At 46.1% G+C, this 139440-nt stretch overlaps 1 protein-coding gene, 1 long non-coding RNA gene and 17 other non-coding genes across 21 annotated transcripts; all 19 read right to left on the bottom strand.

The window, feature by feature from the left end:
* Positions 1 to 10121: 10121 nt before the first annotated feature.
* On the bottom strand, positions 10122 to 22935 carry LOC140460559 (uncharacterized). Of its 2 annotated transcripts, XR_011954194.1 has the most exons (4): positions 22815 to 22935; positions 12272 to 17801; positions 10868 to 11824; positions 10122 to 10287 (listed from the first exon to the last, which is right to left on the bottom strand). It is a non-coding gene; the product is annotated as an uncharacterized lncRNA (long non-coding RNA). The 2 variants fall into 2 exon arrangements; XR_011954193.1 differs by having other exon boundaries at positions 10868 to 17801.
* A 15777-nt stretch (positions 22936 to 38712) lies between these two features.
* LOC140460558 (uncharacterized) lies at positions 38713 to 58331 on the bottom strand. Of its 2 annotated transcripts, XR_011954192.1 has the most exons (3): positions 58209 to 58331; positions 52681 to 52862; positions 38713 to 39457 (listed from the first exon to the last, which is right to left on the bottom strand). XR_011954192.1 is itself a non-coding variant. In XM_072555142.1 (2 exons), exon 1 carries the CDS (start codon positions 44697 to 44699, stop codon positions 43776 to 43778), a length of 924 nt encoding a protein of 307 aa, XP_072411243.1. In that variant the 5' UTR covers positions 44700 to 44702; the 3' UTR covers positions 38713 to 39457; positions 43692 to 43775. The 2 variants fall into 2 exon arrangements, 1 of the variants encoding a protein (XP_072411243.1); XM_072555142.1 differs by lacking the exons at positions 52681 to 52862; positions 58209 to 58331 and adding an exon at positions 43692 to 44702.
* Positions 58332 to 63126: 4795 nt separating this feature from the next.
* Positions 63127 to 63216, bottom strand: trnap-cgg (transfer RNA proline (anticodon CGG)). The gene is given in 2 exon segments: positions 63127 to 63162; positions 63181 to 63216. It is a non-coding gene; the product is annotated as a tRNA-Pro (tRNA).
* Positions 63217 to 70094: 6878 nt separating this feature from the next.
* trnan-guu (transfer RNA asparagine (anticodon GUU)) lies at positions 70095 to 70168 on the bottom strand. The gene has a single exon. It is a non-coding gene; the product is annotated as a tRNA-Asn (tRNA).
* Positions 70169 to 73454: 3286 nt separating this feature from the next.
* On the bottom strand, positions 73455 to 73528 carry trnan-guu (transfer RNA asparagine (anticodon GUU)). The gene has a single exon. It is a non-coding gene; the product is annotated as a tRNA-Asn (tRNA).
* Positions 73529 to 76814: 3286 nt separating this feature from the next.
* trnan-guu (transfer RNA asparagine (anticodon GUU)) lies at positions 76815 to 76888 on the bottom strand. Its single transcript has one exon. It is a non-coding gene; the product is annotated as a tRNA-Asn (tRNA).
* Positions 76889 to 80174: 3286 nt separating this feature from the next.
* Positions 80175 to 80248, bottom strand: trnan-guu (transfer RNA asparagine (anticodon GUU)). The gene has a single exon. It is a non-coding gene; the product is annotated as a tRNA-Asn (tRNA).
* A 3286-nt stretch (positions 80249 to 83534) lies between these two features.
* Positions 83535 to 83608, bottom strand: trnan-guu (transfer RNA asparagine (anticodon GUU)). The gene has a single exon. It is a non-coding gene; the product is annotated as a tRNA-Asn (tRNA).
* A 3286-nt stretch (positions 83609 to 86894) lies between these two features.
* Positions 86895 to 86968, bottom strand: trnan-guu (transfer RNA asparagine (anticodon GUU)). Its single transcript has one exon. It is a non-coding gene; the product is annotated as a tRNA-Asn (tRNA).
* Positions 86969 to 90254: 3286 nt separating this feature from the next.
* trnan-guu (transfer RNA asparagine (anticodon GUU)) lies at positions 90255 to 90328 on the bottom strand. Its single transcript has one exon. It is a non-coding gene; the product is annotated as a tRNA-Asn (tRNA).
* Positions 90329 to 93614: 3286 nt separating this feature from the next.
* trnan-guu (transfer RNA asparagine (anticodon GUU)) lies at positions 93615 to 93688 on the bottom strand. The gene has a single exon. It is a non-coding gene; the product is annotated as a tRNA-Asn (tRNA).
* A 3286-nt stretch (positions 93689 to 96974) lies between these two features.
* Positions 96975 to 97048, bottom strand: trnan-guu (transfer RNA asparagine (anticodon GUU)). The gene has a single exon. It is a non-coding gene; the product is annotated as a tRNA-Asn (tRNA).
* Positions 97049 to 100334: 3286 nt separating this feature from the next.
* Positions 100335 to 100408, bottom strand: trnan-guu (transfer RNA asparagine (anticodon GUU)). Its single transcript has one exon. It is a non-coding gene; the product is annotated as a tRNA-Asn (tRNA).
* A 3286-nt stretch (positions 100409 to 103694) lies between these two features.
* trnan-guu (transfer RNA asparagine (anticodon GUU)) lies at positions 103695 to 103768 on the bottom strand. Its single transcript has one exon. It is a non-coding gene; the product is annotated as a tRNA-Asn (tRNA).
* Positions 103769 to 107054: 3286 nt separating this feature from the next.
* trnan-guu (transfer RNA asparagine (anticodon GUU)) lies at positions 107055 to 107128 on the bottom strand. Its single transcript has one exon. It is a non-coding gene; the product is annotated as a tRNA-Asn (tRNA).
* A 3286-nt stretch (positions 107129 to 110414) lies between these two features.
* On the bottom strand, positions 110415 to 110488 carry trnan-guu (transfer RNA asparagine (anticodon GUU)). Its single transcript has one exon. It is a non-coding gene; the product is annotated as a tRNA-Asn (tRNA).
* Positions 110489 to 113774: 3286 nt separating this feature from the next.
* Positions 113775 to 113848, bottom strand: trnan-guu (transfer RNA asparagine (anticodon GUU)). Its single transcript has one exon. It is a non-coding gene; the product is annotated as a tRNA-Asn (tRNA).
* A 3286-nt stretch (positions 113849 to 117134) lies between these two features.
* trnan-guu (transfer RNA asparagine (anticodon GUU)) lies at positions 117135 to 117208 on the bottom strand. The gene has a single exon. It is a non-coding gene; the product is annotated as a tRNA-Asn (tRNA).
* Positions 117209 to 120494: 3286 nt separating this feature from the next.
* trnan-guu (transfer RNA asparagine (anticodon GUU)) lies at positions 120495 to 120568 on the bottom strand. The gene has a single exon. It is a non-coding gene; the product is annotated as a tRNA-Asn (tRNA).
* Between the last annotated feature and the right edge of the window lie 18872 nt (positions 120569 to 139440).

Below are 139440 nucleotides of genomic sequence, written 5' to 3'. Positions count from 1 at the left end.
GTCCATGCTGACCAAAATGTTTGTCAACACTAACCTCATTTTCTTGCACTTGCCCCATATCCTTCTAAAGCTTTCCTATCCATGTATTTGTTGAAACGCCTTTTCAATGTTGTTAATGTACCTGCTTCAACCACTTCCACTGGCAGCTGTTTCCCCAGGCAAACTACACTCTGTAAATATTTTGCCCCACATCTTTTCTTCCGTCTTTCTCCTCTCACCATAAAAACACATCCTTGCTCTTGAAATCCTCCCCCTAGGGAAGACACAGCTACCATGAAGCCAACTCTACCCCTCATGGTTTGAAAATATTGCCTCTCAACCTCCTCTGCTCCAGTGGAAAAACATCCCAGCCTAAATTCTGATTTGATAATAATGGCAGTGATGATTTTGGCTGTGTGTGTCAAGGATCTCTCATTTCTAAGCCAATGCTGTGCCTCTTAAGTTCACCTGATCTTAAAACGAATGGCACCCCATTCATTTAAAATGTCCATGTTTTCTGTGTAAAGTCGGTCCTGGTCAGGAAATAGGCATTGGTGTCTTATATTCCCGTAGACTTCTTGTGACCGAGTTCATATGCTCTGTTTTGAGATGTATGAGTAAATCTTCAGAACAAAAAATTAATGCAGCCTTTATTCATGTTTCATTATTAAAAACACTTTCTCCATTTACAGATGTGATTGAGAAGCTTCTCCCAATGAATCTTTGACTGATAACAACATTTGTCAGGCTTTTGAAAGTCACTGCAGCTCTGTCACAGCACAGGGGAGGGTTCTTTCAGACAGAACGCGTCATGCAGAAAATTCTCCCACATTAGTCGAGCAAAGTTGACATCTTTTTAAGACATTGTGAAACTTGAAAGGGTTCAGAAAAGGTTTGGAAGGATGTTGCCAGGGCTGCAAGGTTTGAGCTACAGGGAGAGGCTGAATACGCTGGTACTATTTTCCCTGAAGCTTCAGAGTCAGCCAGAAACATCTGTTGAATCAAGAAACATCTCTTCCTGCAGCAGCTTCAGACAGACTGCCTGCTAAAACCCAAACCAGGGGAAAAAAATGGGACAACTGCCCTTTCATTGTAGAAGTGTTTTAGAAAATAAAATGTCAAACCCTTTTCCCTGATTGTTGCCTTAGCCAGTATCTGTTAACCATTAGCGAAATCCTTAATCCTAGACGAATGAGAAGCTCTGCCTTTTACAACCCCTCCTGAAAATTAACCAAGAACAACATAATCTTCTTAAAGGAGCAGCATCATCACAACAGAAAGCACCTGAACTGAAACATTTGTAAAGGGCTGTACAGTTAGCAGGCCAAGACAACAGGTTTTCAATTTCACCAATCAATTTAAATCAGCCCCATTGGCTACCAAAAACTTATTAAATTTAAATCCTAAAGTTTTGACAACAGGACCAATCCTATCATAAAGAATTGGTGCTCTCAGTCATCTGTGTATTAGAGAAAGCATCATTTAGAAAAATAGAGAAGGGGATTCCTGACAGAGGAATCAGAGGAGGCATTCCCGACAGAAGATGGCACAGAATATTCCAGAAGACACATAACCTGGTTGTAATCTGAGAGATTAAATTCTATTTTGTGTTATCTGAGTGGGACATGTATTGATGGGAACAGCATACCAGAAGAATCTTGATTTATTCCAGAATACTCGTTAGTTAAGAAGGATTTATTCAGTTTGTTAGTAGTTTCGTTCATTTGTTCACCGTGAGAGTTGGTTAAATAAATTGTTGATTGATGATTTTAAAGTGTCAGGGATTTATTTTTAACACTACAGCAGGTTACACCACTTATCACACTGACTTTACAGATTAAAGGGCAATTTGCCACTCTTTGCACGTTTCGGTTTGAGACCTTGGAGAGTGAGTGGGGGGGTTGGGGGTGGGTTCAGCCTTCGCTTTATAACAGTATTGATGACATTCTCTTGAATGCAATGGAGTCAATATTAATCCCAGCCTCATGGTGTGGTTGTGGGTGAATCACCTTAATTTGGCTCCTGACTCAGAAACCGCACAGAGAATCAACTGCTGAAACAATGATTTGCACTTTATTGCACGTAGCAACCACAAATAAAAGTTCAAGTTCATTCAGCTTCACCCCCCCCCCCCCAATTTAACTGGGTTTCCACCGACAGTGCCCATCTCTGGAAGTGTCCAGGGGTTTGATGCAGTATTATTCTTCTAAGTACTGCTGCTGCTGTATCATTCCGGAGTTGAATTTTGGTGGCGGTTCCTCAATTTCAAATCTGTGGTGTGACTTTTTTTTAAGACTCGAACATCACCTCACATTGCTGGAGACCTCAGGTCTGTAGCTTACCTTCTTATCCTTGAAGGTTAGCTGTCTGTTTGAAACAGCCTGCCCTGCAATTAACCCCTCTATATCAGGGCTTTCCTTCTCCAGGCAGAATTAATTGTCCTTTTGTCACACAATTATTAAATAACATTATCTTACCTGTCCCAAGAAACAACTTATTGTGTTGCCTCCTTCTTCCCAGGGATGGTTAACAAGCCATTTATCGTATTGAATCTGCTCTCTCGGGGATCTGGGGTGGAGGGTGCTGCACGCAGCAGTCCCCTGTAACCGCAGATTGCGATGGTTCACGGACTCCCAGCCAAACTGCTTGTTCTGTGGTGCTGTGGAGTCCGTGGACCATGTATATATTGGGCGTGGGCGTTTGCACTCCCTTTTTGATTTTCTCAAAAACCTTCTCCTCAGTTTCTGGCTGCACTTCAGTCCTACGCTCCTGATCTTCGGGCACCTGGTACGGAGGAGGGAGGGCAGGTCCGAGGACCTCCTCGTGGGTCTGCTCCTGGGCCTGGCCAAACTGGCCATCAACAGGTCCAGGCAGCGGGCCGTGGAGGGGGTCGTTAGGGCCGACTGCCTGCCCCTCTTCCGGGGTTATGTTAGAGCCCGGGTGTCCTTGGAGAAGGAGCACGCGGTGTCCACCAACACCCTGGAGTCGTTCAGGGAGAGGTGGGCGCCGCAGGGAGTGGAGTGTATTATTTCCCCGTCCAACTCTATTTTGATTTAGTCCCTACCCTCCCCTCCACTGTTTTGCTCACACAGCATTGCCCTTTGGTTTGAAGGGCAGTACTTGTCACTGGCCACTCGGGTGTTTTTCATATCTTCCTGGTGGTGGAAATTGAATAAAGATTTGTGCACTTTGTGTCCTTCACTGTGTTTTACACCTGCACACATACACCATGGGTGCTGGGGAAAAAAATAAGCACTACCGCACTTAGGCTGTAGTGTGGGGATTAAGGAAAAAAAAATAAAATGCTATCGATTCACTGTGTCTCACACCTGCACACCAAAAAAAAATTGAATCTGCTCTGCCATTCAATCATGGCTGGAATGTTTCTTAACCCCATTCTCCCTGTAACCTTTGAACCCGTTGATACTCAAGAATGAGTGAATGGTGGAGCAGACTCAATGGGCTGAATGGCCTAATTTCACTTCCTGTGGTGTCAGTTTCTCGTCAGCCCTTTCGTTTTTTGCTCCAGAAAGTGTTATTGTTGACTCGTGAAGTTGGGGAAGTTCTGGAGTTTACAGGTGCACACCACGCTCCTCTCTGCCTCCTCCTCAGCCTTCAAGTAAAGGGAAGACCTTTTAGAACAGAGATAAGGAGAACTTCAGACAGAGAGTGGTGTATCTATGGAATTCACTACCTCAGAAGGCTGAGGAGGCCAGATCTTTGAATATATTTAAGACGGGGATAACTAGGTTCTTGAGTATCAAGAGGATCAAAGGTTACGGGGAGAATGGGGTTGAGAAACTTATCAGCCATGATTGAATGGTGGAGCAGACTCAATGGGCTGAATGGCATAATTTCTGCTGCTATAGTTTTATGATATGCTGATGTGTGGAGGGGTGAGGATGGGGGAAAAGAGATAAAGAGCGGAACACAATTAAGGTGAAGCTGCATATAGATACACAGGAAATACACGAATTGTACGATAAATGTCAGACCACATAGAAGCACTGGCATACAGAGGGATCTGACCAAATCGATCTCCAAAAGTGATAACACAGGCAGGTAACGTGATCAAGAAGGCACACAGCACGTTTGCCTTGAGTTAAAGAGTTGGCGAGTTATGTTACAGCTATCTATTCCAGTCATATTCAGAATATTGCACGCAGTTCTGGTCGCCACACTACCGGAAGGACATTGATGCTCTGGGGAGAGGGTATAGAGAAGGTTCACTCGAACATTGCCTGGTCTGGAGGTGTCAGTATGAGAAGAGATGGGATAAACCTGGATTATTTTCACTGTAAAGATGGAGGCGGAGGGATGACCTCAACAAAATGATGAGACACACAGATTGGCTGGATCGGGGGCGGCGTGGTGGATCAATCATTAGCACTGATGCCTCACAGCACCAGGGAAACTGGTTCGATTTCAGTCTCAGGTGACCGTCTGTGTGGAGTTTGCACATTCTCCCTGTGTCGATATGGCTTTCCTCTGGTTTCCTCTCACAATCCAAATGTGTAGGTTAGGGTGGAGTTGCTATGCTAAATTTCCCACTGCCCAGGGATTGGCAGGTTAAGTTGGATTGTCCGTGCTTAAGTTGCCCCACAGTGTTCAGGAATGTGAAAGTTAGGTACGTTAGTCAGGGGGTAAATGTCGAGTAATAGGGGTAGTTAAATGGGTCTGTGTAGATTATTCTTTGGATGTTTGGTGTTGGGCCAGATAGTCGGTAAGATACTCAGAGGCTTTCCCCCCAGGGTGGAAAAGTCAACTACAAGAGGGCACAGGTTCAAGGTGAGAGGGAGACAGTCTGGGGGAGAATTGAAAGGGAAGATTTTTCACACAGTTGGATGGTGGATGCCTGGAATGCACTGCCAGTGGATGGAGTGGAAAGAGGCACCTTAGCAACACTTAAGGTGTATCTGGATAGACACATGAATGAGAGGTGAATATAGGGACAGAAACCACGCATCAGCAATAAATAGAAGGTTAAGTTAGGATTAAGAATTGGCACAGGCTTGGGTGGGGAGGGGGTAGGGGGTAAAGTGAACTTTCAAAAAGCAGGGGATACCTGTTTGCTGATGAAGGGGTGGGTGGAGGCTCAGGTGGAGCATAAACACTGACAGAGGATCGACTGTGCTGGAGACTCAATGGGACAGAGACAAATAGATCTGAAATTGATACATCTGCACTTCAGCCGCTTCTGTGGACTGTTTCCGTCGGGAAGGTGCAATCCCAGGCTCAGATAGCGTCAGCCCCCACTGGAAGTAAAGTGGGTGAGAGTGCGGCCAGTCAGCATAAAGGAACCCCTTACCACTTCCACTTCACCCACTGAACAGGGTTCAAGATGTGACTCTCAGCAATGGTAACAGCAGAATCCAACCCGAATCCCTGCGCTATCTCACTTGTGAAGTTGCTGGTGTCTCCCCAAGTTGCACGACTGGGTGAAGCCCTTCCCACACACTGGACAGGTGAACAGCCGCTCCTTGGTGTGGGTGCGCTGGTGTTTGCGCAGGATGGAGGAATCACACAAGTCGTTGCTCCACACGGGACAGGTGAACGGCTTCTCCCCAGTGTGGACGCAGAAGCGGAGCAGCAGGTGATCCGACTGGGTGTAGCCCTTCCTGTACACAGAGCAGGAAAACGGTTTCTCCCCGGTGTGGATCCGCTGGTGCAGCAGCAGGTGGTGTGACTGAGTGAAGCCCTGCCCACACACGGGGCAGATGAACGGGTTCTTGCTGGTGTGGACAAACTGGTGGGCCAGGAGGTGGTGTAACTGAGTGAAGCCTTTCCTGCACTGAGAGCAGGTGAACAGCCGCCGCCCCGTGTGCAAACGTCGATGAAGCTCCAGCGCAGATGGCGAAGGGAAACCATTCCCACATTTCCACGATTTCTCCATGGAGCAGGTGCCCTCGTCTCTCTCAGACCTTAACAATTAGTTGAAAACTCGCTCAAGCTTACAGCATGTGTGTGGTGTTACTGGTGAACCCTCTGATAATTGGAACACTCTCATTCAGACTGTGAAGCTTGTTCCAGTCACTGCTCTGGTGTGTGGGTATGTGAGACTCTGGGTTTCCTGTCACACTGACGTCTAAAACCGAACTAAGCTGACAGACCTTCTCCCCTTTGTTTTCAAGGCCATCAATATCCACGTCCTCATGAATCAAGTGACTGTCAGACTTTGATGTGATGTTTGGTCTGAGATTTCTGCCGCCAAATTCTTGTAATATTCCTGTGAAGTGATTGCAAAGGTCATCACAGTCAGTCCATGATAGAAAATCTGAACGTAATTCTAGTTACTGTGGAACATTCTTTTCTCTCAATCCCAAAGATCTTTGTGTAGATCTATATGTAACTGTAAACCAACAGGGTTATGGGGCAGACTGCATACCTCCACGAAGAGTTCACATGGACTCAAGTTGCTGAATGGACCTCTGTAGTGCAGTATTTACACTCTTACTGAAGATCTACAATATGCTGCAGTACGATATTACAAGCCCAGAAACAACTGCAAATCAGACAAGGTCTTTTCAGAAGTTGGACCATGAACTTCTGAAGCTGCTGCTGCTCTTCCTCTCTCTCTGAATGAAGATTGATCTTCACCCAGACTGGAACTTCCTTCCTCTGTCCAAATATTTGTGAACACAGCCCTTTTTTTGAAGGATGGCATGTTTCCTGATCATCACAATTAAAGGGGTGTCTTCCCCCTGATATGCAAAGGGACAGTCAGTCAGGGGAGGACAGGGTCACGTCTTGATGTTGTTGTGTTGAATCTGTGACAGCTGCAACAATTCATCCCAACTCCTGTACTCAGTGCTCTGACTGATGAAAGCAAGCATGCTGAAAGTCTTCTTCACCGCCCTGTCTATCCATGTCTCTACTTTCTAGGAGCGATGAACCTGCACCCCTACATCTCTTGGTTTGAAAGACGGCATATGAAACAGATTTGGTGCTTGTTGGTATGTGTGCTTATCTGACTCTAATTTGGTATTTTATACTGAATGCCATGACTGATGAAGGCCAGTGTGCCAAAAAATTTCTACTTGTGACTCCATTTTCAGAGAACTGTGAACCTGTACTCCAAGATCCCTCTGTTCCACTACACTCCTTAAGGTCCTGCCATTCACCATGAAATTCCTACCTTGATTTGACTATACAAAATGTAAGATCTCACACTTATTTATATTAAACTCCATTTGCCATTAACCTTAAGCCTATGCCCTCCAATTTTGGACTCCCCCACCCCAAGGGAAAAGACCTTGCCTATTTTCCCTACCCATGCCCCTCATGATTTTATAAAATGTCTTTAAAGTCACCCCTCAGCCTCCAAAGCTCCAGGAAAAATAGCCCCAGTCTATTCAGCCTCTTCCTGTAGCTCAACCCTCCAACCCTGGCAGCATCCTTGTAAATATTTTCTGAACCCTTTCAAGTTTCACAACACCCTTCCTGGAGCAGAAAGCACAGAATTGCATGCAGTATTGCAACAATGATGGAACCAATGTCCTCTCTGAAGAGGATTTTAAAACAATATTTATAACTACAAGCAAATCAAGTTAGTTGGGCATGACTTTCCCATAGCAGTTTGTTTTGGCTATCCTTCATTAACCTATGCTTTATAATATATATGAAAATATTTTGAGGGATGGGATTGTTGCTCGCACGTCCAACATTTGCTCACCATCCCTCATGGCCTTTGGACCGAGCAATTGGCTACATGCTAGAAGGCAGTTGAGTGTCAAGCACATTGTCGTAGGTCTGCAGTCACATGATGTGAGCGTGCACACACATGTGTAGGGTTGTGAATGGTAGATTTCCCTCCCTTAAAGAACACTTTCACAACACTCTGTAATGATTGGACAAAAGCAACAGTTCTGGCAGCATCTATGAGGAGATGACACTGTTACTGTTTTGAGTCCGGTGACCCTTCAAAATTAGGCTGGATTCGAAACATTAACTGTTTTCTTTCCACAGATGCTGCCAGACCTGCTGCGATTCCCCAGCAATTGTGCCTTTTGTTGCTAATCTCCAACATCTGTAATTCATTGTCTTAGCCAATAATGGTTTCTGGTTGCCAGTACTGAGACAAACTCTCACTTCCAGATCTTTTTATTCATTGAAATTAAAGTCCACTAGCATCCATGATGGGATTTTAATTTTTGTTCTCAGAAGACAGATCTCTGGGCTACTTAACCAATATCACTGGATCACAATCTTCCCTTCACTGACAGTGACATTGACAATCTTGTCCTGAATATTTTTCTTTATTCATTCATGGAACGTGACACTTTGTCTCCCAAAAAAAAAACAAGTGCCAATTCAGAGGGCAGTTAAGAGTCAACTACATGACTTTGGATCAAGAGTGACACATTCACCAAACTGGGAAAGGACTGAAGATTTCCTTTCTTAAAAAAAGGTTATTCGTGAACAAGATAGGTACTTATGACAATTGATAAGATCACCAAAGCACCAAATGCCACCAACTCCCTACAATCTCGAGGCTTCCCAACACTGACTGGTCTCTAATTGCCAGTTGTATCCTTTTCCTCCTTACTATTTACTATTTAATTCAGCCCATTGAGTTGACTCTGCCATTTATTCAGATCATGATTATTCTGGTCAACATTTACTCCACTTTCCTGCCATTGTCTCATAATCCTCAATTCACTTACTGATTAAAAAAAAAACAACTCTCTCAGCCTTGAATGCAAATAACAACCCAGGCTCAACAGCCCTCTGTACTGTCAAGTTCCACAGATTTACTGCCCTCAGGAAAAATTCCTATCTGTCCTAAACATGCAATCTCTTATCTGGAGGTTACTTCCTCTGGTCCCAGACTCACCCACTTTTCCACATCTCGCCTGTCAAGTCTCCTCAGAATCTTGTACGTGACAATAAGGTTACTTCTAATTCTTCTAACTTCTAATAAGCACAGGCTCAACCTATTCAGTTCCCCTCATAAGACATTCTTGCCATCCCTGATATCATCATGGTCAACTTTCTCTGGAGTGCCTCCAATACCAATATATCCTTCCTCAGGTAAAGGGCCCTAAACTGTTCACAGTATTCAGTTGGGGCCTGACTAAGGCCTTAAATAGGTTCACTATAACCTTCCTACATTTATACTCTATTGAAAAGGCCAACCTCCCATTTGCCTCCCTATTACTCACTGAAATTGGTTGAAGAGATTCGTGAACGTGATTCCAAATCCCTCTGTTCTAAACTTTTCTCCATTTAATATTCAGTTCTTCACCTCCTGACAAACTGCATTACCTCATTTTCCCATCTGCCAAGCTTTCACTCATTTGCTTAACCTGTCTATATCCCTCTCCAGATATCTAATGTCATCCTCGCCACCTGCTTTCACATCAACTGTCTCTTCTGCAAACTTAGCAATAGTACATTCACTTTACTTATCCAAGTAATTCATATATATATTGTAAATAATGTTGGCCCCAGCGCTGATCCCGGTGGTACACCACTAGTAACAAGTTGCCATCCTGAACATGCCTCTTATCACAACTGTGGTAGTTAGCCAATCCTCTATCCATGCTAACATACAGCCTCCAACACCCTGGGCTCTTTGATTATTTCATGAGATGTGAATATCATTGACTGTGCCAACAACTCTTCCCAAATTGTCCTTGAAAATGTGGTGTTGAGCTGCCTCTTAAATTGCTTCACAAATATGACGTGGACTACTACAATGTTTAGGAGTGAGTTCTAGCATTTTGGTCAATAACAGAAGTAATGCGATATATTCTGCAGTCGGAATGCTGTGCTCACTTGTCTGTTCTTGGTGGTTGAGGTCATGGTTTGGAAGGTGGTTTTGAAGAACCACCACTCATGCAATCAAGCCAGACTGTTAGATTGTGGCCCCAGACTCTGCCACTTTGACTTTCCTCATCAATCACCCAGGGCTCTTTGCTTACTATTTCATGAGATGTGAATATCATAGGCTGTACCAACAACTCTTCCCAAATTGACCTTGAAAAGGTGGTGCTGAGCTGCCTCTTAAATTGCTTCACAAATATGATGTGGATTGCAACAATGTTCAGGAGTGAGTTCCAGCATTTTTGTCAATAACAAAGAAGCAATGCGATATATCTTGCAGTCGGAATCCTGCATTCACACTTGTCTGTTCTTGGTGGTTGAGCTCATGGCTTGCAAGGTGCTTTTGAAGAACCACCACTCATGCAATCAAGTCAGACTGATAGATTGTGGCCCCAGACTCTGCCATTTGATTTTCCTCATCAATCTACATTCTTTCCAGCCATGTTTCAGTCTCAAACTGCCACGCAATGCCTTCTGTTACAGCTTAAAGGTAAGAATACACAAGATAATCAATTGTAATTTGGGTTGTATAAATCTTAGTCTGCCAGAATTATTTTCTTAAACTTTAATTAAACTTTAATTGACTGCATGAAATGGTTTGTTGGTCAGACTTGAATTATCATGCTCAAAGGAGACAATGCCAATAATATCATTAAACTCCTCTTTTTGTTAAAAAAGCACAAGCTCTTGATTTATTTTAACAACTTACTGGTATTCACACCTGCACATTCAATGTCAAACTCAGATATCATAAATGAAATTACACCATTAATTTTGTTTCACAACAATCCAACAGATTAATTAATAATACACAGTGAATACCAAGGCGGATTAATGTAAAATTAAATTTGACTGAAAATGTAAAATCGAGATGTGAGATAACAAATGGGGGAAGGGCAGAAGGCAAGAAATGCAGCATCATAGAAGGTGCTCCTCCAGGGAGTGTATTTTACCAACTACAACTGCTAAATATAAACAAACACTCTGACATGATCCTCCGGTTTTAATGTAAACCATAGCCCCATACAGTAGGTACCATTTAAATAAGTTAATAGATACAAGCCTTGAGCAAATCCAGCCTCCAGCCGGACCCCCCGCTTCTTGGAGCTCGGACCTTCCTCCAGCTCCGGGGGGTTGTTGAGCTCCTGGGCTCCGGCCGCCGCCGAAGAAGCCGTGGGCGCCGGCTCTCTCTCCTCCACCGCCGACATTTTTAATTTGTTTTCTCGTTCACCCGGTAACCGTCACCTCCCCCTTCCCGGGCCCCGGAAATTATACAAAAATAAACAATAAACCCCCACCGGGGACTGTCTCCTTTTCTTCACAACTTTTGTTTGAAAAGTTCCGTCTTTAATTTGAAATGTATTTTAAAGGTATTTTCTGAGGTAAACGATGCCTGTCTGCCCCCCTCCCTCCGTCCGAAACCGCCCGCTGAGTCGATGAGAAAACCGCAGCCTCGCGCCGCCATCTTTGTTTTTCTTCTTCTTTCCGTCTCCTCCTTCTGTGACGCGCGTCATCCACGCCCCCTCCAATCAGAGCGCACCTTACTCCGTCTGACCATTGGCGGCCGGCCTTGCAGTCAAAAAGGAAGCCACAACCCGGAATGTCGCTCTCCGATTCGTCCGCACCGACCGCTGCCTTTGGGATTGGTGGAGAGGTTCACAGGCTCTTCACTGTCCCCGTCCCTTTACTACAATGGACTCGAGGGGTTCAGGAGGAAGGTGTTCTCACTCATTCATTCAACAGGAGATGGGCTCAATTTACTGTAATGGGCTGTGGGGGTACAGTGGTCATGTCTCATGTTGAGGGGGAAGGTGTTTCCATTCATTCAACAGAAGAGGACCTATTTACGACAGGGTTTTTTTTGTGATGCAGCTGTAGTGTTCCATAGAGCCCTGAGGCTCAGGTTTAAATCCCACTGCTCCAGTGTGTGTAATAACATACTCAATTTTTTTCAGCTTTAAGTCACACAACTATAGTCCAACACGTCTATTTGAAATCGCACGCGTTTGGAGCGTAGCCTCTTCATCAGGTGAAGACATGGAAAACAAAACGTGCAGGAAAGAGAATTCAGATAAATGATCAGCCATGGATGGTGATGAAAGACAGAGCATCTCAACAGTCAATTACCTATTCCCATTCCTATTTCTGATCTTCTTCATACATGACAAGTTGTATATTTTCCAAGCATTAATTTTATTTCCATGGTTTAAAAATGAATATTTAAGAATGGTCAGTTTATTCTTTCTCACTTGGGCACATTGTGACCCACAACTATTTAGTTACCACTGTTAATATCATAGCCCCTCTCATGAGATATCAGAGGAACAATTCATAAACAAAATTTGACACTGAGTCACTCGAGTAGACACTTGAACAGAGAAAGCGCCCGACAGATATTGGGAATCTAAAGGTTATTGAAGTGAAATGTTAAGAAGAGCAGGTGAACACCCCCAATAAGGGAACTCACCTGACTGACCTAATTATTATCACCACAGTATCCAGTGCTACTCTTCACCGAACACGGATTACTTTCCTTTTCAGTTTAATGATCCAACTATCTTTTGAATGCCATAATTGAATCTGACTCCAACACTCTCTCTCGCAGACCATTCCAAAGGTCGAAGATTTTCAATCATGAATGAAATATGTTCTGGATCTCTCCCAAAACACAATTCATATGGATCTTGCTTCAAATCATTTGCAGTAAGTTCTTCACATGGACAAATTTGCAGCTGAGGGCATTTGTTTAAATTTTATATCATACTGGGGTGGCACAGTGCTTGGCATTGCTACCTCACAGCACTAGGGACCCAGGTTCAATTCCAGCCTCAGGTGAGTGTCTGTGTGGAGTTTGCATGTTCTCCCTGTCTGCATGGGTTTCCTTCCACAGTCCAAAGATGTGCAGGTTAGGTGGACTGTCCATGCGAAATTGCTCTGTGATGTGTAGGTTACGTGTATTAGTCATACTAAATGCAGGAGAATGGGATGATCCTGGGTGGGATGGTCTTTGGTGTGTCAGTGCAGGCTCAATGGGACAAATGGCCTCTTTCTGCACTGTCGGGATTTTATGATCTCTGTCTGATTTCTTGCACATGCTGCTTTCTGAAAGGGACATTTTACTGTCATATTCAGTACTGCAGTCTCTATATTTTGATACATACCTCTAAATTAGTTTTGAATGAAATCCCCCCCCATTTCACTGTATTTTAGCTACCATTCCCCCCCCACCCCTTCCATTCCTTATTCATTTTTCCATTACCTGTGTTATGATCCCCTCCTCTTTATATATATTATTGTAGACAGGCTAAATCTAGTTACCATGTCTCTAAAATATGAGATGAAATATGATCGCATACTTTGAGTCCATTACTACAGTTTGTTAAGGTCTCTTGCCAAAGAGTACTCTTAATCCTGCATCCTTCGGTAGGATTATATGAGGATATCTGGTCAGCATGGATGAGTTGGATTAAATGGTTTGTTTCCGTCCTGTGCATCTCTATGACTATGACTATCGAATAAGGGCCAGGAGCAGGCAGGTGGGACTAGTTTAGTTGGGGATCATGTACTGAATGGTCTGTTTCCAGGCTGTATGACTACACAGTCTCAAATGAATGGGGATCAATCCCAAAGAGATATTAAAGGTCTTGAGCACCACCTTAGGCACATTTGTGGACACCTTCCAGATAACTGAGAGCAGTGGGGCACTGTGAAGTTCAGTACATCAGTTAGCCAGCAAGTTCTCTTCGGGAGACTTGTCTCGAGAAAGGAAGCGGTTTCCTGTCCCATCAACTGGACTGTGGATCAGTTTGGAGCAGGTCCTATATCTCTGACAACATCAGTGGACAGAGTCGAGAGTGTGGTGCTGGAAAAGCACAGCAGGTCAGGCAGCATCGAAGGAGCAGGAGAATTGACGTTTAGGGCATAAACCCTTGATCAGCAATGAGGCTTGTGGGCCGGGAGCGTTGAGAGATAAATGGAAGGGGGGGGGTGGTGGTGTTGGGGAGAAGGTAGCTGAGAATGTGATGAGCAGATGAAGATGATTGGTCAGAGAGGAGGGTGGGGCGGATAGATGGGAAAGGTGATGGACAGGTCAGGAGGGCGAGTGGAGGCTTGGGGCTGTGATAAGTTGGGGGGGGCGGGGGAAGAGGAGGAGGAGGATACATGAGGAAACGTTTGAATTCCACATTAATCCCATGTGGTTACAGGGTCCCGAGGTGGAATAAGAGGTGTTCTTCCTCCATGCGTCAGGTGGTAAGGGTTTGGCGATGGAGACAGCCCAGGACCTCAATGATCTTGATGGAATGGGAGGGGAAGTTGAAGTGTTCAGCCACAGGGCGGTGGGGTTTGTGGGTGTCCCAGAGTGGTTCTCTGAAACAATCCACAAGTTGGCGTCCTGTCTCCCTGACGTAGAGAAGACCACATTGGATGCAATGGATACAGTGGATGACACTGGTGGAGGTCGAGGGAAATTTCTGTCAGATGTGGAAGGATCCTTTGGGGCCTTGGATGGAGGTGAGAGGAGTGGTATGGACACATGTTTTACACTTCCTGTGGTGGCGGGGAAGGGGCCGGGAGTGGGGTGTGGGCTGGTTGTGGGCGCACGGACCTGATAAGGGAGTCGCAGAGGAAATGGCCTCTCTGGAATGCTGGTAGGGGTGGGGAGAGAAAAATATACCTGGTGGTGGGGTCCGTTTGTAGGGAGCAGAGGCTGATGTGATGTATCCGGAGGTTGGTGGGGTGGAAGGTGAGGACGGTTGGGGGTGGGTCCTGTCCTTGTTCCGTTGGGAGGGGTGGGGTTCAAGGGTGGTGTTGCAGGATGTGGAGGAGATGTGCTGGAGGACATTGTCGACCACGTGGGAAGAGAAATTGCGAACTTGGAAGGAGGATGCCCTCTGGGATTTTCTACGGTGGAATTGGTCATCCTGGGAAAAGATGTGGCGGAGGAATTGGGAATAAGGGATTGTGTTTTTACAGGAGGTGGGGTGAGGGGGGCGTAATCTAGCTAGCTGCGGGAGTCGGTGGGCTTGTAGTAGATGTCCACGGTTAGTCGTTAGCCAGAGACGGAGAGGTCCTGGAAAGGGAGATGGTCCAGGTGTATTTGAGGTCGGGGTGAAAGGTGTTGATAAAGATGACGAACTGTTCAAACTCCTTGTGAGAGCGTGAAGTGGCACCAATATGGTCATCGATGTACTGGAGGAACAGGTGTAGCTGAGGAAAATGGACTGTTCCACGTACCCGACAAAGAGGCAGGCATAGCTGGGTCCCATGCGGGTGCCCATGGCTACCCCTTTAGTTTGGGACATTGGTTTGGATGCCATCTGAGGTTTGTGCGGATCACTTCAGTGGGAATGTGCAGTCCCGGGCTCAGTGAGCAGTACTGCAAGCAAAGCTCACAGAATCCCGACAGGGAAACAGGCCCTTCAACCCAACAAGACCACACCGACCCTCTGAAGAGTAACCCACCCAGACCCATTCCCCTACCCCATTAGTCTACATTACCCCCTACATTACTGCACCTACATATCCCTGAACACTCTGGGACAATTTAGCTTGGCTAATTCACTTGCTCATGTTTGGATTGTGGGAGCACCCAGAGGAAACCCTTGCAGACATGGGGGGAGAATGTGCAAACTCCACAAAGACAGTCACCCTGAGGGTGGAATCGAACCCCGGTCCCTGGCGATGTGACACAGTGGCACTAATGACTGAGCTACTGTGCCACCAGTGAGTCAACCTGGGGTTGGGGGAAGATGGGAGGGGTGTGGGGGTGCTGTCTAGCAGAAAACAAAGAGAGCTCGCTGACGCTCCCACTGCACCCACTGTCAGAACGGGCAGGAGGTTCAGTCCTGGGGGTGACCCTCATCAGCGTCGCCGGCGGAATCTGCTGGTGCCCCCTCTGGTGTCTCTGCAAGTTACTGGACGACGTGAACCTCCGCCTGCACTTGGGGCAGGGGAACGGCCTCTCCCCGGTGTGGACCCGCTGGTGCCTCAGCAGGTTGGAGGCCTGGGTAAAGCCCTTCCCGCACTCAGGACAGCTGAACGGCCTCTCTCCAGTGTGGACCCGCTGGTGGTCCAGGAAGTCAGAGGAGCGTTTAAAGCCCTTCCCACACTCGGGCAGGGGAACGGCCTCTCCCCGGTGTGGACATGCTGGTGCCTCAGCAGGGCAGAGGAATTGCTGAAGGCCTTCCCACACTCGGAACAGCTGAAGGGCCTCTCCCCAGTGTGGACCCACTGGTGGGCCAGCAGGTTGGAGGATTTGCTGAAGGTCTTCCCGCACTCAAGGCAGGGGAAGGATCTCACCCCAGTGTGGACCTGCTGGGGGGCCATGAGGGTAGAGGCCTGGGCAAAGCTCTTCTCACACTCGGGGCAGGAGAATGGACTCTCCCCAGTATGGATCCACTGTTGGACCAGCAGGTTGGAGGAACTGGTAAAGCCCTTCCCGCACTCTGGGCAGGGGAATGGTTTCGGAATGGCAGCTGGTGACGAGCGGTGTCCCGCAGGGTTCAGTGTTGGGGCCACAGCTGTTCGTATTATATATTAATGATCTGGATGAAGGGACTGGGGGCATTCTAGCGAAGTTTGCAGATGATACGAAGTTCGGTCGACAGGCAGGGAGTACTGAGGAAGTGGGGAGGCTACAGAAGGATCTAGACAGTTTGGGAGAGTGGTCCAGGAAATGGCTGATGGAATTCAACGTGAACAAATGCGAGGTTTTGCACTTTGGCAAAAAGAATAAAAGCATAGACTACTTTCTAAACGGTGAGAAAATCCGTAAAGCCAAAGTACAAAGGGATCTGGGAATGCTAGTCGAGGATTCTCTAAAGGTCAACATGCAGGTTGAGTCTGTGATTAAGAAAGCGAATGCAATGTTGTCACTTATCTCAAGAGGGTTGGAATATAAAACCACCGTTGTGCTGCTGAGACTTTATAAAGCTCTGGTTAGGCCCTATTTGGAGTACTGTGTCCAGTTTTGGTCCCCACACCTCAGGAAGGACATACTGGCACTGGAACGTGTCCAGCGGAGATTCACACGGATGATCCCTGGAATGGTTGGTCTAACATATGAGGAACGGCTGAGGATCCTGGGATTGTATTCATTGGAGTTTAGAAGATTAAGGGGAGACTTAATAGAGACGTACAAAATAATACATGGCTTGGAAAGGGTGGACGCTAGGAAACTGTTTCCATTAGGTGAGGAGTCTAGGACCCGTGGACACAGCCTTAGAATTAGAGGGGGTAAATTCAGAACAGAAATGCGGAGACATTTCTTCAGCCAGAGAGTGGTGGGCCTGTGGAATTCATTGCCGCAGAGTGCAGTGGGGGCCGGGATGCTAAATGTCTTCAAGGCAGAGATTGATAGATTCTTGTTGTCTCGAGGAATTAAGGGCTACGGGGAAAATGCGGATAAATGGAGTTGAAATGCCCAGCCATGATTGAATGGCGGAGTGGACTCGATGGGCCGAATGGCCTCACTTCCACTCCTATGTCTTATGGACTCTCCCCGGTGTGACTGCGCCGATGAGTCTCCAGGGCAGACTGGAAACTGAAGCATTTCCCACAGTCGCCACACTTCCAAGGTTTCTCGATGGGGCAGGATTCCTTGGGTTTCTCCATGGCTGAAGCTTCAGCTGCACACAAACGTGTGTACAGCCCCTCCCCGGTGTGAATTCCTCTTTCCAGGCCGTATAACTGTTTCTGGCGCCACACTCAGTGCACTGCAACAGTAGGGTCTCTCATCCAGTCACACTGATGCTGAAAACGTTATGAAACAGGAACCAAAAAGCATTGCTCCATCTCACAGAATCATAGTTGAAAATCTTTGCTGTTCCAATGGATTGAGTGACTGTCAGACATTGATGTGAAAATGATGACTGTAGATGCTGGAGATCAGAGTCGAAAAGTGGAGTGTTGGAAAAACACAGCAGGTCAGGCAGCATCCAAGGAGCAGGAGAGTCAAGCATCAGCTGTTGATTTTGAAACTTCCGTCTTCAGATAGTCTGTAAAAAGAGATTACAAAAATCAGCATTGTCAATCCGGGGGGAGGTGGGGTCAGAATGAGACAACAAGGTATTGACACCGACACCAGAAAGAAACTGAACATCGAGACGTGGCAAACGTTAGTGGCAAGCCAGAGTCAGAGAGAGACACAGCACAGAAACATACCCTTTGGTCCAACTCATCCATGTCGACCAGATATCCAAAATTAATCTAGTTCCATTTGCCAGCATTTGGCCAATAACCCTCTAAACCCCTCCTATTCATATACCTATCCAGGTGCCTTTTAAATGTCATAATTGTACCAGCACCCACCACTTCCTCTGGCAAATTTGTACACACACCACCTTCTGCATGAAAACGTGCCCCTTAGCTCCGTTTCTAACAAATTGCTCTCCATCTAAACCCGTAGCACTATGGCAATCCCAGTCTATGTTTGAAAAGTTAAAATCCCTAACAATAACCATCTTATTACTCTGACAGGTAACTCAAATCTCCATACAAAGTTGTTTCTCAATTTCCCACTGACCATGAAGGTGTCTACAACACAATCCCAATAAGGTGATCATCCCTTCCTTATTTCTCAGTTCCAATCAAATAACCTTCCTGGATGTATTCCTAGGAATATCCTCCTTAAGTCCAACAGGAATACTATCCCTTATCAAAAACACCACTCCCCCTCATCTCTTGCCTCCTGTAGCATTTGTATCCTGAAACATTAAGCTGCCAGTCCTGCCCATCCCTGAGCCACGTTTCTGTAATTGCTATGATATCATATCCCATCTTCCTAATTATGCCCTGAGTTCAACTGCCTTCCCTGTTAGGCCTCTTGCAATGAAGTAAATGCAGTTTAATTTGTCAGTCCTACCTTGCTCTCTGCTTTGTCCCTTCCTGACCTGACTGTTTGACTCACTCTCTTTCCCAACTGTACCAGTCTCGTGTTGATCTCTTTCTTCACTATTTCCCTGGGTACCTCCCCACCCACCCCACCTTACTAGTTTAATTCCTCCCGAGCAGCTCTTGCAAATTTCCCAGCCAGTATATTATCTCTCTTCCAATATTCAGGTGCAATGTATCCTTCTTGTACAGGTCACATCTACCCCAGAAGAGATTCCAATGATCCAAAAATGTGAACCCTTCTCCCATGCACCAGCTCCTCAGCCATGCATTCATCTGCTCTATCCTCTCTATTCCAACCCTCACTAGATCATAGCACTGGCAGTAATCCAGATTTTACTAGATTTGAGGACCTCTTTTTTTTTAAATTTGTGCCTGAATTTCTACACTTTCTCTTCAGAATTGCATTCTTTTCCCTTCCTATGTCATTAGTTCCAATGTGTACAATGACCTCCAACCATTCCCTCTCCCTTTTGAGAACATTCTGCACCCTCTCGGAGACATCTTTGATCCTGGCACCAGGGAGGCGACACACCATTCTGATTTTTCGCTGCTAACCACAGAAGCGTCAGTTTGTACCTCTGACTAGAGAGCCCCTTATCACAATCGATCACTTGGAACCCGACGTTCCCCTCATTGCATGAGAGCATGTCTCGAGACCAGAAACTTGGCTGTTGGTGCTACATTCCCTGAGAGACCATCACCCCCTACATTTTCCAAAACAGCAGACTTGTTTGAAATGGGGACAGCCACAGAAGACTCCTGCACTACCTGCCTACCCCTCCTACTTTCCTGGAGTTAACCCATCTCCCTGACTGTAGCTGCGGCTTTTCTCCCTTCCTATCATTGCCAAACCATCATACCCCCAGGTCTTGTAAATTCCTCATTACCTCGAACTGTCACTGCAACTTATCCACGCGATCCAATAGGATCTGCAAGCAAACACACTTACTGCAGACATAATCATCAGTAACATGGATACTCTCCCTAATCTCCCACATCTGACAGGAAGAGCATATCACTCTCATAAAGGCCACCTTTGCTCCTTCACAATCTACAGACCCAGAAAATAGCACCGTCTTTTTGCTCTAAAAAAGTGCTCTGGGCTAACACAGTACTTGTGATTTATATTTTTAAAATTTAATCAAGAGACAGATGTCAGTAAAACATATAATCAAGAAAGAATCCACTCCATTCACGACTGCAGACTTACAGCTAAGTTACACATTAAAGACTATACACTTCTCTGTTCCTGTTCTGTGAGCTCCCCCACACAGGTTCCTCCATGGTCAGCTGTGAAGTTTGCTGTTCATTAACCTTTCCCAGATGCACTGCAATGTCCAGTAACTGTGCAGATTCCCTGCAATGTAAATTTCTTTTTCTCTCTCCCTCATTTTGGACTCCTATCCATGCCCCCTATAAACCTGTATAAGGTCATCTCTCAGCCTCCTCCGCTCCAGGGAAAACAGCCGCAGTCTTTTCAGCCTCTCCCTACAACCCCAACCCCCCAGCTCTGGCAACAGCCTTGTAAATCATTTCCAAACTCTTTTAAAGTTTCACAACATCTTTCTAACAAAGGAGACCAGAACTGAATGCAGTATTCCAAAAGTGGCCTAACTAATGTCAGGTCCAGCCATAACATGACTCCCAACTCCTGTATTCAATGCTCTGCTCAATAAAGGCAAGCGCCACCAAACGCTTTCTTCACTACCGTGTCTACCTGTGACTCCACTTTCACAGAACTACAAATCTGCACTCCATGGTCTCTTGATGCAGGAACACTCTCCACGGCCAGTGTGTAAATCCTGCCCTGATGTGCCTTTCCAAAATGCAACACCTCACATTTATCTAAATGAAACTTTATCTGGCACTCCTCGACCCATCAGCCCATCCATTCAATTCTAATTTAGATTGAACTTTCTTTCCTCTCTTATTTCCTTAACGATGACAATCTCCATCCCACACATTCTCCCTCCATTCTCACTTTGCTGAACCTCATCCATGCTGTCCCTCATCCTGAAGGGTCTGGTTTACACTGATTTCCAGCCCACGCTAGGGGGGGGTTCTAATTGAAACATACAGAATACTGACTGGCCTGGACAGGGTGGATGTTGGGGAGATGCTTCCATTGGTAGGAGAGACTAGGTCCCAAGGGCACAGCCTTAGAGTAAAGGGAAGACCTTTTAGAATGCAGATAAAGGGGAAACCTTTGTCGCCAGAGAGTACGAAACCTATGGAATTCATTACCACAGAGACTGTGTTGGGCAAGTCACTGAGTATGTTCAAGACAGAGATAAATAGGTTTTTGTGTATCAAGGATATTGATGTTGCGGGTAGAAAGCTAGAGAATGGGGTTGAGAAACTTGTCATCCATGATTGAATGGTGGAGCAGACCTGATTGGCTGAATGGCCTAATTTCTGCTCCTAGGTCTTATGGTCTCTTGCTGTCCTGGACGGAGTGAGAGAGAACTGGGAGCAGGAGTAGGCCATTTGGTCTTTCAAGTCTGCACCAACATTGAACAGATCTGCACCAACATTGAACTGGATATGAATATACCTACATCTTGGTGGACAGGCTGGGACCTTTTTCACTGGAGCATCGGAGGTTGAGAGGTGATCTTATCAAGCTTTATAAAGTCATGAGGGGTATAGATGAGGTGAATGACGGGGTTTCCTTTCCTTAAAGTGGGGGTTTCAAGGTTAGGGAGCAAATTTTGAAGGTGAGTGGAGAAAGATTTTAAAAAGACAGGAGGGACACCTTTGTTTCCCCATAGAGAATGGTTCGTATGTGGAATGAATGTCCAGAGGAAGCGGGGATGCAGGTACAGTTACAACATTTAAAAGACGTTTGGATAAGGACATGAATGGGAAAGGTTTGGAGGTGTTATGGACTAGGCCAGACCACTCAAAACATTCTGAAGCAGGCAGCACAGACCGTAACTTTGCTATTTGTTTCAGTAAGTGCACAGTGAAAATTACCCAAAGTTAGCTAGGTTGACTACCAGGATTTAAAATAGATAAATGTATTCACAAGAATAAAGAATGAAACACAAAGAACAGAATATAGAATACTCACAGAACTCAGTCTATCTAAACTAGACTTAATTATGCTGTTCTTTTCTCCACACAGTCCACTGCTGAACTCACTCAAACAAGGCCTCAGCTTTCACAACAGATCACTTGTCTTTCATTATGCAGGTCACTTCGAAAACATAAAAGCTTGGGCCTAAAGTGTCATCGGTTGACATGTAAACAAAAAAGCCAACCAATACTCTTTCCATTTCTGTAAAAAAAACATCCATTTTGGAGTCTGTGGTCGTTTTACCACCACTCTGAAAAAAAACCAAGGACACGGTATCCTTGAGAAGAAGGACCAGCTTTTAGAAAAAGGACCAGCTTTGTGACAGAGGGATATGGGCCAAACACTGGCAGATGGGATCAGTTTAGTATGCGAACATAGCATGGACTAGTTGGACTGAAGGGTCTATTTCTGCACTGTATGATTCTGTAATGGTCTCAAAACCATTTTCTTGCCTTCCCCTATAACCATCCACTTCTTTGTTGTTCAAAAGTCAGATGACCTCAGCCTTGAATATATTCAATGACCACCCCTCCCCCCCAATTGCAGGAAGTCAACCCCATTTTTGAATTCAATTCCTATTGCCTTGCTGACTGCTTGCTGTACCTCTCTGACAACTGGTGCAGAAGGACGCTGAGGTCCCTTTGTACATCCACACATCATTCCTGATGAAGGGCTCGTGCCCAAAACATCGACTCTCCTGTTCCTCGGATGCTGCCTGATCTGCTGTGTTTTTCAAGCACCACACTTGACTCTGATCTCCAGCATCTGCAGTCCTCACTTTCTCCACATACCAATCTATTATCATTTAAACTTTGCACATCCTTTCTGCCTTTTTTAAATCAATAGGCTTTAACTTTACATTGTGGTACTGCATTTGCTGTGCGTTTGCCAATTGAGACACAGACGTGGACCAACTTTTCCAAAGTCTGTCCCCTCCCTGGATTCACTCCCTTTCCCTTCAGTTCGTGCAAGTCAGCTACTGAATCCCAGAACGAAAAATAAATGAAAAATTGGGTGAGAAAAGAGAGTGTCGTACCCACAGATGTTGGACAGAGTTGCAGTCTGGGGTGAAGCTCAATCTTCACTCAAAGGGAGAGAGGAACAACAGCAGTTTCAGAAACTCACGGCCCAACTTCCGCGTTCAGACAGAGACGGCCCTGAATGGCAGGAGGACCAGGCTCCTTCCGGTCCTCCGGGTCTCACCATTGGTCCTTCAGAAGGAAGTCAAGCGCCGTTTCCGCGGACAGCGACGAGCACACTCAGTGCTTTTGCTGACACCGCAGTACATGCGCAGTTGTTGCTGACACCGCAGTACATGCGCAGTTGTCGCTGACACCGAGAAGCATGCGCAGTATGCTCTGTGGAGGTGCTGGCGTTCCTGACAGATTTTAAGTGTCCAAATGTCAATAGGAGAAAAAAAAAGCTGCAGCCACAATTTTATTTTTCCCTGTGGATCGATATTTTATTCCTTTTGAATTTCGTCCGGCTTTGTATGTCTTTTCCCCAGGGTAGAGGAGGTCCAAAACTAGACGACATAGGTTAAGGGTGAGAGGGGAAAGATTTAAAACGGTCCTAAGGGGTAACTTTCATGTAGAGTGTGGTGTGTGTATGGAATGAGCTGCCCAGAGGAAGTGGTGGAGGCTGGTACAATTACAACATTTGAAAGGCATCAGGGTCAGGATGGGTATCTGAAGAGGAAGGTGTGAGAGAGATATGGGCGAAATGCTGTCAAATGGGTCACTAGATCAATTTAGGAGATCTGGAGGGCATGGGCGAGTTGGACTGAAGGATCTGGTTCTGTGCTGTATGACTCTATGCGTGTATTTCAATACAAGTTTCAGAAACATGACTGCAGTCTTTTAAAAAATAAATTAATATGCTTTTAGATGTTAACAATGTTTCTGAATCTATCATTTTAGCTGTTCTTAATTTTGAAGATCAGCCATTTCTTGCGCACCCCTGTCTTCCAAGTAGTCATCACTATCGATTGTCTCTCTTTCCTGAGAAAGAGAATGGACAGGGGAGTGGGGGTAGAAAGAAAGAGAAAATGACAGGGGACAGAGGGTGGGGTGCAGAAAATGAGGAGAAGAGAGCGAAGAAGGCTGAGCACAGAGAATTGGTAAGTGCACAGTGTGAGGAGAGAGATTGGATGAGGACCAAAAGTTTGGGAGACTGACAGTACAAATCCCACCTTCATCAGGACTGATGTCAGTGTCTCATGAATTGGAACCCACTCCACCCACAGCAGACCTGAGGCAATTGTTTCTAAATAGATGCTTGGCTAATTCAGTAGAATCATATAATCCTGACAGGCCATTTGGCCCATAAAATTCAGACTGACGTTCCAAACAGTATCCCATCCAGACCCACCCGTTCTTCCTGCAGTTCCCCATGGTTAACCGACCCTCAGTTGCACATATGTGGACACTTTAGCACGGCCGATCCACCCTGAACTGCACCCAGAGTTAACTCATGCAGGCAGAAGGGTGAGAACGTGTTAAAGTCCACACAGACAGCTGCTCAAGAGTGGGACTGAACCCAGGTCCCTGACATTGTGAGTCAGTGGTACGAACCAATGAGCCACCATTCCGCCCAGAGCTTTGATGTTCTGCTTTGTCCTAGTAGTTTCTAACTTCTCATGTTCCCTCAGCAGAGGCTCTCTCCTCCTGACATTGTTGGACCACAGCCACTGCAACGTCCCTTTCCCACATCTCCAGCCCTGAGCACATCGGTTCCTGAATCCTGGCACCAAACAGACACCAATGCCATCTGTGCTCCTGCTGACAACTGCAGAGAACGGAGACCATCCCTGTCACTGTTCTGTCCCTTACCACCACCTCCCCCTCCCCAATGTTGTTTTTACTCCCACTGCCCAACCAGTTAGCTCCTACCACCTGCAGCCCTCGCTCAGATCTCCTTTACCTGCCAGACCTGCACTTACACCCTCCTGACCCTGTCCACTGATGCAAACAAAAGGCTCTCTCCAGAAGGGAATGACCGTCTCCCAGAATAAAGTGCTTGGTTAACTTTCCCACTTTACCCTCAACATGTCTGCAGCCTGGCTTCCAGCTCCATCTCTCTGAACGAATATCTTCCAGGATGTGTTTGCCCTAGATCACAGCATCCAGAGCCTCCCACCTTCTGCAAATTGAAAGACAAGCCCCACCCTGCCCTCTCCAATGTGTGTTGTATAACTGATAGCCAAGTACCGAACCCATGAGGATGGCCTCAACAGGGACCTTGGTTTCATGTCACACTACAAGTGACCCACTCACACAGACTTGTACCCCATTACTCACACATGTTACCAAGCATGGTCGAAAACAAACACATGCTCTTATGCACAAACACACACACTCTCATGCAAGCACACACACATCAGTTTATGGGGTGAAATTGCAATTGCAGTATTTTATTTGCAGATACATTATATTTTGCTCAAACCGTACACAATCTTCAGGCAGTCAATCCATGTGACATGTTATAAATCCCTACTTTGGAAACAGAACCAATCTGACTCAAGATTGGGTTACAGACAGACTCGAACATGAGTGAATCAGAGGGTTTTCTTTCCCCAGAAAATGATGTCATCATTAGATTCTGAACTCCAGATTTCTGACTGAATTCCAATTCCGCCATCTGCTGTAGCGGGATTCAAACCCAGGAGTCCCGAGGAGTCCCCAGAACTGGGTTGATAGTCCAGTCAATAATGGCACTCGGCCCTTGTTCCTTCAATCACCCTATGATGGCACATGAACTCACTGGTGCCTCCACAGGTGGGAGGAGGGGGGTGATGCCCTTCCCGCACTGAGAGCAGGTGAGCATGCTGTGCCTGGTGTGGACCCGCTAGTGTGTCTGCAGGCTGGAAGAATTGATGAATCCCTTCCTGTGCCTGGAGCAGGTGATTAGCCATTCCCTGTTGTGGACTCGCTGGTGAAATCTCAAAACATATAATCAAGAAAGAACCCACTCTTTTCACTACTGCAGACTTACGGCAAGGTTACACGTTAAAAACTCTGCAGTAATTTGTTCCTGTGCTGTGAGCTCTCCTCCACATGTTCCTCCAAGATCAGCTGTGAATTTTGCTGATTGGTAATTTTTCCAAGATGTCCAGAGATACATGATTTCAAACAGCAAAGGCAGTAACTGCAGATTCACTGCTGTATCCGTTAGTAGTATATGTTTCTTTCTCTCTCTCTCTCTTTTTTACAGACCATGTGCTTGCTGCCTTTGGCTGTCTTTCTCCATTTTGAAATTGCTGTTGTCTTGATTTTTTTACTCTAAAGTTCCAAAACAATGCATCAGAATATAAAACATTAATTGCTGCTCCTGGAATTCAAGGAAATCGCCTCCAACACTGAAAATACCTCAAAAAAGGAGCAGCTCTTACAGCCACAAATTTTCCAGTCCTCCATCTTGGATTAGTTCTTGGTGAACCTTCCCATCTCCCAGGTTACAGTTATTCAAATAATTTGCTTTTCTATTTTTGCTAGAAAAGTGGATAACCTCACGTTTATCCACACTGACTGCATCTGACATGCATTTGCCCACTCACTCAGACTGTCCAAATAACATTGTATCCTCCTCACAGCTCACCCTTCCACCCAGCTTCGTGTCATCTGCAATTTGTGATATATTCCAATTAGTTCCCTCATCTAAATCATTGACACATACTGTGAATACCTGGGGTCCTAGTCCCAATCCCTGCAGTTATAAAACATCGATCTGATTGACCATACAAAATAGCAGATGTTAGCTTGACATTCACAACTGAGGAAGACCTGATAAGCAATTATGAACCACTGAATTACGAAATCAGAGAAGCAGGCCATTCAGCCCATCGTGTCCATGCAGCTCTCTAAATGAGCTTTCTGATGTTGTGCCATTTTCCTGACGTTTCCTTGGAAACTGGTACATTGCTTGTCATCAAATAATTTTCCAATGCTCTGAACTGAATCTGCTTCAACCACTGCTCCATGCGATGTCTTCCAGATCTATTTACTCACTGTGTGAAATTTCTTTCTCACATCACATTTTCTTCCTTGTAATGGATTTGAAATCTGCATTCTTATTCTCAATGCTTTTACCATGGTGAACAGTTTTTCACTGTCTTTTCTGTGTATGATTTTTCTCATCATTATCAAAATTTATTTTGAATCTGACTTCAGAGAGCAGTCCATGAGGCCAAGCCTCATCAACAACACGGAAACAACTGAGCATCTCAAGGGACGGCCCCTCAGTCATCACTGTGAGCCCCATAGCAACCATTGTTACCTGGGCGGCCATGCATTCCAAACCTGGTCTCTCAACATCACTAGTATTGGCCCACAGTTTGGAAAACTATGATTCTCACTACGACTATAAAAATGGAATTTTTTTAAAAGCGGTTGTTGCTGAGAAGTTTAATCCTTTCTGTCCAGTAGGAAGTCAATGATGTGTTTGAGTTTGAATGACTCAGTGAATCCCTTCCCACATGTGGAGCAAGTGGATCACCACTCCCCCTGTGCCTGTGGGGATTACATTCCAGGTCAAACTGGGAATTGGATCTCTTCCTACAGCCTGAACATACCTCTGGTAACACTCCAGGGGGACTGTTCTTGTGTGGCACAGTTCAGATCATTGGCTGGCTTCGTCCTGCTCCTCGGATGCTGCTGGCCTGCTGTGCTTTTCCAGCACCACTCTAATCTAGATTCTGGTTTCCAGCATCTGCAGTCCTTGTTTTTACACAGTACATAAGGATGCCATTCACACTTTAATGTCTATAATAGTTCCTGAAACACCCACCTATTCTACACCCCTATCCCCATCATCTTGCAACTGTCCAGTATCCTCGGTAGTGTAGTGGTTAGTATCCCCATCTGTGACTCAGGAGACTGGGGGTGCAATTCCCCGATGGGGGGGATTTGATATTTTTCTGGATGTCTTGTCACACAGAGGTAGTGACCCTAACCCTGGATCGGGTTCAAGTCCTGCCTGCTCCAGAGTTCAAAAGTTCACAAATATAGGAGCAGAATTAGGCCATTCAGCCCATCAAGTCTGCTGTGCCATTCGATCCAGACTGCTCATCACCCCCATTTTCCTGCCTTGTCCCTTGAAAGGTTCAGAAAAGACTTACATTGTTGTTTCCAGAGTTGGAGTATTTGGGAGAGGCTTAATAGGCAGGAGTTGTTTTCCCTGGAGGTTCGGAGGGTGAGTGGTGACCTTAAGGAGGTTTATAAAACAATGACGGGCATAGATAGGATAAACAGACAAGGACTTTTCGATGGGGTGGGGGAGTCCAGAACTAGTCAGCATAGATTTAGGGTGAGAGGGGAAAGACGTAAAAGGGACCTAAGGGGCAACTTTTTCATACAGAGGGTGTGCTTGTATGGAATGAGCTGCCAGAGGAAGTGGTGGAGGCTGGTACAATTACAGCATTTAACGGGCATCTGGATGGGTAGATGAATAGGAAGGGTTTAGAGGAATATGAGACAACTGCTGGCAAATGGGACTAGATTAGGTTAGGATATCTTTTGACATGGTCAAGTTGGACTGAAGAGTCTGTTTCCGTGCTGCACCATCTCTCTGACTCTATAACAAATGTTCAACGAACTGGTCTGCAATTTCCCACATATGGCCCCCCTCCCATTCTGAATACAGGTGTTACATTAGCATTTTTCCAATCCAATGGAACCATAAGATCATACGACACAGGAGCAGAAATTAGGCCATTCAGTCCATCGAGCCTGCTCCACCATTCAATCATGGCTGAGACGTTTCTCAACTCCATTCTCCAGCTTTCTTCCCATAACCTTTGATCCCCTTGACAATCAGGAACATATATATATCTCAGTCTTAAATAAATGCAATGAATCTTTCCCATGTTAAGAGATTTTTGGAATATTGTAACTAATGAGTTCACTATCTACGTTTGCACTTCCTTCAGGACCCAGGGTGTAGGCCATCAGCATCAGTGGACTTGTCTGTCCTCAATCCAAATAGTTTCCTGTGTAGCTTTACCCTCTCAACGTTGATTGTTTAAGTTCTACCCTTTCTATAGCCTTTGACTTGCCAATTCTAATAGGAATAGTTCTGTTGTCTGCCAACATAAAAACTGAGATCATCTCTGCCACTTCAATGTTCCCCCATGAACTAACAGTTTTCATCTTCCAAGGTACCACACTTAGCGACTCTGTTCCCAATCGCATACCAACAGAAGCTTTTGCTGTCCTTTTTGATATTGAGTGCGAGGTCTCTTTTGTAAGTTAACTTACCTATTTTTATTTATATTTTTAATTTCCCTTTGTTTCTGTTTGAAACTTTCCTAATGTTTGACCCTTCCAGAGGTCCAGAATAACATTTCACAACAGGCTGAAAAGTTAAAAAAACACGACGTTGAAACTTTTTAAAATCGCCCCTTTCTGGAGGCTGGGGGCCGGCAAAACGATCGCCCCGCCCCCATTGTCACCGATTGTTTGGTGGCCTCCCCAACCACGCCCCCTCAACCCAGGAGACGTCACATACCTGGGCCCCGCCCCTTGTGAGCTGGCGCATGTGCAGTGCAGGTCCTGCAGCGGGACTGAGGCAGTGTTACTGAGTGTGGGAGCAGAATGGTGCCGGTGGCTGAAGTAATAAGAACCGCTGGAAAAGCTGAGCAGGTCCGGCAGCTCGTGCCGAGAGAAATCATTTCGGGTCCCGGTGATCCTCCTTCAGAACAGGACCAGGTTTCAGAAACATCCCGAGCGCCAAGACCTGGCTCCTGCCCCCGGGGAGAGGAGACAGTGAGACAGGGTAGGATTGGGAACCGCGGGAGGAGGGAGACTGGGGAGTTTATAAACTCCTAGGGGGAGGCCTGAGGCCTCCAATAGAAGCCCCACAGGCCCAGTGTTTACTTCACCGGCGAAGGAGCTCTCGGGTTGCCCGGGCAACCAGCCGCCATCTTTGTAAGGGTCAGGCGCATGTTGTCTTGGGGCGGGGAGCGCGGGCGGCCATCTTGGTGAGGGCACCATCAACTGTCATTTCTGGGAGAGAATTCCAACCTCGTGGTAACCTCGGCCTTTGCCGAGCTTAATTCCCCAGACTGTCCAGCGATGTGCAGGTTAGGGGGGGTTCAGCCATGCTCAATTACTGATAATGCCCAAGGATGTTCTAGTTAGTGTATGTTGACCATGCTAATTTACCCCCAGTGTCCAGAGGTGTGCAGGTTAGAGTGGATTGGCCGAGGTAAGTTTATCCATAGTGTTCGGGGTTCTGCAGGTTAGGGTGAAGGTCTGGACCCCCTCAATCGGCTCTCTCGATCCGAGATCGGTCAAAAGAATCACTAGGAGTACGGTCTATTTAAAGCAAGGTTATCAGCTTAATGACATAAGGCAGCCTAGCACAGATTTGTCCAGCAACACAGGTTAAAAGCTTCTGTGTTCCGTGGCAAAATTACACAATTACATTTGAAAATTACGCATTATTTATTTTTGCGACAGCACAGCCTGAATTACAAGAAAAGACCAATAAAATGTAATAAGGTGACATGATTAGTCAGCAGGTTAGTCCAATATTTCCTGGGAAACAGATTGTTTTACGCGCAAAACCATCCCATGCTTGTTAGTTCAAGGTTAGTTCGAATACCAAATTACTTATGATTCATATTATGCAAACTCCATTGTTCTCTTTTATTTCTAAATCTAACCAACTCAGCAAAGCAGCAATTCAAGTTCAATGTCAAATCATAACCTGAAGCCATTTTGTTATATTTATTTTAAAATATTATTTAAAATTGAAATGCCATTTTGTGGTTAATAAAAACCTACATACACCTGTTGCTCCTAACAACAGCCTAAATTCAAATTTTAAATCCTGATCTCAATCAAGCAGCAGTTGTCTCATTACCCAAAAGGTTGAGACCACAAACGATATAAGTACGGTTTTGAAAGCTAATAACTCCTGAAAATCCTCCTACAGAAAAAAGTCACTGAGAGCTGCATATCCCAAAGAGTGATATTACTGTTTTGTATTTGGATTCTTCCATTCTATACAAAACTCAGGGGAGACTATGTTCCTACTGTTACAGCACGAGGAGTACTTACTTTATTCAAAATAATAACCAGGTTTAGTGTAGGTAAGGGAGGGACCTTGCCAATAAGAGGCATGCCTGTCTTGTGAATTCCTTGAGGCTGTTCAATAGATGGATCTTTCGGTAAGAGATGCAGTTATTGTCCCAGAACAGTTCCACCCATCCCATAACTGGGAAGACATTGGTGCCAGTAGGGGGTCAAAGAGTCTTTTGCTGAAGTCAGCACATAACAGACCACTTCATCCCTGCCAAATATTCTGTTGTGACTTTGAAGAAACAAATTGTAATCGAAAGATAACATTTCCCTATGTTCTCTTTTGCGGTGTGACCTATGGGGCAAGGCTTACCAGGGTAGCTCATAACACAACTGGTATCAAACTGGCACACAACACCTTTCCAGGGTAAAGACCATTTAGACTTGTTCTGTAAATGAACTGTTCAATCTCTGACCACTGCAATAGTCATTCTTGGTAATGTTCAGTCCCTCAGCAGACGAGGACAATGCTGGCAATGGCAAGTCCACACACCAGGGGAAGTTCGATCTTTATCACCCCCCGCCTTGCAAGGGGCTCGTCTGATGAACTTGCAATGATGGAGATGAACCCAGGGGGAGATGAGGATTTAAAATTTGAATTTAGGCTGTTGTTAGGAGCAACAGGTGTATGTAGGTTTTTATTAACCACAAAATGGCTTTTCAATTTAAAATAACATATCAAAATGGCTTCAGGTTATGATTTGATCCTGTGAACTTGAATTGCTGCTTTGCTGAGTTGGTTAGCTTTGGGGAAAAGAAAACAATGGGGTTTAATAATATGAATCATATGAATTTGGTATTCGAACTAACCTTGAACTAGCAAGCACGGGATGATTTTGAGAGTAAAACAATCTGTTTCCTAGGAAATATTGGACTAACCTGCTGTCAATCATGTCACCTTATTACATTTGATTGGTCTTTTAAGGCTGTGCTGTCTCTTAAAAAACATGTAAATGATGTGTAATTTTCGAAAGTAATTCTGCAATTTCGCCACGGAGCTCAGAAGCTTTAACTTCTGTGTTGCTGGACAGAATTGCATCAGACTGCCTTGCTTTATTAAACTGATAACTTTGCTTTGTACAGTCCGCATTCCATTCGTTCTTTGACCGATCTCGAGACGGAGGGGTCCCGCCTGGGATCCAGATCTTCAAGGGTGGATTGGCCATGCTAAATTCCCTCCATAGTGTCCAGGGATGTGAAAGTTCGGTGTATTACTCTGGGATAAATGTAGGGCAATAAGGGGAGGGATATGGGTGAATTACCATTCAGAACGTTAGTTTGGACTTGTTGGGCCGAGTGGCCTGCTTCCACACTGTGAGGATTCTTTGAAGGGAAGGGATTTTTGCAAACTGCTCTCCTTCCATCTGCTGCAGAGTTCTCCTGTCGGCTTGTCCCCGCTCCCTGCCCCATTTTTGACATCACAACGCAGAAGTGGCCGTATCAGTTTCAATGTGAAACACCCTCCTCTGGGCAACTCCTCATCCTGGGAGGGAGAGAGGGAGGGGGTAATCTGTTCACTTGTAGCAACTGGAGTGAATTCAAGGAGGGAATCTACTCTGCCAACTCAGGTATGTGTCTTAATTACCCGGGTGAGGAGGGACGGATGATAGCAATTGGGGAGGGGGAGATACTTTATTTTTATTTTTAAAATGCATCTGATTCCCCCAAATAAATGCATCAGGTTCAAGTACAGCACGTGCAATGATCCACATTGCAGATTCAAGCTGGCTGCAACAGTTTTCCATCCTCTGTTCTTGCTCCGTGTTGGCTGCGGCACATTTGGTTTCGTTCCCTCATCTTTCTGCACCCCACCCCCCGAAGTGTTGATGCTTCCAAACTGACCCTCAAAAGTTCAGGTTATACTTCCATTCTTTCCCAGTTTTCAAAACCCACAAAATACAACTTTCCCAATCCTCTGAGTATTGGAGTTGGGAGGTTATGTTGTGGCTGTACAGGACATTGGTTAGGCCACTTTTGCTCTCGCTTCTATCAAAAGGACATTGTGAAACTTGAAAGGGTTCAGAAAAGATTTACAAGGATGCTGCCAGTGTTGGAGGGTTTGAGCTGAATTGTTTTGGGCTGTTTTCCCGAGTGTGGCAAAGGCCTTTGTATACATTTATAAAATCATGAAAGGCATGGATTGGGTAAATAGACAAGATATTGTCCCCTGGGTTTGGGGGTGTCCAGAACTAAAGTGTAATAGCTTTAGGGTGAGGAGGATGAGCAAAGATTTAAAAGAAACCTAAGGGCAACTTTTTAACTCAGAGGGTAGTGAGCGTAAAGAATGAGCTGCCAGAGGAAATGGTGGAGGCTGGTACAATTACAGTATGTGAATGGCATCTGGATGGTTTCTGAATAGGAAGGGTTTAGAGGGGTATGGGCCATGTGCTGGCATTTGGGACTAGATTAATTTAGAATATCTAGTCAACATCAATGAATTAAGACCATAAGACACAGAAGTGGAAGTAAGGCCATTCAGCCCATTGAGTCCATTCTGTCATTTAATCATGGCTGATGGACATTTCAGCTCCACTTACCCACACTCTCCCCGTAGCCCTTAATTCCTTAATTAAGAATTTATCAATCTCTGCCTTGAAGACATTTAACGTCCTGGCCTCCACTGCGCTCCCTGGCAATGAATTCCACAGGCACACATTCTCTGGCTGAAGAAATATCTCCTCATTTCTGTTCTAAATTGACCCCCTCTAATTATCAGGCTGTGTCCCTGGATCCTAGTCTCCTCCGCCTAATGGAAACAACTTCCCAGTATCCACCCTTTCTAAGCCAAGCATAATCTTGTAAGTTTCTATTAGATCTCTCCTCAACCTTCCGAACGCTAATGAATACAATCCCAGGATCATCAGCCATTCATCGTATGTTAGGCGTACCATTCCAGGGATCAATCGTGTGAATCTCTGCTGGACATAGTTTAGTGCCAGTATATTCTGCTGTTACTGCCGCTGAGTCGCACCTTGAACCCTGTTTATTGGGTGAAGTGGGAGGGGCAAGAGGATCCTTTCTGTCGGACTTGCTGCTCTCGCACCCACTTTACTTCCCTACGGAATTGATCTGCAGGAGCAGATGGAGGACATTTTATCCCTGGATGGAGCGTAATGTTTGTCCTACCCCTGCAGGTAGGTCTGAAATAGATACATGTGTCTCTGTCCCATTGAGTCTCCAGCACAGGGCTAGGCTGGTCGGCTTAATTGGCCTCTGTCAGTGTTTTCGCTCTGCCTGAGCCTCCACCCACCCCTCTTCTTTGCCCCTTCCCATCCCTCATCAGCAAACTGGTATCCCCCACTTATCGCACGTTTGCTTTATGCCACTTTGCTTTTACAAAAGACCCACATTAGTACCTGTTTTCGCTAATCAAAAGAAATCCAAAGAGGATTTTTGCTTTCATGAGAGGCAACGTCCCAGTGAACCTTCCCTGCACCCCCTCCCAGAGCATCCACGTCCTTCCGGTAGCATGCTGGCCAGAACTGCACACAATGTTATAAATGTGGCCGGAATAAATAGCTGTAACTTAACTCGCTAACTCTTACACTCTAGGCAAGCGTGCTGTATGCCTTCTTGACCATGTGCCTGCCTGCTTTGCCACTTTCAGGGATCTATATGCCCAGATCCCTCTGTATGCCAGATCTCCTATGCATTCTGTAATTTAATGTACACTACTTGTATTTCCTTCTCTTCCTTTCTCCCTCATCTGTATCCAGCTTCCCCTTAATTGTATTCCTCTCTTCATCTCTTTCCCCGCGTTCCTCACCCCTCCACACATCAGTGTATCATAAGACCATAGGAGCTGAAATTAGGCCATTCAGCCCATTGTGACTGCTCTGCGATTCACTCATGGCTGATAAGTTTCTTAACCCCATTCTTCCAGTAACCCTTGATCCCTTTCATACTCAAGAGACTATCATTCACAGCTTAAATGTACTCAATGACCTGGCCTCCACAGTCTTCGGTGGCAGTGAATTCCATATATTCACCACTCTAGCTGAAGAAGTTTCTCTTTACCTCCATTCTAAAGGGTCTTCCCTTTGGTCTAAGGCTGTGCCCTTGGCTCCTAGCCTTTCCTACCAAAGGAAACATCTTCCCAACATCCAGTCTGTTCAGAATTCTGTCGGTTTCAATTAGATCCCCCGTCATCGTTCGAAATTCCATTAACTCTAGACCCAGAGTCCTCAAACATTCCTTATTTGTTCTGATGTTCATTCCTGGGACCATTCTTGTGAACCTCCTCTGAACACACGCCTAGGCCAGTACATCCTTCCTGAAATTTGGGCCCAAAACTGCGCACAATAATCCAAATATGGCCTGACCAGAGTGTTACAAAGCCTCAACTACATCCCTACTTTTACATTCAAGTCTTGTCAAATTAAATGTCATAATTGCATTTGCCTTCCGAACTACTGTCTCAACCTGTAAGTTTACCTTGAGAGAATCCTGGACTAGAACACCCAAGTCTCTGCACCTTAGATTTCTGCATTTTCTTCAGTTCCAAGGGTGACTGTTGGTGTCGGGGCAGCACCAGAGATTTCCTGACATGCGGATTGTATTCCGTGTACCAAGTAATCTGAGGAACTGGCAGTATTTCGGGAGAAATAGTTATTCCTGGAGGAGGTAGAGAGGAATGTGGTGTGATTCTGTAAACTCGAGGTGTCCAGAAGTGTGCAGAGGTGGTATTAGAATTTAACACCATAAATTTGAAAGCGAGGAAATTCCACCAGAATTCAGTTATCAGACATGACAGGCCAATGGTGTCTGTCTGTGATGTTAGAATTCTATGATGCTTGGAACTGAAACATAACTTTCAACCCCATGTATTTCATCTCCTTTGTAATAGAGGCCTCTATTTGTATTTTTCAATTGATTTTTGTACCTGTCTGCTACTTTTGATGATTTGTGTACTTGGTCTCCAAAGTCTTTTTTTTCCCTTTTATAGTGCTTAGTTTCTAATAATTTAGCAGTTCTCCAATCAGTCTTTCTTGGGTGAAAAGTAAATGGTTCTGATTTTGTCGTATTGGGTGACATTAAACATTTTTTCCACTCATTCGTTTAACCCATGAATGCTGTTTAGCTTCTTCCTGCTCCTTTCTGCACAAGTTGATACCCCTCTGCCCCTGGATAGTTGATAGTTGACCAAGAACTGGATAGGTGTCCCCTTGATCCAACCTCTCGAGCAATAAACTATCAGTAACCAAGGACAAAGGTCTTGGACTCCAATTGTTGGGAGTAAACCTCCACTAGGGACAGATTCTTTGGACATGATCTTTGCTTTTGGCACAGAGGCAGGAAACATCTCACCTGTTTCAGATAAATCAAATTACTGACTGTCAGCTCCTTTGATACTGACACTGTCATGACACTGTCAACTCCTTTGATGCTGAGCAGCGTGAATTGAGTATTTATTGGCCCAACAAGAATGGATTTCCCAAACTGCCACAGTGTTGCTGACAGTCATACACCCAAACCAGCTGCTAGTAGGGATCAGCCTTCTCTCTGAATCAGGAGGTCACAGGTTTAAATCACAGGATGTTGCTGGTAAGAGGTTCAGTGATGGAAATGTCATTCAGCGGAAAATACTAATAGCTCCCAGAAATTATGGCAAATGTCAGGGCTAGTATAAATGAAGAACTGAAGGATATTAATATGTATGAAACAAAAATGCATCAGAGAATTGAATAGGATTTAAAGTATCTAAATTCCCTGGGCTTGGTGGTTAACGCTAGTTCACTGGAAAGTGGTAATTGGAAAGTGGCACATGTCATCCCACTGTTTTAGAAAGAAGGAAGAGAGCACAGGGAATCTATAATAAAAGGTACAACAAGAGGACAGTTAAAAATTAATGATAGAACAGACCCAACATGGGCTTATTGGAAATATATGCTAGTCAAACTCAGGTCATTATAGCTAGCAGAATATATGAATGTCCAAATTAGGAGCTGAAGTAAGCCATTCGGCTCATGAAGCTGCTCCACTCCAAGAAGATAATGGCTGATTACTTTGTGTTATACATTGCACATTCGCATCCATCCCGATATCCTTAGATTCTTCTTAGGCAAAGGAATTACTCTACTTCTGCCGTAGAAATATTCAATGGTCCTGGCTTCACTATCTTCTGTCGCAAAGTATTCCGAAGCTGCACAACCTTCCAAAATATTTCCCTCCTTCTTTGTCACAAATGATTGCGTTTTTTGAAGAAGTAACAGAGGATTGATGAGGGCAGAGCAGTAGATGTGATCTATATGGACTTCAGTAAGGCGTTCGACAAGGTTCCCCATGGGAGATTGATTAGCAAGGTTAGATCTCACGGAATACAGGGAGAACTAGCCACTTGGATACAGAACTGGCTCAAAGGTAGAAGACAGAGAGTGGTGGTGGAGGGTTGTGTTCCAGACTGGAGGCTGTGACCAGTGGAATGCCACAAGGTTTGGTGCTGGGCCCTCTACTTTTTGTCATCTACCAAAATGATTTTGATGTGAGCATAAGAGGTACAGTTAGTAAGTTTGCAGATGACACCAAGATTGGAGGGGTAGTGGACCTCAGAGAGTTAACCTCAGATTACAACAGGATCTTGACCAGATGGGCCAATGGGCTGAGAAGTGGCAAATGGAGTTTAATTCCGATAAATGCGAGGTGCTGCATTTTGGGAAAGCCAATCTTAGCAGGACTTATGCACTTATTGGTAAGGTCCTCGGGAGTGTTGCTGAACAAAGAGACCTTGGAGTGCAGGTTCATAACTCCTTGAAAATGGAGTTGCAGGTAGATGGGATAGTGGAGAAGGCATTTGGTATGCTTTCCTTTATTGGTCAGAGTATTGAGTACAGGAGTTGAGAGGACATGTTGCGGCGTATTGGACATTGGTTAGCCCACTGTTGGAATATTGCGTGCAATTCTGGTCTCCTTCCTGTTGGAAAGATGTTGTGAAACTTGAAAGGGTTCAGAAACTATTTACAAGTATGTTGCCAGGGGTTGGAGGATTTGAGCTGCTGGAGCATCGGAGGTTAAGGGTGACCTGATAGAGGTTTACAAAATTATGAGGGCATGGATAGGATAAATAGGCAAAGTCTTTTCCCTGGTGTCGGAGAGTCCTGAACTAGAGGACATAGGTTTAGGGTGAGAGGGGAAAGATATAAAAGAGACCTTAAAGGTAACTTTCACACACAGATTGGTATGTGTATGGAATGTGCTGCCAGAGGAGTGGTGGAGGCTGGCACAATTGCAGCATTTAAGAGGAATTTGGATGGGTATATGAATAGGAAGGGTGTGGAGGGATATGGGCCAGGTACTGGCAGGTGGGACTGGATTGGGTTGGGATATCTGGTCAGCATGGACGGGTTGGACCGAAGGGTCTGTTTCTGTGTTGTACATCTCTAAGACTCTATAAATGGGTGATCTAATTGTTCGTTCACAACAGGAAGTAAACATCCTTCAACATCCATCTTTTGAAGACCATTCAGGCTCAAAGAAACTTCAATCGAATCACCCCTTGCTATTCCAAACTCTGGTTGAAATTCAGACCTGTCTGTCTAATGATTTTCCATTAGACAGTCTGTTCATTGTGGGTGTCAATCTAGTTTACCTTCTGTGAATTGCCTTTAATGCATTTTCATTCTTCCTTCGGTAAGGATATCAAAACTGAGCACCGTGTTCAAGATGTAGTCCCACCATTGCTCTGTAACTGAGGCATAATCGCCTTACATTTCTGTCATTGGCCTTTCTAATCACTTGCTGTGCTTGCATTCTAACTTGTGACTTATTTGCAAGGCCCCCGGATCCCTCTGCATCTCAGAATTATGCAGTTGTTCTCCAAGTAGGTAACAAATTGCATTTTACCATATTGTACACCACTTGCAAGAGTTTTGCTTATTTATTTAACCAATCTATCAATCTGCACAATTGACATGTCATCCCCACAATGTACATCTCCATCTATCTTTGTGTTGCCTGCAAATGTAACCACATACCTTTGATCCCCTCCTGTAAGTCATCTATATAATTGTAGAAAGTTGAGGAGCCAGCAGAGATGCCTGTTGGCACCCCACCATACGTTGTCATATACAACCAATTTGACATAAGAACCATTTTTGCATATTCTGTTTTCTGCCAGTCAGTTGATGTTCTATAACTATACTTTACACCATGAGCTCCTCTGTGCAATATGCTTTTTGTGAAAACATGTCAAACACCTTTAGGATATTCAAGTTCAGTATATCCACAGGCTTCAATTTACATCCTCTTTCAAAGAATTCCTTGAGGACAGCATGGTGGCACAGTGGCTCCCTCTCATGGCCAGAGACACCTATTTGATTTCAGCCTTGAGTCGACGATCTGGAGTTTGCATGTTCTGTCTATGTCTTTGTGAGTTTCCACTGGGGACTCCACAGTCCAAAGATGTGTAGGTTGGGTGGATTAGCCATGCTGGATTGTGTAATGTCCTTGGATGTCCAAGCTAGGTGAGTTAGCCATGCTCAATGCAGGGTTACGGGAGTAGGGTGGCAGTCTGGATCTGGGTGGGATGCACTTGAGGGTTGGTGCAGGACTTGATCGGCCAAATGGTCTCTTTCCACATAGACCCAAGGGACCACATCTTTCCCTTCGAGAACAGAAATATTAAATATGTTACTCTCCAGTCTGAGGAAAACTTGCCTGAATCTAATAAATCTTGGAAAATTAACATTAATGCAAATATGAACTCATTAGCCACCTTTTAAAATTCTATGATGAAATCCACCTGAACCCAGAGATTTGCCAGCCCATAGCACCATCAGTTCGCTCAATAGCATTTATCTAATGATTCTCATTTCACCAAACTCCTCTGTTTGTTCAACCTATGGGGTTAAAGGCAGGATTCTTGACCATGTGGTGGAACAGAGGGATCTTGGAGTCCAAGTCCATAGATCGCTCAAAGTTGCCACCCAGGTTGATAAGCTTGTTACGAAGGTGTACAGTGTGTTGGCTTTCATTAGCAGGGAGTTTGAGCTTAAGAGCTGCAAGGTTATGCTGCAGCTGTATGGAGTACTGGTTAGATCACACTTGGAATATTGTGTTCACTTTTAGTCTCCTAATTTTAGGAAAGATGCGTTGGGAAAATGCCAGAGGAAACATCACAGAAGCGCTTCACAGGAGGCTGCCAATCACTGAGGATGTCACCTAGACAGGGGACGAAATGTCTGCAACACAAATTCCCAGCTCGGCGAACAGAACCACAACAGGAAGCTGTGTAAGCTGAGAGAGGGTACAGAGAAGATTTACCTCGATGCTGCCTGGAATGGAGGGCATGGCTTAGGTTGGGGGAGCTAGGGCCTTTCTCATTGGAGCGAAGAAGGATGAGAGGTGACTTTATAGAGGTGTACTATATGTTGAGAGGCATAGATAGAACGAATAGCTAGAGACTTTTTCCCCAGGTCAGAAATGATAGGACATAATTTTAAAGTAATTGGAAGAAGGTTTAGGGGAGATGTCAGAGGTAGGTTTTTTACTCTGAATGGTGAGTGCATGGAATGCACTTCCAGGGTTGGAATGAGAGTCAGATACATTTAAGGACATTTAAGCGACTGCTGAACAAGCACATGGATGGCAGTAAATTGAGGGGTGTGCAGGCTAGTCTCATCTTCAAGTTGGATAAAAGGCTGATACAACATTGAGGGCTGAAGGGTCTGAACTGTGCTCTATTGTTCTACGTTCTCGCTCCAGAACGATGCAGCAGCAGTATTGGAAGAACAATATTGCGTCAAACCCCTTGACCCTTCCAGAGATGGGCACTGTCGATGGAAACTCTGTTAAATTCTGCCAGCAATCAGGTGATAGCCGGGTGGGGGGAGGGTGGCAGCCGTGAGACTGAACTTGCTGACTTGAGGGTTTTTAGTTTTGGTTGCTACGTGCAATGAAGTGTGAATCATTGTTTCAGCAGTTGGTTCTGTGTGTTGTTTCTGAGTCAGTGGCCAAATTAAGGTGATTCACCCACAACCAGAGCAAGAGGCTGGGATTAATATTGACTCCACTGCATTCAGTATGACATCACGTCAATACTGTTAGAAAGGGAAAGCTGACACCAACTCCCACCCCACCAGAGATCTCAAACCAAAACACCCAAAGAGAAGCGCATCATCCTATAATCTGTAAAATTAATGTGAAAAGTGGTGTAACCTGCTCTAATGTTTAAAAATAAATCCCTGACACTTTAAAATCAACAAAAATCCATTTATTTATCTAACAGTAACGGTGAACAGATGAACTAAACTATTAACAAACCAAATAAATCTCTTCTAACTACTGACTGTTTCAGAATAAAACAAGGTTCTCGTGATATGCTGATCCAATAAATATAATTCCCTCTTGTAACAAGAAATAGAATTTAGTCTCTCAGATTACAGCCAGGTTACGTGTCTCTTGGAATACTCTGTGCCACCTTCTGTTGAATCTTCTGTCAGGAATGCCCTTCTCAGATTTTTTTTAAATGATGCATTCTCTAATACAGAGATGACTGACATCCAATTTTCCCCTCTCAATAGAACTGAGGACTTTTGGCTCTCGTGAGGGGGAGTTAGAGATTTGGGCGTTCAGTCGATTGTACCCTGAAGGTGGCAACACAGGTCAGTGGAGTGGTCACAAAGGTTTCATTTGGCGGTGTGTAAATAAATTGTTTTCCTGGAAGCCAAGTGATTTGACCAGCTACATCACTCCTGGATACCTCTGCCTAAAACAACAAAAAAACGTTAGGGTCTGGGCTACCTTCCCAGAATGTTTTGAGGGGATCTGGCCTGGTCCATAACACTGAACACCTGCAAATTGTGTCTCCAGGAAGGATGTAGTGAAACTTGAAAGGGTTCAGAAAAGATTTAAATGGACGGTTCGGAGGTTGGAGGGTTTGAGTTACAGGGAGAGATTGAATAAGTTGCAGGTATTTTTCCCTGGAACATCGGAGGCTGAGGAGTGACCTGGTAGATATTTATAAAATTATGAGGGGCACAGATAGGGTAAATAGTCAAAATCTTTTCCCCAGGATGGGGAATCCAAAACTGGAGGTTTAGGATGAGGGGGAAAAGATTTAAAAGGGACCTGAGGGGAGACCTTTTCACGGAGAGAGTGGTGTATGTATGGAATGAGCTGCCAGAGGAAGTGGTGGAGGCTGGTACAATTTCAACATTTAAAAGGCATCTGGATTGGAACATGAATAGGAAGAGTTTAGAGGGATACGGACTAGTTCTGGCAAATGGGATGAGATTAATTTGGGATATGCAGTCAGCATGGACGAGTTGGACTGAAGGGTCTGTTTCCCTGCTGTGCATTTCTTTTGACTCGAAGTCTCCAAAAGATACCACATTGCTTCAACCGAACTCTGAAACCCAACGTTACTGACAGATTCTTTGTGTGTGAACCCGAGAGGCCGTAGAGATGGTCGTAGAGATGTACAGCACTGAAACAGACCCTTCGGTATAACTCGTCCAGAATGACCAGACATCCAACATTTAATCTACTCCCATTTGTCAGCATTTAGCTCATATACCCATCCAGATGCTTTTTAAATGTTGTCATTGTACCAGCCTCCACAACTTCCCCTGGCAGCTCATTCTGTACATGCACCACCCTCTGTGTGAAAACTTGTCCCTTGAGGTCCCATGCTAAGTTGCCTGTGGTGTTAGGGTGGGTTACTCTTCGGAGGGTCAGTGAGGACTTGTTGGGCCGAAGGGCCTGTACTAACGCTGTAGGGAATCTAATCAAAAGGCACCTGGATGGGTGTATGAACAGGAAGAGTTTCGAGGGGTGCTGGCAAATGGGACTAGATTAATTGAGGATATCTGGTCAGCATGAATGGGTTGGACCAAAGGGTCGGTTTCCAGCACTTGGCCTATATCCCTCTCAACCATTCCTATTCATGTCCCCATCCAGATGCTATTTAAAGGCTGTCATTGTACCAGCCTCCACCACATCTTCTGGCAGCTCATTCCATCCATGCATCACCCCCTGCATGAAAAGGTTGCCCTTTAGGTCCCATTTAAATCTTTCCCCTCTCACCATAAACCCTCTGGTTCTGGACTACCCAACCTCCAGGGAAATGACCTTGTTATTTACCCTATCCATACTCCTCATGATTTTATAAACCCATATAAGGTCACCCCTCAACCTCTGACACTTCAGGGAAAACAGCCCCAATCTATTCAACCTCTCCCTGTAGCCCAAACTCTCGGCAACATCCTGGTAAATCATTTCTGGTGGAGAAGTCAATGATTTGGGTTAATACCTGAAACACTGACTTCACTGCTGGTGCTGCCTGGCTTGCTGTGTTCTCCCAGCCTCCTGCTTGTCTACTTTGGATTCCAGGATCTGCAGCTTGTTTTTGTCTCTAACGAATGGCAGAGCAGACTCGATGGGCTGAATGGCCTAACTTCTGCTCCATTGGTCTCACAGGCTTTGGTTTGTGCAGATTGTTTCAGTGGGAACGTGCAGTCCTGGGCTCAATGAGCAGTAGCACCCAATGGATCAAAGTTCATAGAATCACAGAATCCCTACAGTGTGGACACAGGTCCTTCAGCCCAACAAGTTCAAACTGACCCTCTGAAGAGTCACCCACCCAGACCCATTTCCCTACCCTATTACTCGACATTTCCCCTGACTAATGCACCACACCTACACATCCCTGTACACTGGGACAATTTAACTTCACCAATCCACCCTACCTGCACACCTTTGGGCTGTGGGAGGAAACCGGAACACCCAGAGAAAACCCACGCAGGCACAGAAGGAGAATGTGCAAACTCCACACAGATAGTTGCCCCAACAGTGGAATCAAAGCCGGGTCCCTGGCACTGTGAGGCAATGCTACTCACCACTGAGCCACCGTGGGAGTGGGTACAGTCCAGCAGAAAACAAAACAAGCACCAACTCTCCCACTGTCAGACTGGGCAGGAGGTTCAGTCCTGGGGGTGACCCACAGCAGCCTCACCGGCAGAATCCGATTGTTGGGAACGCTGGTGCCCCCGCTGGTGCCTCTGCAAGTTGCAGGCCTGGGTGAAGGCCTTCCCGCACTCAGGGCAGCTGAAGGGCCTCTCCCCAGTGTGGACTCGCTGGTGCTTCAGTAAGTCAGAGGAATTGCTGAAGGCCTTTCCGCACTCAGGACAAGCGAATGGCCTCTCCCCGGTGTGGACCCGCCGGTGGATCAGCACGTGGGAGAAATTGCTGAAGGCCTTCCCACACTCGGGGCAACTGAAGGGCCTGTCCCTGGTATGGACCCACCGGTGGGTCAGCAGGTTGGAGGCATGGGTGAAGGCCTTCCCACACTCAGGGCAGCTGAAAGGCCTCTCCCCTGTGTGGACCCGCTGGTGGGTCAGCAGGGCGGAGGAATCGCTGAACCCCTTCCCGCACACTGGGCAAGTGAATGGCCTCTTCCCTGTGTGGACACTCTGGTGCCTCAGCAGGGAAAAGGCCTGGGTGAAGGCCTTCCCACACTTAGGGCAGCTGAAGGGCTTCTCCCCTGTGTGGACCCGCCGGTGGGTCAGCAAGGCGGAGGAACTGCTGAACCCCTTCCCACACTCTGGGCAGGCGAATGGCCTCTCCCCGGTGTGGACCCGCTGGTGCTTCAGTAGGTCAGAGGAATTGCTGAAAGCCTTCCTGCACTCAGGGCAGCTGAAGGGCCTCTCCCCTGTGTGGACCCGTCGGTGCCTCAGCAGGGTGGAGGAACTGCTGAACCCCTTCCCGCACTCAGGGCAGGAGAATGGCCTGACCCCAGTGTGACTGCGCTGATGAGCCTCCAGGACAGACGGGACATGGAAGGCTTTCCCACAGTCGCCACACTTCCAAGGTTTCTCCAATGAGCGGGATTCCTCTGGTTTCTCCATGGCTGAAGCTTCAGCGGCACACAAACACGTGTACAGTCCCTCCCTGCCGTGAATTCCTCTTTCCAGGCTGGATAACTGTTTTCGGTTCCACACTCAGTACGCTGTAACAGTAGGGTCTCTCATTCAGTCCCATTGATGCTGAAAACGTACTGAAGCAGGGACCAAAAGACTTTGCTCCTTCTCACAGAATCTTAGTCAAAACTCGTTCCAGTCCCAATGGACTGAATGACTGTCAAACATTGACTTGAAATTGAGGACAGCAGACGCTGGAGAGTCAGAGTCAAAAAGTGCGGAAAAGCACACCAGGTCAGGCAGCATCTGAGGAGCAGGAGAGTCGGCGTTTTGGGCATAAGCCCTTCATCTGTTGATTTTTAAACTTCAGTTTTCAGATCAAATACTCTGTAAAAAGAGACTATAAAAGTCATCATTGTCACTGAGAAGGTCTATAGCCTTAAAACTTGTCTTTAAACATTTAGACTAAATGTAATGATGAATTATAGAACACACTTATTACACCAGAAAATAGACAGACAGCAAGGCTCAGAAAAGGGGGGCATCTTAAAGAATGTAAAAGATAGGGACACCTGGGCTTACCAAGTGATAACAGGATGCTGTAAGACAATTAAGAAGGTTTGCCTTAGCATCGGTGAATCTGTTTGAACAGGACACCAAGTGATAACATTCACAGCCGTTCCCTTGTGAAATTAATGACAGTGTTTGGTTCTGACCCTGAAACGAAACTCGGTACTATCAAAAACTTTGTAATTAACACTCAGTTGCTGTCAATTATAATGGATTTGTATACCCCTTGCAAGAAGGGCAGTCACAGAGAAAATAAATCTTTGCTGTTACAAAACCCTGACTTGAGAGTTCAAAAGGACACTAGAGATAGACACCATTTTAGTGCTGAGGCTGTTGAATCCAGTAGAAAATTAACTCTTAGTGCTTAGCTGGTATGGATCGAATTTAATTGCATTTTGAGAAGCCAATTCTGGTTATGAAATGCAAATTCTATAAAAGGAAATACTGATAAAGCTTTAAATTACTTGCTGTTTTTACGGACTGCCCCACTGTCAATTCTAACTAATTAGATCTTATGTCTTATTTGAATTTGAATCACAAACTTGAAAAGTAGGCATGTTTCATTCGAAGACAAATGAATCAGTTTGAGTGCAACCTTACGGTAACATCTCTGCCTCAGGTACAGAATGGTTTAGTGCTTAAAAAGCAGGAGTCTGCTCCTAGCTTAGAAATTATTCAAGGTCGAATATTGAAGAGATTCTTGCACAATGTGTCGGGAAGCCATTTTATGATTGAACGTTTGCCCTCCTTACTAAGAAGCTGTTTTATAAAAGAAATGTATCTGACAATGTGAGCTGTGCAAGGTTATCTTGTGAACTCTCCAATTAGCTGAGACTGGTACCTCTTTATGAGAGGAGTTTATCTCACTAGCAGGCGCCTAACTCAGCTGTTTATCCCACCTGACGAATGGCTTAGGGCCTGTCGGAGTGATTAGTCAAGCTTCACAGACCTGTCAATTCGCTTTTCTTCCTTATGAATTATTGTCTTTCACTATTATCTGTCTAATTAAGAACATGCAATTTCTTTTTCAAAATATTGTACAAAGGAAGCCACTTTGTATCAATACATTGGGGTAGCCTGCTGGGCAATTGAACAGCTGGTAACCTACTCTCCTAGATTATTAGAACCAAGTTAGTTTACCTTATAGGAATCAATGTTATGTTGGCACAGTGATGCTTTCAGTGAATAAAGAGGATAACTAAAATTATACTAAACTGTCCAAAACAGGTTTTTATTCCAGACTTCCAAACAGTACGATTTCCAGGACGAACCAAGAGGGAGGCTTTACAGGTCTGAGTCCACAAGGGATTCCCTGGGTGGTCTTAAATCTCCACTTTAACATCAGTCCAGGGTAGAAATTCAGAACAAGCAATTCTTTTTCTGCAGAACAATCTTTTCTTTTGTTATTCCACAAAATTGAAAGCACCATCCCAATGTCTCTCCCCCTATCCATTCTCACTCCACTCTAATTTTCCTGAAGGATGCTAATTCAGGATCTTACAGTGCCAAAAAAGTTAAAAAAAAACATCGCTTTTGAATAACTCTACCTGAAAGTTAACATCTTTCACGACATTGGGATACTGCTCAGTGTGAGCAGATCTGATTTTGGGAAGCAAAGAAAAACTGTAAGTTCAGGATAAAACTGCAATACAGCGTCTTTAGAAACATCCAGACACGGGGTCAAGGCATTGACACCAACACCAGTGAGAAACTAAACATACAGACGTGGCAAACCATCTGTCTTTAGTCTTTTAGAATGGGTTGTAGGTATCATTAATATGTAAATCTCAGAACTTCTTACAAATCACCTTCTCGAGATAACATAAGTTTTGTAACAAAAGGTGACACCTCAGCTCAGACAATGCATTAAAGGTATGAGGTCACAGTCAGTCTGTATCCCAATGTTGAATCTGACAAGTTCTGTTTCCAAAGTGAAGTTTACAAAATATTATATGCATGCACTGACTGCATTGACTGCCAGCAGATTGCGCATTTTTTGAATAAAATCAAATGTTTGGATCAGAAATTGGCTAGCTGAAAGAAGACAGAGGGTGGTCGTTGATGGGAAATATTCATCCTGGAGTTCAGTTACTAGTAAGGTACAAGGATCTGTTTTGGGTCCACTGCTCTTTGTCATTTTATTAATGACCTGGATGAGGGCATAGAAGGTGGGTTTGTAAATTCGCGGATGACACTAAAGTCGGTAGAGTTGTGGATACTGACTAAGGATGTTGTCAGTTACAGAGGGACGTAGATAAGCTGCAGGGCTGGGCTGAGAGGTGGAAAATGGAGTTTAATGCAGAAAAGTGTGAGGTGATTCACTTTGGAAAGAGCAACAGGAATGCAGAGTACTGGGCTAATGGTAAGACTCTTGGTAGTATAGATGAGCAGAGAGATCTTGGTGTCCAAGTACGTAGATCCTTGAAAGTTACCCAGGTTGATAGGGCTGTTAAGAAGGCATACGGTGTGTTAGCTTTTGTTGGTAGAGGGATTGAGTTTCAGAACCATGAGATCATGCTGCAGCTGTACAAAACTCTGGTGCGGCCAGATTTGGAGTATTGCGTACAGTTCTGGTCACCGCATTATAGAAAGGATGTGGAAGCTTTGGGAAAGGTTCAGAGGAGAGTTACTAGGATGTTACCTGGTATGGAGGGAAGGTCTTAGGAGGAAAGGCTGAGGGGCTTGCGGCTGTTTTGGTTAGAGAGAAGAAGATTGTAAGATGACTTAACTGAGACATAAGATAATCAGAGAGTTAGATTGATTGGACAGTGAATGCCTTTTTCCTTGGATGGCAATGGCTAGCACGAGGGGATATAATTTTAAATTGAGGGGTGATAGATATAGGACAGATGGTCAGAGGTAGTTTCTTTACTCAGAGTAGTAGAGGTGTGGAACGTACTGCCTGCAATAGTAGTAGACTCGCCAACGTCAAGGGCATTTAAATGGTCATTGGATAGGCATATGGACGAGAATGGAATAGTGTCGGTTAGATGAGCTTCAGATTGGTTCCACAGGTCGGTGCAACATTGAGGGCCGAAGGGTCTGCACTGCGCTGTAATGTTCTATGTATCCATAAATATAATTCTGCAAATACAAATTCACCCTGTACACTTATATGCATGTGTGCGTGCATGAGAGAAAGCAAATGTCTATGTCTATGCTGTTTATCTCTGTCTGTTTGATAACAAATGCTTTATTTCTGTAAATGTTGTTATAAATCAGAGTTGGGTACTAATAGTTAGATGTAAGGGAGAGAGAATTCCTCAAGTTGGGTACCATAAGAATCCTGGGAGACCTTTATTTCTGGCTTACTTCCCAATGAACAAACATTAAACACACTCACCTATTTATTTCTAATTTTGTTTCATTTTTCTTGTTTATTCCCCACTACGATGAGTCTCTCTGTCTGGATGGTTGACAGGCTGGGGCAATGTGGGTTGGGCCTAGAGTGACTGAATGTTTTATTGTTCTGGAAGGTGGAAAAGGGGGTCAAAGCTTCAGCAAAAACCCAGCAGAGCTGAGGAGATACGACACCTTACTCTGTGGGAACAGGAAGATCAAAGAGGACAGAGAAATCAGGACCTGAAATCCGAGCTGACACCAGACTACCCTGTGATCAGTGCTTTGATTAACAATGCCAACCATCTACCTTTACCGAGCTTCCCATTAAACTTCTCTGTAAGGAGTCTCAGATTATAATTATTCTCTTCAATGTGTGCAGCCAATTCATTCACTTTTATTACAATGCAGCACACATTCAGCTTTTACTTTTATTTTTTGTGATCTTTTGAATCCAGCTTTGATTGCTGGTACTTTTATCCTCCTTGTCCCTTTTTATCGTTCTCTAACATTCATTTTCCACATCACCACACTGCTCACTGGCCTTGATTTGGATTAGCCATGCTAAATTGCCCATTGTGCCCAGGGATGTGCAGGTTAGGTGGGTTAGCCAAGGGAAATGCACAGTTATAGTTTCACAGTAATAGAAGCAGGAGTAGGCCATTTGGCCCATCCAGCCTGCTCTGCCATTCATTGAGATCATCATCTCAGCTCCTCCTATCTACATTGTCCCAACTACCCTTTAATTCCCGATAATGCAATAACCCAGCAAACTATATACTGAATATATTTAATAAAGCTGCTGCTACTGCTTCCTTGGGCAGAGAATTCCATAGATTCACCACATTCCAGGGAAAGCAATTCTTCCTCATCTCTGTCCTAAATCTACTCTCCCTAATCTTGAAGCCATGTCCCCTAGTCCTAGTCTAATTCACCAGCAGAAATGACAGGACAGGATAGGTGGGGTGGGGGTGGGTCTGGGTGGCATGGTCTTCAGAGGGATCAGCGTTACCTTTATGAGCTGAATGGCCTGATTCCACACCTTGGGCTTCAATGATTTACCAAGGTTGTGCGCGCTCCGGATGACAGCTCCCAGAACCTCTCACTTTCTGCAAATCGAAAGACAAGTCCCACCCTGCCCTCTCGTATGTGTGTTCTGTAACTGCTTAATCATTTCGAGTGAATCCAGCCCACACCTCCCACTGCTGCCTGTAACCTTTACAATGCTGATGAAACAATGAAATACCTGCAGTACTGAAAATCGTAAGGCTTCTAACGATACCAGTTACTGATTCACTGCACCTTCTGATGGACAGTGTTGGAAATACAATGTTGAAGGCTGAATGAAATGAGCAGTTTAAAACAAAAACCCACCTAACCCTTCGCTAGGTTCTCCACTCAGCACACTCTACTAACTGCCAGTAAACCTGAAAGCACTTCATCCCCACAGTGCAATGAATTCCCACTTTCCACCAGAATTCCAGATGTGCTCCCTCACTCAGTTGCTGTCTCACAAATGAAAGATTTCATTGTAACTTCTGCTCCCAGTCAGGGCAAAACATCTTTGAAAACTACTCTGGAAGTCTAGTCTTCACAACCACACTTCTACTTTTACTGAAGACCATTAGAGTCATACAGCACAGAAACAGACCCTTCGGCCCAATCAATGGTACCGACCAGATATCCTAAATTAATCCAGTCTCATTTGCCAGCATTTGGCCCATATCCCTCAAAACCCTTCCTATTCAAGTACCCATCCAGATGCCTTTTAATATGTTGTAATTGTACCAGCCTCCATCTCTTCCTTTGGTAGCTCATTCCACAGAGACATCACCATCTTTGTGAGGAAGTTTCCCCTCAGGTTATTTTTAAATCTTCCCCCTCTCATCTCAAACCTATGCCCTATACTTTTGGACTTACATACCCTTGGGAAATGATCTTGGCTATGCATCCTATCCATGTCCCTTATGAACTTCTATAACGTCACCCCTCAGCCTCCAACACTCCAGGGAAAATAGACCCAGTCTCTTCAGCCTTTCCCTGGAGCTCAAACCTTCCAACTCTGGCAACAGCCTTGTAAATTCCTTCTGAACTCTTTCAAGTATCACAACATCTTTCCTGCAGCAGGGAGATCAGAAATATGTGTGGTATTCCAAAACATGGTCTAACTCAATTTACTGACCAATGGAGGAAAGCATATCAAACAGCTCCTTCATTATCTGATCTACATGCTACTCCACTTTCAAGGAACTATGAACCTGCTCTCCAAGGTCTTTTTGTTCTGCTTCACTGCCCAGGACCTTAGAATTGGGTGTATAAATCCTGCCCTGATTTGCCTTACCAAAACGCAAAATCTCATACTCATCTAAATTAAACTCCATCTGCCACTCCTTGGCCCATCAGCCTATCTCATCAATTCTAATTTATATCAAACCTTCTTTCCTCTTTCATTCACAGAAAGCTGAAAATCTCCATCCCTCAGACTCTACCCCACTCTCACTTTGCTGAACCTAATTCCTCTGTACCTCATCCTGAAGGGTCTGGTCCATGCTGATTAACAGGCCCACACTCGGGGGTGGGGGGGGGGGTCTAACTGAAACAGACAGAGTACTGAACAGCCAGGACAGAGTGGACATTGACAAGATGTCTCCATTGGTAGGAGAAACTAGAACTTCAGGGCACAGCCTTCGAGTAAGGGGAAGACTTTTCAGAATGGAGATAAGAAGAAATGTCTTCAGCCAGAGAGTGCTGAATCTATAAAATTCATTGCCACAGGAGGCCAGGTCACCGAGTATATTTAAGACTGAGATAGATATCTTCTTGAGTATCAAGGGAATCGAAGGTAATGGGGAGAAAGCAGGGGAATGAGGTTGAGAAATTTATCAGCCATGATTGAATGGCGGAGCAGACTCGATGCGTTGAATGGCGTAATTTCTGTTCTCATGTCTTATGGTCTCACACAGTGTGACAGAATTGGGAGCAGAGGTAGACCATTTGGTTTTTCGAGCCTGCACCAGCACTGAACAGATCATAACTGGATAGGAATATACTTACATCTGGGTGGATAGGTTGAGATGTTTTTTCACTGGAGTGTCGGAGGTTGAGAGGTGACTTTATAGAGGATTATAAGATTGTGAGGGGTATAGATGAGGTGACCAGCAGGTGTCCTTTCCCGAGGGTGGGGGTTTCAAGATGAGGGAGCAAATTTTGAAGGGGAGAGGAGAAAGATTTTAAAATGACATGAGGAGAATCGTTTTTTTAGGAAAGTGGTTAGTGTGTGGAATCAATGTTCAGAGGAAGTGGTGGATGTAGGTACAGTAACAATGTTTAAAAGACATTTTGATAAGTACATGAAAAGGAAAGGTTCGGAGGGATATGGGCCAATCACTGGCAAATGGACCAGTTTAATTTGAGAACATAGCATGGACTAGTTGGACTGAAGGGTCTGTTTCTGTGCTGTAGGATCCTGTAGCTGTTCTCTACTGGGGTCTGAAAACCATTTTCTTGGAGATCCAAGATGGCGGTGGTCTGAGTGGTCTGCTGTGTTGGGCTCTGTGCTATATCCTATGGCAATGTGGACATTTACCCCCCACCCCCTCGTTAACCATCCTTAGGAGAAAAAAATACTCCTATAAACTTAGTGAACATCTGGAGCTGCTAAAATTGTGGTTTGACAGCTTTAAGACCAGGATGAAAGCAAATGAAGGAAAGGGGCCAAAAGGAGTGCAGCAGGCAGGGCACTCACCTACTACATCGGGGGTGCCTGGCGCCATTGCTCAAACTCCCAGGGCAGTCCCCTTGGATTTAATGGGGCAGCAGCAGTTACTCTCGGAGTTTGGCAAATTCCGAGATAAGATTGAAGCAGCAGTGGAACCACTATCTGCCACGCTGGAAAAGCATGGTCAGGAAATTCAAATGTTGGCCCAAAGAGTAAAGGCAGCAGAGGAGAGGACCGTGGCGGAGGTCTCAGGAGGAAGGATCCAAACGCTGGAAGACCAGGTTCGGGTCCTTCAGGAGCAAGTGGACGCCCTGGAAAACTAAAGTAGGAGAAAAAGCTTACAGCTCGTGGGTCTTCTGGAACGTGAGGAAGGCGAAGACCTCATTGGAATCCTGGAGAAGTGGTTCCTGATGTTCTTAGGGCTGGAGTTGGAGTCGGGCCTGTTGAGTTTGGAGCGGGCCCACCGGATTGCAATGTACAGGTCAGGACCAGACCCACGCCCCCGCATGGTCCTTGTGCGACTCCTGCATTATAAAGAAAAACAGTTAATGATTGAAACAGCAAGAAGACTGGGAAGAGATCCACAGGCTTTGTGCATTAAAGGCTCAAGAATAATATCTTTTCAGGACTTCTCAGGAGCCAGAATTAAGAAGAGAAAGGGCTTTTGATGAAGTTAAGAGAAAATTAAGGGATCTGAACATTCACTGTTCCTTGAGGTCCCTGGCCGTGTTACATTTTGCTCATGGGGGGGCGGTATATCATTTTGATTCAGCAGAAAAGGTGAAGGACTTTGTGAATTCTCTGAATTCAAGAACTCAGGTTGGGATGGGGCCATCGATACAGACAATGGTGCAGTTCTTTCTGTCCCATCTTTTCTTTTCTCTCTCTCCATTTTTTTCGTGGTTATCGGCTTCTCCATACTGCCTTGATGTAAAACCGGAATTATTTAGTATATCGGTCAGTTGTGCATTATGCGAGGACTTTTGTTTTAACTGCTGTCCTTTTGGTTTTGGTTTGGGGGTGGCGATACCTGTGGTTAAGATATATGGAGAAGGGGTGTGTGTGTGGCGGGGGCGGGGGGGGAATGGGCATCCATTTTTAACTCTCAGAATGTAAATAACGTGTTTTTTGTTCATCTGTGAATTGCCTGGGGTTAGGGCACAGCCTCGGTTGGAAGGATCCAGGATGTTTGCTGTGGGCAAGGTGAGGTAGGGTGGTGGGGGAGTTATGATAGAGCTAAAGGAGAAGAATGCCCTAAGAGTAGAGGACTGGCTATACTGATAAGAAGGAACCTCCCTTTTCAGGTAATTGAGAAAATTAAGGACGAAATTGGACAGTTCATCATTCTTAAAGATCAACTACATGGATAAGAGTATGGCGTCCTGAATGTGTATTCCCCACCCCCCCCCCCCCCAATGTGCACCCTCTTACATTTCTAACTGATGGAGTTGCTAAAATGATGAGTCTTGGGGGTGCACAGCACTATCATAGGAGGGGATTTTAATCTCCTCATAGATCCTGAAGTAGACAGGGTGACAAGGGGCCTCGCATGTATGATTGCACGATCTAAGCAGTAGGAGGACATGATTGGTTTGATTTGTTTACCTACAGTGTGGAAACAGGCCCTTCGGCCCAACAAGTTCACACTGACCCTCCGAAGAGTAATCCATCCAGACCCATTTCCCTCTGACTAATGCACCTAACACCATGGGCAATTTAGCATGTCCAATTCACCTTACCTGTACATCATTGGACTGTGTGAGGAAACCAGAGCACCCGGAGGAAACCCACGCAGACACGGGAAGAATGTGCAAACTCCACATATACTCATCCAAGGCCGGAATCGGACCTTGGTCCCTGGTGCTGTGAGGCAGCAGAGCTAACCACTGAGCCACCGTGCTGCCCCAGTGTGAGGAGTTGGGGTTAGTGGATGTGTGGAGACATCGCCACCTGAATGGAAGGGACTTTACTTTCTGTTCCAACCAACACAAGTGTCACACACGAGTTGACTGCTTTTTTATGTCATCAGATATTTTGGATAAAACACTGGCTTGTAAAATTGGGCAGATAGCTGTCTCAGACCACGTGCCAGTGTATTTAGATGGTAAAATCAAGGGTGGTGGAATGGATGCACGGCACTGGCGCACAGACCCATTCCTGTTAAGGAATGGCAAATTCGTTGAGTACATCAGAAGAAAGTTCAGGGTCTTCTGGGATATCAACTCAAGTAAGGCCAGTAATCCGGCAATACTGTGGGAGGCCACTAAGGCATATTTATGAGGCCTAGTTATTTCATATTAAACAAATAGAAGGAAGCCGAGGGAGGAGCAACAATAGATGCTGAGGAAGTATATTATATTAGGACTTCACTGGTCAAGCTGCAGCTCTCAGGGTTGCTCTCGACTCATTGCACACACAGGTGCCAAAAAACGGTCTCCTTTGCCAAACAAAGACTGTTTGAATTTGGACAACCTGCCCCTCCCTAGTATAAAGGCGGAACGGGTTTCCCTATTGAATGCACCAATGATGATACAGGAGGTGCAGGAAACAATAAAGCATCTCCAGATAGCAATGCACCGGGGTCAGATGGGTTCCCAAGTGAATTCCATAAGGAATTCATAAATGCCATCTCTGAGGATGTATAGCTATTCAGACACATAGGTTTGTCTTCCGCCCTCTCTTATGGAGGCTAATATCTCCTTCATTTTAAAGAAGGAGAAAGAGCCCGAAGAATATGCTTCATACAGACCCATTTCACTGTTGAATGTAGATTTTAAAATCCTACCCAAGTTGCCGGCCCTGAGGTTGGAAAAGATGTTGCCCTGTATTATGAAAGATGATCAGATGGGTTTTAACGGCTGTAGCTCCTCCAATAATATCAGGAGGGTACTGAACATAGTGCAGGTATGCCACAAAGATTGATCCTGGGTTCGGTGGTTTCCATAGATGCAGACAAGGCATTTGACCGGATGGAATGACTGTACTTGTTTGGGGTCCCTGAGCATTTTGCTAGACGGGTAGTGGTGTTGTATAATGATCCTAAGGCAGCAGTCATCACAAACGGCACTAAGTTTGATAACTTTCATATGGGGAGAGGGAGTCAACAGGGATGTCCTCTTTCACTACTGCTATTTATCTTGGCAATTGTGCCATTAGCTGAGGCGATCAGGAGGGATCCTGAAATAGTGGGGCCAGAGGTGGGAATGGGGAGCATAAGATTACCCAATATGTTGATGACGTCCTTTTGTTCTTGGCCAATCTGGAGGAGTCAGTTTCTCGATTTGATTCAAACAATTAATTTATTTGGCTGTTTTTCGGGCTACAGGATCAACTTTACAAAATCGGAAGCCATGCCGGTGGGGGGATTAGTGGAGGTGCCTGATCTGAAGGATGGAATGCAGTTCCTGTTTAGATGGTTGTCAAAAGGATTTTTGTATTTGAGAATTTTTATTACTCCTGCCTTCCACCAGCTGTATAAAGCTAACTATGTACAATTACTCGAGAGGATAAAGCAGGATTTGCAGCAGTGGAAGGGTTACCGTTATGATGGTTACGCCGAATAGCCCTGAATAAAATGAATGTTCTTCCTTGCCTGTTGTAACCCTTGAGAATGCTCCCGTTGTTGCTACCCAGATGAGTATTACGGAGGCTCAATGGTTGGCTCGGTTCTTTTATTTGGTGTCGCAGGCGCACCCTAATTAAGTTTACCAAATTGCAGCTCTCGCAGGGTGAGGGAGTGGGGTGAACCTTCTGGACTTGGAGACATCAAATATGCACTTTGTTCCCCTATCTGGGTGGCGGGGCATGGGGGTGATTCGGGGTCAATTTGGCTTGATGTTGAAGCCTCGCAGTTACGTTGTCTCCTAATTATTTATGAATAAGATGAAATCCATGACCGAGCAGTATAAGAGTCCAATCATTTTAAATACAGTGAAAACCTGGAGGATAATGAGGCAAGATGAGGGCAATTGGCTTAAGACCTCACCGTTTACCCCATTGGTGGGAGCCCAAGGATTTAAACCTGGGGCAATGGACTCCGGCTTTAGGTCATGGGAGAATAAGGGAATCTCCTGTCTGGGAGATTTATTCAAGGGGGAGGTCTTGATGTCATTTAGCCAGCTAAGTCAGAAATATGGATTGTACCTATTCCGGTACTTTCAGATAAGGGTTATATACAGAAAAAGATGATGGTCCCTGCTCAGCTTTACAGGTCAGAAGTGGAGAAAAGAGTACTCGAGTGTGCTGGTGTTCTTTCAGTCAGTACTTTGTATTATTTACAAAAGGGGTGTGCCTTAGGGGACGTGGAGGGAACCTGTAGGACGTGGAATCAGGAACTCCGAGAGGATACTTCATTGGAAGTATCGAAAAGAAATATGGGAAAATGTGAGCAAAATTTCAATACGTAACAAAGCACAGGCCTTGAAATTGAAGATTTTACACAGGGCTCATATGGCGCCAGAAAGGCTAGCTAGGTTCAAGAGAGGAGTATCACCAGGTTGTCCCAAATGTAAAATTATTATAGGCACTCTCACACACTGCTATTGGTCATGTTTTAAGGTCCAGACTTACTGGAGTGCTATAGTAAGGGAGCCGAAGGACATCCTCGGGATTGAAGTTAAAGTGGATCTGGCATTTCTTCTTCTGGGGTTAGCAAATTTGCCCTCTCCTGGGGAAACATAGGAAGAGACTATGTAACATTCTTACCCACTATACAAGGAAGAACATTTTAATTAAATAGACAGCGGAAAAAACCCCAGGTCTTACTGGGTGGCGTTGGCTAGTGATGGAGCATCTCCCCCAAGACTACCACATGAATATGGTGCACCACTGAACAGGGCGGTTTTATAAGACATGGAAACCTTTCTAAATTATATGGATGCAGACTTATCAGCAATATTGATTAGGGCCGTGGTATGCCATGGGAATCAGTTTGGGCACCAGTGGGGCCCTGGGAAGGGAGGCTGGGGGGAAAAGAATATGGGTACAATAACTGGAGCTCCCAGGGATGGGAGCCTCAGTGGAGGTGTAATGAGTTAAATAGAATAAAATAATGTGATGTAATTTAATTTGAATTCAGTTTAATTTATTTTTTAAATTTGATTGAAGTTTAGTTTAAGCTAAGCAGGTAAAGTTGTTCTGGTAGAATAGTAGTTAGTTCATTATTAATAGTATCATGATATGACATTATTGTACTGCCTCTATCTTTCTGTATTTTGGTATTGTTCTTTTTTGTCTATAGATGTTTTGTAAAAGATTTGAAAATGTTTCTAATAAAATATTTTAAAAAACATTTCCTTGCCTTCCCCCATAACTAATTTTAACATTCAAAAGTCAGATAAACTCAGCTTTGAATATATTCAATGACCCCCTAACTGCACGAAGACATCCCCACTTCTGAACTCAATTCCTCTTGCTAATACACCACTTGCCTTGCTCATTGCTTGCTGCACTTGTCTGACAACTGGCATTGACTGGGATAGAAAGCCTGAGTAGAAGGTAGCTGAGGCACCTTTGTACGTCCACACATCATTCCTGATGAATGGTTTTTGCCCAAAACATTGACTGCCCTGCACCACGGATGCTGCCTGATCTGTTGTGCTTTTCCAGCGCCACATATTTCGACTCTGATCTCTAGCGTCTGCAGTTCTCACTTGTCCCACATCCCAATATATCACCATTTAAACAATGCATCTCCTTTCTATTTTTATTTTACAGGAAAGACTATAACTTCACACTGTGTAACTGCATTTGCCATGTGTTTGCCAATTAAGACACAGACCTGAACCAACTTTGCTGCAAGTCAAGAACTGAACTCCAGAATGAAAAAATAAAATGGAAAAGGGGGTGAGAAAAGAGTGTGTTGTACTCACAGATGTTGGACAGAGGAAAATTGCAGTCTGAGGTGAAGCTCAATCTTCATTCAGAGAGAGAAGAACAGCAACTACAGCTTCACAAATTCATGGTCTAACGTCCGCATTCAGAGAATAGGGGCGTTCTCAATGGCAGGAAGACCACACTCCTTCCGGTCTTCTGGCGCTTTCTATTGGTCCATCAAAAGAATGTCGCGTCCTGTCTCCGCTGTCAGGTAGGAGCATGCGCACTACTTTGCTGACACCAGCGTACATGCGCAGTGTTTGCTGACACCGAGAAGCATGCGTAGTCTGTCCTGTGGAGGTGTTGGTGTAACCGACAAATTTTCAGTCTCAATGCTAATAGGAGAGAAAGAAAGACTGGTGCCACAAATTTGTTTTCCTGAGACTCAACATTTTATTGTTTTTGAATTTTGTCTGGCTGCTCAATTTTGTCTGTCTTTTCCCCAGGTTAGAGGAAGTACAAAACTAGAGGGGCATCGGCTGAGAGTGAGAGCGGAAAGGTTTAAAAGGGACAGATGGGATAAATTTTCACGCAGAGCATAGTACGTGTATGGAATGAGCTGCCAGAGGCCGTGTGTCAAGGCTGGTACATTTACAACATGTGAAAGGCTTCTGGATGGGTTCTGGAAAGGCCTGTATATGAATAGGAAGGGTTGAGAGAGATGAGCCAAATACTGGCATACAGACCACTAGATTTATTTCAGATATGTGGTCGGCATGGACCAAAAGGTTTGTTTCTGTGCTCTGCAATTCTATGACTCTATTTCTACATATTCTGAACCAATTTCACAAGACTAGGAATAGGTCATTCCTCCCTCACAGCCTGTTCTCAACTGTGGCTTAACTGCAAGTTTCAGAAAGATGTCTGCAGTTTTTTTTAAAGCAATTGAATATGCTTTCAGACGTTATTGATGTTTCTAAATACAACATTTTAGCTATTCTCAATGTTTTACAAATCAGCCGTTTCGCTGGTTCAGTGGTTAGCGCTGTTGCCTCACACTGCAAGGAACCGGATTCGATCCCACCATCTGGCGACTGTTGGTGTGGGATTTGCACATTCCTTTGCCCTCCTTTCAGTGCTCCAGGTTCCGCCCATGGTCGCAAAGATGGGCAGGTTAGGGTGGATTGGCCGTGCTAAATTGCCCCACAGTGTGCAGAGATGTGTTATGGGGTGGGATGCTTTTCGGAGGGTCAGTGTGGACTCGATGGGCCGAATGGCCTGCTCCCACACTGTAGGGATTCTATAATTACAAGAGTTGTCAAACCAGCAATTTTAATTGGTGAAGTATAAGACCAGGAGCCAATCTTTAATCAGTTTTCCATTCATTCACAGAGTGAAATTTTAGAATTGTATCACTCTGAGCTCTACTCCCACCTCAATGTCAATAAATGTCTTTTTATCTGTCCTCAAACAATCAATCTGTCCCTCCTTAACCTTGATTTTTTTTAAAGTTAGCATATTTCTTCCTTTAGATAAACCTTATCAATCAAAACACAAAACAATGTTTCAAACCTAATTAAAGATTTTTTACGTTCTATACAAATCTTCTGGGATCCCCAGTAATCACCCCATATCAGCTGTTATCTTCATCAAATAATCTGACAATTATTGACTGCTATCAACCTCTTCCGTCCCAGGAAATTTCCTTTCTCTGCAAAGTTTGGTTCATGTTGGCAAGTTCAATTTATAATGTTTTACATTCTCAGTGTCTGTTTAACGTTCAGTGGGAAAACTGTTTTCAGTCTCACAGTTATACAGTATTCCTCCAAAATGTTTCTGAGGAATGCACTCCTCCCACAAAAGCTGGTGGTTCCACACTTAAAATGCTATTAACGGCTTGCTTGGTTGTCTTTGCTGTTTCCCCTCTAACTGTTCAAAATGTCTGGTTTTATACCCGAAAACATCAGATCATTTCATTGGTTTGGTGTCATTCCAAACTGTAAAATTCAAGTTCGATAGGAATTTGGTATCAGGGGCATACTTTAAACTGATTGGCCGAATTGGAATTTGTTTTTGTTCCATGGCAACACAACTCCAGCTATTTGTTTCAACCAAACGTTACATTTTTAAATTGTTCAGCACGCTTTGTGCTTTCAGTCAGTCCTTGCTCGTTTCCTCTCTGTCAAAAGGTACACTACACACCTACACCTTCATTACACCATCCAAATGTTTTTTAAATGTTGTAACTATACTTGCGTCTATCACTTCTGGAAGTTCATTCACTCACAAACTAACGTCTGTGTAAAAACGTTATCCCTCAGGTTCCTTTTGAAATCTCTCTCCTCTCACCTTAAAAAAAAGTCCCCTAGTTTTTAATTCTCCTTCTCTAAGGAATAGACATTTGCTAATCACTTTACCTACAACCTTCATGATTTTATAAATTTCTACAAGGTTACCCTCAACCTCCTACGCTCCAGTGAAAAAGGTCCAAGCCTCTCCATGTAACCTGAACACTCCAATCCTGGCAACATCCTGGAAAAGCTTTTCCAAACCCTCTCCAATAGTATTCTGCCTATAACAGGGCGACCAGGACTGTACTCAGTACACTAAAATTGGCCTCATCAACATCCTGTACAACCTCAACATGACGTCCCAACTCCAACACTCAATGGTGTGAAAAATGAAAGCAAGTGTGCTAAACACCACCTTAACTACCCTGTCTACCGGTGATGAAACTTTCAAAGAACTATGTACCTGAAACTTCCCCTCCACCCCCACCCCCAAAACAGGTCTCTCTGTTCTACAACAAGACCCAGGGCCCTACCATTTACTGTACAAGTCTTGCCCTTGTTTGTTTTACCAAAATGCAACCTCTCGCTTTTATCCACACGGTCTCTCTCAGGGACACACACAAATACAGCCTTTCACAGCCTTTCACAGCCTTACACTCCATCACACTTACACTTTACCAAGTTAAAAATCACACAACACCAGGTTATAGTCCAACAGGTTTAATTGGAAGCATTAGCGTTCGGAGCACCGCTCCTTCATCAGGTGGTTGTGGAGGACACAGTTATAAGACACAGAATTTATAACAAACGTTTACAGTGTGATGAAGCTGAAATTATACATTAAAAAATACCTTGATTGTTTGTTGAATCTTTCATCTGTTCGAATACCATGATAGTTTCACATTTTTCAGATGTAAATTTTAAGAAGTTTTGTGATTTACATAAGTTACTTTTCAGGTTAACTGTAACATTTGATGTTAGCTAACACAAATTGTTACAGTTAACCTGAGAACATTTAAGAGGCATTTGGATGGGTATATGAACAGGAAGGGTTTGGAAGGATATGGGCAGGGTGCTGGCAGGTGGGATTAGATTGGGGTGGGATATCTGGTCAGCATGGACAGGTTGGACCGAAGGGTCTGTTTCCATGCTGTACATCTCTATGACTCTATTTACATATGAAAGAAGTGAAACTCTCATGGTTTATGAACAGATGAAAGACTCAACAAACAATCAAGGTATTTTCCTATGTACAATTTTAGTTACATCACACTTTAAATTTTTGCTCTAAATTCTGTGCCTTACAATTGTGTCCTCCACAACCACCTGATGATGGAACAGCGCTCCAAAAGCTAGTGCTTCCAATTAAACCTATTGGACTATAACCTGGTGTTGTGTGATTTTTAACCTTGTACAGCCCAGTCCAACACCGACATCTCCAAATTATGACACTTTACCAAGCATACAAACACGCACTCTCTTATGCACACACTAGTCTTTGGGGTGAATTTGGATTTTCAGAATTATATTTGCAGATACATTCAGTTTTCCTCAAAGAGTGTGCAATCTGCAGGCAGTGAAGCCATGTCATATTTTATAAATCCCTACTTTGAAAATACAACCAGTCTAACTCAAGATTGGGATACAGACAGAATCAAACCTCACACCTTTAATACATTGACTGAGCTGAGATGTCACCTCTTTTTATAAAATCTGGAGAATGTACCTTAAAAGTAGTTCTGGGATTTACATATTAATGAACAGAAACTAAAAGTGGCCTCATCAACATCCTGTACAACCTCAACATGACGTCCCAACTCCAACACTCAATGGTGTGAAAAATGAAAGCAAGTGTGCGAAACACCGTCCCTGAACCAGCCAGACTGACGTAGATTCTCGGAGCAGGGCCTGTCTCTCCTGGTTGAGAGGGAGTGTATGAAACCACAGAGAAAGCTGGGACCCACTGGAATTGTATCCCTTCCTCAGTCTCTCTATGTTTTTCCTTAACTTCTGTTTTTCTGACTTTTCTCCCTTTTCTCGCTCACTCTGTGTCTCTCTTTCTTCTTGTCTTCCACTCCCATCCGTCTGTCCTATGGGTTCAGGACCATAATTGTTTGAAGTTTGCGTCACCTACTGACCCTGATCACTCCCTGGACGAAAACGTTCTTCCTAATGTCACTTTTACTTCTTTTCCTCGTGATTTTAAAACTCTGCTGAATCGTTGTCGATCCTTTCAGGCGTGGGAGCATTTGCACTCCATTATTCCTGTGTCTAGACCCTCATGACTTGAAAAACGTCAATCAGGCCAGCTTTCAACCTCCTGTTCTCCTAGGAGAACTGTCCCAACTTTCCAATCTACCTTCATTGCTGACAATCCTCATACACGGCACCATTCACGTCAACCTGTTCAGCGCTGTCTGCAATCACTTCACTTCCCCGCTTCCTGAAATTTCACGCTCACAATTGAGCAATAATGCAGCTGGAGGATTCATTCAGAGTCGGACTGCGCGGGCGAACTATGTGCAATGATTGTTTTGACTTTGAGCAAGTGTTTCCTTTTATCCTGTTCGCTGGAATGGGAGCTCGACCTCATCCCGACTTCAGGCAGCACAATCTCGTTTAATAAATGTGCTTTTTGAGAAAATCACCCCGGCGTTTCTGCACAAGGCAACTTAAGAAACGAGGGCTCGTCCGGGATTCGAACCCGGGATCTCTCGCAAATTCACCCAACTGAAGGCCCGAAACGAGAATCATACCACTAGACCAACGAGCCACAGGCCCAGCACGGCGCGAGCTACCCTGACCCCGGACGCTCCAAGCGCCCTCCCCTGAATCAGCTGAGACTTGCTCAGTGTGAAATACGTTTGAGTTGCACCAAGAATCGCAAACAGCAAAGAGATTCCACAACATTTGCTTCTCATTCCGTCTCCCTGCGCCCAGGACGCTGCTGTTTGTCCCGTTCCCAGTAACTGGACTCTCTCCACTGGCGGATAATTAAACCATATTGTTTCTAATTGCAAACTGTTCTGGGGGAGGGCAGAGCCCCTTCGCTCTTCTGCTCTCTCGCAATCACTTTGGATGGGAGACGTCAGTTCCACTAATGCATAGGAAATGGGCAAGTTTTAACTACATTACAAAGGTCTGTAATCAAAGAGACAGAAAGATGCTGTGATGGCGGGACAGAGAGAAATGGACACCGGAAACTGTTCCCTCAGGTATATCCATATGAGTGTATTTGTGTGCAGCCTGCTCGGTGTTCAGAATTCGTCTTCACACAGCAATCCTGCAGAAAGACTTTTCTAACACGGGCGTCTGTTTCTTTGCTGAGAACGGGCAGCAGTGAACATCTGAGCCCCAACTGTCCCAGATGAAGTTGAAAATGAGCCATTGTTTCTCCCTCAGCCGCTCTGTCCCAGAGACAGGGAGAGGGACGGCATCAACGTGTGACGTCATTCCGCCGCAGCCTGAAGCCGTTCAGTCCATCATTTCCATGTGACTCTCTGTCACTTGTATCTCTCCGAGATGATTCCCAATCGGTGATATGTGTCCTCATCATGGGAACTGTGTCTGTGTGGTGATGCTGCTTTCGAAATGCTGATCGTCCTGTCATTCACGTCTGAACCGGAGTGGGGAATTATTGCAGGGAATGAATACGACCGCAAATAATGTGGCTTTGTGGCTCAGTGGTTAACCCTGCTGTCTCATAACGGGACCTGAATTCGATCCTACCCGTGTGCGGCTTGTTTGTGTGGAGTTTGTTCAATCTCCCCGTGTCTGCGTGGGTTTCCTGCGGTGCTCCGGTTTCCTTCCACAGTCGAAAGATGTGCAGGTTAGGTGGACTGACCATGTTAAACTGCCCCATAGTGCCCAGAGGTCGGGAGGTTGGGGGCATCAGTCAGAAGTAAATGTCGGGTCTGGGCGGGTTACTCTTCGGAGGGTTGATACGGACTTGTTGAGCAGGAGGGCCTGTTTCCACACTGTAGGGATTCGAATTCGAATTGTTTCAACTTCACCAGCTCATTCCCATTTCAGAGAAGAGGTGTTAGGATTCAGTTCAGAGCAGACCGGCGGAAAGCAACTCAAATCTCCACAAGCACTTCCCCTCAATTGTGTAAATTGGGCCCGTGTTTAGTGACATATTCAGCTCAGATGCTCGAAGATTTGGGAAGCAGAGGCAAAGGCAAGATATAGAACAGAGTACCGTTACAAAGGAAAGCAATAGCAGACGACAGTTTTGATCGAGGGACATGAACCCAGCACCCTCCCGCTGCGCCACTCCACTTTCCCGCACGGAGTGTTTTCCATAGATCCCTTCACCCTTTCGTCTGGCGTGTGACAGGCAAGTTCGAGACTGGTGTCAAAGATCTCCACTGCTGTCGTGTTATATGGTGTTTCGCAGACGTATGGAGGCTGTGTGAATATGAACTGTTTTCTAAATTCCCACATTCTGTTGATCGAACTGTGATTTAACTCTGAATCATAACATATGTCACAGCGTAGATGGAGGCCATGCGGCCCACCTTCGCTCTGCTGGTTCTACACCGTAAGTAAACGCGTGTCTCAATTCGTATCATTCTCTTGCCTTTTCCGTGTAAATCTGCGCATCTGAACATGACCACAAGCATTGCCCTCCTCAACAGAGAACAGGAGAAAACCACGCAGACCTCCACGAGTGTGTCACCTCAACTGTGCACATTGGGCCAGTATATCAATGTGAAATATTCATGTTGAGTTTTTTGGGAAGCAGATGAGAAGGCGAGGTGCAGAACAGAGCACCCTTTGACGGGTAAGCTGCTAAAGACGACGTTACGTGAATAGGAGAGAATAGGACATGGCGGATTTCAGGCCCTAAAGTCATGGAACTCGATATTGAAGACAGGGGGCATGTAGGGTCTTCAAGTGGAAAATGAAGCATTGTTCTTCCATCTGGAGCTGAGCTTTGCTGGAACACTGCTGCATGCCTGAGACAGAGATGTTGGCCAGGGAACAGGGTGGCATGTTAAAGTGGCGGGCAACCCGAAGCTCAGGGCCTTTTTTGCGGGCAGAATTGAGATGTTCTGCGAAACAGTCACCCAGTTTATGCTTCATGCTACTTTGGGGAAACCACACTGTGAGCAGCGAATGCAGTAGACTAGGTTGTGGCAAATGTGCAGGTAAAGTGCTGCTTCACCTGGCGGGTATGTTCGAGCCCTGTGATATTCAGGAGGGAGCAGGTAAATGGGCAGGTGTTATACATTCGGCGGTTAGAGGATAAAGTGCCTTGGGACAATGGGAGGTGGGTGTGGGGTGTTGAGAGTGAAGGAAGAGTGGACCCGAGGTGTAAGCCCTGCCCACTTACCTCCTCTCACATATAAATCCGTGAAGTTGAAAGAACATTCCATCCAATAATTCAGTACCACGTGACTCATGAACTAATTTGTATTCATGTTCCGGGGCCAGCATCATTATTGCGTCACAGCAGCTGCAGGCCATCACCGGGGGCTCGCCCTATGACGTCACGGTGCGGCTGGAAGCCCCGGGAGAGTTTATCAAAGAAACCTCCCTGTGGGTCAGGGCAACTCTGCATTAGGAAGCACTGGGATGGTCAACCACTATCAGTTAACATGGGGAACACATCTCCATATTATGCAGCCTCGAGGCAAACTTCCTTCTACTTAAAGTTCAAGAGCCCTCAGACCGAAATTCCCCAGGTACGTTTGGAAGAACTTTTTCCAGGTGTCCGCAAAGTACATCGATGAGCAATTTGTTAAAGTTTGAATTTTGTGAGTGTTGAAATTATGTGCTTTTGATCGAAATCGCAGTTCGAAAAACAGAATGTGGGAATGTCTGCGGGTGCGTGATGGGAGCATCACCCAGAAGGGAAACCATCTCTCCTATTCACGCAAAGTCCTCTTTAGCAGCTTTCCGTATAAGGGCGCTCTGTTCTGCACCTCGCCTACTCATCTGCTTCCCAAAACACTTCGACATAAATATTTCACATTGATATACTGACCCAATGTGCACAATTGAGATGACACACTCGTGGAGGTCTGCGTGGTCTTCTCCTGTTCTCTGTTGAGGAGGGCAATGCTTGTCACTGGTCACTCAGGTGTCAGAGAAAAGTTTCGAAAGAAAACGGTTTAATTTTCTGCCAGTAGAGAGGGCCCGGTTCCTGGGGACGGGACAAACGGAAGCAAGGAGACAGAATGAGAAGCAACTGTTCTGGAAATTGTTTGATAGACCCCATTAAAAGCACACAACCCAAGCCAAGGAGGAGCAACCAACACACCGCCACTGGGTGGGCTCGAAGAACCAACTTTTCAGTTAACAGCCGAATGCGCTGGCCAATTGCGCCACAGAGACAAGCAACGACAAAAGGCCATCGCTTAGGGGAGGCTATTAGTGAATTCAAAATTCAGCCTGCCCCGCCTAAAATTACAATTGTGGTCTATCAGTCTTAATTATCACAAATAAAGTCTGGGACATTTACTGTGGAGACACTGAGGACAGTCTGATCCCACTCTCTGCAGACACATCCATGTCACGAGGAACTAGCTTTCTTACTCCGGGGCCGTCGCCCTTCCAGCCTTTCAGTGTTTTGCCTGTTCCCGAGTTCTCTCGTTGGCTCGCAGGGGAGAAGGGGTTTGAATTCATGATGTGCAGGAACGACAATTCTTTCATTGTCTCAGATCAGTTCATGTGCCAAGAACATCAGAGTCAACCTCCTGGCCTCGTCAACAAGGGGACGGTGTCTGGACTGTCTCTGCTCAATCGGACCGGTCATCTTTCATTCTCCTCGAAATCCGCTTCGCAAAGTGTTTCTAAAGGTTCACAAAGCTGGAGACTGGGATTTCTGTGTTGCTTCATGAACATTTGAACATTTTTCCATTTCCTAACTGACAATATTTTGCCAAAATCTCTTCCAATTGTACGCCTTGCCTCATGTCCAGGGATGAGGAATTTCCATTTTGGGGAGACATTCCCAAGGTGGAGAATGTTCGCTTTGGAGCAAAGAAGGAAAACTGGAGATTTCCTGGGGCTGTTGGTCACGATGGAGGAAGAAGCGGTGGGAATGGGCAGTTTAATGATCAGAAGAACCAATTGCCACTGACCAGAGTCAGTTACCAGAGGACAGGGATTGAAGTTCTTGAATGAAAAGCAGCACTTGTGCCTAATAAACACAGAGAATACTGCAGAAAGCCAACGGGTCGAGCAGCATCTGTGGAAAGGGAAACAGAGCTGACGTTGTGAGTCTGGTACGTTGTTTGTTCAGAACCCGAGTTTCCTGCATGGCAATCAATTCCCAGACATGAGAAAACGGGTCTTTATTGAGACGGGTTTTGTGAAGTTTGAGCGATAATGCAACCAACAGGAAGTCATTTAAAATCGCCAGCGAAGAAATCATAGCCAGCAGGTTACCACCCTGGGCGGGGAGCCCCAAAGGATCTCTACGCCAACACCTTAAGTGTTCGGCCACAACTACACGCCCAAAGTTGTGGTCTAAACTTTCTCATGGAATAGTTCTAACAGGAAAGGTGAGTATTGGGATTGTCCTGTCCGCGCCATAGCCCCAACGTTTCCTGTTGCCCTGGATTTGATCAGGACAGAGGAGGCTGATGGGAGATCGAATTGAACTACACACATTGATGAGAGATAGAGCGGCTGGGAAGGATCCATTCCCATGCGTAGAGAGATTAATAATCAGGGCCGAAAATAAGGAGCCACTTCAAGAAATTTGGGGTTCATTCAGCAAAGCTAATGTATGACTGTTCACAGAAAATTGTGATGAAAGTCTCTCGAGTTATTTTGATGAGAAGTGTTGATGATGCTAATACAATCGATAGGATGAACGTAGATTGGTAAATGTATTTGGTGACAGTTCTGTTCTAGCCCTGTGAGCGAAACCTGGATCTGAAGGAGTAGAAGGGACATTAACAACATCGATCTGAAATTGGACACGTGACAAGGAACAGAGCCATCATGAACAGTTGGCTTTTGAACTGGAGAAGGTTTCTCGTGAAATTCGCTTGAGGCTTGAGGTATGCAAGGTCAAGATAATTTAGGTAAAACACGGAAACGCTATCCTCATTAGCAGACAGTGAAAGGATTACAAGACACAAATTAAACATTTTCGACAAGTGATACAGGGGACTGGGAAGATAAGTATTATAAACTGTGAACAGCAAAGTTCTGGAGCACAACACATACATTCAAAGACCGAAAACATCCAGGTCCTGATTAATCAGATTGCATTGTAGTGCATGTTTGCAAAACATCCACTTGCAATGTCCTAGAAAAGAGTGACAAAACCCATCCCTGTCAGCCCAGGATAGAAAATCCGAAGGGATGAACGTTTGCTGATTTTCTGAAGATTCACAGAGCTTGGACTGGGTTTTGGTGATTGTTTCTTTTCCACTCCCAGGAGCCGCAGTGTTTGAGGCGTTGAGTTGGGGAGAATAAAATGTGCCCGTGAGCAGCATGTGGGGCTATTTCAGCTTCCCCTCATATGACTGCGCTGTGAGTTGACTCAGATGTTCTCAGGGACATTTACTGACGCGAGACAGTGAAAGGATTCTCATTCCCGCAGATCGGGAATTCAAACCGTATGCCGGCTACAGGACAATGAGAAAGATTAATTGGGGTGTGTGAAGAAGCTGTGAGCTGCATTTCAAACAGGGAGGTGGAGTCAGATGCATCATCCATTGGCCCCGGCCCTGTGCGTATCTCACGCCACCATGCTGCAGAGTTCTGACGTTAGCACGGACATGCGCAGCAATGGGTTCATTCACAAGGCGAACAACCAAAGATAATCACCGTCACTGATTCCCTTCCACAGGCCCAACTTGGTGAAGCAGTATCTTTCAATGGCAAAGGAAACACCCTTGTCCTCAGGTGCCTGCTTCATTTCGATCACGATTTCAAGCACCTCACTCTTCTAGTCTCATTTCCAAACACTTTGCTCATAGCCTCAAAAGAAGCTCTGCGGGTATCTGCTTGTTCCACCCGAACAGGCAGTGGGTTGCAGATTCCCACCAGTCCCAATTTGAGTGAAATATTTTTCCCCCTCCACTGATTTGAATCTTAAAGAAGAAGCCGGGGAGCAAGCTCCCTTTCTTTTCGACGACATTTCTCATTTTGTACTCGGCAGGGTTCACACCTGCGAGGGGAAACCGCAATGGATTTCATGTACATCGCATTAACCACTCGGCCCACGAATACAGAACCACACTGACAGCTTGACTTCCCAGGCCTGTCTGCCTATGGAGCTGAGAAAGAGTGAATCATCGCAGAGTTTGTTTGAATCCAATCACTACACAGTGATTCGAAAGGGTTAAATATCGGCACATGGTGTTTGCAGATATTTCGGTGTTTCACCCCAAAAGATGAAATGAACTTTCAGTTAGAAATTGCAGGAGGAACTCAGCAGGTCAGGCAACATCTGTGGAAAGAGAATCAGAGGCAACATTTCAAAATTGTGTTTTCACCGACAGGTACTGTCAAACCTGCCTAGTTTCTCTTTTGGTCTCGTCTTCTCAGCAAACGCAGTCCCTTCCGTTAGACATCAATTCAATTCAGAAACCCCTTTGTGGAGAAGATTTCCGTTGGGGGAAAATTTTCCTGACGCCATTAAAAGCGCACAGCTTCGAAGCCAAAGAAGGGCAGCGAACACACCGCCCCTGGGTGGGCTCGAACCACCAACCTCTCGGTTAACAGCCGAACGCGCTGACCAATTGCGCCACAGAGACAGGCGCTGACTTGGGCTGCACCATCGCCTGGTGATTTTATAATTCAGCCTCCCCGCCGAGAATTACAATTGTCGTCTATCAGTTTTACTTTTCCATAATCAAGCCTGGGAGATCTCTTGTGGAGATACCGGGGACAGTCTGCAGACACATCCATGTCACGAGGAACTAGCTTTCTTACTCCGGGGCCGTCGCCCTTCCAGCCTTTCAGTGTTTTGCCTGTTCCCGAGTTCTCTCGTTGGCTCGCAGGGGAGAAGGGGTTTGAATTCATGATGTGCAGGAACGACAATTCTTTCATTGTCTCAGATCAGTTCATGTGCCAAGAACATCAGAGTCAACCTCCCGGCCTCGTCAACAAGGGGACGGTGTCTGGACTGTCTCTGCTCAATCGGACCGGTCATCTTTCATTCTCCTCGAAATCCGCTTCGCAAAGTGTTTCTAAAGGTTCACAAAGCTGGAGACTGGGATTTCTGTGTTGCTTCATGAACATTTGAACATTTTTCCATTTCCTAACTGACAATATTTTGCCAAAATCTCTTCCAATTGTACGCCTTGCCTCATGTCCAGGGATGAGGAATTTCCATTTTGGGGAGACATTCCCAAGGTGGAGAATGTCCGCTTTGGAGCAAAGAAGGAAAACTGGAGATTTCCTGGGGCTGTTGGTCACGATGGAGGAAGAAGCGGTGGGAATGGGCAGTTTAATGATCAGAAGAACCAATTGCCACTGACCAGAGTCAGTTACCAGGGGACAGGGATTGAAGTTCTTGAATGAAAAGCAGCACTTGTGCCTAATAAACACAGAGAATACTGCAGAAAGCCAACGGGTCGAGCAGCATCTGTGGAAAGGGAAACAGAGCTGACGTTGTGAGTCTGGTACGTTGTTTGTTCAGAACCCGAGTTTCCTGCATGGCAATCAATTCCCAGACATGAGAAAACGGGTCTTTATTGAGACGGGTTTTGTGAAGTTTGAGCGATAATGCAACCAACAGGAAGTCATTTAAAATCGCCAGCGAAGAAATCATAGCCAGCAGGTTACCACCCTGGGCGGGGAGCCCCAAAGGATCTCTACGCCAACACCTTAAGTGTTCGGCCACAACTACACGCCCAAAGTTGTGGTCTAAACTTTCTCATGGAATAGTTCTAACAGGAAAGGTGAGTATTGGGATTGTCCTGTCCGCGCCATAGCCCCAACGTTTCCTGTTGCCCTGGATTTGATCAGGACAGAGGAGGCTGATGGGAGATCGAATTGAACTACACACATTGATGAGAGATAGAGCGGCTGGGAAGGATCCATTCCCATGCGTAGAGAGATTAATAATCAGGGCCGAAAATAAGGAGCCACTTCAAGAAATTTGGGGTTCATTCAGCAAAGCTAATGTATGACTGTTCACAGAAAATTGTGATGAAAGTCTCTCGAGTTATTTTGATGAGAAGTGTTGATGATGCTAATACAATCGATAGGATGAACGTAGATTGGTAAATGTATTTGGTGACAGTTCTGTTCTAGCCCTGTGAGCGAAACCTGGATCTGAAGGAGTAGAAGGGACATTAACAACATCGATCTGAAATTGGACACGTGACAAGGAACAGAGCCATCATGAACAGTTGGCTTTTGAACTGGAGAAGGTTTCTCGTGAAATTCGCTTGAGGCTTGAGGTATGCAAGGTCAAGATAATTTAGGTAAAACACGGAAACGCTATCCTCATTAGCAGACAGTGAAAGGATTACAAGACACAAATTAAACATTTTCGACAAGTGATACAGGGGACTGGGAAGATAAGTATTATAAACTGTGAACAGCAAAGTTCTGGAGCACAACACATACATTCAAAGACCGAAAACATCCAGGTCCTGATTAATCAGATTGCATTGTAGTGCATGTTTGCAAAACATCCACTTGCAATGTCCTAGAAAAGAGTGACAAAACCCATCCCTGTCAGCCCAGGATAGAAAATCCGAAGGGATGAACGTTTGCTGATTTTCTGAAGATTCACAGAGCTTGGACTGGGTTTTGGTGATTGTTTCTTTTCCACTCCCAGGAGCCGCAGTGTTTGAGGCGTTGAGTTGGGGAGAATAAAATGTGCCCGTGAGCAGCATGTGGGGCTATTTCAGCTTCCCCTCATATGACTGCGCTGTGAGTTGACTCAGATGTTCTCAGGGACATTTACTGACGCGAGACAGTGAAAGGATTCTCATTCCCGCAGATCGGGAATTCAAACCGTATGCCGGCTACAGGACAATGAGAAAGATTAATTGGGGTGTGTGAAGAAGCTGTGAGCTGCATTTCAAACAGGGAGGTGGAGTCAGATGCATCATCCATTGGCCCCGGCCCTGTGCGTATCTCACGCCACCATGCTGCAGAGTTCTGACGTTAGCACGGACATGCGCAGCAATGGGTTCATTCACAAGGCGAACAACCAAAGATAATCACCGTCACTGATTCCCTTCCACAGGCCCAACTTGGTGAAGCAGTATCTTTCACTGGCAAAGGAAACACCCTTGTCCTCAGGTGCCTGCTTCATTTCGATCACGATTTCAAGCACCTCACTGTTCTAGTCTCATTTCCAAACACTTTGCTCATAGCCTCAAAAGAAGCTCTGCGGGTATCTGCTTGTTCCACCCGAACAGGCAGTGGGTTGCAGATTCCCACCAGTCCCAATTTGAGTGAAATATTTTTCCCCCTCCACTGATTTGAATCTTAAAGAAGAAGCCGGGGAGCAAGCTCCCTTTCTTTTCGACGACATTTCTCATTTTGTACTCGGCAGGGTTCACACCTGCGAGGGGAAACCGCAATGGATTTCATGTACATCGCATTAACCACTCGGCCCACGAATACAGAACCACACTGACAGCTTGACTTCCCAGGCCTGTCTGCCTATGGAGCTGAGAAAGAGTGAATCATCGCAGAGTTTGTTTGAATCCAATCACTACACAGTGATTCGAAAGGGTTAAATATCGGCACATGGTGTTTGCAGATATTTCGGTGTTTCACCCCAAAAGATGAAATGAACTTTCAGTTAGAAATTGCAGGAGGAACTCAGCAGGTCAGGCAACATCTGTGGAAAGAGAATCAGAGGCAACATTTCAAAATTGTGTTTTCACCGACAGGTACTGTCAAACCTGCCTAGTTTCTCTTTTGGTCTCGTCTTCTCAGCAAACGCAGTCCCTTCCGTTAGACATCAATTCAATTCAGAAACCCCTTTGTGGAGAAGATTTCCGTTGGGGGAAAATTTTCCTGACGCCATTAAAAGCGCACAGCTTCGAAGCCAAAGAAGGGCAGCGAACACACCGCCCCTGGGTGGGCTCGAACCACCAACCTCTCGGTTAACAGCCGAACGCGCTGACCAATTGCGCCACAGAGACAGGCGCTGACTTGGGCTGCACCATCGCCTGGTGATTTTATAATTCAGCCTCCCCGCCGAGAATTACAATTGTCGTCTATCAGTTTTACTTTTCCATAATCAAGCCTGGGAGATCTCTTGTGGAGATACCGGGGACAGTCTGCAGACACATCCATGTCACGAGGAACTAGCTTTCTTACTCCGGGGCCGTCGCCCTTCCAGCCTTTCAGTGTTTTGCCTGTTCCCGAGTTCTCTCGTTGGCTCGCAGGGGAGAAGGGGTTTGAATTCATGATGTGCAGGAACGACAATTCTTTCATTGTCTCAGATCAGTTCATGTGCCAAGAACATCAGAGTCAACCTCCCGGCCTCGTCAACAAGGGGACGGTGTCTGGACTGTCTCTGCTCAATCGGACCGGTCATCTTTCATTCTCCTCGAAATCCGCTTCGCAAAGTGTTTCTAAAGGTTCACAAAGCTGGAGACTGGGATTTCTGTGTTGCTTCATGAACATTTGAACATTTTTCCATTTCCTAACTGACAATATTTTGCCAAAATCTCTTCCAATTGTACGCCTTGCCTCATGTCCAGGGATGAGGAATTTCCATTTTGGGGAGACATTCCCAAGGTGGAGAATGTTCGCTTTGGAGCAAAGAAGGAAAACTGGAGATTTCCTGGGGCTGTTGGTCACGATGGAGGAAGAAGCGGTGGGAATGGGCAGTTTAATGATCAGAAGAACCAATTGCCACTGACCAGAGTCAGTTACCAGAGGACAGGGATTGAAGTTCTTGAATGAAAAGCAGCACTTGTGCCTAATAAACACAGAGAATACTGCAGAAAGCCAACGGGTCGAGCAGCATCTGTGGAAAGGGAAACAGAGCTGACGTTGTGAGTCTGGTACGTTGTTTGTTCAGAACCCGAGTTTCCTGCATGGCAATCAATTCCCAGACATGAGAAAACGGGTCTTTATTGAGACGGGTTTTGTGAAGTTTGAGCGATAATGCAACCAACAGGAAGTCATTTAAAATCGCCAGCGAAGAAATCATAGCCAGCAGGTTACCACCCTGGGCGGGGAGCCCCAAAGGATCTCTACGCCAACACCTTAAGTGTTCGGCCACAACTACACGCCCAAAGTTGTGGTCTAAACTTTCTCATGGAATAGTTCTAACAGGAAAGGTGAGTATTGGGATTGTCCTGTCCGCGCCATAGCCCCAACGGTTCCTGTTGCCCTGGATTTGATCAGGACAGAGGAGGCTGATGGGAGATCGAATTGAACTACACACATTGATGAGAGATAGAGCGGCTGGGAAGGATCCATTCCCATGCGTAGAGAGATTAATAATCAGGGCCGAAAATAAGGAGCCACTTCAAGAAATTTGGGGTTCATTCAGCAAAGCTAATGTAAGACTGTTCACAGAAAATTGTGATGAAAGTCTCTCGAGTTATTTTGATGAGAAGTGTTGATGATGCTAATACAATCGATAGGATGAACGTAGATTGGTAAATGTATTTGGTGACAGTTCTGTTCTAGCCCTGTGAGCGAAACCTGGATCTGAAGGAGTAGAAGGGACATTAACAACATCGATCTGAAATTGGACACGTGACAAGGAACAGAGCCATCATGAACAGTTGGCTTTTGAACTGGAGAAGGTTTCTCGTGAAATTCGCTTGAGGCTTGAGGTATGCAAGGTCAAGATAATTTAGGTAAAACACGGAAACGCTATCCTCATTAGCAGACAGTGAAAGGATTACAAGACACAAATTAAACATTTTCGACAAGTGATACAGGGGACTGGGAAGATAAGTATTATAAACTGTGAACAGCAAAGTTCTGGAGCACAACACATACATTCAAAGACCGAAAACATCCAGGTCCTGATTAATCAGATTGCATTGTAGTGCATGTTTGCAAAACATCCACTTGCAATGTCCTAGAAAAGAGTGACAAAACCCATCCCTGTCAGCCCAGGATAGAAAATCCGAAGGGATGAACGTTTGCTGATTTTCTGAAGATTCACAGAGCTTGGACTGGGTTTTGGTGATTGTTTCTTTTCCACTCCCAGGAGCCGCAGTGTTTGAGGCGTTGAGTTGGGGAGAATAAAATGTGCCCGTGAGCAGCATGTGGGGCTATTTCAGCTTCCCCTCATATGACTGCGCTGTGAGTTGACTCAGATGTTCTCAGGGACATTTACTGACGCGAGACAGTGAAAGGATTCTCATTCCCGCAGATCGGGAATTCAAACCGTATGCCGGCTACAGGACAATGAGAAAGATTAATTGGGGTGTGTGAAGAAGCTGTGAGCTGCATTTCAAACAGGGAGGTGGAGTCAGATGCATCATCCATTGGCCCCGGCCCTGTGCGTATCTCACGCCACCATGCTGCAGAGTTCTGACGTTAGCACGGACATGCGCAGCAATGGGTTCATTCACAAGGCGAACAACCAAAGATAATCACCGTCACTGATTCCCTTCCACAGGCCCAACTTGGTGAAGCAGTATCTTTCACTGGCAAAGGAAACACCCTTGTCCTCAGGTGCCTGCTTCATTTCGATCACGATTTCAAGCACCTCACTCTTCTAGTCTCATTTCCAAACACTTTGCTCATAGCCTCAAAAGAAGCTCTGCGGGTATCTGCTTGTTCCACCCGAACAGGCAGTGGGTTGCAGATTCCCACCAGTCCCAATTTGAGTGAAATATTTTTCCCCCTCCACTGATTTGAATCTTAAAGAAGAAGCCGGGGAGCAAGCTCCCTTTCTTTTCGACGACATTTCTCATTTTGTACTCGGCAGGGTTCACACCTGCGAGGGGAAACCGCAATGGATTTCATGTACATCGCATTAACCACTCGGCCCACGAATACAGAACCACACTGACAGCTTGACTTCCCAGGCCTGTCTGCCTATGGAGCTGAGAAAGAGTGAATCATCGCAGAGTTTGTTTGAATCCAATCACTACACAGTGATTCGAAAGGGTTAAATATCGGCACATGGTGTTTGCAGATATTTCGGTGTTTCACCCCAAAAGATGAAATGAACTTTCAGTTAGAAATTGCAGGAGGAACTCAGCAGGTCAGGCAACATCTGTGGAAAGAGAATCAGAGGCAACATTTCAAAATTGTGTTTTCACCGACAGGTACTGTCAAACCTGCCTAGTTTCTCTTTTGGTCTCGTCTTCTCAGCAAACGCAGTCCCTTCCGTTAGACATCAATTCAATTCAGAAACCCCTTTGTGGAGAAGATTTCCGTTGGGGGAAAATTTTCCTGACGCCATTAAAAGCGCACAGCTTCGAAGCCAAAGAAGGGCAGCGAACACACCGCCCCTGGGTGGGCTCGAACCACCAACCTCTCGGTTAACAGCCGAACGCGCTGACCAATTGCGCCACAGAGACAGGCGCTGACTTGGGCTGCACCATCGCCTGGTGATTTTATAATTCAGCCTCCCCGCCGAGAATTACAATTGTCGTCTATCAGTTTTACTTTTCCATAATCAAGCCTGGGAGATCTCTTGTGGAGATACCGGGGACAGTCTGCAGACACATCCATGTCACGAGGAACTAGCTTTCTTACTCCGGGGCCGTCGCCCTTCCAGCCTTTCAGTGTTTTGCCTGTTCCCGAGTTCTCTCGTTGGCTCGCAGGGGAGAAGGGGTTTGAATTCATGATGTGCAGGAACGACAATTCTTTCATTGTCTCAGATCAGTTCATGTGCCAAGAACATCAGAGTCAACCTCCCGGCCTCGTCAACAAGGGGACGGTGTCTGGACTGTCTCTGCTCAATCGGACCGGTCATCTTTCATTCTCCTCGAAATCCGCTTCGCAAAGTGTTTCTAAAGGTTCACAAAGCTGGAGACTGGGATTTCTGTGTTGCTTCATGAACATTTGAACATTTTTCCATTTCCTAACTGACAATATTTTGCCAAAATCTCTTCCAATTGTACGCCTTGCCTCATGTCCAGGGATGAGGAATTTCCATTTTGGGGAGACATTCCCAAGGTGGAGAATGTCCGCTTTGGAGCAAAGAAGGAAAACTGGAGATTTCCTGGGGCTGTTGGTCACGATGGAGGAAGAAGCGGTGGGAATGGGCAGTTTAATGATCAGAAGAACCAATTGCCACTGACCAGAGTCAGTTACCAGAGGACAGGGATTGAAGTTCTTGAATGAAAAGCAGCACTTGTGCCTAATAAACACAGAGAATACTGCAGAAAGCCAACGGGTCGAGCAGCATCTGTGGAAAGGGAAACAGAGCTGACGTTGTGAGTCTGGTACGTTGTTTGTTCAGAACCCGAGTTTCCTGCATGGCAATCAATTCCCAGACATGAGAAAACGGGTCTTTATTGAGACGGGTTTTGTGAAGTTTGAGCGATAATGCAACCAACAGGAAGTCATTTAAAATCGCCAGCGAAGAAATCATAGCCAGCAGGTTACCACCCTGGGCGGGGAGCCCCAAAGGATCTCTACGCCAACACCTTAAGTGTTCGGCCACAACTACACGCCCAAAGTTGTGGTCTAAACTTTCTCATGGAATAGTTCTAACAGGAAAGGTGAGTATTGGGATTGTCCTGTCCGCGCCATAGCCCCAACGGTTCCTGTTGCCCTGGATTTGATCAGGACAGAGGAGGCTGATGGGAGATCGAATTGAACTACACACATTGATGAGAGATAGAGCGGCTGGGAAGGATCCATTCCCATGCGTAGAGAGATTAATAATCAGGGCCGAAAATAAGGAGCCACTTCAAGAAATTTGGGGTTCATTCAGCAAAGCTAATGTATGACTGTTCACAGAAAATTGTGATGAAAGTCTCTCGAGTTATTTTGATGAGAAGTGTTGATGATGCTAATACAATCGATAGGATGAACGTAGATTGGTAAATGTATTTGGTGACAGTTCTGTTCTAGCCCTGTGAGCGAAACCTGGATCTGAAGGAGTAGAAGGGACATTAACAACATCGATCTGAAATTGGACACGTGACAAGGAACAGAGCCATCATGAACAGTTGGCTTTTGAACTGGAGAAGGTTTCTCGTGAAATTCGCTTGAGGCTTGAGGTATGCAAGGTCAAGATAATTTAGGTAAAACACGGAAACGCTATCCTCATTAGCAGACAGTGAAAGGATTACAAGACACAAATTAAACATTTTCGACAAGTGATACAGGGGACTGGGAAGATAAGTATTATAAACTGTGAACAGCAAAGTTCTGGAGCACAACACATACATTCAAAGACCGAAAACATCCAGGTCCTGATTAATCAGATTGCATTGTAGTGCATGTTTGCAAAACATCCACTTGCAATGTCCTAGAAAAGAGTGACAAAACCCATCCCTGTCAGCCCAGGATAGAAAATCCGAAGGGATGAACGTTTGCTGATTTTCTGAAGATTCACAGAGCTTGGACTGGGTTTTGGTGATTGTTTCTTTTCCACTCCCAGGAGCCGCAGTGTTTGAGGCGTTGAGTTGGGGAGAATAAAATGTGCCCGTGAGCAGCATGTGGGGCTATTTCAGCTTCCCCTCATATGACTGCGCTGTGAGTTGACTCAGATGTTCTCAGGGACATTTACTGACGCGAGACAGTGAAAGGATTCTCATTCCCGCAGATCGGGAATTCAAACCGTATGCCGGCTACAGGACAATGAGAAAGATTAATTGGGGTGTGTGAAGAAGCTGTGAGCTGCATTTCAAACAGGGAGGTGGAGTCAGATGCATCATCCATTGGCCCCGGCCCTGTGCGTATCTCACGCCACCATGCTGCAGAGTTCTGACGTTAGCACGGACATGCGCAGCAATGGGTTCATTCACAAGGCGAACAACCAAAGATAATCACCGTCACTGATTCCCTTCCACAGGCCCAACTTGGTGAAGCAGTATCTTTCACTGGCAAAGGAAACACCCTTGTCCTCAGGTGCCTGCTTCATTTCGATCACGATTTCAAGCACCTCACTCTTCTAGTCTCATTTCCAAACACTTTGCTCATAGCCTCAAAAGAAGCTCTGCGGGTATCTGCTTGTTCCACCCGAACAGGCAGTGGGTTGCAGATTCCCACCAGTCCCAATTTGAGTGAAATATTTTTCCCCCTCCACTGATTTGAATCTTAAAGAAGAAGCCGGGGAGCAAGCTCCCTTTCTTTTCGACGACATTTCTCATTTTGTACTCGGCAGGGTTCACACCTGCGAGGGGAAACCGCAATGGATTTCATGTACATCGCATTAACCACTCGGCCCACGAATACAGAACCACACTGACAGCTTGACTTCCCAGGCCTGTCTGCCTATGGAGCTGAGAAAGAGTGAATCATCGCAGAGTTTGTTTGAATCCAATCACTACACAGTGATTCGAAAGGGTTAAATATCGGCACATGGTGTTTGCAGATATTTCGGTGTTTCACCCCAAAAGATGAAATGAACTTTCAGTTAGAAATTGCAGGAGGAACTCAGCAGGTCAGGCAACATCTGTGGAAAGAGAATCAGAGGCAACATTTCAAAATTGTGTTTTCACCGACAGGTACTGTCAAACCTGCCTAGTTTCTCTTTTGGTCTCGTCTTCTCAGCAAACGCAGTCCCTTCCGTTAGACATCAATTCAATTCAGAAACCCCTTTGTGGAGAAGATTTCCGTTGGGGGAAAATTTTCCTGACGCCATTAAAAGCGCACAGCTTCGAAGCCAAAGAAGGGCAGCGAACACACCGCCCCTGGGTGGGCTCGAACCACCAACCTCTCGGTTAACAGCCGAACGCGCTGACCAATTGCGCCACAGAGACAGGCGCTGACTTGGGCTGCACCATCGCCTGGTGATTTTATAATTCAGCCTCCCCGCCGAGAATTACAATTGTCGTCTATCAGTTTTACTTTTCCATAATCAAGCCTGGGAGATCTCTTGTGGAGATACCGGGGACAGTCTGCAGACACATCCATGTCACGAGGAACTAGCTTTCTTACTCCGGGGCCGTCGCCCTTCCAGCCTTTCAGTGTTTTGCCTGTTCCCGAGTTCTCTCGTTGGCTCGCAGGGGAGAAGGGGTTTGAATTCATGATGTGCAGGAACGACAATTCTTTCATTGTCTCAGATCAGTTCATGTGCCAAGAACATCAGAGTCAACCTCCCGGCCTCGTCAACAAGGGGACGGTGTCTGGACTGTCTCTGCTCAATCGGACCGGTCATCTTTCATTCTCCTCGAAATCCGCTTCGCAAAGTGTTTCTAAAGGTTCACAAAGCTGGAGACTGGGATTTCTGTGTTGCTTCATGAACATTTGAACATTTTTCCATTTCCTAACTGACAATATTTTGCCAAAATCTCTTCCAATTGTACGCCTTGCCTCATGTCCAGGGATGAGGAATTTCCATTTTGGGGAGACATTCCCAAGGTGGAGAATGTTCGCTTTGGAGCAAAGAAGGAAAACTGGAGATTTCCTGGGGCTGTTGGTCACGATGGAGGAAGAAGCGGTGGGAATGGGCAGTTTAATGATCAGAAGAACCAATTGCCACTGACCAGAGTCAGTTACCAGAGGACAGGGATTGAAGTTCTTGAATGAAAAGCAGCACTTGTGCCTAATAAACACAGAGAATACTGCAGAAAGCCAACGGGTCGAGCAGCATCTGTGGAAAGGGAAACAGAGCTGACGTTGTGAGTCTGGTACGTTGTTTGTTCAGAACCCGAGTTTCCTGCATGGCAATCAATTCCCAGACATGAGAAAACGGGTCTTTATTGAGACGGGTTTTGTGAAGTTTGAGCGATAATGCAACCAACAGGAAGTCATTTAAAATCGCCAGCGAAGAAATCATAGCCAGCAGGTTACCACCCTGGGCGGGGAGCCCCAAAGGATCTCTACGCCAACACCTTAAGTGTTCGGCCACAACTACACGCCCAAAGTTGTGGTCTAAACTTTCTCATGGAATAGTTCTAACAGGAAAGGTGAGTATTGGGATTGTCCTGTCCGCGCCATAGCCCCAACGGTTCCTGTTGCCCTGGATTTGATCAGGACAGAGGAGGCTGATGGGAGATCGAATTGAACTACACACATTGATGAGAGATAGAGCGGCTGGGAAGGATCCATTCCCATGCGTAGAGAGATTAATAATCAGGGCCGAAAATAAGGAGCCACTTCAAGAAATTTGGGGTTCATTCAGCAAAGCTAATGTATGACTGTTCACAGAAAATTGTGATGAAAGTCTCTCGAGTTATTTTGATGAGAAGTGTTGATGATGCTAATACAATCGATAGGATGAACGTAGATTGGTAAATGTATTTGGTGACAGTTCTGTTCTAGCCCTGTGAGCGAAACCTGGATCTGAAGGAGTAGAAGGGACATTAACAACATCGATCTGAAATTGGACACGTGACAAGGAACAGAGCCATCATGAACAGTTGGCTTTTGAACTGGAGAAGGTTTCTCGTGAAATTCGCTTGAGGCTTGAGGTATGCAAGGTCAAGATAATTTAGGTAAAACACGGAAACGCTATCCTCATTAGCAGACAGTGAAAGGATTACAAGACACAAATTAAACATTTTCGACAAGTGATACAGGGGACTGGGAAGATAAGTATTATAAACTGTGAACAGCAAAGTTCTGGAGCACAACACATACATTCAAAGACCGAAAACATCCAGGTCCTGATTAATCAGATTGCATTGTAGTGCATGTTTGCAAAACATCCACTTGCAATGTCCTAGAAAAGAGTGACAAAACCCATCCCTGTCAGCCCAGGATAGAAAATCCGAAGGGATGAACGTTTGCTGATTTTCTGAAGATTCACAGAGCTTGGACTGGGTTTTGGTGATTGTTTCTTTTCCACTCCCAGGAGCCGCAGTGTTTGAGGCGTTGAGTTGGGGAGAATAAAATGTGCCCGTGAGCAGCATGTGGGGCTATTTCAGCTTCCCCTCATATGACTGCGCTGTGAGTTGACTCAGATGTTCTCAGGGACATTTACTGACGCGAGACAGTGAAAGGATTCTCATTCCCGCAGATCGGGAATTCAAACCGTATGCCGGCTACAGGACAATGAGAAAGATTAATTGGGGTGTGTGAAGAAGCTGTGAGCTGCATTTCAAACAGGGAGGTGGAGTCAGATGCATCATCCATTGGCCCCGGCCCTGTGCGTATCTCACGCCACCATGCTGCAGAGTTCTGACGTTAGCACGGACATGCGCAGCAATGGGTTCATTCACAAGGCGAACAACCAAAGATAATCACCGTCACTGATTCCCTTCCACAGGCCCAACTTGGTGAAGCAGTATCTTTCACTGGCAAAGGAAACACCCTTGTCCTCAGGTGCCTGCTTCATTTCGATCACGATTTCAAGCACCTCACTCTTCTAGTCTCATTTCCAAACACTTTGCTCATAGCCTCAAAAGAAGCTCTGCGGGTATCTGCTTGTTCCACCCGAACAGGCAGTGGGTTGCAGATTCCCACCAGTCCCAATTTGAGTGAAATATTTTTCCCCCTCCACTGATTTGAATCTTAAAGAAGAAGCCGGGGAGCAAGCTCCCTTTCTTTTCGACGACATTTCTCATTTTGTACTCGGCAGGGTTCACACCTGCGAGGGGAAACCGCAATGGATTTCATGTACATCGCATTAACCACTCGGCCCACGAATACAGAACCACACTGACAGCTTGACTTCCCAGGCCTGTCTGCCTATGGAGCTGAGAAAGAGTGAATCATCGCAGAGTTTGTTTGAATCCAATCACTACACAGTGATTCGAAAGGGTTAAATATCGGCACATGGTGTTTGCAGATATTTCGGTGTTTCACCCCAAAAGATGAAATGAACTTTCAGTTAGAAATTGCAGGAGGAACTCAGCAGGTCAGGCAACATCTGTGGAAAGAGAATCAGAGGCAACATTTCAAAATTGTGTTTTCACCGACAGGTACTGTCAAACCTGCCTAGTTTCTCTTTTGGTCTCGTCTTCTCAGCAAACGCAGTCCCTTCCGTTAGACATCAATTCAATTCAGAAACCCCTTTGTGGAGAAGATTTCCGTTGGGGGAAAATTTTCCTGACGCCATTAAAAGCGCACAGCTTCGAAGCCAAAGAAGGGCAGCGAACACACCGCCCCTGGGTGGGCTCGAACCACCAACCTTTCGGTTAACAGCCGAACGCGCTGACCAATTGCGCCACAGAGACAGGCGCTGACTTGGGCTGCACCATCGCCTGGTGATTTTATACTTCAGCCTCCCCGCCGAGAATTACAATTGTCGTCTATCAGTTTTACTTTTCCATAATCAAGCCTGGGAGATCTCTTGTGGAGATACCGGGGACAGTCTGCAGACACATCCATGTCACGAGGAACTAGCTTTCTTACTCCGGGGCCGTCGCCCTTCCAGCCTTTCAGTGTTTTGCCTGTTCCCGAGTTCTCTCGTTGGCTCGCAGGGGAGAAGGGGTTTGAATTCATGATGTGCAGGAACGACAATTCTTTCATTGTCTCAGATCAGTTCATGTGCCAAGAACATCAGAGTCAACCTCCCGGCCTCGTCAACAAGGGGACGGTGTCTGGACTGTCTCTGCTCAATCGGACCGGTCATCTTTCATTCTCCTCGAAATCCGCTTCGCAAAGTGTTTCTAAAGGTTCACAAAGCTGGAGACTGGGATTTCTGTGTTGCTTCATGAACATTTGAACATTTTTCCATTTCCTAACTGACAATATTTTGCCAAAATCTCTTCCAATTGTACGCCTTGCCTCATGTCCAGGGATGAGGAATTTCCATTTTGGGGAGACATTCCCAAGATGGAGAATGTTCGCTTTGGAGCAAAGAAGGAAAACTGGAGATTTCCTGGGGCTGTTGGTCACGATGGAGGAAGAAGCGGTGGGAATGGGCAGTTTAATGATCAGAAGAACCAATTGCCACTGACCAGAGTCAGTTACCAGAGGACAGGGATTGAAGTTCTTGAATGAAAAGCAGCACTTGTGCCTAATAAACACAGAGAATACTGCAGAAAGCCAACGGGTCGAGCAGCATCTGTGGAAAGGGAAACAGAGCTGACGTTGTGAGTCTGGTACGTTGTTTGTTCAGAACCCGAGTTTCCTGCATGGCAATCAATTCCCAGACATGAGAAAACGGGTCTTTATTGAGACGGGTTTTGTGAAGTTTGAGCGATAATGCAACCAACAGGAAGTCATTTAAAATCGCCAGCGAAGAAATCATAGCCAGCAGGTTACCACCCTGGGCGGGGAGCCCCAAAGGATCTCTACGCCAACACCTTAAGTGTTCGGCCACAACTACACGCCCAAAGTTGTGGTCTAAACTTTCTCATGGAATAGTTCTAACAGGAAAGGTGAGTATTGGGATTGTCCTGTCCGCGCCATAGCCCCAACGGTTCCTGTTGCCCTGGATTTGATCAGGACAGAGGAGGCTGATGGGAGATCGAATTGAACTACACACATTGATGAGAGATAGAGCGGCTGGGAAGGATCCATTCCCATGCGTAGAGAGATTAATAATCAGGGCCGAAAATAAGGAGCCACTTCAAGAAATTTGGGGTTCATTCAGCAAAGCTAATGTATGACTGTTCACAGAAAATTGTGATGAAAGTCTCTCGAGTTATTTTGATGAGAAGTGTTGATGATGCTAATACAATCGATAGGATGAACGTAGATTGGTAAATGTATTTGGTGACAGTTCTGTTCTAGCCCTGTGAGCGAAACCTGGATCTGAAGGAGTAGAAGGGACATTAACAACATCGATCTGAAATTGGACACGTGACAAGGAACAGAGCCATCATGAACAGTTGGCTTTTGAACTGGAGAAGGTTTCTCGTGAAATTCGCTTGAGGCTTGAGGTATGCAAGGTCAAGATAATTTAGGTAAAACACGGAAACGCTATCCTCATTAGCAGACAGTGAAAGGATTACAAGACACAAATTAAACATTTTCGACAAGTGATACAGGGGACTGGGAAGATAAGTATTATAAACTGTGAACAGCAAAGTTCTGGAGCACAACACATACATTCAAAGACCGAAAACATCCAGGTCCTGATTAATCAGATTGCATTGTAGTGCATGTTTGCAAAACATCCACTTGCAATGTCCTACAAAAGAGTGACAAAACCCATCCCTGTCAGCCCAGGATAGAAAATCCGAAGGGATGAACGTTTGCTGATTTTCTGAAGATTCACAGAGCTTGGACTGGGTTTTGGTGATTGTTTCTTTTCCACTCCCAGGAGCCGCAGTGTTTGAGGCGTTGAGTTGGGGAGAATAAAATGTGCCCGTGAGCAGCATGTGGGGCTATTTCAGCTTCCCCTCATATGACTGCGCTGTGAGTTGACTCAGATGTTCTCAGGGACATTTACTGACGCGAGACAGTGAAAGGATTCTCATTCCCGCAGATCGGGAATTCAAACCGTATGCCGGCTACAGGACAATGAGAAAGATTAATTGGGGTGTGTGAAGAAGCTGTGAGCTGCATTTCAAACAGGGAGGTGGAGTCAGATGCATCATCCATTGGCCCCGGCCCTGTGCGTATCTCACGCCACCATGCTGCAGAGTTCTGACGTTAGCACGGACATGCGCAGCAATGGGTTCATTCACAAGGCGAACAACCAAAGATAATCACCGTCACTGATTCCCTTCCACAGGCCCAACTTGGTGAAGCAGTATCTTTCACTGGCAAAGGAAACACCCTTGTCCTCAGGTGCCTGCTTCATTTCGATCACGATTTCAAGCACCTCACTCTTCTAGTCTCATTTCCAAACACTTTGCTCATAGCCTCAAAAGAAGCTCTGCGGGTATCTGCTTGTTCCACCCGAACAGGCAGTGGGTTGCAGATTCCCACCAGTCCCAATTTGAGTGAAATATTTTTCCCCCTCCACTGATTTGAATCTTAAAGAAGAAGCCGGGGAGCAAGCTCCCTTTCTTTTCGACGACATTTCTCATTTTGTACTCGGCAGGGTTCACACCTGCGAGGGGAAACCGCAATGGATTTCATGTACATCGCATTAACCACTCGGCCCACGAATACAGAACCACACTGACAGCTTGACTTCCCAGGCCTGTCTGCCTATGGAGCTGAGAAAGAGTGAATCATCGCAGAGTTTGTTTGAATCCAATCACTTCACAGTGATTCGAAAGGGTTAAATATCGGCACATGGTGTTTGCAGATATTTCGGTGTTTCACCCCAAAAGATGAAATGAACTTTCAGTTAGAAATTGCAGGAGGAACTCAGCAGGTCAGGCAACATCTGTGGAAAGAGAATCAGAGGCAACATTTCAAAATTGTGTTTTCACCGACAGGTACTGTCAAACCTGCCTAGTTTCTCTTTTGGTCTCGTCTTCTCAGCAAACGCAGTCCCTTCCGTTAGACATCAATTCAATTCAGAAACCCCTTTGTGGAGAAGATTTCCGTTGGGGGAAAATTTTCCTGACGCCATTAAAAGCGCACAGCTTCGAAGCCAAAGAAGGGCAGCGAACACACCGCCCCTGGGTGGGCTCGAACCACCAACCTCTCGGTTAACAGCCGAACGCGCTGACCAAATGCGCCACAGAGACAGGCGCTGACTTGGGCTGCACCATCGCCTGGTGATTTTATACTTCAGCCTCCCCGCCGAGAATTACAATTGTCGTCTATCAGTTTTACTTTTCCATTATCAAGCCTGGGAGATCTCTTGTGGAGATACCGGGGACAGTCTGCAGACACATCCATGTCACGAGGAACTAGCTTTCTTACTCCGGGGCCGTCGCCCTTCCAGCCTTTCAGTGTTTTGCCTGTTCCCGAGTTCTCTCGTTGGCTCGCAGGGGAGAAGGGGTTTGAATTCATGATGTGCAGGAACGACAATTCTTTCATTGTCTCAGATCAGTTCATGTGCCAAGAACATCAGAGTCAACCTCCCGGCCTCGTCAACAAGGGGACGGTGTCTGGACTGTCTCTGCTCAATCGGACCGGTCATCTTTCATTCTCCTCGAAATCCGCTTCGCAAAGTGTTTCTAAAGGTTCACAAAGCTGGAGACTGGGATTTCTGTGTTGCTTCATGAACATTTGAACATTTTTCCATTTCCTAACTGACAATATTTTGCCAAAATCTCTTCCAATTGTACGCCTTGCCTCATGTCCAGGGATGAGGAATTTCCATTTTGGGGAGACATTCCCAAGATGGAGAATGTTCGCTTTGGAGCAAAGAAGGAAAACTGGAGATTTCCTGGGGCTGTTGGTCACGATGGAGGAAGAAGCGGTGGGAATGGGCAGTTTAATGATCAGAAGAACCAATTGCCACTGACCAGAGTCAGTTACCAGAGGACAGGGATTGAAGTTCTTGAATGAAAAGCAGCACTTGTGCCTAATAAACACAGAGAATACTGCAGAAAGCCAACGGGTCGAGCAGCATCTGTGGAAAGGGAAACAGAGCTGACGTTGTGAGTCTGGTACGTTGTTTGTTCAGAACCCGAGTTTCCTGCATGGCAATCAATTCCCAGACATGAGAAAACGGGTCTTTATTGAGACGGGTTTTGTGAAGTTTGAGCGATAATGCAACCAACAGGAAGTCATTTAAAATCGCCAGCGAAGAAATCATAGCCAGCAGGTTACCACCCTGGGCGGGGAGCCCCAAAGGATCTCTACGCCAACACCTTAAGTGTTCGGCCACAACTACACGCCCAAAGTTGTGGTCTAAACTTTCTCATGGAATAGTTCTAACAGGAAAGGTGAGTATTGGCATTGTCCTGTCCGCGCCATAGCCCCAACGGTTCCTGTTGCCCTGGATTTGATCAGGACAGAGGAGGCTGATGGGAGATCGAATTGAACTACACACATTGATGAGAGATAGAGCGGCTGGGAAGGATCCATTCCCATGCGTAGAGAGATTAATAATCAGGGCCGAAAATAAGGAGCCACTTCAAGAAATTTGGGGTTCATTCAGCAAAGCTAATGTATGACTGTTCACAGAAAATTGTGATGAAAGTCTCTCGAGTTATTTTGATGAGAAGTGTTGATGATGCTAATACAATCGATAGGATGAACGTAGATTGGTAAATGTATTTGGTGACAGTTCTGTTCTAGCCCTGTGAGCGAAACCTGGATCTGAAGGAGTAGAAGGGACATTAACAACATCGATCTGAAATTGGACACGTGACAAGGAACAGAGCCATCATGAACAGTTGGCTTTTGAACTGGAGAAGGTTTCTCGTGAAATTCGCTTGAGGCTTGAGGTATGCAAGGTCAAGATAATTTAGGTAAAACACGGAAACGCTATCCTCATTAGCAGACAGTGAAAGGATTACAAGACACAAATTAAACATTTTCGACAAGTGATACAGGGGACTGGGAAGATAAGTATTATAAACTGTGAACAGCAAAGTTCTGGAGCACAACACATACATTCAAAGACCGAAAACATCCAGGTCCTGATTAATCAGATTGCATTGTAGTGCATGTTTGCAAAACATCCACTTGCAATGTCCTAGAAAAGAGTGACAAAACCCATCCCTGTCAGCCCAGGATAGAAAATCCGAAGGGATGAACGTTTGCTGATTTTCTGAAGATTCACAGAGCTTGGACTGGGTTTTGGTGATTGTTTCTTTTCCACTCCCAGGAGCCGCAGTGTTTGAGGCGTTGAGTTGGGGAGAATAAAATGTGCCCGTGAGCAGCATGTGGGGCTATTTCAGCTTCCCCTCATATGACTGCGCTGTGAGTTGACTCAGATGTTCTCAGGGACATTTACTGACGCGAGACAGTGAAAGGATTCTCATTCCCGCAGATCGGGAATTCAAACCGTATGCCGGCTACAGGACAATGAGAAAGATTAATTGGGGTGTGTGAAGAAGCTGTGAGCTGCATTTCAAACAGGGAGGTGGAGTCAGATGCATCATCCATTGGCCCCGGCCCTGTGCGTATCTCACGCCACCATGCTGCAGAGTTCTGACGTTAGCACGGACATGCGCAGCAATGGGTTCATTCACAAGGCGAACAACCAAAGATAATCACCGTCACTGATTCCCTTCCACAGGCCCAACTTGGTGAAGCAGTATCTTTCACTGGCAAAGGAAACACCCTTGTCCTCAGGTGCCTGCTTCATTTCGATCACGATTTCAAGCACCTCACTCTTCTAGTCTCATTTCCAAACACTTTGCTCATAGCCTCAAAAGAAGCTCTGCGGGTATCTGCTTGTTCCACCCGAACAGGCAGTGGGTTGCAGATTCCCACCAGTCCCAATTTGAGTGAAATATTTTTCCCCCTCCACTGATTTGAATCTTAAAGAAGAAGCCGGGGAGCAAGCTCCCTTTCTTTTCGACGACATTTCTCATTTTGTACTCGGCAGGGTTCACACCTGCGAGGGGAAACCGCAATGGATTTCATGTACATCGCATTAACCACTCGGCCCACGAATACAGAACCACACTGACAGCTTGACTTCCCAGGCCTGTCTGCCTATGGAGCTGAGAAAGAGTGAATCATCGCAGAGTTTGTTTGAATCCAATCACTTCACAGTGATTCGAAAGGGTTAAATATCGGCACATGGTGTTTGCAGATATTTCGGTGTTTCACCCCAAAAGATGAAATGAACTTTCAGTTAGAAATTGCAGGAGGAACTCAGCAGGTCAGGCAACATCTGTGGAAAGAGAATCAGAGGCAACATTTCAAAATTGTGTTTTCACCGACAGGTACTGTCAAACCTGCCTAGTTTCTCTTTTGGTCTCGTCTTCTCAGCAAACGCAGTCCCTTCCGTTAGACATCAATTCAATTCAGAAACCCCTTTGTGGAGAAGATTTCCGTTGGGGGAAAATTTTCCTGACGCCATTAAAAGCGCACAGCTTCGAAGCCAAAGAAGGGCAGCGAACACACCGCCCCTGGGTGGGCTCGAACCACCAACCTTTCGGTTAACAGCCGAACGCGCTGACCAATTGCGCCACAGAGACAGGCGCTGACTTGGGCTGCACCATCGCCTGGTGATTTTATACTTCAGCCTCCCCGCCGAGAATTACAATTGTCGTCTATCAGTTTTACTTTTCCATAATCAAGCCTGGGAGATCTCTTGTGGAGATACCGGGGACAGTCTGCAGACACATCCATGTCACGAGGAACTAGCTTTCTTACTCCGGGGCCGTCGCCCTTCCAGCCTTTCAGTGTTTTGCCTGTTCCCGAGTTCTCTCGTTGGCTCGCAGGGGAGAAGGGGTTTGAATTCATGATGTGCAGGAACGACAATTCTTTCATTGTCTCAGATCAGTTCATGTGCCAAGAACATCAGAGTCAACCTCCCGGCCTCGTCAACAAGGGGACGGTGTCTGGACTGTCTCTGCTCAATCGGACCGGTCATCTTTCATTCTCCTCGAAATCCGCTTCGCAAAGTGTTTCTAAAGGTTCACAAAGCTGGAGACTGGGATTTCTGTGTTGCTTCATGAACATTTGAACATTTTTCCATTTCCTAACTGACAATATTTTGCCAAAATCTCTTCCAATTGTACGCCTTGCCTCATGTCCAGGGATGAGGAATTTCCATTTTGGGGAGACATTCCCAAGATGGAGAATGTTCGCTTTGGAGCAAAGAAGGAAAACTGGAGATTTCCTGGGGCTGTTGGTCACGATGGAGGAAGAAGCGGTGGGAATGGGCAGTTTAATGATCAGAAGAACCAATTGCCACTGACCAGAGTCAGTTACCAGAGGACAGGGATTGAAGTTCTTGAATGAAAAGCAGCACTTGTGCCTAATAAACACAGAGAATACTGCAGAAAGCCAACGGGTCGAGCAGCATCTGTGGAAAGGGAAACAGAGCTGACGTTGTGAGTCTGGTACGTTGTTTGTTCAGAACCCGAGTTTCCTGCATGGCAATCAATTCCCAGACATGAGAAAACGGGTCTTTATTGAGACGGGTTTTGTGAAGTTTGAGCGATAATGCAACCAACAGGAAGTCATTTAAAATCGCCAGCGAAGAAATCATAGCCAGCAGGTTACCACCCTGGGCGGGGAGCCCCAAAGGATCTCTACGCCAACACCTTAAGTGTTCGGCCACAACTACACGCCCAAAGTTGTGGTCTAAACTTTCTCATGGAATAGTTCTAACAGGAAAGGTGAGTATTGGGATTGTCCTGTCCGCGCCATAGCCCCAACGGTTCCTGTTGCCCTGGATTTGATCAGGACAGAGGAGGCTGATGGGAGATCGAATTGAACTACACACATTGATGAGAGATAGAGCGGCTGGGAAGGATCCATTCCCATGCGTAGAGAGATTAATAATCAGGGCCGAAAATAAGGAGCCACTTCAAGAAATTTGGGGTTCATTCAGCAAAGCTAATGTATGACTGTTCACAGAAAATTGTGATGAAAGTCTCTCGAGTTATTTTGATGAGAAGTGTTGATGATGCTAATACAATCGATAGGATGAACGTAGATTGGTAAATGTATTTGGTGACAGTTCTGTTCTAGCCCTGTGAGCGAAACCTGGATCTGAAGGAGTAGAAGGGACATTAACAACATCGATCTGAAATTGGACACGTGACAAGGAACAGAGCCATCATGAACAGTTGGCTTTTGAACTGGAGAAGGTTTCTCGTGAAATTCGCTTGAGGCTTGAGGTATGCAAGGTCAAGATAATTTAGGTAAAACACGGAAACGCTATCCTCATTAGCAGACAGTGAAAGGATTACAAGACACAAATTAAACATTTTCGACAAGTGATACAGGGGACTGGGAAGATAAGTATTATAAACTGTGAACAGCAAAGTTCTGGAGCACAACACATACATTCAAAGACCGAAAACATCCAGGTCCTGATTAATCAGATTGCATTGTAGTGCATGTTTGCAAAACATCCACTTGCAATGTCCTACAAAAGAGTGACAAAACCCATCCCTGTCAGCCCAGGATAGAAAATCCGAAGGGATGAACGTTTGCTGATTTTCTGAAGATTCACAGAGCTTGGACTGGGTTTTGGTGATTGTTTCTTTTCCACTCCCAGGAGCCGCAGTGTTTGAGGCGTTGAGTTGGGGAGAATAAAATGTGCCCGTGAGCAGCATGTGGGGCTATTTCAGCTTCCCCTCATATGACTGCGCTGTGAGTTGACTCAGATGTTCTCAGGGACATTTACTGACGCGAGACAGTGAAAGGATTCTCATTCCCGCAGATCGGGAATTCAAACCGTATGCCGGCTACAGGACAATGAGAAAGATTAATTGGGGTGTGTGAAGAAGCTGTGAGCTGCATTTCAAACAGGGAGGTGGAGTCAGATGCATCATCCATTGGCCCCGGCCCTGTGCGTATCTCACGCCACCATGCTGCAGAGTTCTGACGTTAGCACGGACATGCGCAGCAATGGGTTCATTCACAAGGCGAACAACCAAAGATAATCACCGTCACTGATTCCCTTCCACAGGCCCAACTTGGTGAAGCAGTATCTTTCACTGGCAAAGGAAACACCCTTGTCCTCAGGTGCCTGCTTCATTTCGATCACGATTTCAAGCACCTCACTCTTCTAGTCTCATTTCCAAACACTTTGCTCATAGCCTCAAAAGAAGCTCTGCGGGTATCTGCTTGTTCCACCCGAACAGGCAGTGGGTTGCAGATTCCCACCAGTCCCAATTTGAGTGAAATATTTTTCCCCCTCCACTGATTTGAATCTTAAAGAAGAAGCCGGGGAGCAAGCTCCCTTTCTTTTCGACGACATTTCTCATTTTGTACTCGGCAGGGTTCACACCTGCGAGGGGAAACCGCAATGGATTTCATGTACATCGCATTAACCACTCGGCCCACGAATACAGAACCACACTGACAGCTTGACTTCCCAGGCCTGTCTGCCTATGGAGCTGAGAAAGAGTGAATCATCGCAGAGTTTGTTTGAATCCAATCACTTCACAGTGATTCGAAAGGGTTAAATATCGGCACATGGTGTTTGCAGATATTTCGGTGTTTCACCCCAAAAGATGAAATGAACTTTCAGTTAGAAATTGCAGGAGGAACTCAGCAGGTCAGGCAACATCTGTGGAAAGAGAATCAGAGGCAACATTTCAAAATTGTGTTTTCACCGACAGGTACTGTCAAACCTGCCTAGTTTCTCTTTTGGTCTCGTCTTCTCAGCAAACGCAGTCCCTTCCGTTAGACATCAATTCAATTCAGAAACCCCTTTGTGGAGAAGATTTCCGTTGGGGGAAAATTTTCCTGACGCCATTAAAAGCGCACAGCTTCGAAGCCAAAGAAGGGCAGCGAACACACCGCCCCTGGGTGGGCTCGAACCACCAACCTCTCGGTTAACAGCCGAACGCGCTGACCAAATGCGCCACAGAGACAGGCGCTGACTTGGGCTGCACCATCGCCTGGTGATTTTATACTTCAGCCTCCCCGCCGAGAATTACAATTGTCGTCTATCAGTTTTACTTTTCCATTATCAAGCCTGGGAGATCTCTTGTGGAGATACCGGGGACAGTCTGCAGACACATCCATGTCACGAGGAACTAGCTTTCTTACTCCGGGGCCGTCGCCCTTCCAGCCTTTCAGTGTTTTGCCTGTTCCCGAGTTCTCTCGTTGGCTCGCAGGGGAGAAGGGGTTTGAATTCATGATGTGCAGGAACGACAATTCTTTCATTGTCTCAGATCAGTTCATGTGCCAAGAACATCAGAGTCAACCTCCCGGCCTCGTCAACAAGGGGACGGTGTCTGGACTGTCTCTGCTCAATCGGACCGGTCATCTTTCATTCTCCTCGAAATCCGCTTCGCAAAGTGTTTCTAAAGGTTCACAAAGCTGGAGACTGGGATTTCTGTGTTGCTTCATGAACATTTGAACATTTTTCCATTTCCTAACTGACAATATTTTGCCAAAATCTCTTCCAATTGTACGCCTTGCCTCATGTCCAGGGATGAGGAATTTCCATTTTGGGGAGACATTCCCAAGATGGAGAATGTTCGCTTTGGAGCAAAGAAGGAAAACTGGAGATTTCCTGGGGCTGTTGGTCACGATGGAGGAAGAAGCGGTGGGAATGGGCAGTTTAATGATCAGAAGAACCAATTGCCACTGACCAGAGTCAGTTACCAGAGGACAGGGATTGAAGTTCTTGAATGAAAAGCAGCACTTGTGCCTAATAAACACAGAGAATACTGCAGAAAGCCAACGGGTCGAGCAGCATCTGTGGAAAGGGAAACAGAGCTGACGTTGTGAGTCTGGTACGTTGTTTGTTCAGAACCCGAGTTTCCTGCATGGCAATCAATTCCCAGACATGAGAAAACGGGTCTTTATTGAGACGGGTTTTGTGAAGTTTGAGCGATAATGCAACCAACAGGAAGTCATTTAAAATCGCCAGCGAAGAAATCATAGCCAGCAGGTTACCACCCTGGGCGGGGAGCCCCAAAGGATCTCTACGCCAACACCTTAAGTGTTCGGCCACAACTACACGCCCAAAGTTGTGGTCTAAACTTTCTCATGGAATAGTTCTAACAGGAAAGGTGAGTATTGGCATTGTCCTGTCCGCGCCATAGCCCCAACGGTTCCTGTTGCCCTGGATTTGATCAGGACAGAGGAGGCTGATGGGAGATCGAATTGAACTACACACATTGATGAGAGATAGAGCGGCTGGGAAGGATCCATTCCCATGCGTAGAGAGATTAATAATCAGGGCCGAAAATAAGGAGCCACTTCAAGAAATTTGGGGTTCATTCAGCAAAGCTAATGTATGACTGTTCACAGAAAATTGTGATGAAAGTCTCTCGAGTTATTTTGATGAGAAGTGTTGATGATGCTAATACAATCGATAGGATGAACGTAGATTGGTAAATGTATTTGGTGACAGTTCTGTTCTAGCCCTGTGAGCGAAACCTGGATCTGAAGGAGTAGAAGGGACATTAACAACATCGATCTGAAATTGGACACGTGACAAGGAACAGAGCCATCATGAACAGTTGGCTTTTGAACTGGAGAAGGTTTCTCGTGAAATTCGCTTGAGGCTTGAGGTATGCAAGGTCAAGATAATTTAGGTAAAACACGGAAACGCTATCCTCATTAGCAGACAGTGAAAGGATTACAAGACACAAATTAAACATTTTCGACAAGTGATACAGGGGACTGGGAAGATAAGTATTATAAACTGTGAACAGCAAAGTTCTGGAGCACAACACATACATTCAAAGACCGAAAACATCCAGGTCCTGATTAATCAGATTGCATTGTAGTGCATGTTTGCAAAACATCCACTTGCAATGTCCTAGAAAAGAGTGACAAAACCCATCCCTGTCAGCCCAGGATAGAAAATCCGAAGGGATGAACGTTTGCTGATTTTCTGAAGATTCACAGAGCTTGGACTGGGTTTTGGTGATTGTTTCTTTTCCACTCCCAGGAGCCGCAGTGTTTGAGGCGTTGAGTTGGGGAGAATAAAATGTGCCCGTGAGCAGCATGTGGGGCTATTTCAGCTTCCCCTCATATGACTGCGCTGTGAGTTGACTCAGATGTTCTCAGGGACATTTACTGACGCGAGACAGTGAAAGGATTCTCATTCCCGCAGATCGGGAATTCAAACCGTATGCCGGCTACAGGACAATGAGAAAGATTAATTGGGGTGTGTGAAGAAGCTGTGAGCTGCATTTCAAACAGGGAGGTGGAGTCAGATGCATCATCCATTGGCCCCGGCCCTGTGCGTATCTCACGCCACCATGCTGCAGAGTTCTGACGTTAGCACGGACATGCGCAGCAATGGGTTCATTCACAAGGCGAACAACCAAAGATAATCACCGTCACTGATTCCCTTCCACAGGCCCAACTTGGTGAAGCAGTATCTTTCACTGGCAAAGGAAACACCCTTGTCCTCAGGTGCCTGCTTCATTTCGATCACGATTTCAAGCACCTCACTCTTCTAGTCTCATTTCCAAACACTTTGCTCATAGCCTCAAAAGAAGCTCTGCGGGTATCTGCTTGTTCCACCCGAACAGGCAGTGGGTTGCAGATTCCCACCAGTCCCAATTTGAGTGAAATATTTTTCCCCCTCCACTGATTTGAATCTTAAAGAAGAAGCCGGGGAGCAAGCTCCCTTTCTTTTCGACGACATTTCTCATTTTGTACTCGGCAGGGTTCACACCTGCGAGGGGAAACCGCAATGGATTTCATGTACATCGCATTAACCACTCGGCCCACGAATACAGAACCACACTGACAGCTTGACTTCCCAGGCCTGTCTGCCTATGGAGCTGAGAAAGAGTGAATCATCGCAGAGTTTGTTTGAATCCAATCACTTCACAGTGATTCGAAAGGGTTAAATATCGGCACATGGTGTTTGCAGATATTTCGGTGTTTCACCCCAAAAGATGAAATGAACTTTCAGTTAGAAATTGCAGGAGGAACTCAGCAGGTCAGGCAACATCTGTGGAAAGAGAATCAGAGGCAACATTTCAAAATTGTGTTTTCACCGACAGGTACTGTCAAACCTGCCTAGTTTCTCTTTTGGTCTCGTCTTCTCAGCAAACGCAGTCCCTTCCGTTAGACATCAATTCAATTCAGAAACCCCTTTGTGGAGAAGATTTCCGTTGGGGGAAAATTTTCCTGACGCCATTAAAAGCGCACAGCTTCGAAGCCAAAGAAGGGCAGCGAACACACCGCCCCTGGGTGGGCTCGAACCACCAACCTCTCGGTTAACAGCCGAACGCGCTGACCAATTGCGCCACAGAGACAGGCGCTGACTTGGGCTGCACCATCGCCTGGTGATTTTATAATTCAGCCTCCCCGCCGAGAATTACAATTGTCGTCTATCAGTTTTACTTTTCCATAATCAAGCCTGGGAGATCTCTTGTGGAGATACCGGGGACAGTCTGCAGACACATCCATGTCACGAGGAACTAGCTTTCTTACTCCGGGGCCGTCGCCCTTCCAGCCTTTCAGTGTTTTGCCTGTTCCCGAGTTCTCTCGTTGGCTCGCAGGGGAGAAGGGGTTTGAATTCATGATGTGCAGGAACGACAATTCTTTCATTGTCTCAGATCAGTTCATGTGCCAAGAACATCAGAGTCAACCTCCCGGCCTCGTCAACAAGGGGACGGTGTCTGGACTGTCTCTGCTCAATCGGACCGGTCATCTTTCATTCTCCTCGAAATCCGCTTCGCAAAGTGTTTCTAAAGGTTCACAAAGCTGGAGACTGGGATTTCTGTGTTGCTTCATGAACATTTGAACATTTTTCCATTTCCTAACTGACAATATTTTGCCAAAATCTCTTCCAATTGTACGCCTTGCCTCATGTCCAGGGATGAGGAATTTCCATTTTGGGGAGACATTCCCAAGGTGGAGAATGTTCGCTTTGGAGCAAAGAAGGAAAACTGGAGATTTCCTGGGGCTGTTGGTCACGATGGAGGAAGAAGCGGTGGGAATGGGCAGTTTAATGATCAGAAGAACCAATTGCCACTGACCAGAGTCAGTTACCAGAGGACAGGGATTGAAGTTCTTGAATGAAAAGCAGCACTTGTGCCTAATAAACACAGAGAATACTGCAGAAAGCCAACGGGTCGAGCAGCATCTGTGGAAAGGGAAACAGAGCTGACGTTGTGAGTCTGGTACGTTGTTTGTTCAGAACCCGAGTTTCCTGCATGGCAATCAATTCCCAGACATGAGAAAACGGGTCTTTATTGAGACGGGTTTTGTGAAGTTTGAGCGATAATGCAACCAACAGGAAGTCATTTAAAATCGCCAGCGAAGAAATCATAGCCAGCAGGTTACCACCCTGGGCGGGGAGCCCCAAAGGATCTCTACGCCAACACCTTAAGTGTTCGGCCACAACTACACGCCCAAAGTTGTGGTCTAAACTTTCTCATGGAATAGTTCTAACAGGAAAGGTGAGTATTGGCATTGTCCTGTCCGCGCCATAGCCCCAACGGTTCCTGTTGCCCTGGATTTGATCAGGACAGAGGAGGCTGATGGGAGATCGAATTGAACTACACACATTGATGAGAGATAGAGCGGCTGGGAAGGATCCATTCCCATGCGTAGAGAGATTAATAATCAGGGCCGAAAATAAGGAGCCACTTCAAGAAATTTGGGGTTCATTCAGCAAAGCTAATGTATGACTGTTCACAGAAAATTGTGATGAAAGTCTCTCGAGTTATTTTGATGAGAAGTGTTGATGATGCTAATACAATCGATAGGATGAACGTAGATTGGTAAATGTATTTGGTGACAGTTCTGTTCTAGCCCTGTGAGCGAAACCTGGATCTGAAGGAGTAGAAGGGACATTAACAACATCGATCTGAAATTGGACACGTGACAAGGAACAGAGCCATCATGAACAGTTGGCTTTTGAACTGGAGAAGGTTTCTCGTGAAATTCGCTTGAGGCTTGAGGTATGCAAGGTCAAGATAATTTAGGTAAAACACGGAAACGCTATCCTCATTAGCAGACAGTGAAAGGATTACAAGACACAAATTAAACATTTTCGACAAGTGATACAGGGGACTGGGAAGATAAGTATTATAAACTGTGAACAGCAAAGTTCTGGAGCACAACACATACATTCAAAGACCGAAAACATCCAGGTCCTGATTAATCAGATTGCATTGTAGTGCATGTTTGCAAAACATCCACTTGCAATGTCCTAGAAAAGAGTGACAAAACCCATCCCTGTCAGCCCAGGATAGAAAATCCGAAGGGATGAACGTTTGCTGATTTTCTGAAGATTCACAGAGCTTGGACTGGGTTTTGGTGATTGTTTCTTTTCCACTCCCAGGAGCCGCAGTGTTTGAGGCGTTGAGTTGGGGAGAATAAAATGTGCCCGTGAGCAGCATGTGGGGCTATTTCAGCTTCCCCTCATATGACTGCGCTGTGAGTTGACTCAGATGTTCTCAGGGACATTTACTGACGCGAGACAGTGAAAGGATTCTCATTCCCGCAGATCGGGAATTCAAACCGTATGCCGGCTACAGGACAATGAGAAAGATTAATTGGGGTGTGTGAAGAAGCTGTGAGCTGCATTTCAAACAGGGAGGTGGAGTCAGATGCATCATCCATTGGCCCCGGCCCTGTGCGTATCTCACGCCACCATGCTGCAGAGTTCTGACGTTAGCACGGACATGCGCAGCAATGGGTTCATTCACAAGGCGAACAACCAAAGATAATCACCGTCACTGATTCCCTTCCACAGGCCCAACTTGGTGAAGCAGTATCTTTCACTGGCAAAGGAAACACCCTTGTCCTCAGGTGCCTGCTTCATTTCGATCACGATTTCAAGCACCTCACTCTTCTAGTCTCATTTCCAAACACTTTGCTCATAGCCTCAAAAGAAGCTCTGCGGGTATCTGCTTGTTCCACCCGAACAGGCAGTGGGTTGCAGATTCCCACCAGTCCCAATTTGAGTGAAATATTTTTCCCCCTCCACTGATTTGAATCTTAAAGAAGAAGCCGGGGAGCAAGCTCCCTTTCTTTTCGACGACATTTCTCATTTTGTACTCGGCAGGGTTCACACCTGCGAGGGGAAACCGCAATGGATTTCATGTACATCGCATTAACCACTCGGCCCACGAATACAGAACCACACTGACAGCTTGACTTCCCAGGCCTGTCTGCCTATGGAGCTGAGAAAGAGTGAATCATCGCAGAGTTTGTTTGAATCCAATCACTTCACAGTGATTCGAAAGGGTTAAATATCGGCACATGGTGTTTGCAGATATTTCGGTGTTTCACCCCAAAAGATGAAATGAACTTTCAGTTAGAAATTGCAGGAGGAACTCAGCAGGTCAGGCAACATCTGTGGAAAGAGAATCAGAGGCAACATTTCAAAATTGTGTTTTCACCGACAGGTACTGTCAAACCTGCCTAGTTTCTCTTTTGGTCTCGTCTTCTCAGCAAACGCAGTCCCTTCCGTTAGACATCAATTCAATTCAGAAACCCCTTTGTGGAGAAGATTTCCGTTGGGGGAAAATTTTCCTGACGCCATTAAAAGCGCACAGCTTCGAAGCCAAAGAAGGGCAGCGAACACACCGCCCCTGGGTGGGCTCGAACCACCAACCTTTCGGTTAACAGCCGAACGCGCTGACCAATTGCGCCACAGAGACAGGCGCTGACTTGGGCTGCACCATCGCCTGGTGATTTTATACTTCAGCCTCCCCGCCGAGAATTACAATTGTCGTCTATCAGTTTTACTTTTCCATAATCAAGCCTGGGAGATCTCTTGTGGAGATACCGGGGACAGTCTGCAGACACATCCATGTCACGAGGAACTAGCTTTCTTACTCCGGGGCCGTCGCCCTTCCAGCCTTTCAGTGTTTTGCCTGTTCCCGAGTTCTCTCGTTGGCTCGCAGGGGAGAAGGGGTTTGAATTCATGATGTGCAGGAACGACAATTCTTTCATTGTCTCAGATCAGTTCATGTGCCAAGAACATCAGAGTCAACCTCCCGGCCTCGTCAACAAGGGGACGGTGTCTGGACTGTCTCTGCTCAATCGGACCGGTCATCTTTCATTCTCCTCGAAATCCGCTTCGCAAAGTGTTTCTAAAGGTTCACAAAGCTGGAGACTGGGATTTCTGTGTTGCTTCATGAACATTTGAACATTTTTCCATTTCCTAACTGACAATATTTTGCCAAAATCTCTTCCAATTGTACGCCTTGCCTCATGTCCAGGGATGAGGAATTTCCATTTTGGGGAGACATTCCCAAGATGGAGAATGTTCGCTTTGGAGCAAAGAAGGAAAACTGGAGATTTCCTGGGGCTGTTGGTCACGATGGAGGAAGAAGCGGTGGGAATGGGCAGTTTAATGATCAGAAGAACCAATTGCCACTGACCAGAGTCAGTTACCAGAGGACAGGGATTGAAGTTCTTGAATGAAAAGCAGCACTTGTGCCTAATAAACACAGAGAATACTGCAGAAAGCCAACGGGTCGAGCAGCATCTGTGGAAAGGGAAACAGAGCTGACGTTGTGAGTCTGGTACGTTGTTTGTTCAGAACCCGAGTTTCCTGCATGGCAATCAATTCCCAGACATGAGAAAACGGGTCTTTATTGAGACGGGTTTTGTGAAGTTTGAGCGATAATGCAACCAACAGGAAGTCATTTAAAATCGCCAGCGAAGAAATCATAGCCAGCAGGTTACCACCCTGGGCGGGGAGCCCCAAAGGATCTCTACGCCAACACCTTAAGTGTTCGGCCACAACTACACGCCCAAAGTTGTGGTCTAAACTTTCTCATGGAATAGTTCTAACAGGAAAGGTGAGTATTGGGATTGTCCTGTCCGCGCCATAGCCCCAACGGTTCCTGTTGCCCTGGATTTGATCAGGACAGAGGAGGCTGATGGGAGATCGAATTGAACTACACACATTGATGAGAGATAGAGCGGCTGGGAAGGATCCATTCCCATGCGTAGAGAGATTAATAATCAGGGCCGAAAATAAGGAGCCACTTCAAGAAATTTGGGGTTCATTCAGCAAAGCTAATGTATGACTGTTCACAGAAAATTGTGATGAAAGTCTCTCGAGTTATTTTGATGAGAAGTGTTGATGATGCTAATACAATCGATAGGATGAACGTAGATTGGTAAATGTATTTGGTGACAGTTCTGTTCTAGCCCTGTGAGCGAAACCTGGATCTGAAGGAGTAGAAGGGACATTAACAACATCGATCTGAAATTGGACACGTGACAAGGAACAGAGCCATCATGAACAGTTGGCTTTTGAACTGGAGAAGGTTTCTCGTGAAATTCGCTTGAGGCTTGAGGTATGCAAGGTCAAGATAATTTAGGTAAAACACGGAAACGCTATCCTCATTAGCAGACAGTGAAAGGATTACAAGACACAAATTAAACATTTTCGACAAGTGATACAGGGGACTGGGAAGATAAGTATTATAAACTGTGAACAGCAAAGTTCTGGAGCACAACACATACATTCAAAGACCGAAAACATCCAGGTCCTGATTAATCAGATTGCATTGTAGTGCATGTTTGCAAAACATCCACTTGCAATGTCCTAGAAAAGAGTGACAAAACCCATCCCTGTCAGCCCAGGATAGAAAATCCGAAGGGATGAACGTTTGCTGATTTTCTGAAGATTCACAGAGCTTGGACTGGGTTTTGGTGATTGTTTCTTTTCCACTCCCAGGAGCCGCAGTGTTTGAGGCGTTGAGTTGGGGAGAATAAAATGTGCCCGTGAGCAGCATGTGGGGCTATTTCAGCTTCCCCTCATATGACTGCGCTGTGAGTTGACTCAGATGTTCTCAGGGACATTTACTGACGCGAGACAGTGAAAGGATTCTCATTCCCGCAGATCGGGAATTCAAACCGTATGCCGGCTACAGGACAATGAGAAAGATTAATTGGGGTGTGTGAAGAAGCTGTGAGCTGCATTTCAAACAGGGAGGTGGAGTCAGATGCATCATCCATTGGCCCCGGCCCTGTGCGTATCTCACGCCACCATGCTGCAGAGTTCTGACGTTAGCACGGACATGCGCAGCAATGGGTTCATTCACAAGGCGAACAACCAAAGATAATCACCGTCACTGATTCCCTTCCACAGGCCCAACTTGGTGAAGCAGTATCTTTCACTGGCAAAGGAAACACCCTTGTCCTCAGGTGCCTGCTTCATTTCGATCACGATTTCAAGCACCTCACTCTTCTAGTCTCATTTCCAAACACTTTGCTCATAGCCTCAAAAGAAGCTCTGCGGGTATCTGCTTGTTCCACCCGAACAGGCAGTGGGTTGCAGATTCCCACCAGTCCCAATTTGAGTGAAATATTTTTCCCCCTCCACTGATTTGAATCTTAAAGAAGAAGCCGGGGAGCAAGCTCCCTTTCTTTTCGACGACATTTCTCATTTTGTACTCGGCAGGGTTCACACCTGCGAGGGGAAACCGCAATGGATTTCATGTACATCGCATTAACCACTCGGCCCACGAATACAGAACCACACTGACAGCTTGACTTCCCAGGCCTGTCTGCCTATGGAGCTGAGAAAGAGTGAATCATCGCAGAGTTTGTTTGAATCCAATCACTTCACAGTGATTCGAAAGGGTTAAATATCGGCACATGGTGTTTGCAGATATTTCGGTGTTTCACCCCAAAAGATGAAATGAACTTTCAGTTAGAAATTGCAGGAGGAACTCAGCAGGTCAGGCAACATCTGTGGAAAGAGAATCAGAGGCAACATTTCAAAATTGTGTTTTCACCGACAGGTACTGTCAAACCTGCCTAGTTTCTCTTTTGGTCTCGTCTTCTCAGCAAACGCAGTCCCTTCCGTTAGACATCAATTCAATTCAGAAACCCCTTTGTGGAGAAGATTTCCGTTGGGGGAAAATTTTCCTGACGCCATTAAAAGCGCACAGCTTCGAAGCCAAAGAAGGGCAGCGAACACACCGCCCCTGGGTGGGCTCGAACCACCAACCTCTCGGTTAACAGCCGAACGCGCTGACCAAATGCGCCACAGAGACAGGCGCTGACTTGGGCTGCACCATCGCCTGGTGATTTTATACTTCAGCCTCCCCGCCGAGAATTACAATTGTCGTCTATCAGTTTTACTTTTCCATTATCAAGCCTGGGAGATCTCTTGTGGAGATACCGGGGACAGTCTGCAGACACATCCATGTCACGAGGAACTAGCTTTCTTACTCCGGGGCCGTCGCCCTTCCAGCCTTTCAGTGTTTTGCCTGTTCCCGAGTTCTCTCGTTGGCTCGCAGGGGAGAAGGGGTTTGAATTCATGATGTGCAGGAACGACAATTCTTTCATTGTCTCAGATCAGTTCATGTGCCAAGAACATCAGAGTCAACCTCCCGGCCTCGTCAACAAGGGGACGGTGTCTGGACTGTCTCTGCTCAATCGGACCGGTCATCTTTCATTCTCCTCGAAATCCGCTTCGCAAAGTGTTTCTAAAGGTTCACAAAGCTGGAGACTGGGATTTCTGTGTTGCTTCATGAACATTTGAACATTTTTCCATTTCCTAACTGACAATATTTTGCCAAAATCTCTTCCAATTGTACGCCTTGCCTCATGTCCAGGGATGAGGAATTTCCATTTTGGGGAGACATTCCCAAGATGGAGAATGTTCGCTTTGGAGCAAAGAAGGAAAACTGGAGATTTCCTGGGGCTGTTGGTCACGATGGAGGAAGAAGCGGTGGGAATGGGCAGTTTAATGATCAGAAGAACCAATTGCCACTGACCAGAGTCAGTTACCAGAGGACAGGGATTGAAGTTCTTGAATGAAAAGCAGCACTTGTGCCTAATAAACACAGAGAATACTGCAGAAAGCCAACGGGTCGAGCAGCATCTGTGGAAAGGGAAACAGAGCTGACGTTGTGAGTCTGGTACGTTGTTTGTTCAGAACCCGAGTTTCCTGCATGGCAATCAATTCCCAGACATGAGAAAACGGGTCTTTATTGAGACGGGTTTTGTGAAGTTTGAGCGATAATGCAACCAACAGGAAGTCATTTAAAATCGCCAGCGAAGAAATCATAGCCAGCAGGTTACCACCCTGGGCGGGGAGCCCCAAAGGATCTCTACGCCAACACCTTAAGTGTTCGGCCACAACTACACGCCCAAAGTTGTGGTCTAAACTTTCTCATGGAATAGTTCTAACAGGAAAGGTGAGTATTGGCATTGTCCTGTCCGCGCCATAGCCCCAACGGTTCCTGTTGCCCTGGATTTGATCAGGACAGAGGAGGCTGATGGGAGATCGAATTGAACTACACACATTGATGAGAGATAGAGCGGCTGGGAAGGATCCATTCCCATGCGTAGAGAGATTAATAATCAGGGCCGAAAATAAGGAGCCACTTCAAGAAATTTGGGGTTCATTCAGCAAAGCTAATGTATGACTGTTCACAGAAAATTGTGATGAAAGTCTCTCGAGTTATTTTGATGAGAAGTGTTGATGATGCTAATACAATCGATAGGATGAACGTAGATTGGTAAATGTATTTGGTGACAGTTCTGTTCTAGCCCTGTGAGCGAAACCTGGATCTGAAGGAGTAGAAGGGACATTAACAACATCGATCTGAAATTGGACACGTGACAAGGAACAGAGCCATCATGAACAGTTGGCTTTTGAACTGGAGAAGGTTTCTCGTGAAATTCGCTTGAGGCTTGAGGTATGCAAGGTCAAGATAATTTAGGTAAAACACGGAAACGCTATCCTCATTAGCAGACAGTGAAAGGATTACAAGACACAAATTAAACATTTTCGACAAGTGATACAGGGGACTGGGAAGATAAGTATTATAAACTGTGAACAGCAAAGTTCTGGAGCACAACACATACATTCAAAGACCGAAAACATCCAGGTCCTGATTAATCAGATTGCATTGTAGTGCATGTTTGCAAAACATCCACTTGCAATGTCCTAGAAAAGAGTGACAAAACCCATCCCTGTCAGCCCAGGATAGAAAATCCGAAGGGATGAACGTTTGCTGATTTTCTGAAGATTCACAGAGCTTGGACTGGGTTTTGGTGATTGTTTCTTTTCCACTCCCAGGAGCCGCAGTGTTTGAGGCGTTGAGTTGGGGAGAATAAAATGTGCCCGTGAGCAGCATGTGGGGCTATTTCAGCTTCCCCTCATATGACTGCGCTGTGAGTTGACTCAGATGTTCTCAGGGACATTTACTGACGCGAGACAGTGAAAGGATTCTCATTCCCGCAGATCGGGAATTCAAACCGTATGCCGGCTACAGGACAATGAGAAAGATTAATTGGGGTGTGTGAAGAAGCTGTGAGCTGCATTTCAAACAGGGAGGTGGAGTCAGATGCATCATCCATTGGCCCCGGCCCTGTGCGTATCTCACGCCACCATGCTGCAGAGTTCTGACGTTAGCACGGACATGCGCAGCAATGGGTTCATTCACAAGGCGAACAACCAAAGATAATCACCGTCACTGATTCCCTTCCACAGGCCCAACTTGGTGAAGCAGTATCTTTCACTGGCAAAGGAAACACCCTTGTCCTCAGGTGCCTGCTTCATTTCGATCACGATTTCAAGCACCTCACTCTTCTAGTCTCATTTCCAAACACTTTGCTCATAGCCTCAAAAGAAGCTCTGCGGGTATCTGCTTGTTCCACCCGAACAGGCAGTGGGTTGCAGATTCCCACCAGTCCCAATTTGAGTGAAATATTTTTCCCCCTCCACTGATTTGAATCTTAAAGAAGAAGCCGGGGAGCAAGCTCCCTTTCTTTTCGACGACATTTCTCATTTTGTACTCGGCAGGGTTCACACCTGCGAGGGGAAACCGCAATGGATTTCATGTACATCGCATTAACCACTCGGCCCACGAATACAGAACCACACTGACAGCTTGACTTCCCAGGCCTGTCTGCCTATGGAGCTGAGAAAGAGTGAATCATCGCAGAGTTTGTTTGAATCCAATCACTTCACAGTGATTCGAAAGGGTTAAATATCGGCACATGGTGTTTGCAGATATTTCGGTGTTTGACCCCAAAAGATGAAATGAACTTTCAGTTAGAAATTGCAGGAGGAACTCAGCAGGTCAGGCAACATCTGTGGAAAGAGAATCAGAGGCAACATTTCAAAATTGTGTTTTCACCGACAGGTACTGTCAAACCTGCCTAGTTTCTCTTTTGGTCTCGTCTTCTCAGCAAACGCAGTCCCTTCCGTTAGACATCAATTCAATTCAGAAACCCCTTTGTGGAGAAGATTTCCGTTGGGGGAAAATTTTCCTGACGCCATTAAAAGCGCACAGCTTCGAAGCCAAAGAAGGGCAGCGAACACACCGCCCCTGGGTGGGCTCGAACCACCAACCTCTCGGTTAACAGCCGAACGCGCTGACCAATTGCGCCACAGAGACAGGCGCTGACTTGGGCTGCACCATCGCCTGGTGATTTTATAATTCAGCCTCCCCGCCGAGAATTACAATTGTCGTCTATCAGTTTTACTTTTCCATAATCAAGCCTGGGAGATCTCTTGTGGAGATACCGGGGACAGTCTGCAGACACATCCATGTCACGAGGAACTAGCTTTCTTACTCCGGGGCCGTCGCCCTTCCAGCCTTTCAGTGTTTTGCCTGTTCCCGAGTTCTCTCGTTGGCTCGCAGGGGAGAAGGGGTTTGAATTCATGATGTGCAGGAACGACAATTCTTTCATTGTCTCAGATCAGTTCATGTGCCAAGAACATCAGAGTCAACCTCCCGGCCTCGTCAACAAGGGGACGGTGTCTGGACTGTCTCTGCTCAATCGGACCGGTCATCTTTCATTCTCCTCGAAATCCGCTTCGCAAAGTGTTTCTAAAGGTTCACAAAGCTGGAGACTGGGATTTCTGTGTTGCTTCATGAACATTTGAACATTTTTCCATTTCCTAACTGACAATATTTTGCCAAAATCTCTTCCAATTGTACGCCTTGCCTCATGTCCAGGGATGAGGAATTTCCATTTTGGGGAGACATTCCCAAGGTGGAGAATGTTCGCTTTGGAGCAAAGAAGGAAAACTGGAGATTTCCTGGGGCTGTTGGTCACGATGGAGGAAGAAGCGGTGGGAATGGGCAGTTTAATGATCAGAAGAACCAATTGCCACTGACCAGAGTCAGTTACCAGAGGACAGGGATTGAAGTTCTTGAATGAAAAGCAGCACTTGTGCCTAATAAACACAGAGAATACTGCAGAAAGCCAACGGGTCGAGCAGCATCTGTGGAAAGGGAAACAGAGCTGACGTTGTGAGTCTGGTACGTTGTTTGTTCAGAACCCGAGTTTCCTGCATGGCAATCAATTCCCAGACATGAGAAAACGGGTCTTTATTGAGACGGGTTTTGTGAAGTTTGAGCGATAATGCAACCAACAGGAAGTCATTTAAAATCGCCAGCGAAGAAATCATAGCCAGCAGGTTACCACCCTGGGCGGGGAGCCCCAAAGGATCTCTACGCCAACACCTTAAGTGTTCGGCCACAACTACACGCCCAAAGTTGTGGTCTAAACTTTCTCATGGAATAGTTCTAACAGGAAAGGTGAGTATTGGGATTGTCCTGTCCGCGCCATAGCCCCAACGGTTCCTGTTGCCCTGGATTTGATCAGGACAGAGGAGGCTGATGGGAGATCGAATTGAACTACACACATTGATGAGAGATAGAGCGGCTGGGAAGGATCCATTCCCATGCGTAGAGAGATTAATAATCAGGGCCGAAAATAAGGAGCCACTTCAAGAAATTTGGGGTTCATTCAGCAAAGCTAATGTATGACTGTTCACAGAAAATTGTGATGAAAGTCTCTCGAGTTATTTTGATGAGAAGTGTTGATGATGCTAATACAATCGATAGGATGAACGTAGATTGGTAAATGTATTTGGTGACAGTTCTGTTCTAGCCCTGTGAGCGAAACCTGGATCTGAAGGAGTAGAAGGGACATTAACAACATCGATCTGAAATTGGACACGTGACAAGGAACAGAGCCATCATGAACAGTTGGCTTTTGAACTGGAGAAGGTTTCTCGTGAAATTCGCTTGAGGCTTGAGGTATGCAAGGTCAAGATAATTTAGGTAAAACACGGAAACGCTATCCTCATTAGCAGACAGTGAAAGGATTACAAGACACAAATTAAACATTTTCGACAAGTGATACAGGGGACTGGGAAGATAAGTATTATAAACTGTGAACAGCAAAGTTCTGGAGCACAACACATACATTCAAAGACCGAAAACATCCAGGTCCTGATTAATCAGATTGCATTGTAGTGCATGTTTGCAAAACATCCACTTGCAATGTCCTAGAAAAGAGTGACAAAACCCATCCCTGTCAGCCCAGGATAGAAAATCCGAAGGGATGAACGTTTGCTGATTTTCTGAAGATTCACAGAGCTTGGACTGGGTTTTGGTGATTGTTTCTTTTCCACTCCCAGGAGCCGCAGTGTTTGAGGCGTTGAGTTGGGGAGAATAAAATGTGCCCGTGAGCAGCATGTGGGGCTATTTCAGCTTCCCCTCATATGACTGCGCTGTGAGTTGACTCAGATGTTCTCAGGGACATTTACTGACGCGAGACAGTGAAAGGATTCTCATTCCCGCAGATCGGGAATTCAAACCGTATGCCGGCTACAGGACAATGAGAAAGATTAATTGGGGTGTGTGAAGAAGCTGTGAGCTGCATTTCAAACAGGGAGGTGGAGTCAGATGCATCATCCATTGGCCCCGGCCCTGTGCGTATCTCACGCCACCATGCTGCAGAGTTCTGACGTTAGCACGGACATGCGCAGCAATGGGTTCATTCACAAGGCGAACAACCAAAGATAATCACCGTCACTGATTCCCTTCCACAGGCCCAACTTGGTGAAGCAGTATCTTTCACTGGCAAAGGAAACACCCTTGTCCTCAGGTGCCTGCTTCATTTCGATCACGATTTCAAGCACCTCACTCTTCTAGTCTCATTTCCAAACACTTTGCTCATAGCCTCAAAAGAAGCTCTGCGGGTATCTGCTTGTTCCACCCGAACAGGCAGTGGGTTGCAGATTCCCACCAGTCCCAATTTGAGTGAAATATTTTTCCCCCTCCACTGATTTGAATCTTAAAGAAGAAGCCGGGGAGCAAGCTCCCTTTCTTTTCGACGACATTTCTCATTTTGTACTCGGCAGGGTTCACACCTGCGAGGGGAAACCGCAATGGATTTCATGTACATCGCATTAACCACTCGGCCCACGAATACAGAACCACACTGACAGCTTGACTTCCCAGGCCTGTCTGCCTATGGAGCTGAGAAAGAGTGAATCATCGCAGAGTTTGTTTGAATCCAATCACTTCACAGTGATTCGAAAGGGTTAAATATCGGCACATGGTGTTTGCAGATATTTCGGTGTTTCACCCCAAAAGATGAAATGAACTTTCAGTTAGAAATTGCAGGAGGAACTCAGCAGGTCAGGCAACATCTGTGGAAAGAGAATCAGAGGCAACATTTCAAAATTGTGTTTTCACCGACAGGTACTGTCAAACCTGCCTAGTTTCTCTTTTGGTCTCGTCTTCTCAGCAAACGCAGTCCCTTCCGTTAGACATCAATTCAATTCAGAAACCCCTTTGTGGAGAAGATTTCCGTTGGGGGAAAATTTTCCTGACGCCATTAAAAGCGCACAGCTTCGAAGCCAAAGAAGGGCAGCGAACACACCGCCCCTGGGTGGGCTCGAACCACCAACCTCTCGGTTAACAGCCGAACGCGCTGACCAATTGCGCCACAGAGACAGGCGCTGACTTGGGCTGCACCATCGCCTGGTGATTTTATAATTCAGCCTCCCCGCCGAGAATTACAATTGTCGTCTATCAGTTTTACTTTTCCATAATCAAGCCTGGGAGATCTCTTGTGGAGATACCGGGGACAGTCTGCAGACACATCCATGTCACGAGGAACTAGCTTTCTTACTCCGGGGCCGTCGCCCTTCCAGCCTTTCAGTGTTTTGCCTGTTCCCGAGTTCTCTCGTTGGCTCGCAGGGGAGAAGGGGTTTGAATTCATGATGTGCAGGAACGACAATTCTTTCATTGTCTCAGATCAGTTCATGTGCCAAGAACATCAGAGTCAACCTCCCGGCCTCGTCAACAAGGGGACGGTGTCTGGACTGTCTCTGCTCAATCGGACCGGTCATCTTTCATTCTCCTCGAAATCCGCTTCGCAAAGTGTTTCTAAAGGTTCACAAAGCTGGAGACTGGGATTTCTGTGTTGCTTCATGAACATTTGAACATTTTTCCATTTCCTAACTGACAATATTTTGCCAAAATCTCTTCCAATTGTACGCCTTGCCTCATGTCCAGGGATGAGGAATTTCCATTTTGGGGAGACATTCCCAAGGTGGAGAATGTTCGCTTTGGAGCAAAGAAGGAAAACTGGAGATTTCCTGGGGCTGTTGGTCACGATGGAGGAAGAAGCGGTGGGAATGGGCAGTTTAATGATCAGAAGAACCAATTGCCACTGACCAGAGTCAGTTACCAGAGGACAGGGATTGAAGTTCTTGAATGAAAAGCAGCACTTGTGCCTAATAAACACAGAGAATACTGCAGAAAGCCAACGGGTCGAGCAGCATCTGTGGAAAGGGAAACAGAGCTGACGTTGTGAGTCTGGTACGTTGTTTGTTCAGAACCCGAGTTTCCTGCATGGCAATCAATTCCCAGACATGAGAAAACGGGTCTTTATTGAGACGGGTTTTGTGAAGTTTGAGCGATAATGCAACCAACAGGAAGTCATTTAAAATCGCCAGCGAAGAAATCATAGCCAGCAGGTTACCACCCTGGGCGGGGAGCCCCAAAGGATCTCTACGCCAACACCTTAAGTGTTCGGCCACAACTACACGCCCAAAGTTGTGGTCTAAACTTTCTCATGGAATAGTTCTAACAGGAAAGGTGAGTATTGGCATTGTCCTGTCCGCGCCATAGCCCCAACGGTTCCTGTTGCCCTGGATTTGATCAGGACAGAGGAGGCTGATGGGAGATCGAATTGAACTACACACATTGATGAGAGATAGAGCGGCTGGGAAGGATCCATTCCCATGCGTAGAGAGATTAATAATCAGGGCCGAAAATAAGGAGCCACTTCAAGAAATTTGGGGTTCATTCAGCAAAGCTAATGTATGACTGTTCACAGAAAATTGTGATGAAAGTCTCTCGAGTTATTTTGATGAGAAGTGTTGATGATGCTAATACAATCGATAGGATGAACGTAGATTGGTAAATGTATTTGGTGACAGTTCTGTTCTAGCCCTGTGAGCGAAACCTGGATCTGAAGGAGTAGAAGGGACATTAACAACATCGATCTGAAATTGGACACGTGACAAGGAACAGAGCCATCATGAACAGTTGGCTTTTGAACTGGAGAAGGTTTCTCGTGAAGTTCGCTTGAGGCTTGAGGTATGCAAGGTCAAGATAATTTAGGTAAAACACGGAAACGCTATCCTCATTAGCAGACAGTGAAAGGATTACAAGACACAAATTAAACATTTTCGACAAGTGATACAGGGGACTGGGAAGATAAGTATTATAAACTGTGAACAGCAAAGTTCTGGAGCACAACACATACATTCAAAGACCGAAAACATCCAGGTCCTGATTAATCAGATTGCATTGTAGTGCATGTTTGCAAAACATCCACTTGCAATGTCCTAGAAAAGAGTGACAAAACCCATCCCTGTCAGCCCAGGATAGAAAATCCGAAGGGATGAACGTTTGCTGATTTTCTGAAGATTCACAGAGCTTGGACTGGGTTTTGGTGATTGTTTCTTTTCCACTCCCAGGAGCCGCAGTGTTTGAGGCGTTGAGTTGGGGAGAATAAAATGTGCCCGTGAGCAGCATGTGGGGCTATTTCAGCTTCCCCTCATATGACTGCGCTGTGAGTTGACTCAGATGTTCTCAGGGACATTTACTGACGCGAGACAGTGAAAGGATTCTCATTCCCGCAGATCGGGAATTCAAACCGTATGCCGGCTACAGGACAATGAGAAAGATTAATTGGGGTGTGTGAAGAAGCTGTGAGCTGCATTTCAAACAGGGAGGTGGAGTCAGATGCATCATCCATTGGCCCCGGCCCTGTGCGTATCTCACGCCACCATGCTGCAGAGTTCTGACGTTAGCACGGACATGCGCAGCAATGGGTTCATTCACAAGGCGAACAACCAAAGATAATCACCGTCACTGATTCCCTTCCACAGGCCCAACTTGGTGAAGCAGTATCTTTCACTGGCAAAGGAAACACCCTTGTCCTCAGGTGCCTGCTTCATTTCGATCACGATTTCAAGCACCTCACTCTTCTAGTCTCATTTCCAAACACTTTGCTCATAGCCTCAAAAGAAGCTCTGCGGGTATCTGCTTGTTCCACCCGAACAGGCAGTGGGTTGCAGATTCCCACCAGTCCCAATTTGAGTGAAATATTTTTCCCCCTCCACTGATTTGAATCTTAAAGAAGAAGCCGGGGAGCAAGCTCCCTTTCTTTTCGACGACATTTCTCATTTTGTACTCGGCAGGGTTCACACCTGCGAGGGGAAACCGCAATGGATTTCATGTACATCGCATTAACCACTCGGCCCACGAATACAGAACCACACTGACAGCTTGACTTCCCAGGCCTGTCTGCCTATGGAGCTGAGAAAGAGTGAATCATCGCAGAGTTTGTTTGAATCCAATCACTTCACAGTGATTCGAAAGGGTTAAATATCGGCACATGGTGTTTGCAGATATTTCGGTGTTTCACCCCAAAAGATGAAATGAACTTTCAGTTAGAAATTGCAGGAGGAACTCAGCAGGTCAGGCAACATCTGTGGAAAGAGAATCAGAGGCAACATTTCAAAATTGTGTTTTCACCGACAGGTACTGTCAAACCTGCCTAGTTTCTCTTTTGGTCTCGTCTTCTCAGCAAACGCAGTCCCTTCCGTTAGACATCAATTCAATTCAGAAACCCCTTTGTGGAGAAGATTTCCGTTGGGGGAAAATTTTCCTGACGCCATTAAAAGCGCACAGCTTCGAAGCCAAAGAAGGGCAGCGAACACACCGCCCCTGGGTGGGCTCGAACCACCAACCTCTCGGTTAACAGCCGAACGCGCTGACCAATTGCGCCACAGAGACAGGCGCTGACTTGGGCTGCACCATCGCCTGGTGATTTTATAATTCAGCCTCCCCGCCGAGAATTACAATTGTCGTCTATCAGTTTTACTTTTCCATAATCAAGCCTGGGAGATCTCTTGTGGAGATACCGGGGACAGTCTGCAGACACATCCATGTCACGAGGAACTAGCTTTCTTACTCCGGGGCCGTCGCCCTTCCAGCCTTTCAGTGTTTTGCCTGTTCCCGAGTTCTCTCGTTGGCTCGCAGGGGAGAAGGGGTTTGAATTCATGATGTGCAGGAACGACAATTCTTTCATTGTCTCAGATCAGTTCATGTGCCAAGAACATCAGAGTCAACCTCCCGGCCTCGTCAACAAGGGGACGGTGTCTGGACTGTCTCTGCTCAATCGGACCGGTCATCTTTCATTCTCCTCGAAATCCGCTTCGCAAAGTGTTTCTAAAGGTTCACAAAGCTGGAGACTGGGATTTCTGTGTTGCTTCATGAACATTTGAACATTTTTCCATTTCCTAACTGACAATATTTTGCCAAAATCTCTTCCAATTGTACGCCTTGCCTCATGTCCAGGGATGAGGAATTTCCATTTTGGGGAGACATTCCCAAGGTGGAGAATGTTCGCTTTGGAGCAAAGAAGGAAAACTGGAGATTTCCTGGGGCTGTTGGTCACGATGGAGGAAGAAGCGGTGGGAATGGGCAGTTTAATGATCAGAAGAACCAATTGCCACTGACCAGAGTCAGTTACCAGAGGACAGGGATTGAAGTTCTTGAATGAAAAGCAGCACTTGTGCCTAATAAACACAGAGAATACTGCAGAAAGCCAACGGGTCGAGCAGCATCTGTGGAAAGGGAAACAGAGCTGACGTTGTGAGTCTGGTACGTTGTTTGTTCAGAACCCGAGTTTCCTGCATGGCAATCAATTCCCAGACATGAGAAAACGGGTCTTTATTGAGACGGGTTTTGTGAAGTTTGAGCGATAATGCAACCAACAGGAAGTCATTTAAAATCGCCAGCGAAGAAATCATAGCCAGCAGGTTACCACCCTGGGCGGGGAGCCCCAAAGGATCTCTACGCCAACACCTTAAGTGTTCGGCCACAACTACACGCCCAAAGTTGTGGTCTAAACTTTCTCATGGAATAGTTCTAACAGGAAAGGTGAGTATTGGCATTGTCCTGTCCGCGCCATAGCCCCAACGGTTCCTGTTGCCCTGGATTTGATCAGGACAGAGGAGGCTGATGGGAGATCGAATTGAACTACACACATTGATGAGAGATAGAGCGGCTGGGAAGGATCCATTCCCATGCGTAGAGAGATTAATAATCAGGGCCGAAAATAAGGAGCCACTTCAAGAAATTTGGGGTTCATTCAGCAAAGCTAATGTATGACTGTTCACAGAAAATTGTGATGAAAGTCTCTCGAGTTATTTTGATGAGAAGTGTTGATGATGCTAATACAATCGATAGGATGAACGTAGATTGGTAAATGTATTTGGTGACAGTTCTGTTCTAGCCCTGTGAGCGAAACCTGGATCTGAAGGAGTAGAAGGGACATTAACAACATCGATCTGAAATTGGACACGTGACAAGGAACAGAGCCATCATGAACAGTTGGCTTTTGAACTGGAGAAGGTTTCTCGTGAAATTCGCTTGAGGCTTGAGGTATGCAAGGTCAAGATAATTTAGGTAAAACACGGAAACGCTATCCTCATTAGCAGACAGTGAAAGGATTACAAGACACAAATTAAACATTTTCGACAAGTGATACAGGGGACTGGGAAGATAAGTATTATAAACTGTGAACAGCAAAGTTCTGGAGCACAACACATACATTCAAAGACCGAAAACATCCAGGTCCTGATTAATCAGATTGCATTGTAGTGCATGTTTGCAAAACATCCACTTGCAATGTCCTAGAAAAGAGTGACAAAACCCATCCCTGTCAGCCCAGGATAGAAAATCCGAAGGGATGAACGTTTGCTGATTTTCTGAAGATTCACAGAGCTTGGACTGGGTTTTGGTGATTGTTTCTTTTCCACTCCCAGGAGCCGCAGTGTTTGAGGCGTTGAGTTGGGGAGAATAAAATGTGCCCGTGAGCAGCATGTGGGGCTATTTCAGCTTCCCCTCATATGACTGCGCTGTGAGTTGACTCAGATGTTCTCAGGGACATTTACTGACGCGAGACAGTGAAAGGATTCTCATTCCCGCAGATCGGGAATTCAAACCGTATGCCGGCTACAGGACAATGAGAAAGATTAATTGGGGTGTGTGAAGAAGCTGTGAGCTGCATTTCAAACAGGGAGGTGGAGTCAGATGCATCATCCATTGGCCCCGGCCCTGTGCGTATCTCACGCCACCATGCTGCAGAGTTCTGACGTTAGCACGGACATGCGCAGCAATGGGTTCATTCACAAGGCGAACAACCAAAGATAATCACCGTCACTGATTCCCTTCCACAGGCCCAACTTGGTGAAGCAGTATCTTTCACTGGCAAAGGAAACACCCTTGTCCTCAGGTGCCTGCTTCATTTCGATCACGATTTCAAGCACCTCACTCTTCTAGTCTCATTTCCAAACACTTTGCTCATAGCCTCAAAAGAAGCTCTGCGGGTATCTGCTTGTTCCACCCGAACAGGCAGTGGGTTGCAGATTCCCACCAGTCCCAATTTGAGTGAAATATTTTTCCCCCTCCACTGATTTGAATCTTAAAGAAGAAGCCGGGGAGCAAGCTCCCTTTCTTTTCGACGACATTTCTCATTTTGTACTCGGCAGGGTTCACACCTGCGAGGGGAAACCGCAATGGATTTCATGTACATCGCATTAACCACTCGGCCCACGAATACAGAACCACACTGACAGCTTGACTTCCCAGGCCTGTCTGCCTATGGAGCTGAGAAAGAGTGAATCATCGCAGAGTTTGTTTGAATCCAATCACTTCACAGTGATTCGAAAGGGTTAAATATCGGCACATGGTGTTTGCAGATATTTCGGTGTTTCACCCCAAAAGATGAAATGAACTTTCAGTTAGAAATTGCAGGAGGAACTCAGCAGGTCAGGCAACATCTGTGGAAAGAGAATCAGAGGCAACATTTCAAAATTGTGTTTTCACCGACAGGTACTGTCAAACCTGCCTAGTTTCTCTTTTGGTCTCGTCTTCTCAGCAAACGCAGTCCCTTCCGTTAGACATCAATTCAATTCAGAAACCCCTTTGTGGAGAAGATTTCCGTTGGGGGAAAATTTTCCTGACGCCATTAAAAGCGCACAGCTTCGAAGCCAAAGAAGGGCAGCGAACACACCGCCCCTGGGTGGGCTCGAACCACCAACCTCTCGGTTAACAGCCGAACGCGCTGACCAATTGCGCCACAGAGACAGGCGCTGACTTGGGCTGCACCATCGCCTGGTGATTTTATAATTCAGCCTCCCCGCCGAGAATTACAATTGTCGTCTATCAGTTTTACTTTTCCATAATCAAGCCTGGGAGATCTCTTGTGGAGATACCGGGGACAGTCTGCAGACACATCCATGTCACGAGGAACTAGCTTTCTTACTCCGGGGCCGTCGCCCTTCCAGCCTTTCAGTGTTTTGCCTGTTCCCGAGTTCTCTCGTTGGCTCGCAGGGGAGAAGGGGTTTGAATTCATGATGTGCAGGAACGACAATTCTTTCATTGTCTCAGATCAGTTCATGTGCCAAGAACATCAGAGTCAACCTCCCGGCCTCGTCAACAAGGGGACGGTGTCTGGACTGTCTCTGCTCAATCGGACCGGTCATCTTTCATTCTCCTCGAAATCCGCTTCGCAAAGTGTTTCTAAAGGTTCACAAAGCTGGAGACTGGGATTTCTGTGTTGCTTCATGAACATTTGAACATTTTTCCATTTCCTAACTGACAATATTTTGCCAAAATCTCTTCCAATTGTACGCCTTGCCTCATGTCCAGGGATGAGGAATTTCCATTTTGGGGAGACATTCCCAAGGTGGAGAATGTTCGCTTTGGAGCAAAGAAGGAAAACTGGAGATTTCCTGGGGCTGTTGGTCACGATGGAGGAAGAAGCGGTGGGAATGGGCAGTTTAATGATCAGAAGAACCAATTGCCACTGACCAGAGTCAGTTACCAGAGGACAGGGATTGAAGTTCTTGAATGAAAAGCAGCACTTGTGCCTAATAAACACAGAGAATACTGCAGAAAGCCAACGGGTCGAGCAGCATCTGTGGAAAGGGAAACAGAGCTGACGTTGTGAGTCTGGTACGTTGTTTGTTCAGAACCCGAGTTTCCTGCATGGCAATCAATTCCCAGACATGAGAAAACGGGTCTTTATTGAGACGGGTTTTGTGAAGTTTGAGCGATAATGCAACCAACAGGAAGTCATTTAAAATCGCCAGCGAAGAAATCATAGCCAGCAGGTTACCACCCTGGGCGGGGAGCCCCAAAGGATCTCTACGCCAACACCTTAAGTGTTCGGCCACAACTACACGCCCAAAGTTGTGGTCTAAACTTTCTCATGGAATAGTTCTAACAGGAAAGGTGAGTATTGGCATTGTCCTGTCCGCGCCATAGCCCCAACGGTTCCTGTTGCCCTGGATTTGATCAGGACAGAGGAGGCTGATGGGAGATCGAATTGAACTACACACATTGATGAGAGATAGAGCGGCTGGGAAGGATCCATTCCCATGCGTAGAGAGATTAATAATCAGGGCCGAAAATAAGGAGCCACTTCAAGAAATTTGGGGTTCATTCAGCAAAGCTAATGTATGACTGTTCACAGAAAATTGTGATGAAAGTCTCTCGAGTTATTTTGATGAGAAGTGTTGATGATGCTAATACAATCGATAGGATGAACGTAGATTGGTAAATGTATTTGGTGACAGTTCTGTTCTAGCCCTGTGAGCGAAACCTGGATCTGAAGGAGTAGAAGGGACATTAACAACATCGATCTGAAATTGGACACGTGACAAGGAACAGAGCCATCATGAACAGTTGGCTTTTGAACTGGAGAAGGTTTCTCGTGAAATTCGCTTGAGGCTTGAGGTATGCAAGGTCAAGATAATTTAGGTAAAACACGGAAACGCTATCCTCATTAGCAGACAGTGAAAGGATTACAAGACACAAATTAAACATTTTCGACAAGTGATACAGGGGACTGGGAAGATAAGTATTATAAACTGTGAACAGCAAAGTTCTGGAGCACAACACATACATTCAAAGACCGAAAACATCCAGGTCCTGATTAATCAGATTGCATTGTAGTGCATGTTTGCAAAACATCCACTTGCAATGTCCTAGAAAAGAGTGACAAAACCCATCCCTGTCAGCCCAGGATAGAAAATCCGAAGGGATGAACGTTTGCTGATTTTCTGAAGATTCACAGAGCTTGGACTGGGTTTTGGTGATTGTTTCTTTTCCACTCCCAGGAGCCGCAGTGTTTGAGGCGTTGAGTTGGGGAGAATAAAATGTGCCCGTGAGCAGCATGTGGGGCTATTTCAGCTTCCCCTCATATGACTGCGCTGTGAGTTGACTCAGATGTTCTCAGGGACATTTACTGACGCGAGACAGTGAAAGGATTCTCATTCCCGCAGATCGGGAATTCAAACCGTATGCCGGCTACAGGACAATGAGAAAGATTAATTGGGGTGTGTGAAGAAGCTGTGAGCTGCATTTCAAACAGGGAGGTGGAGTCAGATGCATCATCCATTGGCCCCGGCCCTGTGCGTATCTCACGCCACCATGCTGCAGAGTTCTGACGTTAGCACGGACATGCGCAGCAATGGGTTCATTCACAAGGCGAACAACCAAAGATAATCACCGTCACTGATTCCCTTCCACAGGCCCAACTTGGTGAAGCAGTATCTTTCACTGGCAAAGGAAACACCCTTGTCCTCAGGTGCCTGCTTCATTTCGATCACGATTTCAAGCACCTCACTCTTCTAGTCTCATTTCCAAACACTTTGCTCATAGCCTCAAAAGAAGCTCTGCGGGTATCTGCTTGTTCCACCCGAACAGGCAGTGGGTTGCAGATTCCCACCAGTCCCAATTTGAGTGAAATATTTTTCCCCCTCCACTGATTTGAATCTTAAAGAAGAAGCCGGGGAGCAAGCTCCCTTTCTTTTCGACGACATTTCTCATTTTGTACTCGGCAGGGTTCACACCTGCGAGGGGAAACCGCAATGGATTTCATGTACATCGCATTAACCACTCGGCCCACGAATACAGAACCACACTGACAGCTTGACTTCCCAGGCCTGTCTGCCTATGGAGCTGAGAAAGAGTGAATCATCGCAGAGTTTGTTTGAATCCAATCACTTCACAGTGATTCGAAAGGGTTAAATATCGGCACATGGTGTTTGCAGATATTTCGGTGTTTCACCCCAAAAGATGAAATGAACTTTCAGTTAGAAATTGCAGGAGGAACTCAGCAGGTCAGGCAACATCTGTGGAAAGAGAATCAGAGGCAACATTTCAAAATTGTGTTTTCACCGACAGGTACTGTCAAACCTGCCTAGTTTCTCTTTTGGTCTCGTCTTCTCAGCAAACGCAGTCCCTTCCGTTAGACATCAATTCAATTCAGAAACCCCTTTGTGGAGAAGATTTCCGTTGGGGGAAAATTTTCCTGACGCCATTAAAAGCGCACAGCTTCGAAGCCAAAGAAGGGCAGCGAACACACCGCCCCTGGGTGGGCTCGAACCACCAACCTCTCGGTTAACAGCCGAACGCGCTGACCAAATGCGCCACAGAGACAGGCGCTGACTTGGGCTGCACCATCGCCTGGTGATTTTATACTTCAGCCTCCCCGCCGAGAATTACAATTGTCGTCTATCAGTTTTACTTTTCCATTATCAAGCCTGGGAGATCTCTTGTGGAGATACCGGGGACAGTCTGCAGACACATCCATGTCACGAGGAACTAGCTTTCTTACTCCGGGGCCGTCGCCCTTCCAGCCTTTCAGTGTTTTGCCTGTTCCCGAGTTCTCTCGTTGGCTCGCAGGGGAGAAGGGGTTTGAATTCATGATGTGCAGGAACGACAATTCTTTCATTGTCTCAGATCAGTTCATGTGCCAAGAACATCAGAGTCAACCTCCCGGCCTCGTCAACAAGGGGACGGTGTCTGGACTGTCTCTGCTCAATCGGACCGGTCATCTTTCATTCTCCTCGAAATCCGCTTCGCAAAGTGTTTCTAAAGGTTCACAAAGCTGGAGACTGGGATTTCTGTGTTGCTTCATGAACATTTGAACATTTTTCCATTTCCTAACTGACAATATTTTGCCAAAATCTCTTCCAATTGTACGCCTTGCCTCATGTCCAGGGATGAGGAATTTCCATTTTGGGGAGACATTCCCAAGATGGAGAATGTTCGCTTTGGAGCAAAGAAGGAAAACTGGAGATTTCCTGGGGCTGTTGGTCACGATGGAGGAAGAAGCGGTGGGAATGGGCAGTTTAATGATCAGAAGAACCAATTGCCACTGACCAGAGTCAGTTACCAGAGGACAGGGATTGAAGTTCTTGAATGAAAAGCAGCACTTGTGCCTAATAAACACAGAGAATACTGCAGAAAGCCAACGGGTCGAGCAGCATCTGTGGAAAGGGAAACAGAGCTGACGTTGTGAGTCTGGTACGTTGTTTGTTCAGAACCCGAGTTTCCTGCATGGCAATCAATTCCCAGACATGAGAAAACGGGTCTTTATTGAGACGGGTTTTGTGAAGTTTGAGCGATAATGCAACCAACAGGAAGTCATTTAAAATCGCCAGCGAAGAAATCATAGCCAGCAGGTTACCACCCTGGGCGGGGAGCCCCAAAGGATCTCTACGCCAACACCTTAAGTGTTCGGCCACAACTACACGCCCAAAGTTGTGGTCTAAACTTTCTCATGGAATAGTTCTAACAGGAAAGGTGAGTATTGGCATTGTCCTGTCCGCGCCATAGCCCCAACGGTTCCTGTTGCCCTGGATTTGATCAGGACAGAGGAGGCTGATGGGAGATCGAATTGAACTACACACATTGATGAGAGATAGAGCGGCTGGGAAGGATCCATTCCCATGCGTAGAGAGATTAATAATCAGGGCCGAAAATAAGGAGCCACTTCAAGAAATTTGGGGTTCATTCAGCAAAGCTAATGTATGACTGTTCACAGAAAATTGTGATGAAAGTCTCTCGAGTTATTTTGATGAGAAGTGTTGATGATGCTAATACAATCGATAGGATGAACGTAGATTGGTAAATGTATTTGGTGACAGTTCTGTTCTAGCCCTGTGAGCGAAACCTGGATCTGAAGGAGTAGAAGGGACATTAACAACATCGATCTGAAATTGGACACGTGACAAGGAACAGAGCCATCATGAACAGTTGGCTTTTGAACTGGAGAAGGTTTCTCGTGAAATTCGCTTGAGGCTTGAGGTATGCAAGGTCAAGATAATTTAGGTAAAACACGGAAACGCTATCCTCATTAGCAGACAGTGAAAGGATTACAAGACACAAATTAAACATTTTCGACAAGTGATACAGGGGACTGGGAAGATAAGTATTATAAACTGTGAACAGCAAAGTTCTGGAGCACAACACATACATTCAAAGACCGAAAACATCCAGGTCCTGATTAATCAGATTGCATTGTAGTGCATGTTTGCAAAACATCCACTTGCAATGTCCTAGAAAAGAGTGACAAAACCCATCCCTGTCAGCCCAGGATAGAAAATCCGAAGGGATGAACGTTTGCTGATTTTCTGAAGATTCACAGAGCTTGGACTGGGTTTTGGTGATTGTTTCTTTTCCACTCCCAGGAGCCGCAGTGTTTGAGGCGTTGAGTTGGGGAGAATAAAATGTGCCCGTGAGCAGCATGTGGGGCTATTTCAGCTTCCCCTCATATGACTGCGCTGTGAGTTGACTCAGATGTTCTCAGGGACATTTACTGACGCGAGACAGTGAAAGGATTCTCATTCCCGCAGATCGGGAATTCAAACCGTATGCCGGCTACAGGACAATGAGAAAGATTAATTGGGGTGTGTGAAGAAGCTGTGAGCTGCATTTCAAACAGGGAGGTGGAGTCAGATGCATCATCCATTGGCCCCGGCCCTGTGCGTATCTCACGCCACCATGCTGCAGAGTTCTGACGTTAGCACGGACATGCGCAGCAATGGGTTCATTCACAAGGCGAACAACCAAAGATAATCACCGTCACTGATTCCCTTCCACAGGCCCAACTTGGTGAAGCAGTATCTTTCACTGGCAAAGGAAACACCCTTGTCCTCAGGTGCCTGCTTCATTTCGATCACGATTTCAAGCACCTCACTCTTCTAGTCTCATTTCCAAACACTTTGCTCATAGCCTCAAAAGAAGCTCTGCGGGTATCTGCTTGTTCCACCCGAACAGGCAGTGGGTTGCAGATTCCCACCAGTCCCAATTTGAGTGAAATATTTTTCCCCCTCCACTGATTTGAATCTTAAAGAAGAAGCCGGGGAGCAAGCTCCCTTTCTTTTCGACGACATTTCTCATTTTGTACTCGGCAGGGTTCACACCTGCGAGGGGAAACCGCAATGGATTTCATGTACATCGCATTAACCACTCGGCCCACGAATACAGAACCACACTGACAGCTTGACTTCCCAGGCCTGTCTGCCTATGGAGCTGAGAAAGAGTGAATCATCGCAGAGTTTGTTTGAATCCAATCACGTCACAATGATTCGAAAGGGTTATATATCTGCATGCGGCGTCTCCAGTTGTTTCATCCCAAAAGATGAAATGAACTTGCAGTAAAAAACAAAACTAGAAATTGCACGAGGAACTGAGAAGGTCAGGCAACGTCTGTGGAAAGAGAATCAGAGACAACATTTCAGAATTTTGTTTTCTCCGACAGGTACTGTCAAACCTGCCGAGTTTCTCTTTTGGTCTCGTCTTCTCAGCGTACGCAGTCCCTTACGTTAGACATTAATTCAATTCGAAATCCCTTTGTGGAGAAGATTTCCGTTTGGGGAACATTTTCCTGACCCCATTAAAAGCGCACAGCTTTGAGGCCATGGCCTGTGTGAACTTGTGGCGCAACGGTAGCGCGTCTGACTCGAGTTCCCGAAGTTGCATGTTCGAATCTCGATTGGCTGCATTGCGTCGACTCCTTATGTTTCAAATCATGAAAGGAGTCCGTTGACTCCGTATATCGGTTGAGTCAAATCTTGCCGTTTGCGTCTAATGAATCTGCCTCTTTGTCAGTTCGGGATTTACTGACCTCAACCACTCCCTGTACGAAAGTATTCTTCCTGTTGTCACTTTTGGTTCTTTTCCTCGTGACTTTTAAACTCTGTCGAATCGTTGCCGATCCTTTCAGGCGTGAGAACAATTTGACGACATTACTTTCTCTGTCTAGACTTCGCATGACTTGAAAAGCTTCAATCGGGCTAGATTTCAAACTTACGTACTCCGAAGAGAGCTGTCCCAAATTTCTAATCGACCCTCATCGCTGACATCCCTCAAACACTGCACCACTCCCGTCAACTTATTCAACGCTACCTCCAATCATTTGACTTCGCTGCTTTCTGTCCCATTGGTCCTCCAGGGAGCCCAACCTCGTTTTACGAAGGTGCTTTTTGATCAAATTAAATAGGCACTTTCGCACAAGACATGAAACGCGGTCTCCTCCGGGCTTTGAACCCGCGATCTTTCGAACGCCTGCGTTAATGAGGACCCAAAGCGAGAATTACGCCCCGACACCAACGAGCCACACGGCTCGCCACACGGGCGCCCCTGCCCCCGCCCTACCTCTTGAACCAGCTGAGTCTTGCTCAGAGTAAAGTCCAGTTGACATTGAACAGGCTGGGGCTGTTTTCTCTGGAACGTCGGAGGTTGAAGGGTAACTTTATGGAGGTTTACAAAATTATGAGGGGCATGGATAGGATAAATAGGCAAAGTTAATTCCCAGGGGTCGGGGAGTCAGGAACTAGAGGGCTTTAGGGTTTAGGGTGAGAGGGGAAAGATATAAAAGAGATCCTAGGGGCAACTTTTTCACGCAGAGGGTGGTGCGTGTATGGAATGAGCTGCCAGAGAAAGTGGCGGAGACTGGTACAATTGCAACATTTAAGAGGCGTTTGGATGGATATATGAATAGGAAGGGTTTGGAGGTATATGGGCCGGGTGCTGGCAGGTGGGATTAGATTGGGGTGGGATATCTGGTCGGCATGGACGGGTTGGACCGAAGGGTCTGTTTCCATGCTGTACATCTCTATGACTGTATGAACAGCTGCTTCTCATTCTGTCTCTCTGCTGCCGTTTGCCCGTCCCCAGGAACCGGGCCCTCTCTACTGGCAGAAAATTAACCCGTTTTCTTTCTAAACTTTTCTCTGACACCGGAGTGACCAGTGACAAGTATTGCCCTCCTCAACATAGGGCACAGAGAACAGGAGAAGACCCCACAGACCTCCACGAGTGTGTCATCTCAACTCTGCATACTGGGCCTGTGTATCAATGTGAAATATTTACGTCGAAGTTTTTTGGGAAGCAGATGATACGGCGAGGTGCACAACAGTGCGCCGTTATACGGGAAAGCTGCTAAACTCGACATTGAGTGAAGAGGGAAGATGGTTTCCCTTCTGGGTTATGCTCCCATCGCCCACCGGCAGAATTATCGCCGACGAGCAAATATTAACTCTGTCTAAATTGCCACATTCTGTTTTTACGAACCGTGATTTCACTCAGAAGCACAATTTACCTGCTCCCTCCTGAATATCCTTCCAGGCTCGAACATACCTTCCAGGTGAAGCAGCACTTTATCTGCACATTTGCTGCAACCTAGTCTACTGCATTCGCTGCTCACAGCGTCGTTTCCCCAACGGAGCATGAAGTATAAACTGGATGACTGCTTCGCAGAACATCTCGGTTCTGCCCGCGAAAAAAGGCCCTGAGCTTTGTGCTTTCCTGCCACTTTAACACGCCACCATGTTCCCAGGCCAACATCTCTGTCTCAGGCTTACAGCAGTGTTCCAGCAAAGCTCAGCTCCAGATGAAAGAACAACGCCTCATATTCTACTTCAAAACCCTACAGCCCTCCGGTCTTCGAGATCGAGTTCCATGACTTTAGGGCCTGAAATCCCCCATGTCCTTGACCCCTACCACACACATACGAGCCCTTGTTATCACATAGTTTGCTACGACACACTACTTATTGTTAGCCACTAACGGTCTTCAATAACAGTTATTCACCCTCCCACACGGATCGTTATTTACTCCTTTGTCCCTCCTATTGTTCTCTCTCTGAGCTGGCGGGAAAGAGAGCAATGTACACTGGAGACTCTGAGCCAGCTGAAACTTGCTCACTGTGAAATACATTCCACTTTGCTCCCAGAATTGCAAGCAGCAAAGAGTTTCCAGAACATCGGCTTGTCATTCTGTCCCCGGGATGCGGTTTCTGACATGCGAATCGTCTTGTCATTCACTTCGGAACGGTCTTGGCGAACTACTGCAGGGAAAGCATGAAACCACAAGGTACGCGTTTTCAATTTTATCAGCTCATTAGCATCTCAGAGAAGTGGTTTTGCGATTCAGCTATCAGCTCATTAGCATCTCAGAGAAGTGGTTTTGCGATTCAGCTCAGAGGAAACCTTCGAAGAACAGGAGAAGACCACTCAGACCTCCAAAAGCACGCTGTGAGTTTCGATATGAACCGGAACACTCAGGAAGTCGTTTGAAAGGCAAGATGCTGAACAGAGTGACATCTCGAAGGAAAGAAGCTCAACGAGGCTCTGAACAAGAGCAGATGGCGGTTTTGATCCATCGACCTCTGGGTTATGGGCCTAGCACGGTCCCCCTGTGCCACTCTGCTCCTCCGCAGAGTGCGTCTTTCCACAGGTCCCTTCAGCCTTTCGTCTGGCGCGTGGCATGCACCTCAGAGACTGATGTCAAAGATCTTCACTGCTGTCGTCTTATATGGTGTTGCGCAGACGTCTGGAGGCTGTGTAAATATAAACTTTTTCTAACTTCCCACATTCTCTTGTGATTTCACTCTGAATAGACGCCATGCGGCCCACCTTCGCTCTGCTGGGTCGACACAGTAAGTAAACGTGGGTCTCTATTCGTATCATTCTCTTGCCTTCTCCATGTAATTCTGCACATTGTTACTTTAAACATGATCACCGAATTCCCGTTTGCGTCTAATGAATCTGCCTCTTTGTCAGTGTCAGTTAGGGATTTACTGACCCGCAACCACTCCCTGTACGAAAGCATTCTTCCTAATGTCACTTTTGGTTCTTTTCCTCATGACTTTAAAACTCTGCCGAATCGTTGCCTATCCTTCCAGGCTCGAACATACTTTCCAGGTGAAGCAGCACTTTACCTGCACATTTGCCACAACCTAGTCTACTGCATTCGCTCGTCCTCGTGAGTTTAAATCTCTGCCGAATCACTATAGATCCTTTCAGGCATGGGAGCATTTTCACAGCATTATTTCCTGTTTCTAGGCCCCTACTGACTTGGAAAACTTCGGTTGTCTGAGGAGAGCTGGCCCAGTTTTTCAATCTACCTTGATTGATGACATTTTTACTTTATTCCTCAAACACCGCACCACTTACATCAACCTGTTCAACGCGATCTCCAACCATTTCACTTCCCTGTTTTCTGCCTCATTCATACTCCAAGCAGCCCAACCTCGTTTCACGAAGGTGCTTTTTGAGAAAATTAATGGGGCATTTTTGCACAAATCAAGTTAAGCGACACAGCCTCGTCGCGCACAAGTCTGCACAGTTAAAGACTCTACGTGAGAATCATGCCCCGAAACCAACAAGCCAAACAGCGGCTATTTCCCGACCTCACACCTCTTAAGCCAGCTGAGACTTGCTTAGTGTGAAATACATTTGACATTGCTCTCAGAATTGCAAGTGACGAAGAGTTTCCAGAACAGCTGCTTCTCATTCTGTCTCCCTGCTGCTCGTTGTCCCGTCCCCAGGAACCGGGCTCCCTCCACTGTTTCAAAACTTTTCTCTGACACCCGAGTGTCCAGTGACAAGCATTGCCCTCCTCAACATAGGATACAGAGAACAGGAGACCACTCAGAGGTTGTCACCTCTGGGCCAGTATATCATTGTGAAATATTTATGGCGAAGCTTTTTTGGGAAGCAGATGAGAAGGCAAGGTGCAGAACAGAGCGCCGTTATACGGGAAAGCTGCTAAAGACGACGTTGAATGAATAGGAGAGAATGGACTCCCTTTTGGGTTATGGTTCCAACACGCACACATTGTGCCATTCCCCTGCATTGCTCGGCAGTTTTTCCAGAGAAGTATTCAGCTTTTCATCTGGCGTGTGGCAGGCACGTTTGAGAATGACGTCAGAAGATCTTCACTGCTGTCGTGTCATATGCTGTTGTGCAGACATATCGTCGATGTGCAAAAATAAACTCTGTCTAAATTCCCACATTCTGTTTTTCGAACTATGATTTCGCTCAAAATCACTAATTTTCAAAACTCGCAATATTCAAACTTTAACAAATTGCTCATAGAAATGATTAGTGAACACCTGGAAGAAATTCTTCCAAACTTACCTGGGAATTTTCGCTTTGAGGGGTCTTGAACTTTGTGGAAGGAAGGGAAGTTTGCCTCGAGGCTGTTTAATGTGGAGATGCGTTTTCCATGTGAACTGGTCGGAGTTGACCATCCCAGTGCTTCCCGATGCAGGGCTGCCTGACCCCCAGGGAGGTTTACTTGGAGCAACTGGAGTGAATCCAGAGAGGGAGCAGATTCTGCAAAGGTGCTCAAATACTTTCTATCTCTCCTTTCGGTCTTTTCCTTGTGTATTCCCTCAGTTTGGCACGTGTGCAGTTTGCACCCTGGAAAATGATTGCTTTTTTCCCCATGTTCACAATTAAAAGTGTAGTTTCTCATGGAACTGAGCCGCATTGACAGGATTGTCATATTGATATATATATATATGTACACGTATTTAGTTTAAGATTAGATTATATTTGAATGAAGTTTTCCTCTAAACACACCTGAGCCTATCTGGCTGCATGAGGGATTTCAGGTTTCTGTGTGCTGGGTATTATGTGATCAGCAGGCATCTGGCAAACTACAGGAACTGCCACCGATGTTATGTTCGTTTCAGTGTACTGCCAATTATCACTTATTTTGTGATTTTTTTTTTGCAGGAAGACGTGCCGAAAGAAATCTGAAAACAAATGATCCATCAACTTCTGACAGAGCCACTTGATTCATTGGGACTTGAATATCAGCAGCCATTCCAATCAAGAAGACATGGTTGCTTTTGTTTGCTTGAGAGATTTTGGACACTGGTGCGGCAGGAAGAACACTGAGACACCGAGTGAGGGAGATTCAGTGCACTGACTGTGAAAAGTGCTTCACACCATTTACTCAGCTTGGGGGAATCAAAGTCTCACCCCTCACGGTGGGAAAGACGATGTCCCCGTTCTGAGTGTAATTTCAAACCCAGACCAACACAAGGAAAGCTCTCCCAATGGGGAAACTGTGGAAATGTGGGGACTGAGGGAAAGGATTCCCTTTCCCATCCCTCCTGGAAACCCACAAATATATTCACAGCGGGGAGAGGCCATTCACCTGCTCGGTGTGCAGGAGGTGCTTCAGTCGGATCAGCCATCTGGAGACGCACGAGTGGGTCCACAAGTGAGAAAAGCCATTCACGTGCCCCATGTGCAGGAGAGAGTTCACTCAGTCAGCTGCACTGCTGACCCACCAGTGGGTCCACACCGGAGAGAGGCCGTTCACCTGCTGTCGGAGCCGAAAAGGCTTCACCTGCTCCTCCCACCTGCGGAGGCACCAGCGCGTTCACGTGCCATCGCAGGGGCGATGGGAGGAGCGATGGCCGAGCGCCGCTAACAACCCAGCTTTGGGGACTCTCAGGTTCGAATCCCATCGCGGCAGATGGCAGAATTGGGATTCGGTCAGTAATCTGGACTTCAGAATCTAAGGATGAAACCATTTTCAGAGGGCAAAAACCCATCTGATTCACTCATGTCCTTTTCAGTGATGGAAACTGCCGTTGCGGGAAAAGATTCACTCAGTCGTCCCAGCTGCATGCTTTACCCGGCTTTACGAAGGATCCAGTTACAAAGGGACAACAACTCAACTGACCAATAATAAAGAAAGTGTGGTGGGAGGAGTGGGGGTGAGCGTGTGCACTTTGAGCTTGAGGTGCTTTTTTTTTAAGAAAAGCAACTTTTTGTACGCCTTGTGATGTGGAGATCTGAAGCTGCAACAAAGTTGGGTCGCAGTAAAGGTTACCTGAACTTACGGTCAGGCTTAAACTCTCATTGAAAGCTGGGAGATCCAACAGCTTCTCATTTCATTCAGCCACCAGCACCGAGTTTCCAATGTCGTGTCTCAGAAGGAACAGTGAATGAGTAGATGGTATTGTTCGAAATTGTAAATTTTTTAGGACTGCAGGTTTATTGTTTAATTGACATTGCAAAGTTTACTGGCAACAGTGGGAGGTGCGGGCTGTATTCACTGGAAACAAAGTTTTAAAATGACACAGACACCAGGGTATATTCCAGCAGGTTTATTTGGAAGCACAAGGTTTTGGAGCGCTGTTCCTTCATCAGGTAGCTGTTGAGTAGAATGGTAAGACACAGAATATATAGCAAAAGATTATAGTGTCATGCAACATAAATGATACATTGAAGAAACCTGTTAAGTCTTTCATCTTTTAAAATGGGTTGCAGATTTCGGTTCATTAATCTGTAAATCCCAGAACTTCTTTTTATTAACATTCTCGAGGTAACTAAATGTTTTATAAAGGGAGGTGACACCTGAGTTCAGATAACGCATGAGAGCTGTGAGGTTAGAGTCGTTCTGTATCCCAGCCTTGAGTCAGACATTTTCTATTTCCAAACATATAATCCTGAAAATGCAATTCACCCCAAAGACTTCTATGTGTGAGTGCATTCATGAGTCAGAGCGTCTGTGTGTGTGTGTGTGTGTGTGTGTGCGCGCATGCTGGGTAAAGTGTGCGTGTGATGGAGTATAATTGTGTGAGAAGGTGTGTGCCATGGATGAGAGTGTGAGGGGTGTATCAATGTGTGTCTGAGAGAGAGCCCTGTCTATCAGAGAGGGTCTGCACGACCGTGTGAGTACTTGTGTATTTGTGTGTGTGCGTGTGAGAGAGAGAGAGAGAGACAGAGAGAGAGAGAGATAGGGTTTGTGTGTATTGTGTAGCTGGGTCTCCTGCAGTGAGACATGAATCCAAGGTTTCAGCTGAGGTCATTCTCGTGTATTCCAAACCTGTTATCAGCCTCTGCTCGGCCACTAGAAATGCTTAAGCAGTTGAGCCGTTTCACAACACACACTGGAGAGGGCAAGGTGAAGGGCTTATGTCTGAAACATTGATTCCCCTGCTCTCTGGATGCTGCCTGACCTGCTGTGCTTTTTCAACACCACACTCTCGACTCTGCTCTCCAGCATCTGCAGTTCTCACTTTCTCCTCATGGGCGAGGTGGGATTTGTCTTTTATTCACTCATTCACTCTTACAGCCTATCCTTGTTTGTGGCCCAACTGTGCATCCTGAAGAAGGGCTTATGCCCGAAACGTCGATTCTCCTGTTCCTTGGATGCTTCCTGACCTGCTGCGCTTTTCCAGCAACACATTTTCAGCTCTGATCTCCAGCATCTGCAGTCCTCACTTTCTACTCAGAGAATAGGGCCCCTCAAAGATCAGAAAGGCGGCCTTTGTGTGGAGCCACAGAAAATGGGGGAGATACTAAATGAATATTTTGCATCAGTATTTACTGTGGAAAAGGATATGGAAGATATAGACTGAAGGGAAATAGATGGTGACACCTTGCAAAATGTCCAGATTACAGAGGAAGAAGTGTCTTGAAACGGTTAAAGATGGATAAATCCCCAGGACCTGATCAGGTGTAACCAAGAATTCTGTGGGAAGCTCGAGAAGTGATTGCTGGGCCTCTTGCTGAGTTATTTGTATCATCAATAGTCACAGGTGAGGTGTCGGAAGACTGGAGGTTGGCAAATGTGGTGCCACTGTTTAAGAAGGGCGGTAAAGAGAGTCCAGATAACCATAGACCGGTGAGCCTGACCACGGTGGTGGCTAAGTTGTTGGAGGGAATCCTGAGGGGCAGGATGTACATGTATTTGGAAAGGCAAGGACTGATTCGGCATAGTCAACATGGCTTTGTGCACAGGATTTCATGTCTCAGAAACTTGATTGAGGTTTTTGAAGAAGTAACAAAGAAGATTGATGAGGGCAGAGCAGTAGATGTGATCTATACGGACTTCAGTAAGGCGTTCAACAAGGTTCCCCATGGGAGATTGATTAACGAGGTTAGATCTCAGGGAGAACTAGCCATTTGGATACAGAACTGGCTCAAAGGTAGAAGGCAGAGGGTGGTGGTGGAGGGCTGTTTTTCCGGCTGGAGGCGTGTGACCAGTGGAGTGCCACAAGGATCGGTGCTGGGCCCTCTACTTTTTGTCATTTACATAAATGATTTGGATTCGAGCATAAAAGGTACTGTTAGTAAGTTTTCAGATGACATCAAAATTGGAGGTGTAGAGGACAGCAAAGAGGGTTACCTCAGATTACAACAGGATCTGGACCAGATGGGCCAAGGAGCTGAGAAGTGGCAGATGGAGTTTAATTCAGATAAATGTGAGGTGCTGTATTTTGGGAAAGCAAATCTTAGCAGGACTTATACAATTAATCGTAAGGTCCGAGGGAGTGTTTCTGAACAAAGAGACCTTGGAGTGCAGGTTCATAGCTCCTCCTTAAAATTGGAGTCGCAGGTAGATAGGATAATGAAGAAGGCGTTTGGTATGCTTTCCTTTATTGGTCAGAGTATTGAGTACAGCATTTGGGCGGTCATGTTGCAGCTGTACAGGACATTGATTAGGCCACTGTTGGAATATTGCGTCCAATTCTGGTCTCCTTCCTATCGGAAAGATGTTGTGAAACTTGAATGGGTTCAGAAACGATTTACAAGGATGTTGCCAGGGTTGGAGAATCTGAGCTAGAGGGAGAGGCTGAACAGGCTGGGGCTGTTTTCCCTGGCGCATCAGAGGGTGAGGGGTGACCTTGTGGTGGTTTACACAATTGTGAGGGGCATGGATAGAATAAATAGGCAAAGGTTTTTCTCTGGGATCGGGGAGTCCAGAACTAGAGGGCATAGGTTTAGGGCGAGAGGGGAAAGATAGAAATGAGACCGAAGGAGCAACGGAATCACGCAGAGGGTGGTACGTGTATGGAATGAGCTGTCAGAGGAAACGGTGGAGGTTGGTACAATTGCCACATTTAAGAGGCTTTTGGATGGCTATATGAATAGGAAGGGTTTGGAAGGATATGGGCTGGGTGCTGGCAGGTGGGACTAGATTGGGTTGGGATATCTGGTCGGCATGGATGGGTTGGACTAAAGGGTCTGTTCCCATGCTGGACATCTCTGTGACTCTATGATTTTGTCTGGCAGCTCAACTTTTGTATATCTATTCCCCAGGGTGGAGGAAGTCCAAAACTAGAGGGGTTTAGGCTGAGAGGGAAAAGGGTTAAAAGGGACTGAACGGGGGAACTTTTTCACACAGAGCGTGGCATGTGTTTGGAATAAGCTGCCAGAGGCAGTGGTCGAGGCTGGTAGAATTACAACATTTAAAAGGCATCTGGATGGAGGTATGAATAGGAAGGGCTGAGAGAGATATGGGACAAATGCTGGCAAACGGATCACGAGGTTAATGTAGGAAATGTTGTCTGCGTGGACCGAAAGGTTTGTTTCTCTTCTCTGCAACTCTATGACTGTATTTCTACATATTCTGAACCAATTTCACAAGACTAGGAATAGGCCATTCCAAGTTTACCGGCTATCCTCAATTGTGGCCGAACTGTGCAGATTTCAATGCAAGTTTCAGAAAGATGTCTGCAGCTTTTTTTAAACATTTGAATGTGCTTTCAGACATTACTGATGTTTCTGAATACATCATTTTAGCTATTCTCAATGTTAAAGGTCAACCATTTCTCACACTTCCTTTCCCCACCCTCACCCCAGGTCGCCATCACCATCCATTCTCTCTCTATCATTAGAAGGGTTTGATACAGCGATCAAAGAGGGCTCGAGGCACGAGAAAGGACGGGGGGAGGGTACTCAGAGTGAGATTTGACCGGGGGCGCAGAGACTGGGGGAAGAGAAAGAGAGAAAATGGGTAGGAGAGCAGAGCATCGGGGGTAGAGAATGCATGGGGGTACACAGGGTGGGAGAAGAGAGAGAGAATGTGGTGAAGAGGATTGGGGAGGGGAGAGAGAATGCGGAGTTACAAAGTGTGAAGTGAAAGAAATTGGTTGCAGAGTGTGGGGAGAGAGAATGGACAGGGCAGTGGGTGGGGAGAGAATAGACGGGGGCCTGTGGTGGGGAGAGAATGGACGGGGGCAATGGGTGGGGAGAGAATTCATGGGGCAGTGGATGGGGAGAGATTGGACGGGGAGCAGTGGGTCAGGACAGAATGGACACGGGGCAGTGGGTGGGGAGAGAATGGACGGGGCAGTGGGTGGGGAGAGAATGGACGGGGGCAATGGGTTCGGAGAGAATTCATGGGGCCGTGGATGGGGAGAGATTGGACGGGGAGCAGTGGATCAGGACAGAATGGACACGGGGCAATGGGAGGGGAGAGAATGGACAGGGGTCAATGGGTGGGGAGATAATGGACGGGGATAGTGGGTGTGGAGAGAATGGACGGGGCAGTAGATGGGGAGAGAATGGATGGGGTCAATGGGTGGGGAGAGATTGGACAGGGAGCAGTGGGTGGGGAGAGAATGGACGGGCGGCAGTGGGTGGGGTCAGAATGGACGGGGCAAAGGTTGGGGTGAGAATGGACGGGTTAGAGGGTGGAGAAAGACAGCAACACTGAATGGCAGGAGAAGGTGGGGGAGAGAAGGAATGGATGGGGGCAGCGTGTGGGAGGTGAGAGAAAATGAGTGTAAGGGAAGGGACTGGATTGGGGAAGGCAGAGGGTGGAGCGATAAAGGGAATGGATGGGGACAGAGGGTGGATGAGGGACTGGACAGAGGGCAGAGGGTGCAGCGATAGAATGGACGGGGTGGGGAGAGTGGCATGTGTGGGACAGAGAGAGAAGGGACTGGTAGGTTAGGGTAGAGAGAGAGAATGGACAGGGGATGCTATGGGTGGCGGTGAGGGAATGGACAGGGGATGCTATGGGGATGATTGGATGGGGAGGTGAAAATGCATCCCACCCACTCCCAGCATCCCCTTCTCTGCACATGTGCAGTGCAGACTTTTCTGAATGACACGAGAGACGAGTCTGGAACACTGTGTGAGTGCAGTCACCCTCACATCCTGGAATCAGCAAACCACTGCCTTTCTGTTTTAAAAACTAAATAAAGATGTGGGCTATATACTAAGGATGGCGAGATGTGGCTGAGAAACTGAACAGAGGGTCAGCATTTTCAGGAGAGGGGAGCTGGGCAAAGGCAGGAGGATGGAAGGATGAATTTGGGTTGGAATACATTGAAAGGTTTTGGAATTGAGAGACAGAGATTTCGGGGAGAAGAAATAGAAGGCTGTTCTGTGCAAACTAAAATTCTCTCATCCTATTTTCTGCCCTGCACTGACAGCAGGGATCTGTTTTCTCAAGTTTTTAGCAGAGGAGGATTTGCTTTTCAGGCATGGACAAGAAATTTAGTCAGGGCCTGAATATCAGCAGTGTTTGAATCCAGGAGGGGAAATGTTTGTCTGCAGGAAATGATTTCAAATATCAACATGCATTGAGAATCCCCGTGAATACATGCAGCCTGCGTGGGAGTGCTCAAGGGTTCTAATTGCGGAGAGAACTTTAATTTTTCAGCGAAATGTGGACCAGTGTTCTCGCTATAGACGAGCCCTTCACTGGATCGTTGAATCTGCCGAGTAACAACGACCCCTGCCCCATGGAAACTCTGTGGAAGCAAATTGAATTCCTCAAACTGATTGGAGTGTCACCAGGATTGGGGAGAAGCCAATCGATTGCCGAGAGCTGGAGAGGGGATTCCTCGCAGCGCCAGGGACCTGGGTTCAATCCCACTCTCACAGTGACTGTGTGGATTTTGCACTTTCCTACCCTTCCCCCACCCCATGTCCGCGTCGGTTTCCTCTGGGTGCTCGGGTTTTCTCCCATGTTCCAAAGTTGTGCAGGCTAGAGTGGATTGGGCGTTCTAAATACAGGGATTAGCTGTGGGGTTATCGGGTGGGTTGGGGGGGGGGGTGGGGGTATGTTCTTCGGAGGGTCAGTGTGGACTTGGTGGGCCAAACGGCCTGTTTCCACAGTGAATCCCCCAACGTGTCTGCAGCCTGGCTTCCAGCTCCATCTCTCTGTGCCGAAGGTCCTCCAGTAGGTGCATTCCTTAGTTTCCAGCACCCAGAACGTCCCACCTTCTGCAAATCGAAAGACAAGTCCCACCCTGCCCTCTCCAATGTGTGTTGTGTAACTGCTTAATCATTTCTAGTGGCCCAGCAGAGGCTGATAGCCAAGTTCGGAAACCAGGAGGATGGCCTCAATCGCGACCTTGGGTTCATGTCACATGACAGGTCACCCCACTTCACTGTTACGCGCTCTCTCTCTCTCTCTCTCTCACTCTCACACACACTCTTACATACTCACACACTTGTGCAGAGCCTTTCCGATAGACATGCTCTCTTTCAGACACACACTCATACGCCCCCCACTCACACCCACGCATACATCTTCGCACATGATTACACTCCATCACACACACACTTTACCCAGCATGCACACGCACATCCACACTCTCTCTCTCATGCATGCACTCACACATTTGGGGTGAATTTGCATTTGCAGGATTATATATTTGGAAATAGAAACAGTCTGAATCAAGATTGGGACACAGACAGACTCTCACCTCACAGCTTTCATGCGTTGTTTGATGTGAGGTGTTACCTCCTTTTATAAAACATCAAGTTTCCTGGAGAACGTGACTGAAAAGAAGTTCTGGAATGTACATATTAATGAACCGAAATCTTCAGCCCATTTTAAAAGATGAAAGATTTAACAGCAATCTCGATTTCTTCAATATGTCACTTATGTTGCATGACACTCTAATGTTTTTGCGATAAATTCTGTCTTGTGATTCTACACCACAGCTACCTGAAGAAGGAGTAGCACTTCGAAACCTAGTGCTTCCAAATAAACCTGTTAGAATATACCCTGGTGTTTGTGAGATTTTAAAACTTTGTTTCCATTGAATACAGCCCACACCTCCCACTGTTGCCAATAAACTTTGCAATGCCAATGAAACAATGAACCTGAAGTCCTGAAAAAATATACAGTTTGGAACAATATTAGCTACTCATTCACTGGTCCTTCTGAGACATGACATTAGTGCTGGAGGCAGAAAGAAATGAGCAGCTTTAAAACAAAAACCTGTTGGACCTCACAGAGTCTAAGCCGGGTGGTAAGTTCAGGTAACCTTTACTACGACCCTATTTTGTTACAGCTTCAGATTTCCCCAGGAAAAAGACATACAAAAAGTAGTTTTTAAAGAAAACACCTCCAGCTCAAAATGCACCCACTCTCCCCACCCCACTTTCTTTGTTGGTCAGCTGAGTTGTCCGTTTGTAACTGGATCCCTGGTACAGCCGGGGAAAACATGCAGCTGGGATGACTGAGTGAACCCTTTCCCACAACGGCAGTTTCCTTCACTAAAAAGGACATGAGTGAATCAGATGGTGTTTTTTCCCCCTAAAAGTGGTTTCATCCTTAGATTATGAAGTCCAGATTACTGACCGAACTCCAATTCTGAAATATACCACAGTGGGATTCGAACCTGGGACGCCCCAGTGCTGGGTTGATCGGAGCACTTGGCCATCGCTCCTTCAATCCCCTTGCGCTGGCACGTGAACTCGATGGCGCCTCCTCAGGTGGGAGGAGTAGGTGAAGCCCATTTGGAACTTCCTGGCCTCTCTCCAGTGTGGACCCACTGGTGGGTCAGCAGTGCAGCTGACTGAGTGAACTCTCTCCTGCACATGGGGCACGTGAATGGCTTCTCTCTGACTGAACCCCTTACTGCACACTGAGCAGGTGAACGTCCTCACCCCGTTGTGAATGTGTCTTTGGGTTTCCAGCACTGATGGGGAAGGGAATCCTTTCCCACAGTCTCCACATTTCCACGGTTTCCCCATTGGGTGGAGCTTTCCTTGTGTTGCTCTGGGTTTGAAATTACAACCAGAGCGGGGACATAGTCTTTCCCACCGTGAGGTGTGTGATTTTAATTCCCCAATCTGAGTAAATGGTTTGAAGCACTTTTCACAGTCAACGCACTGAATCTCCCTCACTCGGTATCCCAGTATTCTCCCTGCCACACCAGTGTCCAAAGTCTCTGAAGCACACAAAAGCAAACATTTCTTCAGGACCATGGGGGCAATGGATGACGTATCTGACTCCACCTACTCGTTTCAACTGCAGCTCACAGCTTCTTCACACATCCCAATTAATCTTTCTCATTGTCATGAAACCGGCGTATGGGAACAATTCCTAATCTGCAGGAATGAGAATCTTTTCACTGTCTCGCGTCAGTAAATGTCCCTGAGAACATCAGAGTTAAGTCACAGCGCTGTCAGAGGAGGGGAAGCTGAAAGACCCCACACACTGCTCATGGGCACATTTCACTTTCCCCAACACACCGCCCCAACCACTGCGGTTCTTAGGAGTGGAAAGGGAACAAACACCTAAACCCAGTCTCAGCTTTGTAAATCTTCATGAAATAAGAAATAAATTCATCCCTTCGGATCTTCCATCCTGGGCAGACAGCGTTGATTTTAAATGGTTGTCCAATCAGTGTCGATTCTTCTTGGCTGAAAATATCTTCCTTATCTCATCCCAGCATTTCTTGCCACAGAGAACTGTGCGGCAGAGTTCATGTTTTTATTTCCTTGTATGCTATTTTGTAAATTACATTCGTTTGCTGGTTGTTTGTATCGGGTATTTCAGGTTCATTCGAGGCTGTTTAAGGGTGTTGGTAAATTTGTGGGCGACCATGATGCTGAGAGGGTTGAGTTGTCTGGACATCATTTCCCAGATGTCTTTAATGTAAAGTAATGTGGCTAGGGTTCTGCAGACGTTGTGTCTGCTTGTGTCAGTTTGTTGATGTGAAATTGGCACACTGGGTTTATTGGGTAGGCAAAAGTGAGGACTGCAGATGCTGGAAACCAGAGTTTAGAACAGAATGGTGCTGGACAAGCACGGCAGATCAGACAGCTTTCGAGGAGCAGGAAAATCGACGTTTCGGGCAAAAGCCCTTCATCAGGAATAGAGGCAGGACCCCTCCAGGGTGGAGAGATAAATTGGGGGTGGGGTGTGCTGGGCCGAAGGTAGCAAAAAGTACAATCGGTGAATGGGGGTGGGCATGAAGGTGACAGATCAGAGAGGAGGGTGGAGTGGATAGGTGGGGAGGGAGATTGGCAGGGAGGCGAGGTCATGAGGACAGCGCTGAGCTGGAAGGTTGGAATTGAGGTAAGGTGGGGGGCAGGGAAATGAGGAAACTGATGAAGTCCACATTGATGGCCTGGGGTTGAATTTACCCCAAGCGGAAGATGAGACGTTCATCCTCCAGGCATCGGGTGGGGAGGGAGCGGCGATGGAGGAGGCCCAGGACCTGCATGTCCTCG

Source organism: Chiloscyllium punctatum, chromosome 36 (genome assembly GCF_047496795.1).
Source record: "Chiloscyllium punctatum isolate Juve2018m chromosome 36, sChiPun1.3, whole genome shotgun sequence".
Taxonomy (NCBI): Eukaryota; Metazoa; Chordata; class Chondrichthyes; order Orectolobiformes; family Hemiscylliidae; genus Chiloscyllium; species Chiloscyllium punctatum.
Note: the sequence above shows the minus strand (reverse complement) of the source record. Positions and strands in the feature narration are given on the sequence as shown.

Bases quoted from the DNA above. Each gene is read 5' to 3' on its own strand.
- LOC140460558 (XM_072555142.1), bottom strand. From the start codon at position 44,699: ATGGAGAAACCAGAGGAATCCCGCTCATTGGAGAAACCTTGGAAGTGT.